We start from the raw sequence: 144,179 nt of genomic DNA, 5'->3' as shown, positions 1-144,179 counted from the left end.
GGATCTGGGGCTTTCCTGGACACACTCGTGCTCTCTGAAACTGCTCAGCAAACCCTACTGGGTTTCCCAGTGCCCTCTTATTTTCTCTTTTCAAAGGTGAACCTATTGCAGGGGCTCAGCATTGGGTAGGAGTACCCACACAGAGCCAGCCCCTTCCTCTTACATTCAACCCTCTAACTCGCCCTGGTTGGCATCCACCTACCCAAGACATTCAACCCACCCTGGTGACATCTCAAAGCACTACCAGCGCTCTTTCAGTGATTACTGTAATGTAGAGCTGCCAGCATCTGCCAACCACCTCTGTCAGGGCACGTCGTCTACTCTGTTGGGGACTTAATTCTTGGGAGGCCTGATACTGTCCACTTCAGTGCCTGACTACAGTCAAATAGTGACAGGCACCCCCTTGGAGAGGTGACACGTTCCCACCACTTCTTCCACTTCTTGTCACCTCTACTAAGTTTGCCCAATGTGGTGCTGGAAAACTCACAGCAGCTTAGGCAGCATCCGAGAAGCAGGAGAATCGACGTTTCAGGCAAAAGCCCTTCATCAGGAATCAAGCGACAGCCCGATATGATCATAGTCATGGAATCATACTTCACACACAAAGTCCCTGGCACCATCAACACACTCCACTCACATTTCCAGTATCTAGTCATAGTTACTATGTCCAACTAGCCAAAGGATCTTGTACATATTGCTTTCATGCAATAAATTAAAGGGGGAGACTTACAGGATTCTGAGTGGTGTGGGAATCTGTGGTGGAGTTGGGTGATAATTCTGGCAAAGCCCATTTCAAGGGTAGGAGCATCTCACTCCATCTTTTCTGCTTTTAGCAAGTAGAATAGTAAATTTCTCATGAGGCAGCAGCAAGTTGTCAAGTAAGGGGGATTATAGTTTGTTAAATGCTTTGTTAATGGCCCAACTTGCCTCATTAATATTCACCCTCCATATCTGACCAAATATACCAGAGAAGCTAGACAAGAAAACTCAACATGGATACCAGAGGGGGTAGCTGCTGTCGTAGCTCACCATATGCTCTGAAGGACATGTATGTTGGATACTGGACACCAATGTCTCAGGGGATGCTCCATGGGCACTGGCCACAGGCACTCAATGTCTATAAACATTGGCATCCAACATGTGCTACCTTTGAAATACTGCATGCAATTCTGATCTCCTTCCTATCGGAGGGATATTGTGAAACTTGAAAGGGTTCAGCAAAGATTTACAAGGATGTTGCCAGGATTGGAGGATTTGAGCTATAGGGAGAGGTTGAATAGGCTGGGACTGTTTTCCCTGGAGCGTTGGAGGCTGAGGGGTGACCTTATAGAGGTTTATAAAATCATGAGCGGCATGGATAGGATAAATAGACAAGGTCTTTTCCCTGGGATGGGAGAGTCAGAACTAGAGGGCATAGGTTTGGGTGAGAGGGGAAAGATATAAAAGGGACCTAAGGGGTAACCTTTTCCACACAGAGGATGGTGCATGTATGGAATGAGCTGCCAGAGGAAGTGGTGGAGGCTGGTACAATTGTGACATTTAAAAGGCATCGGGTATCTGAATACAAAAGGTTTAGAGGGATATGGGCCAAATGTTGGCAAACAGGACTAGATTAGGTTGGGATATCTGGTTGACATGGATGAGTTGGACTGAAGGGTCTGTTTCTGTGCTGTACATCTCTATGAGTCTATGTGCCAACCACTAAGAACCCTCATGGGGCACATCTTCAGTCCACAAACAGGACACGTTTGCACTCCAATGCTGTACCTTGGGCTGCACCAGCAGCTATCACTGTTGTAACACTGCAACTAGGACACTGTACTTCAGGACACTCACCCAGCTCAAGGGACTGGGCCACACTGTATCTCTGAGCTCGTCGCACACTGTCTTAGTGCTCACCCATTCTCAGCTTACCAGGATGCTCACAACATCCCTGCCTTCCATTACTTTTGTCTTTTGCTTTGCCCCATCAACCAGAAACATCAGGCTCTGCCAGGCCTTGCTGTTTCCTGCAGATGTGAAAGAATGAACCTTGTGTGGTTGTGAGCGTTTCTCAGTCAGATAGCTTTCAGTTGGGGGGGTGTGGTTCTAGGCTCAGTATCAAGGGTAGTCTCTGATACCATTCCTGGGGTTTGGACACAGTCACTGCCATGCGGATAATCAGGGTCAGCATCCTCTCCTCATAAGGGGTGAGCAGCTAACTGTCAGGCAGCCCCCCACCCCTACTGTATTGTGTGCTGTTTGCGTCCTGGAATGGGGGGGGCAGGCAGATATTGAGGGAGATATGAGTGGATGGTACAGCTGTGGGGAGCAATTGGGGAGGTGTCCCGAGTGAATGAGTAGGCAATAGAGAGGGCACACAGGTTTAATGATGTTGGGCGTTGGGATGGGTGATGGTAAGTGAGGGGAAATGTTACAGAAATAGTGAGAATGTTAGAACATCAGTCTTGGGGCAGGTGGGCACAGTGGCAGAGGTGGAGTAATGATGGTGGCACTTTTGCGGGTGAAGTGGAGAAGACCATTGACTTCCTATAACGCAAGGCATTCCTCCAGATGGTGAGGCTGCTCTAATCCATGTGGTAATGTCGAGCAAAGCTGGTAGTGTCTTATCTCCATGGCTTGTCCCGGGGAAGAGGGAATCCCATTTCTAGCATGACCTCCAAGTCCTTACCCTCATGGATTTCCCCCTGACTGCTCTGTTGGACAAATGCCAGGACCCATGAGGGGCAGCTCTAGACTGGCAGTGCTTAACCAGCTACACAACTGGCTTTTAAGGATTGCATGGGCAAAAAGGATGCCAATGAATTCTGGGACTACGACTGAGTCGCGAGATGTTCTGGGAACAACTTGTGGTAAGGTGGAGGCAAAATCAGAAATAATGGATGCCATTAGAGTGCAATAGTTAGTTAATAAAGTGGGTTTGATAAGAAAAAAGCAATGTAAGCTTGAAGATATTATACAGAAATGTGTTTTTATCACAAATGCAGGGTTATGGGACAGAAATAGGAGATTAGGACTTATTAGAAACCTCTTTCACAGACGAAGCAAGGCTATTGTGTACATTCAAGGCTGAGATAGAAGCTTAATCGATGAGGAGTCTGGAATCGGAGAGACAAGGCAGGAAAGTGGAGTTGAGGATTAATGATCAGATCAATCATACACTTGCTGAATGGTACAGCAGACACAATGGGCTGAATGGCCTATTTCTGCTCCTATGTTTCATGATGGATAGAAATCCTTTCCACAGTGCTGTATCATTCTGAATCATTGTTCTGACTGTGGACGATAAAATTTAACACCATGATTTTAAGAAACAATGATGTAATATGGATGTAACATCATTTGATGAAGCAGAGAGCTGGAGAGAAATCTCACGGGGATACCCTGAGCTCTTGTCGCATTCTCACCCTGAGCTCCCTGTCGCATTCTCACCCTGAGCTCCCTGTCGCATTCTCACTCTGACCTCCTGTTGCATTCACACCCTGAGCTACTGTCACATTCTCACCTTGAGCTCCCTGTCGCATTCACACCCTGAGCTCCCTGCCGTATTCTCACCCTGAGCTCCTGTCGCATTCTCACCCCGAGATCTGTCGCATTCTCACACTGCGCTCCTGTTGCACTCTCACCCCAAGTTCCTGTCGTAATCTCACACTGAGCTCCTGTCGCATTCTCACCCAGAGCTCCTGTCGCACTCTCACCTTCAGCACATGTCGCATTCTCACCTTGAGCACCAGTCGCATTCTCACCCTGAGCTCCCTGTCGCATTCTCACCCTGAGTTCCTGTCACATTCTCACCCTGAGCACCTGTCGCATTCTCACCATGAGCTCCCTGTCACATTCTCACCCTGAGCTCCTGTCGCATTCTCACCTTGAGTTCCTGTCGCATTCTCATGCTGAGATCCTGTCGCATTCTCGCCCTGAGCTCCTGTCATATTCTCACCCTGAGCTCCAGTCGCATTCTCACCCCGAGATCCTGTCGCATTCTCACCTTGAGTTCCTGTCGTATTCTCACCCTGAGCTCCTATCGCATTCTCACCCTGAGCTCCCTGTCGCATTCTCATCCTGAGCTCCAGTCACACTCTCACCCTGAGCTCCTGTCGCATTCTCACCCTGTGCTCCCTGTCGCATTCTCATTCTGAGCTCCAGTCGTATTCTCCCCTGAGCTCCAGTCGCATTCTCACCCTGGCTCCTGTCGCTTTCTCACCCTGAGATCCTGTCGCATTCTCACCCTGATGAGTACCTGTCGCATTCTCACCCTGAGCTCCCTGTCACATTCTCACCCTGAGCTCCTGTTGCATTGTAACCCCGAGATCCTGTCGCATTCTCACAATGCGGTCCTGTTGCATTCTCAACCTGAGCTCCTGTCACATTCTCACTCTGAGCTCCTGTCGCATTCACACCATGAGCTCCGGTCACATACTCACCCTGAGCTCCCTGTCGCATTCTCACCCTGAGCTCCTGTCGTATTCTCACCCTGAGCTCCGGTCGTATTCTCACACTGAGCTCCCTGTCGCATTCTCACCCTGAGCTCCCTGTCACATTCTCACCCTGAGTTCCTGTCACTTTCTCACCATGAGCTACTGTCACATTCTCACCCTGAGATCCTGTTACATTCTCAGCCTGAGTTCCTGTCACAATCACACCCTGAGCTCCTGTTGCATTCTCACCCTGAGCTCCTGTTGCACTCACACCCTGAGCTCCTGTCGCATTCTCACCCTGAGTGCCTTGTCGCATTCTCACCTGAGCTCCCTGTCGCATTCACACCATGAGCTCCTGTCGCATTCACACCCTGAGCTCCCTGTCGCATTCTCACCCTGAGCTCCTGTCATATTCTCACCCTGAGCTCTGGTCGTATTCTCACCCTGAGCACCCTGTCGCATTCTCACCCTGAGCTGCCTGTCGCATTCTCATCCTGAGCTTCTGTCGCATTCTCATCCTGAGCTCCTGTCACATTCTTACCCTGTGTTCCTGTTGCATTCTCACTCTGAGCTCCTGTTGCATTCTCACCCTGAGCTCCTGTTGGACTCTCACCCTGAGCTGCTGTCGCATTCTCACCCTGAGCTCCTGTCGCATTCTCACCGCGAGATCCTGTCGCATTCTCACCCTGTGCTCCCGTCGCATTCTCACCCGGAGCTCCCTGCCGTATTCACACCCTGAGCTCCTGTCGCGTTCTCACCCCGAGATCCTGTCACATTCTCACCCTGCGTTCCTGTTGTGTTCTCACCCTGAGCTCCTGTCACATTCTCACTCTGAGCTCCTGTCGCATTCTCACCATGAGCTCCTGTCGCATTCCCACGCTGAGCTCCTTGTCGCATTCTCACCCTGAGCTCCCTGTCACATTCACACCATGAGCTCCTGTTGCATTCTCACCCTGAACTCCCTGTCGCATTCTCACCCTGAGCTCCTGTCACATTCTCACCCTGAGTTCCTGTCACATTCACACCCCGAGCTCCTGTTGCACTCTCACCCTGAGCTCCTGTTGCACTCTCACCCTGAGCTCCTGTCGCATTTTCATCCTGAGCGCCTGTGGCATTCACCTCCTGAGCTCCTGTCGCATTCACACCCTGAGCTCCTGTCACATTCTCATCCTGAGCTCCTGTCACATTCTCACCCTGAGCTCCCTGTCGCATTCTCACCCTGAGCTACTGTCGCATTCTCACCCTGAGCTCCCTGTCGCATTCTCACCCTGAGCTCCTGTCGCATTCACACCATGAGCTACTGTCACATTCTCACCTTGAGCTCCCTGCCGTATTCTCACCCTGAGCTTCTGTCACATTCTCACCCCTAGATCCTGTCGCATTCTCAATCTGAGCTCCTATCTTATTCTCACCCTGAGCTCCTGTCGCATTCTCGCCCTGAGCTCCTGTCGTATTCTCACCCTGAGCTCACGGTTGCATTCTCGCCCTGAACTCCTGTCACATTCTCACCTTGAGCTCCCTGCCGTATTCTCACCCTGAGCTCCTGTCACATTCTCACCCCTAGATCCTGTCGCATTCTCAATCTGAGCTCCTATCTTATTCTCACCATGAGCTCCTGTCGCATTCTCGCCCTGAGCTCCTGTCGTATTCTCACCCTGAGCTCACGGTTGCATTCTCGCCCTGAACTCCTGTCGCATTCTCATCGTGAGCTCCCTGCCGTATTCTCACCCTGAGCTCCCTGTCGCATTCTCACCCTGAGCTCCTGTCATATTCTCACCCTGAGCTCTGGTCGTATTCTCACCCTGAGCACCCTGTCGCATTCTCACCCTGAGCTGCCTGTCGCATTCTCATCCTGAGCTTCTGTCGCATTCTCATCCTGAGCTCCTGTCACATTCTTACCCTGTGTTCCTGTTGCATTCTCACTCTGAGCTCCTGTTGCATTCTCACCCTGAGCTCCTGTTGCACTCTCACCCTGAGCTGCTGTCGCATTCTCACCCTGAGTTCCTGTCACATTCTCACCCTGAGCTCCCTGTCACATTCTCACCCTGAGCTCCCTGTCGCATTCTCATCGTGAGCTCCCTGCCGTATTCTCACCCTGAGCTCGCTGACACATTCTCACCCTGATTTCCTGTCACATTCTGAACTTGTTCACCCTGTTGCATTCTCACCCTCAGCTCCTGTCGCATTCTCAGCCTGAGCTCCTATCGCATTCTCATCCAGAGTTCCTGTCACAGTCTTACCCTGAGTTCCTGTCGCATTCTCACTTTGAGCTCCTGTGGCATTCTCACTCTGAGATCCTATCGCATTCTCACCCTGAGCTCCCTCTCGCATTCTCACCCTGAGCTCCTGTCGTATTCTTACCCTGAGCTCCCTGTCGCATTCTCACTTTGAGGTCCCTGTCGCATTCTCACCCTGTGCTCCCTGTCGCATTCTCACCCTGCGTTCCTGTCGCATTCTCACCGTGAGCCCCTGTTGCATTCTCACCCTGAGCTCCTGTCGCATTTTCATCCTGAGCTCCTGTCACATTCTCACCCTGAGTTCCTGTCACATTCTCACCCTGAGTTCCTGTCACATTCTCACCCTGAGTTCCTGTCACATTCTCACCCTGAGCTCCCTGTCACATTCTCACCCTGAGCTCCCTGTCGCATTCTCACCCTGAGCTCCCTGTCACGTTCTCACCCTGAGCTCCCTGTCACATTCTCACCCCGAGATCCTGTCGCATTCTCAGCCCTAGTTCCGGTCATATTCTCACCCTGAGCTCCTGTCGCATTCTCACCCTGAGCTCCTGTCGAATTCTCACGCTGAGCTCCTGTCGCATTCTCACACTGAGCTCCTGTCGCATTCACACCCTGACCTCCCTGCCGTATTCTCACCCTGAGCTCCTGTCGCATTCTCAGCCTGAGTTCCTGTCGTATTCTCACACTGAGCTCCTGTCGCATTCTCACCCTGAGCTCCTGTCGTATTCTTACCCTGAGCTCCCTGTCGCATTCTCAACTTGAGGTCCCTGTCGCATTCTCACCCTGTGCTCCCTGTCGCATTCTCACTCTGAGCTCCTGTCGTATTCTCCCCTGAGCTCCTGTCGCATTCTCACCCTGGCTCCTGTCGCATTCTCATCCTGAGCTCCCTGTCACATTCTCACCGTGAGCTCCTGTTGCATTCTCACCCTGAGCACCTGTCGCATTCTCACACTGCGTTCCTGTCGCATTCTCACCCCGAGATCCTGTCGCATTCTCACCCTGAGCTCCTGTCGCATTCTCACCCAAGATCCTGTCGCATTGTCACACTGCGTTCCTGTCGCATTCTCACCCTGAGCTTCTGTCGCATTCTCACCATGAGCTCCTCTTGCATTCTCACCCTGAGTGCCTTGTTGCATTCTCACCCTGAGCTCCCTGTCACATTCACACCATGAGCTCCTGTCGCATTCTCATACTGAGCTCCCTGTCGCATTCTCACCCTGAGCTCCTGTCGTATTCTCGCCCTGAGCTCCTGTCGCATTCTCATCCTGAGCTCCTGTCACATTCTCACCCTGAGCTCCTGTCACATTCTCATCCTGAGCTGCTGTCGCATTCTCACACTGAGCTCCTGTCACATTCTCATCCTGAGCTCCTGTCACATTCTCACCTTGAGCTCCCTGTTGCATTCACACCCTGAGCTCCCTGCCGTATTCTCACCCTAAGCTCCTGTCGCATTCTCACCCAGAGATCCTGTCGCATTCTCACCCTGAACCCCTGTCGTATTCTCACACTGAGCTCCTGTCGCATTCTCATCCTGAGCTCTTGTCACATTCTCAGCCTGAGTTCCTGTCACAGTCACACCCTGAGCTCCTGTTGCATTCTCACACTGAGCTCCCTGTCGCATTCTCACCCTGAGCTCCCTGTCGCATTCACACCATGAGCTCCTGTCGCATTCTCACACTGAGCTCCCTGTCGCATTCTCACCCTGAGCTCCTATCGTATTCTCGCCCTGAGCTCCTGTCGCATTCTCACCCTGAGCTCCCTGTTAAATTCTCACCCTGAGCTCCTGTCACATTGTCATCCTGAGCTCCTGTCGTATTCTCGCCCTGAGCTCCTGTCGCATTCTCATCCTGAGCTCCTGTCACATTCTCACCCTGAGCTCCTGTCACATTCTCATCCTGAGCTGCTGTCGCATTCTCACACTGAGCTCCTGTCACATTCTCATCCTGAGCTCCTGTCACATTCTCACCTTGAGCTCCCTGTTGCATTCACACCCTGAGCTCCCTGCCGTATTCTCACCCTAAGCTCCTGTCGCATTCTCACCCAGAGATCCTGTCGCATTCTCACCCTGAACCCCTGTCGTATTCTCACACTGAGCTCCTGTCGCATTCTCATCCTGAGCTCTTGTCACATTCTCAGCCTGAGTTCCTGTCGCATTCTCACCCTGAGCTCCCTGTCGCATTCTCACCCTGAGCTCCCTGTCATATTCTCACCCTGAGCTCCCTGTCACATTCTCACCCTGAGCTCCCTGTCACATTCTCACCCCGAGAACCTGTCGCATTCTCACCCCGAGATCCTGTCGCATTCTCACCCCGAGATCCTGTCACATTCTCACCCTGATCTCCTGTCACATTCTCATCCTGAGCTCCTGTCACATTCTCACCTTGAGCTCCCTGTTGCATTCATACCCTGAGCTCCCTGCCGTATTCTCACCCTGAGCTCCTGTCTCATTCTCACCCAGAGATCCTGTCGCATTCTCACCCTGAACTCCTGAAGTATTCTCACAATGAGCTCCTGTCGCAATCTCATCCTGAGCTCCTGTCACATTCTCAGCCTAAGTTCGGTCACAGTCACACCGTGAGCTCCTGTTGCATTCTCACCCTGAGCTCCCTGTCGCATTCTCACCCTGAGCTCCCTGTCACATTCTCACCCTGAGCTCCCTGTCACATTCTCACCCTGAGCTTCCAGTCGCATTCTCACCCTGAGCTCCCTGTCACGTTCTCACCCTGAGCTCCCTGTCACATTCTCACCCCGAGATCCTGTCGCATTCTCACCCCGAGATCCTGTCGCATTCTCACCCTGAGCTCCCTGTCGCATTCTCACCCTGAGCTCCCTGTCACATTCTCACCCTGAGCTCCCTGTCACATTCTCACCCCGAGATCCTGTCGCATTCTCACCCCGAGATCCTGTCGCATTCTCACCCCGAGATCCTGTCGCATTCTCACCCCGAGATCCTGTCGCATTGTCACCCCGAGATCCTGTCGCATTCTCACCCTGAGCTCCTGTTGCATTCTCACCCTGAGCTCCCTGTCGCATTCTCACCCTGAGCTCCCTGTCACATTCCCACCCTGAGCTCCCTGTCGCATTCTCACCCTGAGCTCCCTGTCACATTCTCACCCCGAGATCCTGTCGCATTCTCACCCCGAGATCCTGTCGCATTCTCACCCCGAGATCCTGTCGCATTCTCACCCTGAGCTCCCTGTCGCATTCTCACCCTGAGCTCCTGTCGTATTCTTACCCTGAGCTCCCTGACGCATTCTCACCTTGAGGTCCCTGTCGCATTCTCACCCTGTGCTCCCTGTCGCATTCTCACTCAGAGCTCCAGTAGTATTCTCCCCTGAGATCCTGTCGCATTCTCACCCTGGCTCCTGTCGCATTCTCATCCTGAGCTCCCTGTCACATTCTCATGCTGAGCTCCTGTCGCATTCTCACCCAAGATCCTGTCGCATTCTCACACTGCGTTCCTGTCGCATTCTCACCCCGAGATCCTGTCGCATTTTCACCCTGAGCTCCTGTCGCTTTATCATCCTGAGCTCCCTGTCACATTCTCACCCGGAGCACCTGTCGCATTCTCACCCAAGATCCTGTCGCATTCTCACACTGCGTTCCTGTCGCATTCTCACCCTGAGCTTCTGTCGCATTCTCACCATGAGCTCCTCTCGCATTCTCACCCTGAGTGCCTTGTTGCATTCTCATCCTGAGCTCCCTGTCGCATTCACACCATGAGCTTCTGTCGCATTCTCACACTGAGCACCCTGTCGCATTCTCACCCTGAGCTCCTGTCGTATTGTCACCCTGAGCTCCTGTCGCATTCTCACCCTGAGCTCCCTGTTACATTCTCACCCTGAGCTCCTGTCACATTCTCATCCTGTGCTCCTGTCACATTCTCACCCTGAGCTCCTGTCACATTCTCATCCTGAGCTCCTGTCACATTCTCACCTTGAGCTCCCTGTCGCATTCACACCCTGAGCTCCCTGCCGTATTCTCACACTGAGCTCCTGTCGCATTCTCACCCCGAGATCATGTCGCATTCCCACCCTGAATTCCTGTCGTATTCTCACACTGAGCTCCTGTCACATTCTCATCCTGAGCTCCTGTCATCTTCTCACCCTGAGCTCCTGTCACATTCACACCCTGAGCTCCCAAACGTATTCTCATCCTGAGCTCCTGTCGCATTCTCATCCCGAGATCCTGTCGCATTCTCACCCCTAGTTCCGGTCGTATTCTTACACTGAGCTCCTGTCGCATTCTCACCCTGAGCTCCCTGTCGCATTCTCACCCTGAGCTCCTGTCGTATTCTTACCCTGAGCTCCCTGACGCATTCTCACCTTGAGGTCCCTGTCGCATTCTCACCCTGTGCTCCCTGTCGCATTCTCACTCAGAGCTCCAGTAGTATTCTCCCCTGAGATCCTGTCGCATTCTCACCCTGGCTCCTGTCGCATTCTCATCCTGAGCTCCCTGTCACATTCTCATGCTGAGCTCCTGTCGCATTCTCACCCAAGATCCTGTCGCATTCTCACACTGCGTTCCTGTCGCATTCTCACCCCGAGATCCTGTTGCATTTTCACCCTGAGCTCCTGTCGCTTTATCATCCTGAGCTCCCTGTCACATTCTCACCCGGAGCACCTGTCGCATTCTCACCCAAGATCCTGTCGCATTCTCACACTGCGTTCCTGTCGCATTCTCACCCTGAGCTTCTGTCGCATTCTCACCATGAGCTCCTCTCGCATTCTCACCCTGAGTGCCTTGTTGCATTCTCATCCTGAGCTCCCTGTCGCATTCACACCATGAGCTTCTGTCGCATTCTCACACTGAGCACCCTGTCGCATTCTCACCCTGAGCTCCTGTCGTATTCTCACCCTGAGCTCCTGTCGCATTCTCACCCTGAGCTCCCTGTTACATTCTCACCCTGAGCTCCTGTCACATTCTCATCCTGTGCTCCTGTCACATTCTCACCCTGAGCTCCTGTCACATTCTCATCCTGAGCTCCTGTCACATTCTCACCTTGAGCTCCCTGTCGCATTCACACCCTGAGCTCCCTGCCGTATTCTCACACTGAGCTCCTGTCGCATTCTCACCCCGAGATCATGTCGCATTCCCACCCTGAATTCCTGTCGTATTCTCACACTGAGCTCCTGTCACATTCTCATCCTGAGCTCCTGTCATCTTCTCACCCTGAGCTCCTGTCACATTCACACCCTGAGCTCCCAAACGTATTCTCATTCTGAGCTCCTGTCGCATTCTCATCCCGAGATCCTGTCGCATTCTCACCCCTAGTTCCGGTCGTATTCTTACACTGAGCTCTTGTCGCATTCTCACCCTGAGCTCCTGTCGCATTCTCACGCTGAGCTCCTGTCGCATTCTCACACTGAGCTCCTGTCGCATTCAAAACCTAACCTCCCTGTCACATTTTACACCTGAGCTCCTGTCGCATTCTCACGCTGAGCTCCTGTCCCATTCTCACCCTGAGCTCCTGTCGCATTCTCACCCAAGATCCTGTCGCATTGTCACACTGCGTTCCTGTCGCATTCTCACCCTGAGCTTCTGTCGCATTCTCACCATGAGCTCCTCTTGCATTCTCACCCTGAGTGCCTTGTTGCATTCTCACCCTGAGCTCCCTGTCACATTCACACCATGAGCTCCTGTCGCATTCTCATACTGAGCTCCCTGTCGCATTCTCACCCTGAGCTCCTGTCGTATTCTCGCCCTGAGCTCCTGTCGCATTCTCATCCTGAGCTCCTGTCACATTCTCACCCTGAGCTCCTGTCACATTCTCATCCTGAGCTGCTGTCGCATTCTCACACTGAGCTCCTGTCACATTCTCATCCTGAGCTCCTGTCACATTCTCACCTTGAGCTCCCTGTTGCATTCACACCCTGAGCTCCCTGCCGTATTCTCACCCTAAGCTCCTGTCGCATTCTCACCCAGAGATCCTGTCGCATTCTCACCCTGAACCCCTGTCGTATTCTCACACTGAGCTCCTGTCGCATTCTCATCCTGAGCTCTTGTCACATTCTCAGCCTGAGTTCCTGTCACAGTCACACCCTGAGCTCCTGTTGCATTCTCACACTGAGCTCCCTGTCGCATTCTCACCCTGAGCTCCCTGTCGCATTCACACCATGAGCTCCTGTCGCATTCTCACACTGAGCTCCCTGTCGCATTCTCACCCTGAGCTCCTATCGTATTCTCGCCCTGAGCTCCTGTCGCATTCTCACCCTGAGCTCCCTGTTAAATTCTCACCCTGAGCTCCTGTCACATTGTCATCCTGAGCTCCTGTCGTATTCTCGCCCTGAGCTCCTGTCGCATTCTCATCCTGAGCTCCTGTCACATTCTCACCCTGAGCTCCTGTCACATTCTCATCCTGAGCTGCTGTCGCATTCTCACACTGAGCTCCTGTCACATTCTCATCCTGAGCTCCTGTCACATTCTCACCTTGAGCTCCCTGTTGCATTCACACCCTGAGCTCCCTGCCGTATTCTCACCCTAAGCTCCTGTCGCATTCTCACCCAGAGATCCTGTCGCATTCTCACCCTGAACCCCTGTCGTATTCTCACACTGAGCTCCTGTCGCATTCTCATCCTGAGCTCTTGTCACATTCTCAGCCTGAGTTCCTGTCGCATTCTCACCCTGAGCTCCCTGTCGCATTCTCACCCTGAGCTCCCTGTCATATTCTCACCCTGAGCTCCCTGTCACATTCTCACCCTGAGCTCCCTGTCACATTCTCACCCCGAGAACCTGTCGCATTCTCACCCCGAGATCCTGTCGCATTCTCACCCCGAGATCCTGTCACATTCTCACCCTGATCTCCTGTCACATTCTCATCCTGAGCTCCTGTCACATTCTCACCTTGAGCTCCCTGTTGCATTCATACCCTGAGCTCCCTGCCGTATTCTCACCCTGAGCTCCTGTCTCATTCTCACCCAGAGATCCTGTCGCATTCTCACCCTGAACTCCTGAAGTATTCTCACAATGAGCTCCTGTCGCAATCTCATCCTGAGCTCCTGTCACATTCTCAGCCTAAGTTCGGTCACAGTCACACCGTGAGCTCCTGTTGCATTCTCACCCTGAGCTCCCTGTCGCATTCTCACCCTGAGCTCCCTGTCACATTCTCACCCTGAGCTCCCTGTCACATTCTCACCCTGAGCTTCCAGTCGCATTCTCACCCTGAGCTCCCTGTCACGTTCTCACCCTGAGCTCCCTGTCACATTCTCACCCCGAGATCCTGTCGCATTCTCACCCCGAGATCCTGTCGCATTCTCACCCTGAGCTCCCTGTCGCATTCTCACCCTGAGCTCCCTGTCACATTCTCACCCTGAGCTCCCTGTCACATTCTCACCCCGAGATCCTGTCGCATTCTCACCCCGAGATCCTGTCGCATTCTCACCCCGAGATCCTGTCGCATTCTCACCCCGAGATCCTGTCGCATTGTCACCCCGAGATCCTGTCGCATTCTCACCCTGAGCTCCTGTTGCATTCTCACCCTGAGCTCCCTGTCGCATTCTCACCCTGAGCTCCCTGTCACATTCCCACCCTGAGCTCCCTGTCGCATTCTCACCCTGAGCTCCCTGTCACATTCTCACCCCGAGATCCTGTCGCATTCTCACCCCGAGATCCTGTCGCATTCTCACCCCGAGATCCTGTCGCATTCTCACCCTGAGCTCCCTGTCGCATTCTCACCCTGAGCTCCTGTCGTATTCTTACCCTGAGCTCCCTGACGCATTCTCACCTTGAGGTCCCTGTCGCATTCTCACCCTGTGCTCCCTGTCGCATTCTCACTCAGAGCTCCAGTAGTATTCTCCCCTGAGATCCTGTCGCATTCTTACCCTGGCTCCTGTCGCATTCTCATCCTGAGCTCCCTGTCACATTCTCATGCTGAGCTCCTGTCGCATTCTCACCCAAGATCCTGTCGCATTCTCACACTGCGTTCCTGTCGCATTCTCACCCCGAGATCCTGTCGCATTTTCACCCTGAGCTCCTGTCGCTTTATCATCCTGAGCTCCCTGTCACATTCTCACCCGGAGCACCTGTCGCATTCTCACCCAAGATCCTGTCGCATTCTCACACTGCGTTCCTGTCGCATTCTCACCCTGAGCTTCTGTCGCATTCTCACCATGAGCTCCTCTCGCATTCTCACCCTGAGTGCCTTGTTGCATTCTCATCCTGAGCTCCCTGTCGCATTCACACCATGAGCTTCTGTCGCATTCTCACACTGAGCACCCTGTCGCATTCTCACCCTGAGCTCCTGTCGTATTGTCACCCTGAGCTCCTGTCGCATTCTCACCCTGAGCTCCCTGTTACATTCTCACCCTGAGCTCCTGTCACATTCTCATCCTGTGCTCCTGTCACATTCTCACCCTGAGCTCCTGTCACATTCTCATCCTGAGCTCCTGTCACATTCTCACCTTGAGCTCCTGTCGCATTCTCACCCTGAGCTCCCTGTTACATTCTCACCCTGAGCTCCTGTCACATTCTCACCCCGAGATCATGTCGCATTCCCACCCTGAATTCCTGTCGTATTCTCACACTGAGCTCCTGTCACATTCTCATCCTGAGCTCCTGTCATCTTCTCACCCTGAGCTCCTGTCACATTCACACCCTGAGCTCCCAAACGTATTCTCATCCTGAGCTCCTGTCGCATTCTCATCCCGAGATCCTGTCGCATTCTCACCCCTAGTTCCGGTCGTATTCTTACACTGAGCTCCTGTCGCATTCTCACCCTGAGCTCCCTGTCGCATTCTCACCCTGAGCTCCTGTCGTATTCTTACCCTGAGCTCCCTGACGCATTCTCACCTTGAGGTCCCTGTCGCATTCTCACCCTGTGCTCCCTGTCGCATTCTCACTCAGAGCTCCAGTAGTATTCTCCCCTGAGATCCTGTCGCATTCTCACCCTGGCTCCTGTCGCATTCTCATCCTGAGCTCCCTGTCACATTCTCATGCTGAGCTCCTGTCGCATTCTCACCCAAGATCCTGTCGCATTCTCACACTGCGTTCCTGTCGCATTCTCACCCCGAGATCCTGTTGCATTTTCACCCTGAGCTCCTGTCGCTTTATCATCCTGAGCTCCCTGTCACATTCTCACCCGGAGCACCTGTCGCATTCTCACCCAAGATCCTGTCGCATTCTCACACTGCGTTCCTGTCGCATTCTCACCCTGAGCTTCTGTCGCATTCTCACCATGAGCTCCTCTCGCATTCTCACCCTGAGTGCCTTGTTGCATTCTCATCCTGAGCTCCCTGTCGCATTCACACCATGAGCTTCTGTCGCATTCTCACACTGAGCACCCTGTCGCATTCTCACCCTGAGCTCCTGTCGTATTCTCACCCTGAGCTCCTGTCGCATTCTCACCCTGAGCTCCCTGTTACATTCTCACCCTGAGCTCCTGTCACATTCTCATCCTGTGCTCCTGTCACATTCTCACCCTGAGCTCCTGTCACATTCTCATCCTGAGCTCCTGTCACATTCTCACCTTGAGCTCCCTGTCGCATTCACACCCTGAGCTCCCTGCCGTATTCTCACACTGAGCTCCTGTCGCATTCTCACCCCGAGATCATGTCGCATTCCCACCCTGAATTCCTGTCGTATTCTCACACTGAGCTCCTGTCACATTCTCATCCTGAGCTCCTGTCATCTTCTCACCCTGAGCTCCTGTCACATTCACACCCTGAGCTCCCAAACGTATTCTCATTCTGAGCTCCTGTCGCATTCTCATCCCGAGATCCTGTCGCATTCTCACCCCTAGTTCCGGTCGTATTCTTACACTGAGCTCTTGTCGCATTCTCACCCTGAGCTCCTGTCGCATTCTCACGCTGAGCTCCTGTCGCATTCTCACACTGAGCTCCTGTCGCATTCAAAACCTAACCTCCCTGTCACATTTTACACCTGAGCTCCTGTCGCATTCTCACGCTGAGCTCCTGTCCCATTCTCACACTGAGCTCCTGTCGCATTCAAAACCTGACCTCCCTGCCACAATTTCCACCTGAGCTCCTGTCATATTCTCACCCTGAACTCCTGTCACATTCTCAGCCTGAGTTCCTGTCACAATCACACCCTGAGCTCCTGTTGCATTCTCACCCTGAGCTCCCTGTCGCATTCTCACCCTGTGCTCCCTGTCGCATTCTCACCCTGCGTTCCTGTCGCATTCTCACCGTGAGCCCCTGTTGCATTCTCACCCTGAGCTCCTGTCGCATTTTCATCCTGAGCTCCTGTCACATTCTCACCCTGAGTTCCTGTTAGATTCTCACTCTGAGTTCCTGTCACATTCTCACCCTGAGTTCCTGTCACATTCTCACCCTGATCTCCCTGTCACATTCTCACCCTGAGCTCCCTGTCGCATTCTCACCCTGAGCTCCCTGTCACGTTCTCACCCTGAGCTCCCTGTCACATTCTCACCCCGAGATCCTGTCGCATTCTCAGCCCTAGTTCCGGTCATATTCTCACCCTGAGCTCCTGTCGCATTCTCACCCTGAGCTCCTGTCGAATTCTCACGCTGAGCTCCTGTCGCATTCTCACACTGAGCTCCTGTCGCATTCACACCCTGACCTCCCTGCCGTATTCTCACCCTGAGCTCCTGTCGCATTCTCAGCCTGAGTTCCTGTCGTATTCTCACACTGAGCTCCTGTCGCATTCTCACCCTGAGCTCCTGTCGTATTCTTTCCCTGAGCTCCCTGTCGCATTCTCAACTTGAGGTCCCTGTCGCATTCTCACCCTGTGCTCCCTGTCGCATTCTCACTCTGAGCTCCTGTCGTATTCTCCCCTGAGCTCCTGTCGCATTCTCACCCTGGCTCCTGTCGCATTCTCATCCTGAGCTCCCTGTCACATTCTCACCGTGAGCTCCTGTTGCATTCTCACCCTGAGCACCTGTCGCATTCTCACACTGCGTTCCTGTCGCATTCTCACCCCGAGATCCTGTCGCATTCTCACCCTGAGCTCCTGTCGCATTCTCACCCAAGATCCTGTCGCATTCTCACACTGCGTTCCTGTCGCATTCTCACCCTGAGCTTCTGTCGCATTCTCACCATGAGCTCCTCTCGCATTCTCACCCTGAGTGCCTTGTTGCATTCTCACCCTGAGCTCCCTGTCGCATTCACACCATGAGCTCCTGTCGCATTCTCATACTGAGCTCCCTGTCGCATTCTCACCCTGAGCTCCTGTCGTATTCTCGCCCTGAGCTCCTGTTGCATTCTCACCCTGAGCTCCCTGTTACATTCTCACCCTGAGCTCCTGTCACATTCTCATCCTGAGCTCCTGTCACATTCTCACCCTGAGCTCCTGTCACATTCTCATCCTGAGCTGCTGTCGCATTCTCACACTGAGCTCCTGTCACATTCTCATCCTGAGCTCCTGTCACATTCTCACCTTGAGCTCCCTGTTGCATTCACACCCTGAGCTCCCTGCCGTATTCTCACACTAAGCTCCTGTCGCATTCTCACCCAGAGATCCTGTCGCATTCTCACCCTGAACCCCTGTCGTATTCTCACACTGAGCTCCTGTCGCATTCTCACACTGAGTTCTTGTCACATTCTCAGCCTGAGTTCCTGTCACAGTCACACCCTGAGCTCCTGTTGCATTCTCACACTGAGCTCCCTGACGCATTCTCACCCTGAGCTCCCTGTCGCATTCACACCATGAGCTCCTGTCGCATTCTCACACTGAGCTCCCTGTCGCATTCTCACCCTGAGCTCCTATCGTATTCTCGCCCTGAGCTCCTGTCGCATTCTCACCCTGAGCTCCCTGTTAAATTCTCACCCTGAGCTCCTGTCACATTCTCATCCTGAGCTCCTGTCACATTCTCACCCTGAGCTCCTGTCACATTCTCATCCTGAGCTGCTGTCGCATTCTCACCCTGAGCTCCTGTCACATTCTCATCCTGAGCTCCTGTCACATTCTCACCTTGAGCTCCCTGTTGCATTCATACCCTGAGCTCCCTGCCATATTCTCACCCTGAGCTCCTGTCGCATTCTCACCCAGAGATCCTGTCGCATTCTCACCCTGATCTCCTGTCGTATTCTCACACTGAGCTCCTGTCGCATTCTCATCCTGAGCTCTTGTCACATTCTCAGCCTGAGTTCCTGTCACAGTCACACCCTGAGCTCCTGTTGCATTTTCACCCTGAGCTCCCTGTCACATTCTCACCCTGAGCTCCCTGTCACATTCTCACCCCGAGAACCTGTCGCATTCTCACCCCGAGATCCTGTTGCATTCTCACCCCGAGATCCTGTCACATTCTCACCCTGATCTCCTGTCACATTCTCATCCTGAGCTCCTGTCACATTCTCACCTTGAGCTCCCTGTTGCATTCATACCCTGAGCTCCCTGCCGTATTCTCACCCTGAGCTCCTGTCTCATTCTCACCCAGAGATCCTGTCGCATTCTCACCCTGAACTCCTGAAGTATTCTCACAATGAGCTCCTGTCGCAATCTCATCCTGAGCTCCTGTCACATTCTCAGCCTGAGTTCGGTCACAGTCACACCCTGAGCTCCTGTTGCATTCTCACCCTGAGCTCCCTGTCGCATTCTCACTCTGAGCTCCCTGTCACATTCTCACCCTGAGCTCCCTGTCACATTCTCACCCTGAGCTTCCAGTCGCATTCTCACCCTGAGCTCCCTGTCACGTTCTCACCCTGAGCTCCCTGTCACATTCTCACCCCGAGATCCTGTCGCATTCTCACCCCGAGATCCTGTCGCATTCTCACCCTGAGCTCCCTGTCGCATTCTCACCCTGAGCTCCCTGTCACATTCTCACCCTGAGCTCCCTGTCACATTCTCACCCCGAGATCCTGTTGCATTCTCACCCCGAGATCCTGTCGCATTCTCACCCCGAGATCCAGTCGCATTCTCACCCTGAGCTCCCTGTTGCATTCTCACCCCGAGATCCTGTCGCATTCTCACCCCGAGATCCTGTCGCATTGTCACCCCGAGATCCTGTCGCATTCTCACCCTGAGCTCCTGTTGCATTCTCACCCTGAGCTCCCTGTCGCATTCTCACCCTGAGCTCCCTGTCACATTCCCACCCTGAGCTCCCTGTCGCATTCTCACCCTGAGCTCCCTGTCACATTCTCACCCCGAGATCCTGTCGCATTCTCACCCCGAGATCCTGTCGCATTCTCACCCCGAGATCCTGTCGCATTCTCACCCTGAGCTCCCTGTCGCATTCTCACCCTGAGCTCCTGTCGTATTCTTACCCTGAGCTCCCTGACGCATTCTCACCTTGAGGTCCCTGTCGCATTCTCACCCTGTGCTCCCTGTCGCATTCTCACTCAGAGCTCCAGTAGTATTCTCCCCTGAGATCCTGTCGCATTCTCACCCTGGCTCCTGTCGCATTCTCATCCTGAGCTCCCTGTCACATTCTCATGCTGAGCTCCTGTCGCATTCTCACCCAAGATCCTGTCGCATTCTCACACTGCGTTCCTGTCGCATTCTCACCCCGAGATCCTGTTGCATTTTCACCCTGAGCTCCTGTCGCTTTATCATCCTGAGCTCCCTGTCACATTCTCACCCGGAGCACCTGTCGCATTCTCACCCAAGATCCTGTCGCATTCTCACACTGCGTTCCTGTCGCATTCTCACCCTGAGCTTCTGTCGCATTCTCACCATGAGCTCCTCTCGCATTCTCACCCTGAGTGCCTTGTTGCATTCTCATCCTGAGCTCCCTGTCGCATTCACACCATGAGCTTCTGTCGCATTCTCACACTGAGCACCCTGTCGCATTCTCACCCTGAGCTCCTGTCGTATTCTCACCCTGAGCTCCTGTCGCATTCTCACCCTGAGCTCCCTGTTACATTCTCACCCTGAGCTCCTGTCACATTCTCATCCTGTGCTCCTGTCACATTCTCACCCTGAGCTCCTGTCACATTCTCATCCTGAGCTCCTGTCACATTCTCACCTTGAGCTCCCTGTCGCATTCACACCCTGAGCTCCCTGCCGTATTCTCACACTGAGCTCCTGTCGCATTCTCACCCCGAGATCATGTCGCATTCCCACCCTGAATTCCTGTCGTATTCTCACACTGAGCTCCTGTCACATTCTCATCCTGAGCTCCTGTCATCTTCTCACCCTGAGCTCCTGTCACATTCACACCCTGAGCTCCCAAACGTATTCTCATCCTGAGCTCCTGTCGCATTCTCATCCCGAGATCCCGTCGCATTCTCACCCCTAGTTCCGGTCGTATTCTTACACTGAGCTCTTGTCGCATTCTCACCCTGAGCTCCTGTCGCATTCGCACGCTGAGCTCCTGTCGCATTCTCACACTGAGCTCCTGTCGCATTCAAAACCTAACCTCCCTGTCACATTTTACACCTGAGCTCCTGTCGCATTCTCACGCTGAGCTCCTGTCCCATTCTCACACTGAGCTCCTGTCGCATTCAAAACCTGACCTCCCTGCCACAATTTCCACCTGAGCTCCTGTCATATTCTCACCCTGAACTCCTGTCACATTCTCAGCCTGAGTTCCTGTCACAATCACACCCTGAGCTTCTGTCGCATTCTCACCCTGAGCTCCCTGTCACATTCTCACCCTGAGCTACTGTCACATTCTCACCTTGGGCTCCCTGTCACATTCTCCACCTGAGCTCCTGTCGCATTCTCACTGCGAGATCCTGTCGTATTCTCACCCCGAGTTCCGGTCGTATTCTCACCCTGAGATCCTGTCGCATTCTCACCCTGAGCTCCTGTCACATTCTCACCCTGAGCTCCCTGTCACATTCTCACCCCGAGATCCTGTCGCATTCTCACCCCGAGCTCCTGTCACATTCTCATCCTGAGATCCTGTCACATTCTCACCTTGAGCTCCCTGTTGCATTCACACCCTGAGCTCCCTGCCGTATTCTCACCCTGAGCTCCTGTCGCATTCTCACCCAGAGATCCTGTCGCATTCTCACCCTGAACTCCTGAAGTATTCTCACACTGAGCTCCTGTCGCAATCTCATCCTGAGCTCCTGTCACATTCTCAGCCTGAGTTCCGGTCACAGTCACACCCTGAGCTCCTGTTGCATTCTCACCCTGAGCTCCCTGTCGCATTCTCACCCTGAGCTCCCTGTCACATTCTCACCCTGAGCTCCCTGTCGCATTCTCACCCTGAGCTCCCTGTCGCATTCTCACCCTGAGCTCCCTGTCACATTCTCACCGCGAGATCCTGTCGCATTCTCACCCCGAGATCCTGTCGTATTCTCACCCCGAGATCCTGTCGCATTCTCACCCTGAGCTCCCTGTTGCATTCTCACCCCGAGATCCTGTCGCATTCTCACCCCGAGATCCTGTCGCATTCTCACCCCTAGATCCTGTCGCATTCTCACCCTGAGCTCCTGTTGCATTCTCACCCTGCGCTCCCTGCCGCATTCTCACCCTGAGCTCCCTGTCACATTCTCACCCTGAGCTCCCTGTCGCATTCTCACCCTGAGCTCCCTGTCACATTCTCACACCGAGATCCTGTCGCATTCTCACCCCGAGATCCTGTCGCATTCTCACCCTGAGCTCCCTGTCGCATTCTCACCCTGAGCTCCTGTCGTATTCTTACCTTGAGCTCCCTGATGCATTCTCACCTTGAGGTACCTGTCGCATTCTCACCCTGTGCTCCCTGTCGCATTCTCACTCTGAGCTCCAGTAGTATTCTCCCCTGAGATCCTGTCGCATTCTCACCCTGGCTCCTGTCGCATTCTCATCCTGAGCTCCCTGTCACATTCTCATGCTGAGCTCCTGTCGCATTCTCACCCAAGATCCTGTCGCATTCTCACACTGCGTTCCTGTCGCATTCTCACCCCGAGATCCTGTTGCATTTTCACCCTGAGCTCCTGTCGCTTTATCATCCTGAGCTCCCTGTCACATTCTCATGCTGAGCTCCTGTCGCATTCTCACCCAAGATCCTGTCGCATTCTCACACTGCGTTCCTGTCGCATTCTCACCCTGAGCTTCTGTCGCATTCTCACCATGAGCTCCTCTCGCATTCTCACCCTGAGTGCCTTGTTGCATTCTCATCCTGAGCTCCCTGTCACATTCACACCATGAGCTTCTGTCGCATTCTCACACTGAGCTCCCTGTCGCATTCTCACCCTGAGCTCCTGTCGTATTCTCACCCTGAGCTCCTGTCGCATTCTCACCCTGAGCTCCCTGTTACATTCTCACCCTGAGCTCCTGTCACATTCTCATCCTGAGCTCCTGTCACATTCTCACCCTGAGCTCCTGTCACATTCTCATCCTGAGCTCCTGTCACATTCTCACCTTGAGCTCCCTGTCGCATTCACACCCTGAGCTCCCTGCCGTATTCTCACACTGAGATCTGGTCGCATTCTCACCCTGAATTCCTGTCGTATTCTCACACTGAGCTCCTGTCACATTCTCATCCTGAGCTCCTGTCACCTTCTCACCCTGAGCTCCCTGTCACATTCACACCCTGAGCTCCCAAACGTATTCTCATCCTGAGCTCCTGTCGCATTCTCATCCCGAGATCCTGTCGCATTCTCACCCCTAGTTCCGGTCATATTCTTACACTGAGCTCTTGTCGCATTCTCACCCTGAGCTCCTGTCGCATTCTCACGCTGAGCTCCTGTCGCATTCAAAACCTAACCTCCCTGTCACATTTTCCACCTGAGCTCCTGTCGCATTCTCACGCTGAGCTCCTGTCGCATTCTCACAATGAGCTCCTGTCGCATTCAAAACCTGACCTCCCTGTCACATTTTCCACCTGAGCTCCTGTCATATTCTCATCGTCAGCTCCTCACATTCTCAGCCTGAGCTCCTGTCACAATCACACCCTGAGCTCCTGTTGCACTCTCACCCTGAGCTCCAGTCACATTCTCACCGAGCTTCTGTCGCATTCTCACCCTGAGCTCCCTGTCACATTCTCACCCTGAGATCCCTGTTACATTCTCACCCTGAGCTACTGTCACATTCTCACCTTGGGCTCCCTGTCACATTCTCCACCTGAGCTCCTGTCTCATTCTCACTGCGAGATCCTGTCGTATTCTCACCCCGAGTTCCGGTCGTATTCTCACCCTGAGATCCTGTCGCATTCTCACCCTGAGCTCTTGTCACATTCTCACCCTGAGCTCCTGTCACATTCTCACCCTGAGCTCCCTGTCACATTCTCACCCTGAGCTCCCTGTCGCATTCACACCCTGAGCTTCCTGCCGTATTCTCACCCTGAGCTCCTGTCGCATTCTCACCCCGAGATCCTGTCGCATTCTCAGCCCTAGTTCCGGTCATATTCTCACACTGAGCTCCTGTCGTATTCTCACCCTGAGCTCCTGTCGCATTCTCACGCTGAGCTCCTGTCGCATTCTCACACTGAGCTCCCTGTCACATTCACACCCTGAGTTCCCTGTCGCATTCACACCCTGAGCTTCCTGTCGCATTCTCACCCCGAGATCCTGTCGCATTCTCACCCCTAGTTCCGGTCGTATTCTTACACTGAGCTCTTGTCGCATTCTCACCCCGAGCTCCTGTCGCATTCTCATGCTGAGCTCCTGTCGCATTCTCACACTGAGCTCCTGTCGCATTCAAAACCTAACCACCCTCTCACATTTTCCACCAGAGCTCCTGTCGCATTCTCACGCTGAGCTCCTGTCGCATTCTCCCACTGAGCTCCTGTCGCATTCAAAACCTGACCTCCCTGTCACATTTTCCACCTGAGCTCCTGTCGCATTTTCATCCTGAGCTCCTGTCACACTCTCACCCTGAGTTCCTGTTGCATTCTCACCCAAGATCCTGTCGCATTCTCACGCTGAGCTCCTGTCCCATTCTCACACTGAGCTCCTGTCGCATTCAAAACCTGACCTCCCTGCCACAATTTCCACCTGAGCTCCTGTCATATTCTCACCCTGAACTCCTGTCACATTCTCAGCCTGAGTTCCTGTCACAATCACACCCTGAGCTTCTGTCGCATTCTCACCCTGAGCTCCCTGTCACATTCTCACCCTGAGCTACTGTCACATTCTCACCTTGGGCTCCCTGTCACATTCTCCACCTGAGCTCCTGTCGCATTCTCACTGCGAGATCCTGTCGTATTCTCACCCCGAGTTCCGGTCGTATTCTCACCCTGAGATCCTGTCGCATTCTCACCCTGAGCTCCTGTCACATTCTCACCCTGAGCTCCCTGTCACATTCTCACCCCGAGATCCTGTCGCATTCTCACCCCGAGCTCCTGTCACATTCTCATCCTGAGATCCTGTCACATTCTCACCTTGAGCTCCCTGTTGCATTCACACCCTGAGCTCCCTGCCGTATTCTCACCCTGAGCTCCTGTCGCCTTCTCACCCAGAGATCCTGTCGCATTCTCACCCTGAACTCCTGAAGTATTCTCACACTGAGCTCCTGTCGCAATCTCATCCTGAGCTCCTGTCACATTCTCAGCCTGAGTTCCGGTCACAGTCACACCCTGAGCTCCTGTTGCATTCTCACCCTGAGCTCCCTGTCGCATTCTCACCCTGAGCTCCCTGTCACATTCTCACCCTGAGCTCCCTGTCGCATTCTCACCCTGAGCTCCCTGTCGCATTCTCACCCTGAGCTCCCTGTCACATTCTCACCGCGAGATCCTGTCGCATTCTCACCCCGAGATCCTGTCGTATTCTCACCCCGAGATCCTGTCGCATTCTCACCCTGAGCTCCCTGTTGCATTCTCACCCCGAGATCCTGTCGCATTCTCACCCCAAGATCCTGTCGCATTCTCACCCCTAGATCCTGTCGCATTCTCACCCTGAGCTCCTGTTGCATTCTCACCCTGCGCTCCCTGTCGCATTCTCACCCTGAGCTCCCTGTCACATTCTCACCCTGAGCTCCCTGTCGCATTCTCACCCTGAGCTCCCTGTCACATTCTCACACCGAGATCCTGTCGCATTCTCACCCCGAGATCCTGTCGCATTCTCACCCTGAGCTCCCTGTCGCATTCTCACCCTGAGCTCCTGTCGTATTCTTACCCTGAGCTCCCTGATGCATTCTCACCTTGAGGTACCTGTCGCATTCTCACCCTGTGCTCCCTGTCGCATTCTCACTCTGAGCTCCAGTAGTATTCTCCCCTGAGATCCTGTCGCATTCTCACCCTGGCTCCTGTCGCATTCTCATCCTGAGCTCCCTGTCACATTCTCATGCTGAGCTCCTGTCGCATTCTCACCCAAGATCCTGTCGCATTCTCACACTGCGTTCCTGTCGCATTCTCACCCCGAGATCCTGTTGCATTTTCACCCTGAGCTCCTGTCGCTTTATCATCCTGAGCTCCCTGTCACATTCTCATGCTGAGCTCCTGTCGCATTCTCACCCAAGATCCTGTCGCATTCTCACACTGCGTTCCTGTCGCATTCTCACCCTGAGCTTCTGTCGCATTCTCACCATGAGCTCCTCTCGCATTCTCACCCTGAGTGCCTTGTTGCATTCTCATCCTGAGCTCCCTGTCACATTCACACCATGAGCTTCTGTCGCATTCTCACACTGAGCTCCCTGTCGCATTCTCACCCTGAGCTCCTGTCGTATTCTCACCCTGAGCTCCTGTCGCATTCTCACCCTGAGCTCCCTGTTACATTCTCACCCTGAGCTCCTGTCACATTCTCATCCTGAGCTCCTGTCACATTCTCACCCTGAGCTCCTGTCACATTCTCATCCTGAGCTCCTGTCACATTCTCACCTTGAGCTCCCTGTCGCATTCACACCCTGAGCTCCCTGCCGTATTCTCACACTGAGATCTGGTCGCATTCTCACCCTGAATTCCTGTCGTATTCTCACACTGAGCTCCTGTCACATTCTCATCCTGAGCTCCTGTCACCTTCTCACCCTGAGCTCCCTGTCACATTCACACCCTGAGCTCCCAAACGTATTCTCATCCTGAGCTCCTGTCGCATTCTCATCCCGAGATCCTGTCGCATTCTCACCCCTAGTTCCGGTCATATTCTTACACTGAGCTCTTGTCGCATTCTCACCCTGAGCTCCTGTCGCATTCTCACGCTGAGCTCCTGTCGCATTCAAAACCTAACCTCCCTGTCACATTTTCCACCTGAGCTCCTGTCGCATTCTCACGCTGAGCTCCTGTCGCATTCTCACAATGGGCTCCTGTCGCATTCAAAACCTGACCTCCCTGTCACATTTTCCACCTGAGCTCCTGTCATATTCTCATCGTCAGCTCCTCACATTCTCAGCCTGAGCTCCTGTCACAATCACACCCTGAGCTCCTGTTGCACTCTCACCCTGAGCTCCAGTCACATTCTCACCGAGCTTCTGTCGCATTCTCACCCTGAGCTCCCTGTCACATTCTCACCCTGAGATCCCTGTTACATTCTCACCCTGAGCTACTGTCACATTCTCACCTTGGGCTCCCTGTCACATTCTCCACCTGAGCTCCTGTCTCATTCTCACTGCGAGATCCTGTCGTATTCTCACCCCGAGTTCCGGTCGTATTCTCACCCTGAGATCCTGTCGCATTCTCACCCTGAGCTCTTGTCACATTCTCACCCTGAGCTCCTGTCACATTCTCACCCTGAGCTCCCTGTCACATTCTCACCCTGAGCTCCCTGTCGCATTCACACCCTGAGCTTCCTGCCGTATTCTCACCCTGAGCTCCTGTCGCATTCTCACCCCGAGATCCTGTCGCATTCTCAGCCCTAGTTCCGGTCATATTCTCACACTGAGCTCCTGTCGTATTCTCACCCTGAGCTCCTGTCGCATTCTCACGCTGAGCTCCTGTCGCATTCTCACACTGAGCTCCCTGTCACATTCACACCCTGAGTTCCCTGTCGCATTCACACCCTGAGCTTCCTGTCGCATTCTCACCCCGAGATCCTGTCGCATTCTCACCCCTAGTTCCGGTCGTATTCTTACACTGAGCTCTTGTCGCATTCTCACCCCGAGCTCCTGTCGCATTCTCACGCTGAGCTCCTGTCGCATTCTCACACTGAGCTCCTGTCGCATTCAAAACCTAACCACCCTCTCACATTTTCCACCTGAGCTCCTGTCGCATTCTCACGCTGAGCTCCTGTCGCATTCTCCCACTGAGCTCCTGTCGCATTCAAAACCTGACCTCCCTGTCACATTTTCCACCTGAGCTCCTGTCGCATTTTCATCCTGAGCTCCTGTCACACTCTCACCCTGAGTTCCTGTTGCATTCTCACCCAAGATCCTGTCGCATTCTCACACTGCGTTCCTGTCGCATTCTCACCCTGAGCTTCTGTCGCATTCTCACCATGAGCTCCTCTCGCATTCTTACCCTGAGTGCCTTGTTGCATTCTCACCCTGAGCTCCTGTCACATTCTCACCCTGAGCTCCTGTCACATCCTCATCCTGAGCTGCTGTCGCATTCTCACCCTGAGCTCCTGTCACATTCTCATCCTGAGCTCCTGTCACATTCTCACCTTGAGCTCACTGTTGCATTCACACCCTGAGCTCCCTGCAGTATTCTCACCCTGAGCTCCTGTCGCATTCTCACACAGAGATCCTGTCGCATTCTCACGCTGAGCTCCTGTCGCATTCTCACACTGAGCTCCCTGTCGCATTCACACCCTGACCTCCCTGCCGTATTCTCACCCTGAGCTCCTGTCGTATTCTCACCCTGAGCTCCTGTTGCATTCTCACCCTGAGCTCCTGTCACATTCTCATCCTGAGCTCCTGTCACATTCTCACCTTGAGCTCCCTGTTGCATTCACACCCTGAGCTCCCTGCCGTATTCTCACCCTGAGCTCCTGTCGCATTCTCACCCAGAGATCCTGTCGCATTCTCACCCTGAACCCCTGTCGTATTCTCACACTGAGCTCCTGTCGCATTCTCATCCTGAGCTCTTGTCACATTCTCACCCTGAGCTCCCTGTCGCATTCTCACCCTGAGCTCCCTGTCACATTCTCACCTTGAGCTCCCTGTCACATTCTCACCCCGAGATCCTGTCGCATTCTCACCCCGAGATCCTGTCGCATTCTCTCCCCGAGATCCTGTCGCATTCTCACCCTGAGCTCCTGTCACATTCACACCCTGAGCTACTGTCACATTCTCACCTTGTGCTCCCTGTCGCATTCACACCCTGAGCTCCCAAACGTATTCTCATCCTGAGCTCCTGTCGCATTCTCACCCCGAGATCCTGTCGCATTCTCACCCCTAATTCCGGTCGTATTCTTACACTGAGCTCTTGTCGCATTCTCACCCTGAGCTCCTGTCGCATTCTCACGCTGAGCTCCTGTCGCATTCTCACACTGAGCTCCTGTCGCATTCAAAACCTAACCTCCCTGTCACATTTTCCACCTGAGCTCCTGTCGCATTCTCACGCTGAGCTCCTGTCGCATTCTCCCACTGAGCTCCTGTCGCATTCAAAACCTGACCTCCCTGTCACATTTTCCACCTGAGCTCCTGTCGCATTTTCATCCTGAGCTCCTGTCACACTCTCACCCTGAGTTCCTGTCGCATTCTCACCCAAGATCCTGTCGCATTCTCACACTGCGTTCCTGTCACATTCTCACCCTGAGCTTCTGTCGCATTCTCACCATGAGCTCCTCTCGCATTCTTACCCTGAGTGCCTTGTTGCATTCTCACCCTGAGCTCCTGTCACAGTCACACCCCGAGCTCCTGTCGCATTCTCACACGGAGCTCCTGTCGCATTCAAAACCTAACCTCCTCACATTTTCCACCGGAGCTCCTGTCGCATTCTCATGCTGAGCTCCTGTCGCACTCTCCCACTGAGCTCCTGTCGCATTCAAAACCTGACCTCCCTGTCACATTTTCCACCTGAGCTCCTGTCGCATTTTCATCCTGAGCTCCTGTCATATTCTCATCCTGAACTCCTGTCACATTCTCATCCTCAGCTCCTGTCACATTCTCAGCCTGAGTTCCTGTCACAATCACACCCTGAGCTCCTGTTGCACTCTCACCCTGAGCTCCAGTCACATTCTCACCGAGCTTCTGTCGCATTCTCACCCTGAGCTCCCTGTCACATTCTCACCCTGAAATCCCTGTCACATTCTCACCTTGGGCTCCCTGTCACATTCTCCACCTGAGCTCCTGTCGCATTCTCACTGCGAGACCCTGTCGTATTCTCACCCCGAGTTTCGGTCGTATTCTCACCCTGAGATCCTGCCGCATTCTCACCCTGAGCTCCTGTCACATTCTCACCCTGAGCTCCCTGTCACATTCTCACCCCGAGATCCTGTCGCATTCTCACCCCGAGATCCTGTCGCATTCTCACCCCGAGATCCTGTCACATTCTCACCCTGAGCTCCTGTCACATTCTCATCCTGAGCTCCTGTCACATTCTCACCTTGAGCTCCCTGTTGCATTCACACCCTGAGCTCCCTGCCGTATTCTCACCCTGAGCTCCTGTCGCATTCTCACCCAGAGATCCTGTCGCATTCTCACCCTGAACTCCTGAAGTATTCTCACACTGAGCTCCTGTCGCAATCTCATCCTGAGCTCCTGTCACATTCTCAGCCTGAGTTCCGGTCACAGTCACACCCTGAGCTCCTGTTGCATTCTCACCCTGAGCTCCCTGTCACATTCTCACCCTGAGCTCCCTGTCGCATTCTCACCCTGAGCTCCCTGTCACATTCTCACCCTGAGCTCCCTGTCACATTCTCACCGCGAGATCCTGTCGCATTCTCACCCCGAGATCCTGTCGTATTCTCACCCCGAGATCCTGTCGCATTCTCACCCTGAGCTCCCTCTTGCATTCTCACCCCGAGATCCTGTCGCATTCTCACCCTGTATTCCTGTCGCATTCTCACCCCGAGATCCTGTCGCATTTTCACCCTGAGCTCCTGTTGCATTCTCACCCTGAGATCCCTGTCGCATTCTCACCCTGAGCTCCCTGTCACATTCTCACCCTGAGCTCCCTGTCGCATTCTCACCCTGAGCTCCCTGTCACATTCTCACCCCGAGATCCTGTCGCATTCTCACCCCGAGATCCTGTCGCATTCTCACCCTGAGCTCCCTGTCGCATTCTCACCCTGAGCTCCTGTCGTATTCTTACCCTGAGCTCCCTGATGCATTCTCACCTTGAGGTCCCTGTCGCATTCTCACCCTGTGCTCCCTGTCGCATTCTCACTCTGAGCTCCAGTAGTATTCTCCCCTGAGATCCTGTCGCATTCTCACCCTGGCTCCTGTCGCATTCTCATCCTGAGCTCCCTGTCACATTCTCATGCTGAGCTCCTGTCGCATTCTCACCCAAGATCCTGTCGCATTCTCACACTGCGTTCCTGTCGCATTCTCACCCCGAGATCCTGTTGCATTTTCACCCTGAGCTCCTGTCGCTTTATCATCCTGAGCTCCCTGTCACATTCTCATGCTGAGCTCCTGTCGCATTCTCACCCAAGATCCTGTCGCAGTCTCACACTGCGTTCCTGTCGCATTCTCACCCTGAGCTTCTGTCGCATTCTCACCAAGAGCTCCTCTCGCATTCTCACCCTGAGTGCCTTGTTGCATTCTCATCCTGAGCTCCCTGTCACATTCACACCATGAGCTTCTGTCGCATTCTCACACTGAGCTCCCTGTCGCATTCTCACCCTGAGCTCCTGTCGTATTCTCACCCTGAGCTCCTGTCGCATTCTCACCCTGAGCTCCCTGTTACATTCTCACCCTGAGCTCCTGTCACATTCTCATCCTCTGCTCCTGTCACATTCTCACCCTGAGCTCCTGTCACATTCTCATCCTGAGCTCCTGTCACATTCACACCTTGAGCTCCCTGTCGCATTCACACCCTGAGCTCCCTGCCGTATTCTCACACTGAGATCCGGTCGCATTCTCACCCTGAATTCCTGTCGTATTCTCACACTGAGCTCCTGTCACATTCTCATCCTGAGCTCCTGTCACCTTCTCACCCTGAGCTCCTGTCACATTCACACCCTGAGCTCCCAAACGTATTCTCATCCTGAGCTCCTGTCGCATTCTCATCCCGAGATCCTGTCGCATTCTCACCCCTAGTTCCGGTCGTATTCTTACACTGAGCTCTTGTCGCATTCTCACCCTGAGCTCCTGTCGTATTCTCACGCTGAGCTCCTGTCGCATTCTCACAATGAGCTCCTGTCGCATTCAAAACCTGACCTCCCTGTCACATTTTCCACCTGAGCTCCTGTCATATTCTCATCCTCAGCTCCTGTCACATTCTCAGCCTGAGTTCCTGTCACAATCACACCCTGAGCTCCTGTTGCACTCTCACCCTGAGCTCCAGTCACAATCTCACCGAGCTTCTGTCGCAATCTCACCCTGAGCTCCCTATCACATTCTCACCCTGAGATCCCTGTTACATTCTCACCCTGAGCTACTGTCACATTCTCACCTTGGGCTCCCTGTCACATTCTCCACCTGAGCTCCTGTCGCATTCTCACTGCGAGATCCTGTCGTATTCTCACCCCGAGTTCCGGTCGTATTCTCACCCTGAGATCCTGTCGCATTCTCACCCTGAGCTCTTGTCACATTCTCACCCTGAGCTCCTGTCACATTCTCACCCTGAGCTCCCTGTCACATTCTCACCCTGAGCTCCCTGTCGCATTCACACCCTGAGCTTCCTGCCGTATTCTCACCCTGAGCTCCTGTCGCATTCTCACCCCGAGATCCTGTCGCATTCTCAGCCCTAGTTCCGGTCATATTCTCACACTGAGCTCCTGTCGTATTCTCACCCTGAGCTCCTGTCGCATTCTCACGCTGAGCTCCTGTCGCATTCTCACACTGAGCTCCCTGTCACATTCACACCCTGAGTTCCCTGTCGCATTCACACCCTGAGCTTCCTGTCGCATTCTCACCCCGAGATCCTGTCGCATTCTCACCCCTAGTTCCGGTCGTATTCTTACACTGAGCTCTTGTCGCATTCTCACCCCGAGCTCCTGTCGCATTCTCACGCTGAGCTCCTGTCGCATTCTCACACTGAGCTCCTGTCGCATTCAAAACCTAACCACCCTCTCACATTTTCCACCTGAGCTCCTGTCGCATTCTCACGCTGAGCTCCTGTCGCATTCTCCCACTGAGCTCCTGTCGCATTCAAAACCTGACCTCCCTGTCACATTTTCCACCTGAGCTCCTGTCGCATTTTCATCCTGAGCTCCTGTCACACTCTCACCCTGAGTTCCTGTTGCATTCTCACCCAAGATCCTGTCGCATTCTCACACTGCGTTCTTGTCGCATTCTCACCCTGAGCTTCTGTCGCATTCTCACCATGAGCTCCTCTCGCATTCTTACCCTGAGTGCCTTGTTGCATTCTCACCCTGAGCTCCTGTCACATTCTCACCCTGAGCTCCTGTCACATCCTCATCCTGAGCTGCTGTCGCATTCTCACCCTGAGCTCCTGTCACATTCTCATCCTGAGCTCCTGTCACATTCTCACCTTGAGCTCCCTGTTGCATTCACACCCTGAGCTCCCTGCAGTATTCTCACCCTGAGCTCCTGTCGCATTCTCACACAGAGATCCTGTCGCATTCTCACGCTGAGCTCCTGTCGCATTCTCACACTGAGCTCCCTGTCGCATTCACACCCTGACCTCCCTGCCGTATTCTCACCCTGAGCTCCTGTCGTATTCTCACCCTGAGCTCCTGTTGCATTCTCACCCTGAGCTCCTGTCACATTCTCATCCTGAGCTCCTGTCACATTCTCACCTTGAGCTCCCTGTTGCATTCACACCCTGAGCTCCCTGCCGTATTCTCACCCTGAGCTCCTGTCGCATTCTCACCCAGAGATCCTGTCGCATTCTCACCCTGAACCCCTGTCGTATTCTCACACTGAGCTCCTGTCGCATTCTCATCCTGAGCTCTTGTCACATTCTCACCCTGAGCTCCCTGTCGCATTCTCACCCTGAGCTCCCTGTCACATTCTCACCTTGAGCTCCCTGTCACATTCTCACCCCGAGATCCTGTCGCATTCTCACCCCGAGATCCTGTCGCATTCTCTCCCCGAGATCCTGTCGCATTCTCACCCTGAGCTCCTGTCACATTCACACCCTGAGCTACTGTCACATTCTCACCTTGTGCTCCCTGTCGCATTCACACCCTGAGCTCCCAAACGTATTCTCATCCTGAGCTCCTGTCGCATTCTCACCCCGAGATCCTGTCGCATTCTCACCCCTAATTCCGGTCGTATTCTTACACTGAGCTCCTGTCGCATTCTCACCCTGAGCTCCTGTCGCATTCTCACGCTGAGCTCCTGTCGCATTCTCACACTGAGCTCCTGTCGCATTCAAAACCTAACCTCCCTGTCACATTTTCCACCTGAGCTCCTGTCGCATTCTCACGCTGAGCTCCTGTCGCATTCTCCCACTGAGCTCCTGTCGCATTCAAAACCTGACCTCCCTGTCACATTTTCCACCTGAGCTCCTGTCGCATTTTCATCCTGAGCTCCTGTCACACTCTCACCCTGAGTTCCTGTCGCATTCTCACCCAAGATCCTGTCGCATTCTCACACTGCGTTCCTGTCACATTCTCACCCTGAGCTTCTGTCGCATTCTCACCATGAGCTCCTCTCGCATTCTTACCCTGAGTGCCTTGTTGCATTCTCACCCTGAGCTCCTGTCACAGTCACACCCCGAGCTCCTGTCGCATTCTCACACTGAGCTCCTGTCGCATTCAAAACCTAACCTCCTCACATTTTCCACCGGAGCTCCTGTCGCATTCTCATGCTGAGCTCCTGTCGCACTCTCCCACTGAGCTCCTGTCGCATTCAAAACCTGACCTCCCTGTCACATATTCCACCTGAGCTCCTGTCGCATTTTCATCCTGAGCTCCTGTCATATTCTCATCCTGAACTCCTGTCACATTCTCATCCTCAGCTCCTGTCACATTCTCAGCCTGAGTTCCTGTCACAATCACACCCTGAGCTCCTGTTGCACTCTCACCCTGAGCTCCAGTCACATTCTCACCGAGCTTCTGTCGCATTCTCACCCTGAGCTCCCTGTCACATTCTCACCCTGAAATCCCTGTCACATTCTCACCTTGGGCTCCCTGTCACATTCTCCCACTGAGCTCCTGTCGCATTCTCACTGCGAGACCCTGTCGTATTCTCACCCCGAGTTTCGGTCGTATTCTCACCCTGAGATCCTGCCGCATTCTCACCCTGAGCTCCTGTCACATTCTCACCCTGAGCTCCCTGTCACATTCTCACCCCGAGATCCTGTCGCATTCTCACCCCGAGATCCTGTCGCATTCTCACCCCGAGATCCTGTCACATTCTCACCCTGAGCTCCTGTCACATTCTCATCCTGAGCTCCTGTCACATTCTCACCTTGAGCTCCCTGTTGCATTCACACCCTGAGCTCCCTGCCGTATTCTCACCCTGAGCTCCTGTCGCATTCTCACCCAGAGATCCTGTCGCATTCTCACCCTGAACTCCTGAAGTATTCTCACACTGAGCTCCTGTCGCAATCTCATCCTGAGCTCCTGTCACATTCTCAGCCTGAGTTCCGGTCACAGTCACACCCTGAGCTCCTGTTGCATTCTCACCCTGAGCTCCCTGTCACATTCTCACCCTGAGCTCCCTGTCGCATTCTCACCCTGAGCTCCCTGTCACATTCTCACCCTGAGCTCCCTGTCACATTCTCACCGCGAGATCCTGTCGCATTCTCACCCCGAGATCCTGTCGTATTCTCACCCCGAGATCCTGTCGCATTCTCACCCTGAGCTCCCTCTTGCATTCTCACCCCGAGATCCTGTCGCATTCTCACCCTGTATTCCTGTCGCATTCTCACCCCGAGATCCTGTCGCATTTTCACCCTGAGCTCCTGTTGCATTCTCACCCTGAGATCCCTGTCGCATTCTCACCCTGAGCTCCCTGTCACATTCTCACCCTGAGCTCCCTGTCGCATTCTCACCCTGAGCTCCCTGTCACATTCTCACCCCGAGATCCTGTCGCATTCTCACCCCGAGATCCTGTCGCATTCTCACCCTGAGCTCCCTGTCGCATTCTCACCCTGAGCTCCTGTCGTATTCTTACCCTGAGCTCCCTGATGCATTCTCACCTTGAGGTCCCTGTCGCATTCTCACCCTGTGCTCCCTGTCGCATTCTCACTCTGAGCTCCAGTAGTATTCTCCCCTGAGATCCTGTCGCATTCTCACCCTGGCTCCTGTCGCATTCTCATCCTGAGCTCCCTGTCACATTCTCATGCTGAGCTCCTGTCGCATTCTCACCCAAGATCCTGTCGCATTCTCACACTGCGTTCCTGTCGCATTCTCACCCCGAGATCCTGTTGCATTTTCACCCTGAGCTCCTGTCGCTTTATCATCCTGAGCTCCCTGTCACATTCTCATGCTGAGCTCCTGTCGCATTCTCACCCAAGATCCTGTCGCAGTCTCACACTGCGTTCCTGTCGCATTCTCACCCTGAGCTTCTGTCGCATTCTCACCAAGAGCTCCTCTCGCATTCTCACCCTGAGTGCCTTGTTGCATTCTCATCCTGAGCTCCCTGTCACATTCACACCATGAGCTTCTGTCGCATTCTCACACTGAGCTCCCTGTCGCATTCTCACCCTGAGCTCCTGTCGTATTCTCACCCTGAGCTCCTGTCGCATTCTCACCCTGAGCTCCCTGTTACATTCTCACCCTGAGCTCCTGTCACATTCTCATCCTCTGCTCCTGTCACATTCTCACCCTGAGCTCCTGTCACATTCTCATCCTGAGCTCCTGTCACATTCACACCTTGAGCTCCCTGTCGCATTCACACCCTGAGCTCCCTGCCGTATTCTCACACTGAGATCCGGTCGCATTCTCACCCTGAATTCCTGTCGTATTCTCACACTGAGCTCCTGTCACATTCTCATCCTGAGCTCCTGTCACCTTCTCACCCTGAGCTCCTGTCACATTCACACCCTGAGCTCCCAAACGTATTCTCATCCTGAGCTCCTGTCGCATTCTCATCCCGAGATCCTGTCGCATTCTCACCCCTAGTTCCGGTCGTATTCTTACACTGAGCTCTTGTCGCATTCACACCCTGAGCTCCTGTCGTATTCTCACGCTGAGCTCCTGTCGCATTCTCACAATGAGCTCCTGTCGCATTCAAAACCTGACCTCCCTGTCACATTTTCCACCTGAGCTCCTGTCATATTCTCATCCTCAGCTCCTGTCACATTCTCAGCCTGAGTTCCTGTCACAATCACACCCTGAGCTCCTGTTGCACTCTCACCCTGAGCTCCAGTCACAATCTCACCGAGCTTCTGTCGCAATCTCACCCTGAGCTCCCTATCACATTCTCACCCTGAGATCCCTGTTACATTCTCACCCTGAGCTACTGTCACATTCTCACCTTGGGCTCCCTGTCACATTCTCCACCTGAGCTCCTGTCGCATTCTCACTGCGAGATCCTGTCGTATTCTCACCCCGAGTTCCGGTCGTATTCTCACCCTGAGATCCTGTCGCATTCTCACCCTGAGCTCCTGTCACATTCTCACCCTGAGCTCCTGTCACATTCTCACCCTGAGCTCCCTGTCACATTCTCACCCTGAGCTCCCTGCCGCATTCACACCCTGAGCTTCCTGCCGTATTCTCACCCTGAGCTCCTGTCGCATTCTCACCCCGGGATCCTGTCGCATTCTCAGCCATGGTCCCGGTCATATTCTCACACTGAGCTCCTGTCGTATTCTCACCCTGAGCTCCTGTCGCATTCTCACGCTGAGCTCCTGTCGCATTCTCACACTGAGCTCCTGTCGCATTCACACCCTGACCTCCCTGCCGTATACTCACCCTGAGCTCCTGTCGTATTCTCACCCCGAGATCCTGTCGCATTCTCACCCTGAGCTCCTGTCACATTCTCACCCTGAGCTCCTGTCGCATTCTCACCCAGAGATCCTGTCGCATTCTCACCCTGAACCCCTGTCGTATTCTCACAATGAGCTCCTGTCGCATTCTCATCCTGAGCTCTTGTCACATTCTCACCCTGAGCTCCCTGTCGCATTCTCACCCTGAGCTCCCTGTCACATTCTCACCCTGAGCTCCCTGTCACATTCTCACCCCGAGATCCTGTCGCATTCTCACTCCGAGATCCTGTCGCATTCTCACCCCGAGATCCTGTCGCATTCTCACCCTGAGCTCCTGTCACATTCACACCCTGAGCTACTGTCACATTCTCACCTTGTGCTCCCTGTCGCATTCACACCCTGAGTTCCCAAACGTATTCTCACCCTGAGCTCCTGTCGCATTCTCATCCTGAGCTCTTGTCACATTCTCAGCCTGAGTTCCTGTCCCAGTCACACCCTGAGCTCCTGTTGCATTCTCACCCTGAGCTCCCTGTCGCATTCTCACCCTGAGCTCCCTGTCACATTCTCACCCTGAGCTCCCTGTCACATTCTCACCCTGAGCTCCCTGTCCCATTCTCACCCTGAGCTCCCTGTCGCATTCACACCCTGAGCTCCCTGCCGTATTCTCACACTGAGCTCCTGTCGCATTCTCACCCAGAGATCCTGTCGCATTCTCACCCTGTATTCCTGTCGTATTCTCACACTGAGATCCTGTCGCATTCTCACCCTGAGCTCCTGTCACATTCACACCCTGAGCTACTGTCACATTCTCACCTAGTGCTCCCTGTCGCTTTCACACCCTGAGCTCCCAAACGTATTCTCACCCTGAGCTCCTGTCGAATTCTCACCCCGAGATCCTGTCGCATTCTCACCCCTAGTTCCGGTCGTATTCTTACACTGAGCTCTTGTCGCATTCTCCCCCTGAGCTCCTGTCACATTCTCACGCTGAGCTCCTGTCGCATTCTCACACTGAGCTCCTGTCGCATTCAAAACCTAACCTCCCTCTCACATTTTCCACCTGAGCTCCTGTCGCATTCTCACGCTGAGCTCCGGTCGCATTCTCCCACTGAGCTCCTGTCGCATTCAAAACCTGACCTTCCTGTCACATTTTCCACCTGAGCTCCTGTCATATTCTCACCCTGAACTCCTGTAACATTCTCATCCTGAGCTCCTGTTCCATTCACACCCTGAGCTCCTGTCACATTCTCATCCTGAGCTCCTGTCACATTCTCACCTTGAGCTCCCTGTTGCATTCACACCCTGAGCTCCCTGCCGTATTCTCACCCTGAGCTCCTGTCGCATTCTCACCCTGAGCTCCCTGTCACATTCTCACCCTGAGCTCCCTGTCGCATTCACACCCTGAGCTTCTGTCGCATTCTCACCATGAGCTCCTCTCGCATTCTCACCCTGAGTGCCTTGTTGCATTCTCACCCTGAGCTCCCTGTCGCATTCACACCATGAACTCCTGTTGCATTCTCACACTGAGCTCCCTGTCGCATTCTCACCCTGAGCTCCTGTCGTATTCTCGCCCTGAGCTCCTGTCGCATTCTCACCCTGAGCTCCCTGTTACATTCTCACCCTGAGCTCCTGTCACATTCTCATCCTGAGCTCCTGTCACATTCTCACCCTGAGCTCCTGTCACATCCTCATCCTGAGCTCTTGTCACATTCTCACCTTGAGCTCCCTGTTGCATTCACACCCTGAGCTCCCTGTCGTATTCTCACCCTGAGCTCCTGTCGCATTCTCACCCTGAGTTCCTGTCGTATTCTCGCACTGACCTCCTGTCGCATTCTCACCCTGAGGTCCTGTCGCATTCTCACCCAAGATCCTGTCGCATTCTCACACTGCGTTCCTGTCGCATTCTCACCCTGAGCTCCTGTCGTATTCTCACCCTGAGCTCCTGTCGCATTCTCACCCTGAGCTCCCTGTTACATTCTCACCCTGAGCTCCTGTCACATTCTCACCTTGAGCTCCCTGTCGCATTCACACCCTGAGCTCCCTGCCGTATTCTCACACTGAGCTCCTGTCGCATTCTCACCCAGAGATCCTGTCGCATTCTCACCCTGTATTCCTGTCGCATTCTCACCCCTAGTTCCGGTCGTATTCTTACACTGAGCTCTTGTCGTATTCTCACCCTGAGCCCCTGTCACATTCTCACGCTTAGCTCCTGTTGCATTCTCACCCTGAGCTCCCTGTCGCATTCTCACCCTGAGCTCCCTGTCACATTCTCACCCTGAGCTCCCTGTCGCATTCTCACCCTGAGCTTCTGTCGCGTTCTCACCATGAGCTCCTCTCGCATTCTCACCCTGAGTGCCTTGTTGCATTCTCACCCTGAGCTCCCTGTCGCATTTACACCATGAACTCCTGTTGCATTCTTACACTGAGCTCCCTGTCGCATTCTCACCCTGAGCTCCTGTCGTATTCTCGCCCTGAGCTCCTGTCGCATTCTCACCCTGAGCTCCCTGTTACATTCTCACCCTGAGCTCCTGTCACATTCTCATCCTGAGCTCCTGTCACATTCTCACCTTGAGCTCTCTGTTGCATTCACACCCTGAGCTCCCTGCCGTATTCTCACCCTGAGCTCCTGTCGCATTCTCACCCTGAGTTCCTGTCGTATTCTCACACTGAGCTCCTGTCGCATTCTCACCCTGAGCTCCTGTCGCATTCTCACCCAAGATCCTGTCGCATTCTCACACTGCGTTCCAGTCGCATTCTCACCCTGACCTCCTGTCGTATTCTGACCCTGAGCTCCTGTCGCATTCTCACCCTGAGCTCCCTGTTACATTCTCACCCTGAGCTCCTGTCGTATTCTCATCCTGAGCTCCTGTCGTATTCTCACCCTGAGCTCCTGTCGCATTCTCACCCTGAGCACCCTGTTACATTCTCACCCTGAGCTCCTGTCACATTCTCACCTTGAGCTCCCTGTCGCATTCACACCCTGAGCTCCCTGCCGTATTCTCACACTGTGCTCCTGTCGCATTCTCACCCAGAGATCCTGTCGCATTCTCACCCTGTATACCTGTCGTATTCTCACACTGAGATCCTGTCGCATTCTCACCCTGAGCTCCTGTCACATTCACACCCTGAGCTACTGTCACATTCTCACCTAGTGCTCCCTGTCGCTTTCACACCCTGAGCTCCCAAACGTATTCTCACCCTGAGCTCCTGTTGCATTCTCACCCCGAGATCCTGTCGCATTCTCACCCCTAGTTCCGGTCGTATTCTTACACTGAGCTCTTGTCGCATTCTCCCCCTGAGCTCCTGTCACATTCTCCCCCTGAGCTCCTGTCATATTCTCACGCTGAGCTAATGTCGCATTCTCACACTGAGCTCCTGTCGCATTCAAAACCTAACCTCCCTCTCACATTTTCCACCTGAGCTCCTGTCGCATTCTCACGCTGAGCTCCGGTCGCATTCTCCCACTGAGCTCCTGTCGCATTCAAAACCTGACCTTCCTGTCACATTTTCCACCTGAGCTCCTGTCATATTCTCACCCTGAACTCCTGTAACATTCTCATCCTGAGCTCCTGTTCCATTCACACCCTGAGCTCCTGTCACATTCTCATCCTGAGCTCCTGTCACATTCTCACCGAGCTTCTGTCGCATTGTCACCCTGAGCTCCCAGTCACATTCTCACCCTGAGATCCCTGTTACATTCTCACCCTGAGCTCCTGTCACATTCTCACCTTGAGCTCCCTGTTGCATTCACACCCTGAGCTCCCTGCCGTATTCTCACACTGAGCTCCTGTCGCATTCTCACCCAGAGCTCCTGTCGCATTCTCACCCTGAATTCCTGTCGTATTCTCACACTGAGCTCCTGTCACATTCTCATCCTGAGCTCCTGTCACATTCTCAGCCTGAGTTCCGGTCACAGTCACACCCTGAGCTCCCTGTTACATTCTCACCCTGAGCTCCTGTCGTATTCTCATCCTGAGCTCCTGTCGTATTCTCACCCTGAGCTCCTGTCGCATTCTCACCCTGAGCACCCTGTTACATTCTCACCCTGAGCTCCTGTCACATTCTCACCTTGAGCTCCCTGTCGCATTCACACCCTGAGCTCCCTGCCGTATTCTCACACTGAGCTCCTGTCGCATTCTCACCCAGAGATCCTGTCGCATTCTCACCCTGTATTCCTGTCGTATTCTCACACTGAGATCCTGTCGCATTCTCACCCTGAGCTCCTGTCACATTCACACCCTGAGCTACTGTCACATTCTCACCTAGTGCTCCCTGTCGCTTTCACACCCTGAGCTCCCAAACGTATTCTCACCCTGAGCTCCTGTCGAATTCTCACCCCGAGATCCTGTCGCATTCTCACCCCTAGTTCCGGTCGTATTCTTACACTGAGCTCTTGTCGCATTCTCCCCCTGAGCTCCTGTCACATTCTCACGCTGAGCTCCTGTCGCATTCTCACACTGAGCTCCTGTCGCATTCAAAACCTAACCTCCCTCTCACATTTTCCACCTGAGCTCCTGTCGCATTCTCACGCTGAGCTCCGGTCGCATTCTCCCACTGAGCTCCTGTCGCATTCAAAACCTGACCTTCCTGTCACATTTTCCACCTGAGCTCCTGTCATATTCTCACCCTGAACTCCTGTAACATTCTCATCCTGAGCTCCTGTTCCATTCACACCCTGAGCTCCTGTCACATTCTCATCCTGAGCTCCTGTCACATTCTCACCTTGAGCTCCCTGTTGCATTCACACCCTGAGCTCCCTGCCGTATTCTCACCCTGAGCTCCTGTCGCATTCTCACCCTGAGCTCCCTGTCACATTCTCACCCTGAGCTCCCTGTCGCATTCACACCCTGAGCTTCTGTCGCATTCTCACCATGAGCTCCTCTCGCATTCTCACCCTGAGTGCCTTGTTGCATTCTCACCCTGAGCTCCCTGTCGCATTCACACCATGAACTCCTGTTGCATTCTCACACTGAGCTCCCTGTCGCATTCTCACCCTGAGCTCCTGTCGTATTCTCGCCCTGAGCTCCTGTCGCATTCTCACCCTGAGCTCCCTGTTACATTCTCACCCTGAGCTCCTGTCACATTCTCATCCTGAGCTCCTGTCACATTCTCACCCTGAGCTCCTGTCACATCCTCATCCTGAGCTCCTGTCACATTCTCACCTTGAGCTCCCTGTTGCATTCACACCCTGAGCTCCCTGTCGTATTCTCACCCTGAGCTCCTGTCGCATTCTCACCCTGAGTTCCTGTCGTATTCTCGCACTGAGCTCCTGTCGCATTCTCACCCTGAGGTCCTGTCGCATTCTCACCCAAGATCCTGTCGCATTCTCACACTGCGTTCCTGTCGCATTCTCACCCTGAGCTCCTGTCGTATTCTCACCCTGAGCTCCTGTCGCATTCTCACCCTGAGCTCCCTGTTACATTCTCACCCTGAGCTCCTGTCACATTCTCACCTTGAGCTCCCTGTCGCATTCACACCCTGAGCTCCCTGCCGTATTCTCACACTGAGCTCCTGTCGCATTCTCACCCAGAGATCCTGTCGCATTCTCACCCTGTATTCCTGTCGCATTCTCACCCCGAGATCCTGTCGCATTCTCACCCCTAGTTCCGGTCGTATTCTTACACTGAGCTCTTGTCGTATTCTCACCCTGAGCCCCTGTCACATTCTCACGCTTAGCTCCTGTTGCATTCTCACCCTGAGCTCCCTGTCGCATTCTCACCCTGAGCTCCCTGTCACATTCTCACCCTGAGCTCCCTGTCGCATTCTCACCCTGAGCTTCTGTCGCATTCTCACCATGAGCTCCTCTCGCATTCTCACCCTGAGTGCCTTGTTGCATTCTCACCCTGAGCTCCCTGTCGCATTTACACCATGAACTCCTGTTGCATTCTTACACTGAGCTCCCTGTCGCATTCTCACCCTGAGCTCCTGTCGTATTCTCGCCCTGAGCTCCTGTCGCATTCTCACCCTGAGCTCCCTGTTACATTCTCACCCTGAGCTCCTGTCACATTCTCATCCTGAGCTCCTGTCACATTCTCACCTTGAGCTCTCTGTTGCATTCACACCCTGAGCTCCCTGCCGTATTCTCACCCTGAGCTCCTGTCGCATTCTCACCCTGAGTTCCTGTCGTATTCTCACACTGAGCTCCTGTCGCATTCTCACCCTGAGCTCCTGTCGCATTCTCACCCAAGATCCTGTCGCATTCTCACACTGCGTTCCAGTCGCATTCTCACCCTGACCTCCTGTCGTATTCTGACCCTGAGCTCCTGTCGCATTCTCACCCTGAGCTCCCTGTTACATTCTCACCCTGAGCTCCTGTCGTATTCTCATCCTGAGCTCCTGTCGTATTCTCACCCTGAGCTCCTGTCGCATTCTCACCCTGAGCACCCTGTTACATTCTCACCCTGAGCTCCTGTCACATTCTCACCTTGAGCTCCCTGTCGCATTCACACCCTGAGCTCCCTGCCGTATTCTCACACTGTGCTCCTGTCGCATTCTCACCCAGAGATCCTGTCGCATTCTCACCCTGTATACCTGTCGTATTCTCACACTGAGATCCTGTCGCATTCTCACCCTGAGCTCCTGTCACATTCACACCCTGAGCTACTGTCACATTCTCACCTAGTGCTCCCTGTCGCTTTCACACCCTGAGCTCCCAAACGTATTCTCACCCTGAGCTCCTGTTGCATTCTCACCCCGAGATCCTGTCGCATTCTCACCCCTAGTTCCGGTCGTATTCTTACACTGAGCTCTTGTCGCATTCTCCCCCTGAGCTCCTGTCACATTCTCCCCCTGAGCTCCTGTCATATTCTCACGCTGAGCTAATGTCGCATTCTCACACTGAGCTCCTGTCGCATTCAAAACCTAACCTCCCTCTCACATTTTCCACCTGAGCTCCTGTCGCATTCTCACGCTGAGCTCCGGTCGCATTCTCCCACTGAGCTCCTGTCGCATTCAAAACCTGACCTTCCTGTCACATTTTCCACCTGAGCTCCTGTCATATTCTCACCCTGAACTCCTGTAACATTCTCATCCTGAGCTCCTGTTCCATTCACACCCTGAGCTCCTGTCACATTCTCATCCTGAGCTCCTGTCACATTCTCACCGAGCTTCTGTCGCATTGTCACCCTGAGCTCCCAGTCACATTCTCACCCTGAGATCCCTGTTACATTCTCACCCTGAGCTCCTGTCACATTCTCACCTTGAGCTCCCTGTTGCATTCACACCCTGAGCTCCCTGCCGTATTCTCACACTGAGCTCCTGTCGCATTCTCACCCAGAGCTCCTGTCGCATTCTCACCCTGAATTCCTGTCGTATTCTCACACTGAGCTCCTGTCACATTCTCATCCTGAGCTCCTGTCACATTCTCAGCCTGAGTTCCGGTCACAGTCACACCCTGAGCTCCCTGTTACATTCTCACCCTGAGCTCCTGTCGTATTCTCATCCTGAGCTCCTGTCGTATTCTCACCCTGAGCTCCTGTCGCATTCTCACCCTGAGCACCCTGTTACATTCTCACCCTGAGCTCCTGTCACATTCTCACCTTGAGCTCCCTGTCGCATTCACACCCTGAGCTCCCTGCCGTATTCTCACACTGAGCTCCTGTCGCATTCTCACCCAGAGATCCTGTCGCATTCTCACCCTGTATTCCTGTCGTATTCTCACACTGAGATCCTGTCGCATTCTCACCCTGAGCTCCTGTCACATTCACACCCTGAGCTACTGTCACATTCTCACCTAGTGCTCCCTGTCGCTTTCACACCCTGAGCTCCCAAACGTATTCTCACCCTGAGCTCCTGTCGAATTCTCACCCCGAGATCCTGTCGCATTCTCACCCCTAGTTCCGGTCGTATTCTTACACTGAGCTCTTGTCGCATTCTCCACCTGAGCTCCTGTCGCATTCTCACGCTGAGCTCCGGTCGCATTCTCCCACTGAGCTCCTGTCGCATTCAAAACCTGACCTTCCTGTCACATTTTCCACCTGAGCTCCTGTCATATTCTCACCCTGAACTCCTGTAACATTCTCATCCTGAGCTCCTGTTCCATTCACACCCTGAGCTCCTGTCACATTCTCATCCTGAGCTCCTGTCACATTCTCACCGAGCTTCTGTCGCATTGTCACCCTGAGCTCCCAGTCACATCCTCACCCTGAGATTCCTGTTACATTCTCACCCTGAGCTCCTGTCACATTCTCACCTTGTGCTCCCTGTCGCATTCACTCCCTGAGCTCCCTGCCGTATTCTCAACCTGAGCTCCTGTCGCATTCTCACCCCGAGATCCTGTCGCATTCTCACCCCTAGTTCCGGTCGTATTCTTACACTGAGCTCTTGTCGCATTCTCCCCCTGAGCTCCTGTCACATTCTCACGCTGAGCTCATGTCGCATTCTCATACTGAGCTCCTGTCGCATTCAAAACCTAACCTCCCTCTCACATTTTCCACCTGAGCTCCTGTCATATTCTCACCCTGAACTCCTGTCACATTCTCATCCTGAGCTCCTGTCACATTCTCAGCCTGAGTTCTTGTCACATTCTCACCCTGAGCTCCCTGTCACATTCTCACCCTGAGCTCCCTGTCACATTCTCACCCTGAGCTCCCTGTCGCATTCACACCCTGAGCTTCCTGCCGTATTCTCACCCTGAGCTCCTGTCGCATTCTCACCCCCAGATCCTGTCGCATTCTCAGCCCTAGTTCAGGTCATATTCTCACACTGAGCTCCTGTCACATTCTCACCCTGAGCTCCCTGTCGCATTCACACCCTGAGCTTCCTGCCGTATTCTCACCCTGAGCTCCTGTCGCATTCTCACCCCCAGATCCTGTCGCATTCTCAGCCCTAGTTCAGGTCATATTCTCACCCTGAGCTCCTGTCGTATTCTCACACTGAGCTCCTGTCGCATTCTCACCCTGAGCTCCTGTCGCATTCTCACGCTGAGCTCCTGTCACATTCTCACACTGAGCTCCTGTCGCATTCACACCCTGACCTCCCTGCCGTATTCTCACCCTGAGCTCCTGTCGTATTCCCACCCCGAGATCCTGTCGCATTCTCACCCTGAGTTCCTGTCGTATTCTCACCCTGAGCTCCTGACGCATTCTCACCCAAGATCCTGTCGCATTCTCACACTGCGTTCCTGTCGCATTCTCACCCTGAGCTCCTGTCGTATTCTCACCCTGGGCTCCTGTCACATTATCATCCTGAGCTCCTGTCGTATTCTCACCCTGAGCTCCTGTCGCATTCTCACCCTGAGCACCCTGTTACATTCTCACACTGAGCTCCTGTCACATTCTCACCTTGAGCTCCCTGTCGCATTCACACCCTGAGCACCCTGTTACATTCTCACCCTGAGCTCCTGTCACATTCTCACCTTGAGCTCCCTGTCGCATTCACACCCTGAGCTCCCTGCCGTATTCTCACACTGAGCTCCTGTCGCATTCTCACCCAGAGATCCTGTCGCATTCTCACCCTGTATTCCTGTCGTATTCTCACACTGAGATCCTGTAGCATTCTCACCCTGAGCTCCTGTCACATTCTCACGCTGAGCTCCTGTCGCATTCTCACACTGAGCTCCTGTCGCATTCAAAACCTAACCTCCCTCTCACATTTTCCACCTGAGCTCCTGTCGCATTCTCACGCTGAGCTCCGGTCGCATTCTCACACTGAGCTCCTGTCGCATTCAAAACCTGACCTCCCTGTCACATTTTCCACCTGAGCTCCTGTCGCATTCTCACACTGAGCTCCGGTCGCATTCTCACCCTGAACTCCTGTCACATTCTCATCCTGAGCTCCTGTTCCATTCACACCCTGAGCTCCTGTCACATTCTCATCCTGAGCTCCTGTCACATTCTCAGCCTGAGTCCCTGTCACAATCACACCCTGAGCTCCTGTTGCACTCTCACCCTGAGCTCCAATCACATTCTCACCCTGAGATCCCTGTTACATTCTCACCCTGAGCTCCTGTCACATTCTCACCTTGCGCTCACTGTCGCATTCACACCCTGAGCTCCCTGCCGTATTCTCACACTGAGCTGCTGTCGCATTCTCACCCAGAGATCCTGTCGCATTCTCACCCTGAATTCCTGTCGTATTCTCACACTGAGCTCCTGTCACATTCTCATCCTGAGCTCCTGTCACATTCTCACCCTGAGCTCCTGTCACATTCACACCCTGAGCTACTGTCACATTCTCACCTTGTGCTCCCTGTCGCATTCACACCCTGAGCTCCCTGCCGTATTCTCACCCTGAGCTCCTGTCGCATTCTCACCCCTAGTTCCGGTCGTATTCTTACACTGAGCTCTTATCGCATTCTCACCCTGAGCTCCTGTTACATTCTCACGCTGAGCTAATGTCGCATTCTCACACTGAGCTCCTGTCGCATTCAAAACTAACCTCCCTCTCACATTTTCCACCTGAGCTCCTGTCGCATTCTCACGCTGAGCTCCTGTCGCATTCTCACACTGAGCTCCTGTCGCATTCAAAACCTGACCTCACTGTCACATTTTCCACCTGAGCTCCTGTCATATTCTCACCCTGAACTCCTGTCACATTCTCATCCTGAGCTCCTGTCACATTCTAAGCCTGAGTTCCTGTCACAATCACACCCTGAGCTACTGTCACATTCTCACCTTGGGCTCCCTGTCACATTTTCAACCTGAGCTCCTGTCGCATTCTCACTGCGAGATCCTGTAGCATTCTCACCCCGAGTTCCGGTCGTATTCTCACACTGAGCTCCTGTCGCATTCTCACCCTGAGCTCCTGTCATATTCTCACCCTGAGCTCCTGTCACATTCTCACCCTGAGCTCCCTGTCACATTCTCACCCTGAGCTCCCTGTCGCATTCACACCCTGAGCTTCCTGCCGTATTCTCAACCTGAGCTCCTGTCGCATTCTCACCCCGAGATCCTGTCGCATTCTCACACTGAGCTCCTGTCGCATTCAAAACCTGACCTCCCTGTCACATTTTCCACCTGAGCTCCTGTCATATTCTCACCCTGAACTCCTGTCACATTCTCATCCTGAGCTCCTGTCACATTCTCAGCCTGAGTTCCTGTCACAATCACACCCTGAGCTACTGTCACATTCTCACCTTGGGCTCCCTGTCACATTCTCAACCTGAGCTCCTGTCGCATTCTCACTGCGAGATCCTGTAGCATTCTCACCCCGAGTTCCGGTCTTATTCTCACACTGAGCTCCTGTCGCATTCTCACCCTGAGCTCCTGTCATATTCTCACCCTGAGCTCCTGTCACATTCTCACCCTGAGCTCCCTGTCACATTCTCACCCTGAGCTCCCTGTCGCATTCACACTCTGAGCTTCCTGCCGTATTCTCACCCTGAGCTCCTGTCGCATTCTCACCCCGAGATCCTGTCGCATTCTCAGCCCTAGTTCCGGTCATATTCTCACACTGAACTCCTGTCGCATTCTCACCCTGAGCTCCTGTCGCATTCTCACGCTGAGCTCCTGTCGCATTCTCACACTGAGCTCCTGTCGCATTCACACCCTGAGCTCCCTGCCGTATTCTCACCCTGAGCTCCTGTCGTATTCTCACCCCGAGATCCTGTCGCATTCTCACCCTGAGTTCCTGTCGTATTCTCACACTGAGCGCCTGTCGCATTCTCACCCTGAGCTCCTGTCGTATTCTTACCCTGAGCTCCCTGTCGCATTCTCACACTGAGCTCCTGTCGCATTCTCACCCTGAGCTCCTGTCGTATTCTTACCCTGAGCTCCTGTCGCATTCTCACCCCGAGATCCTGTCGCATTCTCACGCTGGCTCCTGTCGCATTCTCATCCTGAGCTCCCTGTCACATTCTCACCCTGAGCTCCTGTTGCATTCTCACCCTGAGGACCTGTCGCATTCTCACACTGCGTTCCTGTCGCATTCTTACCCCGAGATCCTGTCGCATTCTCACCCTGAGCTCCTGTCGCATTCACACCCAAGATCCTGTCGCATTCTCACACTGTGTTCCTGTCGCATTCTCACCCTGAGCTTCTGTCGCATTCTCACCATGAGCTCCTCTCGCATTCTCACCCTGAGTGCCTTGTTGCATTCTCACCCTGAGCTCCTTGTCGCATTCACACCATGAACTCCTGTCGCATTCTCACACTGAGCTCCCTGTCGCATTCTCACCCTGAGCTCCTGTCGTATTCTCGCCCTGAGCTCCTGTCGCATTCTCACCCTGAGCTCCCTGTTACATTCTCACCCTGAGCTCCTGTCACATTCTCATCCTGAGCTCCTGTCACATTCTCACCCTGAGCTCCTGTCACATTCTCATCCTGAGCTGCTGTCGCATTCTCACCCTGAGCTCCTGTCACATTCTCATCCTGAGCTCCTGTCACATTCTCACCTTGAGCTCCCTGTTGCATTCACACCCTGAGCTCCCTGCCGTATTCTCACCCTGAGCTCCTGTCGCATTCTCACCCTGAGCTCCTGTCGCATTCTCACCCTGAACTCCTGTTGCATTCTCACCCTGAGCTCCCTGTCGCATTCTCACCCTGAGCTCCCTGTCACATTCTCACCCTGAGCTCCCTGTCGCATTCTCACCCTGAGCTTCTGTCGCATTCTCACCATGAGCTCCTCTCGCATTCTCACCCTGAGTGCCTTGTTGCATTCTCACCCTGAGCTCCCTGTCGCATTCACACCATGAACTCCTGTCACATTCTCACCCTGAGCTCCCTGTCACATTCTTACCATGAGCTCCTGTTGCATTCTCACCCTGAGCTCCCTGTCGCATTCTCACCCTGAGCTCCTGTCGCATTCTCACACTGAGCTCCCTGTCGCATTCTCACCCTGAGCTCCTGTCGTATTCTCGCCCTGAGCTCCTGTCGCATTCTCACCCTGAGCTCCCTGTTACATTCTCATCCTGAGCTCCTGTCACATTCTCATCCTGAGCTCCTGTCACATTCTCACCCTGAGCTCCTGTCACATTCTCATCCTGAGCTGCTGTCGCATTCTCACCCTGAGCTCCTGTCACATTCTCATCCTGAGTTCCTGTCACATTCTCACCTTGAGCTCCCTGTTGCATTCACACCCTGAGCTCCCTGCCGTATTCTCACCCTGAGCTCCGGTCGCATTCTCACCCTGAACTCCTGTTGCATTCTCACCCTGAGCTCCCTGTCGCATTCTCACCCTGAGCTCCCTGTCACATTCTCACCCTGAGCTCCCTGTCGCATTCTCACCCTGAGCTTCTGTCGCATTCTCACCATGAGCTCCTCTCGCATTCTCACCCTGAGTGCCTTGTTGCATTCTCACCCTGAGCTCCCTGTCGCATTCACACCATGAACTCCTGTCACATTCTCACCCTGAGCTCCCTGTCACATTCTTACCATGAGCTCCTGTTGCATTCTCACCCTGAGCTCCCTGTCGCATTCTCACCCTGAGCTCCTGTCGCATTTTCACCCTGAGCTCCTGTGGCATTTACACCCTGAGCTCCTGTCATATTTTCACCCCGAGCTCCCTGTCACATTCTTACCCTGAGCCCCCTGTCACATTCTCATCCTGAGGCCCTGTCACATTCTCACCCTGAGCTCCTTTCGCTTTCTCAGCCTGAGCTCCTGTCGTATTCTCACCCTGAACTCTTGTTGCATTCACACCCTGAGCTCCTGTCACATTCTCATCCTGAGCTCCTGTCACATTCTCAGCCTGAGTTCCTGTCACAATCACACCCTGAGCTCCTGTTGCACTCTCACCCTGAGCTCCTGTCGCATTCTCGCCGAGCTCGTGTCGCATTCTCAACCCTAGTTCCGGTCGTATTCTCACAGTGATCTCCTGTCCCATTCTCACACTGAGCTCCTGACGCATTCTCACGCTGAGCTCCTGTCGCATTCTCACACTGAGCTCCTGTCGCATTCACACCCTGAGCTCCCTGCCGTATTCTCACCCTGAGCTCCTGTCGCATTCACACCCTGAGCTATTGTCGCATTCTCACCTTGTGCTCCCTGTCACATTCACACCCTGAGCTCCCTGCCGTATTCTCACCCTGAGCTCCTGTCGCATTCTCACCCCGAGATCCTGTCGCATTCTCACCCCTAGTTCCGGTCGTATTCTCACACTGAGCTCTTGTTACATTCTCACCCTGAGCTTCCCGTCACATTCTCACCCTGAGCTCCCTGTCACATTCTTACCATGAGCTCCTGTTGCATTCTCACCCTGAGCTCCCTGTCGCATTCTCACCCTGAGCTCCTGTTGTATTCTCACTCGGAGCTCCTGTCGCATTCTCATCCTGAGCTCCTGTCGCATTTTCATCCTGAGCTCCTGTGGTATTTACACCCTGAGCTCCTGTCATATTTTCACCCTGAGCTCCCTGTCACATTCTTACCCTGATCCCCCTGTCACATTCTCATCCTGAGGCCCTGTCACATTCTCACCCTGAGCTCCTTTCGCATTCTCAGCCTGAGCTCCTGTCGTATTCTCACCCTGAACTCCTGTTGCATTCACACCCTGAGCTCCTGACACATTCTCATCCTGAGCTCCTGTTACATTCTCAGCCTGAGTTCCTGTCACAATCACACCCTGAGCTCCTGTTGCACTCTCACCCTGAGCTCCTGTCGCATTCTCGCCGAGCTCCTGTCGCATTCTCAACCCTAGTTCCGGTCGTATTCTCACACTGATCTCCTGTCCCATTCTCACACTGAGCTCCTGACGCATTCTCACGCTGAGCTCCTGTCGCATTCTCACACTGAGCTCCTGTCGCATTCACACCCTGAGCTCCCTGCCGTATTCTCACCCTGAGCTCCTGTCGCATTCACACCCTGAGCTATTGTCGCATTCTCACCTTGTGCTCCCTGTCACATTCACACCCTGAGCTCCCTGCCGTATTCTCACCCTGAGCTCCTGTCGCATTCTCACCCCGAGATCCTGTCGCATTCTCATCCCTAGTTCCGGTCGTATTCTCACACTGAGCTCTTGTTACATTCTCACCCTGAGCTCCCTGTCACATTCTCACCCTGAGCTTCCCGTCACATTCTCACCCTGAGCTCCCTGTCACATTCTTACCATGAGCTCCTGTTGCATTCTCACCCTGAGCTCCCTGTCGCATTCTCACCCTGAGCTCCTGTTGTATTCTCACTCGGAGCTCCTGTCGCATTCTCATCCTGAGCTCCTGTCGCATTTTCACCCTGAGCTCCTGTGGCATTTACACCCTGAGCTCCTGTCATATTTTCACCCTGAGCTCCCTGTCACATTCTTACCCTGAGCCCCCTGTCACATTCTCATCCTGAGGCCCTGTCACATTCTCACCCTGAGCTCCTTTCGCATTCTCAGCCTGAGCTCCTGTCGTATTCTCACCCTGAACTCCTGTTGCATTCACACCCTGAGCTCCTGACACATTCTCATCCTGAGCTCCTGTTACATTCTCAGCCTGAGGTCCTGTCACAATGACACCCTGAGCTCCTGTTGCACCCTCACCCTGAGCTCCTGTCGCATTCTCGCCGAGCTCCTGTCGCATTCTCAACCCTAGTTCCGGTCGTATTCTCACACTGATCTCCTGTCCCATTCTCACACTGAGCTCCTGACGCATTCTCACGCTGAGCTCCTGTCGCATTCTCACACTGAGCTCCTGTCGCATTCACACCCTGAGCTCCCTGCCGTATTCTCACCCTGAGCTCCTGTCGCATTCACACCCTGAGCTATTGTCGCATTCTCACCTTGTGCTCCCTGTCACATTCACACCCTGAGCTCCCTGCCGTATTCTCACCCTGAGCTCCTGTCGCATTCTCACCCCGAGATCCTGTCGCATTCTCACCCCTAGTTCCGGTCGTATTCTCACACTGAGCTCTTGTTACATTCTCACCCTGAGCTCCCTGTCACATTCTCACCCTGAGCATCCCGTCACATTCTCACCCTGAGCTCCCTGTCACATTCTTACCATGAGCTCCCTGTCGCATTCTCACCCAGAGCTCCTGTTGTATTCTCACTCTGAGCTCCTGTCGCATTCTCATCCTGAGCTCCTGTCGCATTTTCACCCTGAGCTCCTGTGGCATTTACACCCTGAGCTCCTGTCATATTTTCACCCTGAGCTCCCTGTCACATTCTTACCATGAGCCCCCTGTCACATTCTCATCCTGAGGCCCTGTCACATTCTCACCCTGAGCTCCTTTCGCATTCTCAGCCTGAGCTCCTGTCGTATTCTCACCCTCAACTCCTCTTGCATTCACACCCTGAGCTCCTGTCACATTCTCATCCTGAGCTCCTGTCACATTCTCAGCCTGAGTTCCTGTCACAATCACACCCTGAGCTCCTGTTGCACTCTCACCCTGAGCTCCTGTCGCATTCTCACTGTGAGCTCCTGTCGCATTCTCACGCTGAGTTCCTGTCACATTCTCACACTGAGTTCCTGTCGCATTCTCACCCCGAGATCCTGTCGCATTCTCACCCTGAGTTCCTGTCGTATTCTCACACTGAGCTCCTTTCGCATTCTCACCTGGAGCTCCCTTTTACATTCTCACCCTGAGCTCCTGTCACATTCTCACCCTGAGCTCCTGTCGCATTCTCATCCTGAGCTCCTATCACATTCTCATCCTGAGCTCCTGTCACATTCTCACCTGGAGCTCCCTGTCGCAATCACACCCTGAGCTCCCTGCTGTATTCTCACCCTGAGGTCCTGTCGCATTCTCACCCAGAGATCCTGTCGCATTCTCACCCTGAATTCCTGTCGTATTCTCACACTGAGCTCCTGTCACTGTCACACCCTGAGCTCCTGTTGCACTCTCACCCTGAGGACCTGTCGCATTCTCACCCTGAGCTCCTGTCGCATTCACACCCTGAGCTACTGTCACATTCTCATCCTGAGCTCCTGTCACATTCTCAGCCTGAGTTCCTGTCACAATGACACCCTGAGCTCCTGTTGCACGCTCACCCTGAGCTCCTGTCGCATTCTCACCGAGCTCCTGTCGCATTCTCAACCCGAGTTCCGGTCGTATTCTCACACTGAGCTCCTGTCGCATTCTCACCCTGAGCTCCTGTTGCATTCTCACGCTGAGCTCCTGTCGCATTCTCACACTGAGCTCCTGTTGCATTCACACCCTGAGCTCCCTGCCGTATTCTCACCCTGAGCTCCTGTCGTATTCTCACACTGAGCTCCTGTCGCATTCTCACCCTGAGCTTCCTGTTCCATTCTCACCCTGAGCTCCTGTCACATTCTCATCCTGAGCTCCTGTCACATTCTCACCATGAGCTCCCTGTCGCATTCAGACCCTGAGCTGCTGTCACATTCTCACCCTGAGCTCCTGTCACATTCTCAGCCTGAGTTCCTCTCACAATCACACCCTGAGCTCCTGTTGCACTCTGACCCTGAGCTCCTCTCGCATTCTCACCGAGCTCCTGTCGCATTCTCACCCTGAGCTCCCTGTCACATTCTCACCTTGAGCTCCCTGTCACATTCTCACCCTGAGCTCCTGTCGCATTCACACCATGAGCTACTGTCACATTCTCACCTTGAGCTCCCTGTCACATTCTCACTCTGAGCTCCTGTCGCATTCTCACCCCAAGATCCTGTCGCATTCTCACCCCGGTTTCCGGTCGTATTCTCCCCCCGAGCTCCTGTCGCATTCTCACCCAGAGATCATGTTGCATTCTCACCCTGAATTCCTCTCGTATTCTCACACTGAGCTCCTGTCACAGTCACACCCTGAGCTCCTGTCGCATTCTCACCCTGAGCTCCTGTCGCATTCACACCCTGAGCTACTGTCACATTCTCACCTTGTGCTCCCTGTCGCATCCACACCCTGAGCTCCCTGCCGTATTCTCACCCTGAGCTCCTGTCGCATTCTCACCCCGAGATCCTGTCGCATTCTCACCCCGAGATCCTGTCACATTCTTACCCCAAGTTCCGGTCGTATTCTCACCCCGAGCTCCTGTCGCATTCTCACCCCGAGTTCCGGTCGTATTCTCACCCTGAGCTCCGGTCACATTCTCACCCTGAGCTCCTGTCGCATTCTCACCCCGAGTTCCGGTCGTATTCTCACCCTGAGCTCCTGTCGCATTCTCACCCTCAGCTCCTCTCACATTCTCACCCTGAGCTCCTGTCACATTCTCACCCTGAGCTCCCTGTCACATTCTCACCTTGAGCTCCCTGTCGCATTCACACCCTGAGCTCCCTGCCGTATTCTCATCCTGAGCTCCTGTTGCATTCTCAACCTGAGTTCCTGTCGCATTCACACCCTGAGCTACTGTCACATTCTCAGCTTGAACTCCCTGTCGCATTCACAGCCTGAGCTCCCTGTCGCATTCACACCCTGAGCTCCCTGTCACATTCACACCATGAGCTCCTGTTGCATTCTCACCCTGAGCTCCCTGTCGCATTCTCATCCTGAGCTCCTGTCGCATTTACACAATGAGCTCCTGTCATATTTTGACCCCGAGCTCCCTGTCGCATTCTTACCCTGAGCCTCCTGTCATATTCTCATCCTGAGCCCCTGTCACATTCTCACCCTGAGCTCCTGTCGCATTCTCAGCCTGAGCTCCTGTCGCATTCTCAGCCTGAGCTCCTGTTGTTTTCTCAGTCTGAGCTCCTGTCGCATTCTCATCTTGAGCTCCTGTCGCATTCTCACCATGAGCTCCTGTCGCATTCTCACACTGAGCTCCTGTCACATTCTCATCCTGAGCTCCTGTCGCATTCTCACCCTGAGCTCCTGTCGCATTCTCACCCTGAGTTCCTGTCGCAATCTCTGACTGAGCTCCTGTCGCATTCTCACACTGAGCTCCTGTCACATTCTCCACCTGAGCTCCTGTCGTCTTCTCACCCTGAGCTCCTGTCACATTCTCACCCTGAGCTCCTGTCACATTCTCATCCTGAGCTCCTGTCACATTCTCACCCTGAGCTCCCTGTCGCATTCAGACCCTGAGCTCCCTGACGTATTCTCACACTGAGCTCCTGTCGCATTCTTACCCAGAGAGCCTGTCGCATTCTCACCCTGAATTCCCGTCGTATTCTCACACTGAGGTCCTGTCGCATTCTCATCCTGAGCTCCTGTCACATTCTTAGCCTGAGTTCCTGTCACAGTCACACCCTGAGCTCCTGTTGCACTCTCACCCTGAGCACCTGTCGCATTCTCACCCTGAGCTCCTGTCGCATTCACACCCTGATCTGCTGTCACATTCTCACCTTGTGCTCCCTGTCGCATTCACACCCTGAGCTCCCTGCCGTATTCTCACCCTGAGCTCCTGTCGCATTCTCACCCCGAGATCCTGTCGCATTCTCACCCCTAGTTCCGGTCGTATTCTCACACTGAGCTCTTGTTACATTCTCACCCTGAGCTCCCTGTCACATTCTCACCCTGAGCTTCCCGTCACATTCTCATCCTGAGCTCCTGTCACATTCTCACCATGAGCTCCCTGTCGCATTCAGACCCTGAGCTGCTGTCACATTCTCACCCTGAGCTCCTGTCACATTCTCAGCCTGAGTTCCTCTCACAATCACACCCTGAGCTCCTGTTGCACTCTGACCCTGAGCTCCTCTCGCATTCTCACCGAGCTCCTGTCGCATTCTCACCCTGAGCTCCCTGTCACATTCTCACCTTGAGCTCCCTGTCACATTCTCACCCTGAGCTCCTGTCGCATTCACACCATGAGCTACTGTCACATTCTCACCTTGAGCTCCCTGTCACATTCTCACTCTGAGCTCCTGTCGCATTCTCACCCCAAGATCCTGTCGCATTCTCACCCCGGTTTCCGGTCGTATTCTCCCCCCGAGCTCCTGTCGCATTCTCACCCAGAGATCATGTTGCATTCTCACCCTGAATTCCTCTCGTATTCTCACACTGAGCTCCTGTCACAGTCACACCCTGAGCTCCTGTCGCATTCTCACCCTGAGCTCCTGTCGCATTCACACCCTGAGCTACTGTCACATTCTCACCTTGTGCTCCCTGTCGCATCCACACCCTGAGCTCCCTGCCGTATTCTCACCCTGAGCTCCTGTCGCATTCTCACCCCGAGATCCTGTCGCATTCTCACCCCTAGTTCCGGTCGTATTCTCACACTGAGCTCTTGTTACATTCTCACCCTGAGCTCCCTGTCACATTCTCACCCTGAGCATCCCGTCACATTCTCACCCTGAGCTCCCTGTCACATTCTTACCATGAGCTCCCTGTCGCATTCTCACCCTGAGCTCCTGTTGTATTCTCACTCTGAGCTCCTGTCGCATTCTCATCCTGAGCTCCTGTCGCATTTTCACCCTGAGCTCCTGTGGCATTTACACCCTGAGCTCCTGTCATATTTTCACCCTGAGCTCCCTGTCACATTCTTACCATGAGCCCCCTGTCACATTCTCATCCTGAGGCCCTGTCACATTCTCACCCTGAGCTCCTTTCGCATTCTCAGCCTGAGCTCCTGTCGTATTCTCACCCTCAACTCCTCTTGCATTCACACCCTGAGCTCCTGTCACATTCTCATCCTGAGCTCCTGTCACATTCTCAGCCTGAGTTCCTGTCACAATGACACCCTGAGCTCCTGTTGCACTCTCACCCTGAGCTCCTGTCGCATTCTCACTGTGAGCTCCTGTCGCATTCTCACGCTGAGTTCCTGTCACATTCTCACACTGAGTTCCTGTCGCATTCTCACCCCGAGATCCTGTCGCATTCTCACCCTGAGTTCCTGTCGTATTCTCACACTGAGCTCCTTTCGCATTCTCACCTGGAGCTCCCTTTTACATTCTCACCCTGAGCTCCTGTCACATTCTCACCCTGAGCTCCTGTCGCATTCTCATCCTGAGCTCCTATCACATTCTCATCCTGAGCTCCTGTCACATTCTCACCTGGAGCTCCCTGTCGCAATCACACCCTGAGCTCCCTGCTGTATTCTCACCCTGAGGTCCTGTCGCATTCTCACCCCGAGATCCTGTCGCATTCTCACCCCTAGTTCCGGTCGTATTCTCACACTGAGCTCTTGTTACATTCTCACCATGAGCTCCTGTCGCATTCTCACACTGAGCTCCTGTCACATTCTCATCCTGAGCTCCTGTCGCATTCTCACCCTGAGCTCCCTGTCACATTCTCACCCTGAGCTTCCCGTCACATTCTCACCCTGAGCTCCCTGTCACATTCTTACCATGAGCTCCTGTTGCATTCTCACCCTGAGCTCCCTGTCGCATTCTCACCCTGAGCTCCTGTTGTATTCTCACTCTGAGCTCCTGTCGCATTCTCATCCTGAGCTCCTGTCGCATTTTCACCCTGAGCTCCTGTGGCATTTACACCCTGAGCTCCTGTCATATTTTCACCCTGAGCTCCCTGTCACATTCTTACCCTGAGCCCCCTGTCACATTCTTATCCTGAGGCCCTGTCACATTCTCACCCTGAGCTCCTTTCGCATTCTCAGCCTGAGCTCCTGTCGTATTCTCACCCTGAACTCCTCTTGCATTCACACCCTGATCTCCTGTCACATTCTCATCCTGAGCTCCTGTCACATTCTCAGCCTGAGTTCCTGTCACAATCACACCCTGAGCTCCTGTTGCACTCTCACCCTGAGCTCCTGTCGCATTCTCACTGTGCTCCTGTCGCATTCTCACCATGAGCTCCTGTCGCATTCTCACGCTGAGTTCCTGTCACATTCTCACACTGAGCTCCTGTCGCATTCACACCCTGAGCTCCTGTCGCATTCTCACCCGGAGATCCTGTCGCATTCTCACCCTGAGTTCCTGTCGTATTCTCACACTGAGCTCCTTTCGCATTCTCACCTGGAGCTCCCTTTTACATTCTCACCCTGAACTCCTCTTGCATTCACACCCTGAGCTCCTGTCACATTCTCATCCTGAGCTCCTGTCACATTCTCAGCCTGAGTTCCTGTCACAATCACACCCTGAGCTCCTGTTGCACTCTCACCCTGAGCTCCTGTCGCATTCTCACCATGAGCTCCTGTCGCATTCTCACGCTGAGTTCCTGTCACATTCTCACACTGAGCTCCTGTCGCATTCACACCCTGAGCTCCTGTCGCATTCTCACCCGGAGATCCTGTCGCATTCTCACCCTGAGTTCCTGTCGTATTCTCACACTGAGCTCCTTTCGCATTCTCACCTGGAGCTCCCTTTTACATTCTCACCCTGAGCTCCTGTCACATTCTCACCCTGAGCTCCTGTCGCATTCTCATCCTGAGCTCCTATCACATTCTCATCCTGAGCTCCTGTCACATTCTCACCTGGAGCTCCCTGTCGCAATCACACCCTGAGCTCCCTGCTGTATTCTCACCCTGAGGTCCTGTCGCATTCTCACCCAGAGATCCTGTCGCATTCTCACCCTGAATTCCTGTCGTATTCTCACACTGAGCTCCTGTCACTGTCACACCCTGAGCTCCTGTTGCACTCTCACCCTGAGGACCTGTCGCATTCTCACCCTGAGCTCCTGTCGCATTCACACCCTGAGCTACTGTCACATTCTCATCCTGAGCTCCTGTCACATTCTCAGCCTGAGTTCCTGTCACAATGACACCCTGAGCTCCTGTTTCACCCTCACCCTGAGCTCCTGTCGCATTCTCACCGAGCTCCTGTCGCATTCTCAACCCGAGTTCCGGTCGTATTCTCACACTGAGCTCCTGTCGCATTCTCACCCTGAGCTCCTGTTGCATTCTCACGCTGAGCTCCTGTCGCATTCTCACACTGAGCTCCTGTCGCATTCACACCCTGAGCTCCCTGCCGTATTCTCACCCTGAGCTCCTGTCGTATTCTCACACTGAGCTCCTGTCGCATTCTCACCCTGAGCTTCCTGTTCCATTCTCACCCTGAGCTCCTGTCATATTCTCATCCTGAGCTCCTGTCACATTCTCACCATGAGCTCCCTGTCGCATTCAGACCCTGAGCTGCTGTCACATTCTCACCCTGAGCTCCTGTCACATTCTCAACCCGAGTTCCGGTCGTATTCTCACACTGAGCTCCTGTCGCATTCTCACCCTGAGCTCCTGTTGCATTCTCACGCTGAGCTCCTGTTGCATTCTCACGCTGAGCTCCTGTCGCATTCTCACACTGAGCTCCCTGTCGCATTCACACCCTGAGCTCCCTGTCACATTCACACCATGAGCTCCTGTTGCATTCTCACCCTGAGCTCCCTGTCGCATTCTCACCCTGAGCTCCTGTTGTATTCTCACTCTGAGCTCCTGTCGCATTCTCATCCTGAGCTCCTGTCGCATTTACACAATGAGCTCCTGTCATATTTTGACCCCGAGCTCCCTGTCGCATTCTTACCCTGAGCCTCCTGTCATATTCTCATCCTGAGCCCCTGTCACATTCTCACCCTGAGCTCCTGTCGCATTCTCACCCTGAGCTCCTGTCGCATTCTCATCCTGAGCTCCTATCACATTCTCATCCTGAGCTCCTGTCACATTCTCACCTGGAGCTCCCTGTCGCAATCACACCCTGAGCTCCCTGCTGTATTCTCACCCTGAGGTCCTGTCGCATTCTCACCCAGAGATCCTGTCGCATTCTCACCCTGAATTCCTGTCGTATTCTCACACTGAGCTCCTGTCACTGTCACACCCTGAGCTCCTGTTGCACTCTCACCCTGAGGACCTGTCGCATTCTCACCCTGAGCTCCTGTCGCATTCACACCCTGAGCTACTGTCACATTCTCATCCTGAGCTCCTGGCACATTCTCAGCCTGCGTTCCTGTCACAATGACACCCTGAGCTCCTGTTGCACCCTCACCCTGAGCTCCTGTCGCATTCTCACCGAGCTCCTGTCGCATTCTCAACCCGAGTTCCGGTCGTATTCTCACACTGAGCTCCTGTCGCATTCTCACCCTGAGCTCCTGTTGCATTCTCACGCTGAGCTCCTGTCGCATTCTCACACTGAGCTCCTGTCGCATTCACACCCTGAGCTCCCTGCCGTATTCTCACCCTGAGCTCCTGTCGTATTCTCACACTGAGCTCCTGTCGCATTTTCACCCTGAGCTTCCTGTTCCATTCTCACCCTGAGCTCCTGTCATATTCTCATCCTGAGCTCCTGTCACATTCTCACCATGAGCTCCCTGTCGCATTCAGACCCTGAGCTGCTGTCACATTCTCACCCTGAGCTCCTGTCACATTCTCAACCCGAGTTCCGGTCGTATTCTCACACTGAGCTCCTGTCGCATTCTCACCCTGAGCTCCTGTTGCATTCTCACGCTGAGCTCCTGTTGCATTCTCACGCTGAGCTCCTGTCGCATTCTCACACTGAGCTCCCTGTCGCATTCACACCCTGAGCTCCCTGTCACATTCACACCATGAGCTCCTGTTGCATTCTCACCCTGAGCTCCCTGTCGCATTCTCACCCTGAGCTCCTGTTGTATTCTCACTCTGAGCTCCTGTCGCATTCTCATCCTGAGCTCCTGTCGCATTTACACAATGAGCTCCTGTCATATTTTGACCCCGAGCTCCCTGTCGCATTCTTACCCTGAGCCTCCTGTCATATTCTCATCCTGAGCCCCTGTCACATTCTCACCCTGAGCTCCTGTCGCATTCTCAGCCTGAGCTCCTGTCGCATTCTCAGCCTGAGCTCCTGTCGCATTCTCAGCCTGAGCTCCTGTTGTTTTCTCAGTCTGAGCTCCTGTCGCATTCTCATCCTGAGCTCCTGTCGCATTCTCACCATGAGCTCCTGTCGCATTCTCACACTGAGCTCCTGTCACATTCTCATCCTGAGCTCCTGTCGCATTCTCACCCTGAGTTCCTGTCGCAATCTCTGACTGAGCTCCTGTCGCATTCTCACACTGAGCTCCTGTCACATTCTCCACCTGAGCTCCTGTCGTATTCTCACCCTGAGCTCCTGTCACATTCTCACCCTGAGCTCCTGTCACATTCTCATCCTGAGCTCCTGTCACATTCTCACCCTGAGCTCCCTGTCGCATTCACACCCTGAGCTCCCTGACGTATTCTCACACTGAGCTCCTGTCGCATTCTTACCCAGAGAGCCTGTCGCATTCTCACCCTGAATTCCCGTCGTATTCTCACACTGAGGTCCTGTCGCATTCTCATCCTGAGCTCCTGTCACATTCTTAGCCTGAGTTCCTGTCACAGTCACACCCTGAGCACCTGTTGCACTCTCACCCTGAGCACCTGTCGCATTCTCACCCTGAGCTCCTGTCGCATTCACACCCTGAGCTGCTGTCACATTCTCACCTTGTGCTCCCTGTCGCATTCACACCCTGAGCTCCCTGCCGTATTCTCACCCTGAGCTCCTGTCGCATTCTCACCCCGAGATCCTGTTGCATTCTCACCCCTAGTTCCGGTCGTATTCTCACACTGAGCTCCTGTCGCATTCTCACCCTGAGCTTCTGTCGCATTCTCACCATGAGCTCCTCTCGCATTCTCACCCTGAGCTCCCTGTCGCATTCACAGCCTGAGCTCCTGTCACATTCAAAACCTGACCTCCGTGTCACATTTTCCACCTGAGCTCCTGTCACATTCTCAGCCTGAGTTCCTGTCACAATGACACCCTGATCTCCTGTTGCATCTCACCCTGAGTTCCTGTTGCATTCTCACCGAGCCACTGTCGCATTCTCAACCCGGGTTCCGGTCGTATTCTCACACTGAGCTCCTGTCGCATTCTCACCCTGAGCTCCTGTTGCATTCTCACGCTGAGCTCCTGTCGCATTCTCACACTGAGCTCCTGTCGCATTCACACCCTGAGCTCCCTGCCGTATTCTCACCCTGAGCTCCTGTCGTATTCTCACACTGATCTCCTGTCGCATTCTCACCCTGAGCTCCCTGTTCCATTCTCACACTGAGCTCCTATTGCATTCTCATCTTGAGCTCCTGTCACATTCTCACCCTGAGCTCCTGTCACATTCTCAGCCTGAGTTCCTCTCACAATCACACCCTGAGCTCCTGTTGCACTCTCACTCTGAGCTCCTGTCGCATTCTCACGATGAGCTCCCTGTCACATTCTCACCCTGAGCTCCCTGTCACATTCTCACCCTGAGCTCCTGTCGCATTCACACCATGAGCTACTGTCACATTCTCTCCTTGAGCTCCCTGTCACATTCTCACCCCGAGATCCTGTCGCATTCTCACCCCGAGTTCCGGTCGTATTCTCACCCTGAGCTCCTGTCGCATTCTCACCCAGAGATCCTGTCGCATTCTCACCCTGAATTCCTCTCATATTCTCACACTGAGCTCCTGTCACAGTCACACCCTGAGCTCCTGTTACACTCTCACCCTGAGGACCTGTCGCATTCTCACCCTGAGCTCCCTGCCATCTTCACACCCTGAGCTCCTGTCGCATTCTCACACTGAGCTCCTGTCGCATTCACACCCTGAGGTCCCTGCCGTATTCTCACCCTGAGATCCTGTCGTATTCTCACACTGAGCTCCTGTCGCATTCTCACCCTGAGCTTCCTGTTCCATTCTCACCCTGAGCTCCTGTCATATTCTCATCCTGAGCTCCTGTCACATTCTCACCATGAGCTCCCTGTCGCATTCAGACCCTGAGCTGCTGTCACATTCTCACCCTGAGCTCCTGTCACATTCTCAACCCGAGTTCCGGTCGTATTCTCACACTGAGCTCCTGTCGCATTCTCACCCTGAGCTCCTGTTGCATTCTCACGCTGAGCTCCTGTTGCATTCTCACGCTGAGCTCCTGTCGCATTCTCACACTGAGCTCCCTGTCGCATTCACACCCTGAGCTCCCTGTCACATTCACACCATGAGCTCCTGTTGCATTCTCACCCTGAGCTCCCTGTCGCATTCTCACCCTGAGCTCCTGTTGTATTCTCACTCTGAGCTCCTGTCGCATTCTCATCCTGAGCTCCTGTCGCATTTACACAATGAGCTCCTGTCATATTTTGACCCCGAGCTCCCTGTCGCATTCTTACCCTGAGCCTCCTGTCATATTCTCATCCTGAGCCCCTGTCACATTCTCACCCTGAGCTCCTGTCGCATTCTCACCCTGAGCTCCTGTCGCATTCTCATCCTGAGCTCCTATCACATTCTCATCCTGAGCTCCTGTCACATTCTCACCTGGAGCTCCCTGTCGCAATCACACCCTGAGCTCCCTGCTGTATTCTCACCCTGAGGTCCTGTCGCATTCTCACACTGAGATCCTGTCGCATTCTCACCCTGAATTCCTGTCGTATTCTCACACTGAGCTCCTGTCACTGTCACACCCTGAGCTCCTGTTGCACTCTCACCCTGAGGACCTGTCGCATTCTCACCCTGAGCTCCTGTCGCATTCACACCCTGAGCTACTGTCACATTCTCATCCTGAGCTCCTGTCACATTCTCAGCCTGAGTTCCTGTCACAATGACACCCTGAGCTCCTGTTGCACCCTCACCCTGAGCTCCTGTCGCATTCTCACCGAGCTCCTGTCGCATTCTCAACCCGAGTTCCGGTCGTATTCTCACACTGAGCTCCTGTCGCATTCTCACCCTGAGCTCCTGTTGCATTCTCACGCTGACCTCCTGTCGCATTCTCACACTGAGCTCCTGTCGCATTCACACCCTGAGCTCCCTGCCGTATTCTCACCCTGAGCTCCTGTCGTATTCTCACACTGAGCTCCTGTCGCATTTTCACCCTGAGCTTCCTGTTCCATTCTCACCCTGAGCTCCTGTCATATTCTCATCCTGAGCTCCCTGTCGCATTCAGACCCTGAGCTGCTGTCACATTCTCACCCTGAGCTCCTGTCACATTCTCAACCCGAGTTCCGGTCGTATTCTCACACTGAGCTCCTGTCGCATTCTCACCCTGAGCTCCTGTTGCATTCTCACGCTGAGCTCCTGTTGCATTCTCACGCTGAGCTCCTGTCGCATTCTCACACTGAGCTCCCTGTCGCATTCACACCCTGAGCTCCCTGTCACATTCACACCATGAGCTCCTGTTGCATTCTCACCCTGAGCTCCCTGTCGCATTCTCACCCTGAGCTCCTGTTGTATTCTCACTCTGAGCTCCTGTCGCATTCTCATCCTGAGCTCCTGTCGCATTTACACAATGAGCTCCTGTCATATTTTGACCCCGAGCTCCCTGTCGCATTCTTACCCTGAGCCTCCTGTCATATTCTCATCCTGAGCCCCTGTCACATTCTCACCCTGAGCTCCTGTCGCATTCTCAGCCTGAGCTCCTGTCGCATTCTCAGCCTGAGCTCCTGTTGTTTTCTCAGTCTGAGCTCCTGTCGCATTCTCATCCTGAGCTCCTGTCGCATTCTCACCATGAGCTCCTGTCGCATTCTCACACTGAGCTCCTGTCACATTCTCATCCTGAGCTCCTGTCGCATTCTCACCCTGAGTTCCTGTCGCAATCTCTGACTGAGCTCCTGTCGCATTCTCACACTGAGCTCCTGTCACATTCTCCACTTGAGCTCCTGTCGTATTCTCACCCTGAGCTCCTGTCACATTCTCACCCTGAGCTCCTGTCACATTCTCATCCTGAGCTCCTGTCACATTCTCACCCTGAGCTCCCTGTCGCATTCACACCCTGAGCTCCCTGACGTATTCTCACACTGAGCTCCTGTCGCATTCTTACCCAGAGAGCCTGTCGCATTCTCACCCTGAATTCCCGTCGTATTCTCACACTGAGGTCCTGTCGCATTCTCATCCTATGCTCCTGTCACATTCTTAGCCTGAGTTCCTGTCACAGTCACACCCTGAGCACCTGTTGCACTCTCACCCTGAGCACCTGTCGCATTCTCACCCTGAGCTCCTGTCGCATTCACACCCTGAGCTGCTGTCACATTCTCACCTTGTGCTCCCTGTCGCATTCACACCCTGAGCTCCCTGCCGTATTCTCACACTGAACTCCTGTCGCATTCTCACCCCGAGATCCTGTTGCATTCTCACCCCTAGTTCCGGTCGCATTCTCACCCTGAGCTTCTGTCGCATTCTCACCATGAGCTCCTCTCGCATTCTCACCCTGAGCTCCCTGTCGCATTCACAGCCTGAGCTCCTGTCACATTCAAAACCTGACCTCCGTGTCACATTTTCCACCTGAGCTCCTGTCACATTCTCAGCCTGAGTTCCTGTCACAATGACACCCTGATCTCCTGTTGCATCTCACCCTGAGTTCCTGTCGCATTCTCACCGAGCCACTGTCGCATTCTCAACCCGGGTTCCGGTCGTATTCTCACACTGAGCTCCTGTCGCATTCTCACCCTGAGCTCCTGTTGCATTCTCACGCTGAGCTCCTGTCGCATTCTCACACTGAGCTCCTGTCGCATTCACACCCTGAGCTCCCTGCCGTATTCTCACCCTGAGCTCCTGTCGTATTCTCACACTGATCTCCTGTCGCATTCTCACCCTGAGCTCCCTGTTCCATTCTCACACTGAGCTCCTATTGCATTCTCATCTTGAGCTCCTGTCACATTCTCACCCTGAGCTCCTGTCACATTCTCAGCCTGAGTTCCTCTCACAATCACACCCTGAGCTCCTGTTGCACTCTCACTCTGAGCTCCTGTCGCATTCTCACGATGAGCTCCCTGTCACATTCTCACCCTGAGCTCCCTGTCACATTCTCACCCTGAGCTCCTGTCGCATTCACACCATGAGCTACTGTCACATTCTCTCCTTGAGCTCCCTGTCACATTCTCACCCCGAGATCCTGTCGCATTCTCACCCCGAGTTCCGGTCGTATTCTCACCCTGAGCTCCTGTCGCATTCTCACCCAGAGATCCTGTCGCATTCTCACCCTGAATTCCTCTCATATTCTCACACTGAGCTCCTGTCACAGTCACACCCTGAGCTCCTGTTACACTCTCACCCTGAGGACCTGTCGCATTCTCACCCTGAGCTCCCTGCCATCTTCACACCCTGAGCTCCTGTCGCATTCTCACACTGAGCTCCTGTCGCATTCACACCCTGAGGTCCCTGCCGTATTCTCACCCTGAGATCCTGTCGTATTCTCACACTGAGCTCCTGTCGCATTCTCACCCTGAGCTTCCTGTTCCATTCTCACCCTGAGCTCCTGTCATATTCTCATCCTGAGCTCCTGTCACATTCTCACCATGAGCTCCCTGTCGCATTCAGACCCTGAGCTGCTGTCACATTCTCACCCTGAGCTCCTGTCACATTCTCACCCTGAGCTTCTGTCGCATTCTCACCATGAGCTCCTGTCGCATTCACACCCTGAGCTCCCTGTCACATTCTCACCCTGAGCTCCTGTCGCTTTCATACCATGAGCTCCTGTCGCATTCTCACCCTGAGCTTCTGTCGCATTCTCACCATGAGCTCCTCTCGCATTCTCACCCTGAGCTCCCTGTCGCATTCACAGCCTGAGCTCCTGTCACATTCAAAACCTGACCTCCGTGTCACATTTTCCACCTGAGCTCTTGTCACATTCTCATCCTGAGCTCCCTGTCACATTCTCATCCTGAGCTCCTGTCACATTCTCAGCCTGAGTTCCTGTCACAATGACACCCTGAGCTCCTGTTGCATCTCACCCTGAGTTCCTGTCGCATTCTCACCGAGCCACTGTCGCATTCTCAACCCGGGTTCCGGTCGTATTCTCACACTGAGCTCCTGTCGCATTCTCACCCTGAGCTCCTGTTGCATTCTCACGCTGAGCTCCTGTCGCATTCTCACACTGAGCTCCTGTCGCATTCACACCCTGAGCTCCCTGCCGTATTCTCACCCTGAGCTCCTGTCGTATTCTCACACTGAGCTCCTGTCGCATTCTCACCCTGAGCTCCCTGTTCCATTCTCACACTGAGCTCCTATTGCATTCTCATCTTGAGCTCCTGTCACATTCTCACCCTGAGCTCCTGTCACATTCTCAGCCTGAGTTCCTCTCACAATCACACCCTGAGCTCCTGTTGCACTCTCACTCTGAGCTCCTGTCGCATTCTCACGATGAGCTCCCTGTCACATTCTCACCCTGAGCTCCCTGTCACATTCTCACCCTGAGCTCCCTGTCACATTCTCACCCTGAGCTCCTGTCGCATTCACACCATGAGCTACTGTCACATTCTCACCCTGAGCTCCTGTCGCATTCTCACCCCGAGATCCTGTCGCATTCTCACCCCGAGTTCCGGTCGTATTCTCACCCTGAGCTCCTGTCGCATTCTCACCCAGAGATCCTGTTGCATTCTCACCCTGAATTCCTCTCATATTCTCACACTGAGCTCCTGTCACAGTCACACCCTGAGCTCCTGTTACACTCTCACCCTGAGGACCTGTCGCATTCTCACCCTGAGCTCCCTGCCATCTTCACACCCTGAGCTCCTGTCGCATTCTCACCCCGAGATCCTGTCGCATTCTCACCCCGAGATCCTGTCGCATTCTCACCCCGAGTTCCGGTCGTATTCTCACCCTGAGCTCCTGTCACATTCTCACCCTGAGCTCCTGTCGCATTCACACCATGAGCTACGGTCACATTCTCACCTTGAGCTCCTGTCACATTCTCACCCTGAGCTCCTGTCACATTCTCACCCTGAGCTCCCTGTCACATTCTCACCTTGAGCTCCCTGTCGCATTCACACCCTGAGCTCCCTGCCGTATTCTCATCCTGAGCTCCTGTCGCATTCACACCCTGAGCTATTGTCACATTCAGTCCCTGACTTCCTGTCGCATTCACACCCTGAGCTACTGTCACATTCTCAGCTTGAACTCCCTCTCGCATTCTCACCCTGAGCTCCTTGTCGCATTCGCACCCTGAGCTCCCTGTCACATTCACACCATGAGCTCCTGTTGCATTCTCACCCTGAGCTCCCTGTCGCATTCTCACCCTGAGCTCCTGTTGTATTCTCACTCTGAGTTCCTGTCGCATTCTCAGCCTGAGTTCCTGTCACAGTCACACCCTGAGCTCCTGTTGCACTCTCACCCTGAGCACCTGTCGCATTCACACCCTGAGCTGCTGTCACATTCTCACCTTGTGCTCCCTGTCGCATTCACACCCTGAGCTCCCTACCGTATTCTCACGCTGAGCTCCTGTCGCATTCTCACCCCGAGATCCTGTTGCATTCTCATCCTTAGTTCCGGTCGTATTCTCACACTGAGCTCCTGTCGCATTCTCACACTGAGCTCCTGTCGCATTCTCACCCTGAGCTTCTGTCGCATTCTCACCATGAGCTCCTGTCGCATTCACACCCTGAGCTCCCTGTCACATTCTCACCCTGAGCTCCTGTCGCTTTCACACCATGAGCTCCTGTCGCATTCTCACCCTGAGCTTCTGTCGCATTCTCACCATGAGCTCCTCTCGCATTCTCACCCTGAGCTCCCTGTCGCATTCACAGCCTGAGCTCCTGTCACATTCAAAACCTGACCTCCGTGTCACATTTTCCACCTGAGCTCCTGTCACATTCTCATCCTGAGCTCCCTGTCACATTCTCATCCTGAGCTCCTGTCACATTCTCAGCCTGAGTTCCTGTCACAATGACACCCTGAGCTCCTGTTGCATCTCACCCTGAGTTCCTGTCGCATTCTCACCGAGCCACTGTCGCATTCTCAACCCGGGTTCCGGTCGTATTCTCACACTGAGCTCCTGTCGCATTCTCACCCTGAGCTCCTGTTGCATTCTCACGCTGAGCTCCTGTCGCATTCTCACACTGAGCTCCTGTCGCATTCACACCCTGAGCTCCCTGCCGTATTCTCACCCTGAGCTCCTGTCGTATTCTCACACTGAGCTCCTGTCGCATTCTCACCCTGAGCTCCCTGTTCCATTCTCACACTGAGCTCCTATTGCATTCTCAGCTTGAGCTCCTGTCACATTCTCACCCTGAGCTCCTGTCACATTCTCAGCCTGAGTTCCTCTCACAATCACACCCTGAGCTCCTGTTGCACTCTCACTCTGAGCTCCTGTCGCATTCTCACGATGAGCTCCCTGTCACATTCTCACCCTGAGCTCCCTGTCACATTCTCACCCTGAGCTCCCTGTCACATTCTCACCCTGAGCTCCTGTCGCATTCACACCATGAGCTACTGTCACATTCTCACCCTGAGCTCCTGTCGCATTCTCACCCCGAGATCCTGTCGCATTCTCACCCCGAGTTCCGGTCGTATTCTCACCCTGAGCTCCTGTCGCATTCTCACCCAGAGATCCTGTTGCATTCTCACCCTGAATTCCTCTCATATTCTCACACTGAGCTCCTGTCACAGTCACACCCTGAGCTCCTGTTACACTCTCACCCTGAGGACCTGTCGCATTCTCACCCTGAGCTCCGGTCGTATTCTCACCCTGAGCTCCTGTCACATTCTCACCCTGAGCTCCTGTCACATTCTCACCCTGAGCTCCCTGTCACATTCTCACCTTGAGCTCCCTGTCGCATTCACACCCTGAGCTCCCTGCCGTATTCTCATCCTGAGCTCCTGTCGCATTCTCACCTTGAGTTCCTGTCGCATTCACACCCTGAGCTATTGTCACATTCAGTCCCTGACTTCCTGTCGCATTCACACCCTGAGCTACTGTCACATTCTCAGCTTGAACTCCCTGCCGCATTCACAGCCTGAGCTCCCTGTTGCATTCACACCATGAGTTCCTCTCGCATTCTCACCCTGAGCTCCCTGTCACATTCACACCATGAGCTCCTGTTGCATTCTCACCCTGAGCTCCCTGTCGCATTCTCACCCTGAGCTCCTGTTGTATTCTCACTCTGAGTTCCTGTCGCATTCTCATCCTGAGCTCCTGTCACATTCTCAGCCTGAGTTCCTGTCACAGTCACACCCTGAGCTCCTATTGCACTCTCACCCTGAGCACCTGTCGCATTCTCACCCTGAGCTCCTGTCGCATTCACACCCTGAGCTCCCAGTCGCATTCTCACCTTGTGCTCCCTGTCGCATTCACACCCTGAGCTCCCTGCCGTATTCTCACACTGAGCTCCTGTCGCATTCTCACCCCGAGATCCTGTTGCATTCTCATCCCTAGTTCCGGTCGTATTCTCACACTGAGCTCCTGTCGCATTCTCACACTGAGCTCCTGTCGCATTCTCACCCTGAGCTTCTGTCGCATTCTCACCATGAGCTCCTGTCGCATTCACACCCTGAGCTCCCTGTCACATTCTCACCCTGAGCTCCTGTCGCTTTCACACCATGAGCTCCTGTCGCATTCTCACCCTGAGCTTCTGTCGCATTCTTACCATGAGCTCCTCTCGCATTCTCACCCTGAGCTCCCTGTCGCATTCACAGCCTGAGCTCCTGTCACATTCAAAACCTGACCTCCGTGTCACATTTTCCACCTGAGCTCCTGTCACATTCTCAGCCTGAGTTCCTGTCACAATGACACCCTGAGCTCCTGTTGCATCTCACCCTGAGCTCCTGTCGCATTCACACCATGAGCTACGGTCACATTCTCACCTTGAGCTCCTGTCGCATTCTCACCCCGAGTTCCGGTCGTATTCTCACCCTGAGCTCCTGTCACATTCTCACCCTGAGCTCCTGTCACATTCTCACCCTGAGCTCCCTGTCACATTCTCACCTTGAGCTCCCTGTCGCATTCACACCCTGAGCTCCCTGCCGTATTCTCATCCTGAGCTCCTGTCGCATTCTCACCCTGAGTTCCTGTCGCATTCACACCCTGAGCTATTGTCACATTCAGTCCCTGACTTCCTGTCGCATTCACACCCTGAGCTACTGTCACATTCTCAGCTTGAACTCCCTGTCGCATTCACAGCCTGAGCTCCCTGTTGCATTCACACCATGAGTTCCTCTCGCATTCTCACCCTGAGCTCCTTGTCGCATTCGCACCCTGAGCTCCCTGTCACATTCACACCAGGAGCTCCTGTTGCATTCTCACCCTGAGCTCCCTGTCGCATTCTCACCCTGAGCTCCTATTGTATTCTCACTCTGAGTTCCTGTCGCATTCTCATCCTGAGCTCCTGTCACATTCTCAGCCTGAGTTCCTGTCACAGTCACACCCTGAGCTCCTGTTGCACTCTCACCCTGAGCACCTGTCGCATTCTCACCCTGAGCTCCTGTCGCATTCTCACCCTGAGCTCCTGTCGCATTCACACCCTGAGCTCCCAGTCACATTCTCACCTTGTGCTCCCTGTCGCATTCACACCCTGAGCTCCTGTCGCATTCACACCCTGAGCTCCCAGTCACATTCTCACCTTGTGCTCCCTGTCGCATTCACACCCTGAGCTCCCTGCCGTATTCTCACACTGAGCTCCTGTCGCATTCTCACCCCGAGATCCTGTTGCATTCTCATCCCTAGTTCCGGTCGTATTCTCACACTGAGCACCTGTCGCATTCTCACACTGAGCTCCTGTCGCATTCTCACCCTGAGCTTCTGTCGCATTCTCACCATGAGCTCCTGTCGCATTCACACCCTGAGCTCCCTGTCACATTCTCACCCTGAGCTCCTGTCGCTTTCACACCATGAGCTCCTGTCGCATTCTCACCCTGAGCTTCTGTCGCATTCTCACCATGAGCTCCTCTCGCATTCTCACCCTGAGCTCCCTGTCGCATTCACAGCCTGAGCTCCTGTCACATTCAAAACCTGACCTCCGTGTCACATTTTCCACCTGAGTTCCTGTCACATTCTCATCCTGAGCTCCTGTCACATTCTCACCCTGAGCTCCTGTCGCATTCACACCATGAGCTACGGTCACATTCTCACCTTGAGCTCCTGTCGCATTCTCACCCCGAGTTCCGGTCGTATTCTCACCCTGAGCTCCTGTCGTATTCTCACACTGAGCTCCTGTCGCATTCTCACCCTGAGCTCCCTGTTCCATTCTCACACTGAGCTCCTATTGCATTCTCATCTTGAGCTCCTGTCACATTCTCACCCTGAGTTCCTCTCACAATCACACCCTGAGCTCCTGTTGCACTCTCACTCTGAGCTCCTGTCGCATTCTCACGATGAGCTCCCTGTCACATTCTCACCCTGAGCTCCCTGTCACATTCTCACCCTGAGCTCCCTGTCACATTCTCACCCTGAGCTCCTGTCGCATTCACACCATGAGCTACTGTCACATTCTCTCCTTGAGCTCCCTGTCACATTCTCACTCTGAGCTCCTGTCGCATTCTCACCCCGAGATCCTGTCGCATTCTCATCCCGAGTTCCGGTCGTATTCTCACCCTGAGCTCCTGTCGCATTCTCACCCAGAGATCCTGTCGCATTCTCACCCTGAATTCCTCTCATATTCTCACACTGAGCTCCTGTCACAGTCACACCCTGAGCTCCTGTTACACTCTCACCCTGAGGACCTGTCGCATTCTCACCCTGAGCTCCCTGCCATCTTCATACCCTGAGCTCCTGTCGCATTCTCACCCCGAGATCCTGTCGCATTCTCACCCCGAGATCCTGTCGCATTCTCACCCCGAGTTCCGGTCGTATTCTCACCCTGAGCTCCTGTCACATTCTCACCCTGAGCTCCTGTCGCATTCACACCATGAGCTACTGTCACATTCTCACCTTGAGCTCCTGTCGCATTCTCACCCCGAGTTCCGGTCGTATTCTCACCCTGAGCTCCTGTCACATTCTCACCCTGAGCTCCTGTCACATTCTCACCCTGAGCTCCCTGTCACATTCTCACCTTGAGCTCCCTGTCGCATTCACACCCTGAGCTCCCTGCCGTATTCTCATCCTGAGCTCCTGTCGCATTCTCACCCTGAGTTCCTGTCGCATTCACACCCTGAGCTATTGTCACATTCAGTCCCTGACTTCCTGTCGCATTCACACCCTGAGCTACTGTCACATTCTCAGCTTGAACTCCCTGTCGCATTCACAGCCTGAGCTCCCTGTTGCATTCACACCATGAGTTCCTCTCGCATTCTCACCCTGAGCTCCTTGTCGCATTCTCACCCTGAGCTCCCTGTCACATTCACACCATGAGCTCCTGTTGCATTCTCACCCTGAGCTCCCTGTCGCATTCTCACCCTGAGCTCCTGTTGTATTCTCACTCTGAGTTCCTGTCGCATTCTCATCCTGAGCTCCTGTCACATTCTCAGCCTGAGTTCCTGTCACAGTCACACCCTGAGCTCCTGTTGCACTCTCACCCTGAGCACCTGTCGCATTCTCACCCTGAGCTCCTGTCGCATTCACACCCTGAGCTGCTGTCACATTCTCACCTTGTGCTCCCTGTCGCATTCACACCCTGAGCTCCCTGCCGTATTCTCACACTGAGCTCCTGTCGCATTCTCACCCCGAGATCCTGTTGCATTCTCATCCCTAGTTCCGGTCGTATTCTCACACTGAGCTCCTGTCGCATTCTCACACTGAGCTCCTGTCGCATTCTCACCCTGAGCTTCTGTCGCATTCTCACCAGGAGCTCCTGTCGCATTCACACCCTGAGCTCCCTGTCACATTCTCACCCTGAGCTCCTGTCGCTTTCACACCATGAGCTCCTGTCGCATTCTCACACTGAGCTCCCTGTCACATTCTCACCCTGAGCCCCTGTCGCATTCACACCCTGAGCTACTGTCACATTCTCACCTTGTGCTCCCTGTTGCATTCACACCCTGAGCTCCCTGCCGTATTCTCATCCTGAGCTCCTGTCGCATTCTCACCCCGAGATCCTGTTGCATTCTCATCCCTAGTTCCGGTCGTATTCTCACACTGAGCTCCTGTCGCATTCTCACACTGAGCTCCTGTCGCATTCTCACCATGCGCTTCTCTCGCATTCTCACCCTGAGTGCCTTGTTGCATTCTCACCCTGAGCCCCTGTCGCATTTTCATCCTGAGCTGCTGTCACATTCTCACCCTGAGTTCCTGTCACATTCTCACCCTGAGTGCCTGTCACATTCTCACCTTGTTCTCTCTGTCGCATTCTCACCCTCAGCTCCTGTCGCATTCTCATCCTGAGCTACTGTCGCATTCTCACCCTGAGATCCTGTCGCATTCTCACCCTGAACTCCCTGTCGCATTCAGACCCTGAGCTCCTGTTGTATTCTCACCTTGAGGTCCCTGTCACATTCTCACACTGAGCTCCTGTCGTATTCTTACCCTGAGCTCCCTGTCACATTCTCACCCTGAGCTCCCTGTCGCATTCTCACCTTGATGTCCCTGTCACATTCTAACCCTGTACTCCCTGTCGCATTCTCACTCTGAGCTCCCGTCGTATTCTCACACTGAGCTCCTGTCGCATTCTCACCCTGAGATCCTGACGCATTCTCACACTGAGCTCCTGTCGCATTCTCACCCTGAGCTCCTGTCGCATTCTCATCCTGAGCTCCCTGTCACATTCTCACCCTGAGCTCCTGTCGCATTCTCACTCTGAGCTCCTGTCGCATTCTCACCCTAAGCTTCTGTCACATTCTCACCATGAGCTCCTCTCGCATTCTCACCCTGAGTGCCTTGTTGCATTCTCACCCTGAGCTCCCTGTCGCCTTCACACCATGAGCTCCTGTCGCATTCTCACACTGAGCTCCCTGTCACATTCTCTCCCTGAGCCCCTGTCGCATTCACAGCCTGAGCTACTGTCACATTCACAACTTGTTCTCCCTGTCGCATTCTCACCCTGCGCTCCTGTTGCATTCTCACCCTGAGCCCCTCTCGCATTTTCATCCTGAGCTGCTGTCACATTCTCACCCTGAGTTCCTGTCACATTCTCACCCTGAGTTCCTGTCACATTCTCACCTTGTTCTCTCTGTCGCATTCTCACCCTCAGCTCCTGTCGCATTCTCATCCTGAGCTACTGTCGCATTCTCACCCTGAGCTCCTGTCACATTCTCACCCTGAGCTCCTGTCACATTCTCACCCTGAGCTCCCTGTCACATTCTCACCTTGAGCTCCCTGTCGCATTCACACCCTGAGCTCCCTGCCGTATTCTCATCCTGAGCTCCTGTCGCATTCTCACCCTGAGTTCCTGTCGCATTCACACCCTGAGCTATTGTCACATTCAGTCCCTGACTTCCTGTCGCATTCACACCCTGAGCTACTGTCACATTCTCAGCTTGAACTCCCTGTCGCATTCACAGCCTGAGCTCCCTGTTGCATTCACACCATGAGTTCCTCTCGCATTCTCACCCTGAGCTCCTTGTCGCATTCGCACCCTGAGCTCCCTGTCACATTCACACCATGAGCTCCTGTTGCATTCTCACCCTGAGCTCCCTGTCGCATTCTCACCCTGAGCTCCTGTTGTATTCTCACTCTGAGTTCCTGTCGCATTCTCATCCTGAGCTCCTGTCACATTCTCAGCCTGAGTTCCTGTCACAGTCACACCCTGAGCTCCTGTTGCACTCTCACCCTGAGCACCTGTCGCATTCTCACCCTGAGCTCCTGTCGCATTCACACCCTGAGCTGCTGTCACATTCTCACCTTGTGCTCCCTGTCGCATTCACACCCTGAGCTCCCTGCCGTATTCTCACACTGAGCTCCTGTCGCATTCTCACCCCGAGATCCTGTTGCATTCTCATCCCTAGTTCCGGTCGTATTCTCACACTGAGCTCCTGTCGCATTCTCACACTGAGCTCCTGTCGCATTCTCACCCTGAGCTTCTGTCGCATTCTCACCAGGAGCTCCTGTCGCATTCACACCCTGTGCGCCCTGTCACATTCTCACCCTGAGCTCCTGTCGCTTTCACACCATGAGCTCCTGTCGCATTCTCACACTGAGCTCCCTGTCACATTCTCACCCTGAGCCCCTGTCGCATTCACACCGTGAGCTACTGTCACATTCTCACCTTGTGCTCCCTGTTGCATTCACACCCTGAGCTCCCTGCCGTATTCTCATCCTGAGCTCCTGTCGCATTCTCACCCCGAGATCCTGTTGCATTCTCATCCCTAGTTCCGGTCGTATTCTCACACTGAGCTCCTGTCGCATTCTCACACTGAGCTCCTGTCGCATTCTCACCATGCGCTTCTCTCGCATTCTCACCCTGAGTGCCTTGTTGCATTCTCACCCTGAGCTACTGTCACATTCACAACTTGTTCTCCCTGTCGCATTCTCACCCTGAGCTCCTGTTGCATTCTCACCCTGAGCCCCTGTCGCATTTTCATCCTGAGCTGCTGTCACATTCTCACCCTGAGTTCCTGTCACATTCTCACCCTGAGTTCCTGTCACATTCTCACCTTGTTCTCTCTGTCGCATTCTCACCCTCAGCTCCTGTCGCATTCTCATCCTGAGCTACTGTCGCATTCTCACCCTGAGATCCTGTCGCATTCTCACCCTGAACTCCCTGTCGCATTCAGACCCTGAGCTCCTGTTGTATTCTCACCTTGAGGTCCCTGTCACATTCTCACACTGAGCTCCTGTCGTATTCTTACCCTGAGCTCCCTGTCACATTCTCACCCTGAGCTCCCTGTCGCATTCTCACCTTGATGTCCCTGTCACATTCTCACCCTGTCCTCCCTGTCGCATTCTCACTCTGAGCTCCCGTCGTATTCTCCCCTGAGCTCCTGTCGCATTCTCACCCTGAGATCCTGACGCATTCTCACACTGAGCTCCTGTCGCATTCTCACCCTGAGCACCTGTCGCATTCTCATCCTGAGCTCCCTGTCACATTCTCACCCTGAGCTCCTGTCGCATTCTCACCCTGAGCTCCTTGTCGCATTCGCACCCTGAGCTCCCTGTCACATTCACACCAGGAGCTCCTGTTGCATTCTCACCCTGAGCTCCCTGTCGCATTCTCACCCTGAGCTCCTGTTGTATTCTCACTCTGAGTTCCTGTCGCATTCTCATCCTGAGCTCCTGTCACATTCTCAGCCTGAGTTCCTGTCACAGTCACACCCTGAGCTCCTGTTGCACTCTCACCCTGAGCACCTGTCGCATTCTCACCCTGAGCTCCTGTCGCATTCTCATCCTGAGCTCCTGTCACATTCTCAGCCTGAATTCCTGTCACAGTCACACCCTGAGCTCCTGTTGCACTCTCACCCTGAGCACCTGTCGCATTCTCACCCTGAGCTCCTGTCGCATTCACACCCTGAGCTGCTGTCACATTCACACCTTGTGCTCCCTGTCGCATTCACACCCTGAGCTCCCTGCCGTATTCTCACACTGAGCTCCTGTCGCATTCTCACCCCGAGATCCTGTTGCATTCTCATCCCTAGTTCCGGTCGTATTCTCACCCTGAGCTCCTGTCGCATTCTCACACTGAGCTCCTGTCGCATTCTCACCCTGAGCTTCTGTCGCATTCTCACCATGAGCTCCTGTCGCATTCACACCCTGAGCTCCCTGTCACATTCTCACCCTGAGCTCCTGTCGCTTTCACACCATGAGCTCCTGTCGCATTCTCACCCTGAGCTTCTGTCGCATTCTCACCATGAGCTCCTCTCGCATTCTCACCCTGAGCTCCCTGTCGCATTCACAGCCTGAGCTCCTGTCACATTCAAAACCTGACCTCCGTGTCACATTTTCCACCTGAGCTCCTGTCACATTCTCATCCTGAGCTCCTGTCACATTCTCACCCTGAGCTCCTGTCGCATTCACACCAGGAGCTACGGTCACATTCTCACCTTGAGCTCCTGTCGCATTCTCACCCCGAGTTCCGGTCGTATTCTCACCCTGAGCTCCTGTCGTATTCTCACACTGAGCTCCTGTCGCATTCTCACCCTGAGCTCCCTGTTCCATTCTCACACTGAGCTCCTATTGCATTCTCATCTTGAGCTCCTGTCACATTCTCACCCTGAGTTCCTTTCACAATCACACCCTGAGCTCCTGTTGCACTCTCACTCTGAGCTCCTGTCGCATTCTCACGATGAGCTCCCTGTCACATTCTCACCCTGAGCTCCCTGTCACATTCTCACCCTGAGCTCCCTGTCACATTCTCACCCTGAGCTCCTGTCGCATTCACACCATGAGCAACTGTCACATTCTCTCCTTGAGCTCCCTGTCACATTCTCACCCTGAGCTCCTGTTGCATTCTCACCCCGAGATCCTGTCGCATTCTCATCCCGAGTTCCGGTCGTATTCTCACCCTGAGTTCCTGTCGCATTCTCACCCAGAGATCCTGTCGCATTCTCACCCTGAATTCCTCTCATATTCTCACACTGAGCTCCTGTCACAGTCACACCCTGAGCTCCTGTTACACTCTCACCCTGAGGACCTGTCGCATTCTCACCCTGAGCTCCCTGCCATCTTCACACCCTGAGCTCCTGTCGCATTCTCACCCCGAGATCCTGTCGCATTCTCACCCCGAGATCCTGTCGCATTCTCACCCCGAGTTCCGGTCGTATTCTCACCCTGAGCTCCTGTCACATTCTCACCCTGAGCTCCTGTCACATTCTCACCCTGAGCTCCCTGTCACATTCTCACCTTGAGCTCCCTGTCGCATTCACACCCTGAGCTCCCTGCCGTATTCTCATCCTGAGCTCCAGTCGCATTCTCACCCTGAGATCCTGACGCATTCTCACACTGAGCTCCTGTCGCATTCTCACCCTGAGCTCCTGTCGCATTCTCATCCTGAGCTCCCTGTCACATTCTCACCCTGAGCTCCTGTCGCATTCTCACTCTGAGCTCCTGTCGCATTCTCACCCTGAGCTTCTGTCACATTCTCACCATGAGCTCCTCTCGCATTCTCACCCTGAGTGCCTTGTTGCATTCTCACCCTGAGCTCCCTGTCGCATTCACACCATGAGCTCCTGTCGCATTCTCACACTGAGCTCCCTGTCACATTCTCTCCCTGAGCCCCTGTCGCATTCACAGCCTGAGCTACTGTCACATTCACAACTTGTTCTCCCTGTCGCATTCTCACCCTGCGCTCCTGTTGCATTCTCACCCTGAGCCCCTCTCGCATTTTCATCCTGAGCTGCTGTCACATTCTCACCCTGAGTTCCTGTCACATTCTCACCCTGAGTTCCTGTCACATTCTCACCTTGTTCTCTCTGTCGCATTCTCACCCTCAGCTCCTGTCGCATTCTCACTCTGAGCTCCCGTCGTATTCTCCCCTGCGCTCCTGTCGCATTCTCACCCTGTGATCCTGACGCATTCTCACACTGAGCTCCTGTCGCATTCTCACCCTGAGCTCCTGTCACATTCTCACCCTGAGCTCCTGTCGCATTCACACTCTGAGCTCCCGTCGTATTCTCCCCTGCGCTCCTGTCGCATTCTCACCCTGAGATCCTGACGCATTCTCACACTGAGCTCCTGTCGCATTCTCACCCTGAGCTCCTGTCGCATTCTCATCCTGAGCTCCCTGTCACATTCTCACCCTGAGCTCCTGTCGCATTCTCACTCTGAGCTCCTGTCGCATTCTCACCCTGAGCTTCTGTCACATTCTCACCATGAGCTCCTGTCGCATTCTCACACTGAGCTCCCTGTCACATTCTCACCCTGAGCCCCTGTCGCATTCACAGCCTGAGCTACTGTCACATTCACAACTTGTTCTCCCTGTCGCATTCTCACCCTGCGCTCCTGTTGCATTCTCACCCTGAGCCCCTCTCGCATTTTCATCCTGAGCTGCTGTCACATTCTCACCCTGAGTTCCTGTCACATTCTCACCCTGAGTTCCTGTCACATTCTCACCTTGTTCTCTCTGTCGCATTCTCACCCTCAGCTCCTGTCGCATTCTCATCCTGAGCTACTGTCGCATTCTCACCCTGAGCTCCTGTCACATTCTCACCCTGAGCTCCCTGTCACATTCTCACCTTGAGCTCCCTGTCGCATTCACACCCTGAGCTCCCTGCCGTATTCTCATCCTGAGCTCCTGTCGCATTCTCACCCTGAGTTCCTGTCGCATTCACACCCTGAGCTATTGTCACATTCAGTCCCTGACTTCCTGTCGCATTCACACCCTGAGCTACTGTCACATTCTCAGCTTGAACTCCCTGTCGCATTCACAGCCTGAGCTCCCTGTTGCATTCACACCATGAGTTCCTCTCGCATTCTCACCCTGAGCTCCTTGTCGCATTCGCACCCTGAGCTCCCTGTCACATTCACACCATGAGCTCCTGTTGCATTCTCACCCTGAGCTCCCTGTCGCATTCTCACCCTGAGCTCCTGTTGTATTCTCACTCTGAGTTCCTGTCGCATTCTCATCCTGAGCTCCTGTCACATTCTCAGCCTGAGTTCCTGTCACAGTCACACCCTGAGCTCCTGTTGCACTCTCACCCTGAGCACCTGTCGCATTCTCACCCTGAGCTCCTGTCGCATTCACACCCTGAGCTGCTGTCACATTCTCACCTTGTGCTCCCTGTCGCATTCACACCCTGAGCTCCCTGCCGTATTCTCACACTGAGCTCCTGTCGCATTCTCACCCCGAGATCCTGTTGCATTCTCATCCCTAGTTCCGGTCGTATTCTCACACTGAGCTCCTGTCGCATTCTCACACTGAGCTCCTGTCGCATTCTCACCCTGAGCTTCTGTCGCATTCTCACCAGGAGCTCCTGTCGCATTCACACCCTGAGCTCCCTGTCACATTCTCACCCTGAGCTCCTGTCGCTTTCACACCATGAGCTCCTGTCGCATTCTCACACTGAGCTCCCTGTCACATTCTCACCCTGAGCCCCTGTCGCATTCACACCCTGAGCTACTGTCACATTCTCACCTTGTGCTCCCTGTTGCATTCACACCCTGAGCTCCCTGCCGTATTCTCATCCTGAGCTCCTGTCGCATTCTCACCCCGAGATCCTGTTGCATTCTCATCCCTAGTTCCGGTCGTATTCTCACACTGAGCTCCTGTCGCATTCTCACACTGAGCTCCTGTCGCATTCTCACCATGCGCTTCTCTCGCATTCTCACCCTGAGTGCCTTGTTGCATTCTCACCCTGAGCCCCTGTCGCATTTTCATCCTGAGCTGCTGTCACATTCTCACCCTGAGTGCCTGACACATTCTCACCTTGTTCTCTCTGTCGCATTCTCACCCTCAGCTCCTGTCGCATTCTCATCCTGAGCTACTGTCGCATTCTCACCCTGAGATCCTGTCGCATTCTCACCCTGAACTCCCTGTCGCATTCAGACCCTGAGCTCCTGTTGTATTCTCACCTTGAGGTCCCTGTCACATTCTCACACTGAGCTCCTGTCGTATTCTTACCCTGAGCTCCCTGTCACATTCTCACCCTGAGCTCCCTGTCGCATTCTCACCTTGATGTCCCTGTCACATTCTCACCCTGTCCTCCCTGTCGCATTCTCACTCTGAGCTCCCGTCGTATTCTCCCCTGAGCTCCTGTCGCATTCTCACCCTGAGATCCTGACGCATTCTCACACTGAGCTCCTGTCGCATTCTCACCCTGAGCACCTGTCGCATTCTCATCCTGAGCTCCCTGTCACATTCTCACCCTGAGCTCCTGTCGCATTCTCACTCTGAGCTCCTGTCGCATTCTCACCCTGAGCTTCTGTCACATTCTCACCATGAGCTCCTCTCGCATTCTCACCCTGAGTGCCTTGTTGCATTCTCACCCTGAGCTCCCTGTCGCATTCACACCATGAGCTCCTGTCGCATTCTCACACTGAGCTCCCTGTCACATTCTCACCCTGAGCCCCTGTCGCATTCACAGCCTGAGCTACTGTCACATTCACAACTTGTTCTCCCTGTCGCATTCTCACCCTGCGCTCCTGTTGCATTCTCACCCTGAGCCCCTCTCGCATTTTCATCCTGAGCTGCTGTCACATTCTCACCCTGAGTTCCTGTCACATTCTCACCCTGAGTTCCTGTCACATTCTCACCTTGTTCTCTCTGTCGCATTCTCACCCTCATCTCCTATCGCATTCTCTCTCTGAGCTCCCGTCGTATTCTCCCCTGCGCTCCTGTCGCATTCTCACCCTGAGATCCTGACGCATTCTCACACTGAGCTCCTGTCGCATTCTCACCCTGAGCTCCTGTCGCATTCTCATCCTGAGCTCCCTGTCACATTCTCACCCTGAGCTCCTGTCGCATTCTCACTCTGAGCTCCTGTCGCATTCTCACCCTGAGCTTCTGTCACATTCTCACCATGAGCCCCTGTCGCATTCACAGCTTGAGCTACTGTCACATTCACAACTTGTTCTCCCTGTCGCATTCTCACCCTGCGCTCCTGTTGCATTCTCACCCTGAGCCCCTCTCGCATTTTCATCCTGAGCTGCTGTCACATTCTCACCCTGAGTTCCTGTCACATTCTCACCCTGAGTTCCTGTCACATTCTCACCTTGTTCTCTCTGTCGCATTCTCACCCTCAGCTCCTGTCGCATTCTCATCCTGAGCTCCTGTCGCATTCTCATCCTGAGCTCCCTGTCACATTCTCACCCTGAGCTCCTGTCGCATTCTCACTCTGAGCTCCTGTCGCATTCTCACCCTGAGCTTCTGTCACATTCTCACCATGAGCCCCTGTCGCATTCACAGCCTGAGCTACTGTCACATTCACAACTTGTTCTCCCTGTCGCATTCTCACCCTGCGCTCCTGTTGCATTCTCACCCTGAGCCCCTCTCGCATTTTCATCCTGAGCTGCTGTCACATTCTCACCCTGAGTTCCTGTCACATTCTCACCCTGAGTTCCTGTCACATTCTCACCTTGTTCTCTCTGTCGCATTCTCACCCTCAGCTCCTGTCACATTCTCACCCTGAGCTCCTGTCGCATTCACACCATGAGCTACGGTCACATTGTCACCTTGAGCTCCTGTCGCATTCTCACCCCGAATTCCGGTCGTATTCTCACCCTGAGCTCCTGTCACATTCTCACCCTGAGCTCCTGTCACATTCTCACCCTGAGCTCCCTGTCACATTCTCACCTTGAGCTCCCTGTCGCATTCACACCCTGAGCTCCCTGCCGCATTCTCACCCTGAGATCCTGACGCATTCTCACACTGAGCTCCTGTCGCATTCTCACCCTGAGCTCCTGTCGCATTCTCATCCTGAGCTCCCTGTCACATTCTCACCCTGAGCTCCTGTCGCATTCTCACTCTGAGCTCCTGTCGCATTCTCACCCTGAGCTTCTGTCACATTCTCACCATGAGCTCCTCTCGCATTCTCACCCTGAGTGCCTTGTTGCATTCTCACCCTGAGCTCCCTGTCGCATTCACACCATGAGCTCCTGTCGCATTCTCACACTGAGCTCCCTGTCACATTCTCTCCCTGAGCCCCTGTCGCATTCACAGCCTGAGCTACTGTCACATTCACAACTTGTTCTCCCTGTCGCATTCTCACCCTGCGCTCCTGTTGCATTCTCACCCTGAGCCCCTCTCGCATTTTCATCCTGAGCTGCTGTCACATTCTCACCCTGAGTTCCTGTCACATTCTCACCCTGAGTTCCTGTCACATTCTCACCTTGTTCTCTCTGTCGCATTCTCACCCTCAGCTCCTGTCGCATTCTCACTCTGAGCTCCCGTCGTATTCTCCCCTGCGCTCCTGTCGCATTCTCACCCTGAGATCCTGACGCATTCTCACACTGAGCTCCTGTCGCATTCTCACCCTGAGCTCCTGTCGCATTCTCATCCTGAGCTCCCTGTCTCATTCTCACCCTGAGCTCCTGTCGCATTCTCACTCTGAGCTCCTGTCGCATTCTCACCCTGAGCTTCTGTCACATTCTCACCATGAGCTCCTGTCGCATTCTCACACTGAGCTCCCTGTCACATTCTCACCCTGAGCCCCTGTCGCATTCACAGCCTGAGCTACTGTCACATTCACAACTTGTTCTCCCTGTCGCATTCTCACCCTGCGCTCCTGTTGCATTCTCACCCTGAGCCCCTCTCGCATTTTCATCCTGAGCTGCTGTCACATTCTCACCCTGAGTTCCTGTCACATTCTCACCCTGAGTTCCTGTCACATTCTCACCTTGTTCTCTCTGTCGCATTCTCACCCTCAGCTCCTGTCGCATTCTCACTCTGAGCTCCCGCCGTATTCTCCCCTGCGCTCCTGTCGCATTCTCACCCTGAGATCCTGACGCATTCTCACACTGAGCTCCTGTCGCATTCTCACCCTGAGCTCCTGTCGCATTCTCATCCTGAGCTCCCTGTCTCATTCTCACCCTGAGCTCCTGTCGCATTCTCACTCTGAGCTCCTGTCGCATTCTCACCCTGAGCTTCTGTCACATTCTCACCATGAGCTCCTGTCGCATTCTCACACTGAGCTCCCTGTCACATTCTCACCCTGAGCCCCTGTCGCATTCACAGCCTGAGCTACTGTCACATTCACAACTTGTTCTCCCTGTCGCATTCTCACCCTGCGCTCCTGTTGCATTCTCACCCTGAGCCCCTCTCGCATTTTCATCCTGAGCTGCTGTCACATTCTCACCCTGAGTTCCTGTCACATTCTCACCCTGAGTTCCTGTCACATTCTCACCTTGTTCTCTCTGTCGCATTCTCACCCTCAGCTCCTGTCGCATTCTCATCCTGAGCTACTGTCGCATTCTCACCCTGAGCTCCTGTCACATTCTCACCCTGAGCTCCTGTCACATTCTCACCCTGAGCTCCCTGTCACATTCTCACCTTGAGCTCCCTGTCGCATTCACACCCTGAGCTCCCTGCCGTATTCTCATCCTGAGCTCCTGTCGCATTCTCACCCTGAGTTCCTGTCGCATTCACACCCTGAGCTATTGTCACATTCAGTCCCTGACTTCCTGTCGCATTCACACCCTGAGCTACTGTCACATTCTCAGCTTGAACTCCCTGTCGCATTCACAGCCTGAGCTCCCTGTTGCATTCACACCATGAGTTCCTCTCGCATTCTCACCCTGAGCTCCTTGTCGCATTCGCACCCTGAGCTCCCTGTCACATTCACACCATGAGCTCCTGTTGCATTCTCACCCTGAGCTCCCTGTCGCATTCTCACCCTGAGCTCCTGTTGTATTCTCACTCTGAGTTCCTGTCGCATTCTCATCCTGAGCTCCTGTCACATTCTCAGCCTGAGTTCCTGTCACAGTCACACCCTGAGCTCCTGTTGCACTCTCACCCTGAGCACCTGTCGCATTCTCACCCTGAGCTCCTGTCGCATTCACACCCTGAGCTGCTGTCACATTCTCACCTTGTGCTCCCTGTCGCATTCACACCCTGAGCTCCCTGCCGTATTCTCACACTGAGCTCCTGTCGCATTCTCACCCCGAGATCCTGTTGCATTCTCATCCCTAGTTCCGGTCGTATTCTCACACTGAGCTCCTGTCGCATTCTCACACTGAGCTCCTGTCGCATTCTCACCCTGAGCTTCTGTCGCATTCTCACCAGGAGCTCCTGTCGCATTCACACCCTGAGCTCCCTGTCACATTCTCACCCTGAGCTCCTGTCGCTTTCACACCATGAGCTCCTGTCGCATTCTCACACTGAGCTCCCTGTCACATTCTCACCCTGAGCCCCTGTCGCATTCACACCCTGAGCTACTGTCACATTCTCACCTTGTGCTCCCTGTTGCATTCACACCCTGAGCACCCTGCCGTATTCTCATCCTGAGCTCCTGTCGCATTCTCACCCCGAGATCCTGTTGCATTCTCATCCCTAGTTCCGGTCGTATTCTCACACTGAGCTCCTGTCGCATTCTCACACTGAGCTCCTGTCGCATTCTCACCATGCGCTTCTCTCGCATTCTCACCCTGAGTGCCTTGTTGCATTCTCACCCTGAGCCCCTGTCGCATTTTCATCCTGAGCTGCTGTCACATTCTCACCCTGAGTTCCTGTCACATTCTCACCCTGAGTGCCTGACACATTCTCACCTTGTTCTCTCTGTCGCATTCTCACCCTCAGCTCCTGTCGCATTCTCATCCTGAGCTACTGTCGCATTCTCACCCTGAGATCCTGTCGCATTCTCACCCTGAACTCCCTGTCGCATTCAGACCCTGAGCTGCTGTTGTATTCTCACCTTGAGGTCCCTGTCACATTCTCACACTGAGCTCCTGTCGTATTCTTACCCTGAGCTCCCTGTCACATTCTCACCCGGAGCTCCCTGTCGCATTCTCACCTTGATGTCCCTGTCACATTCTCACCCTGTCCTCCCTGTCGCATTCTCACTCTGAGCTCCCGTCGTATTCTCCCCTGAGCTCCTGTCGCATTCTCACCCTGAGATCCTGACGCATTCTCACACTGAGCTCCTGTCGCATTCTCACCCTGAGCACCTGTCGCATTCTCATCCTGAGCTCCCTGTCACATTCTCACCCTGAGCTCCTGTCGCATTCTCACTCTGAGCTCCTGTCGCATTCTCACCCTGAGCTTCTGTCACATTCTCACCATGAGCTCCTCTCTCATTCTCACCCTGAGTGCCTTGTTGCATTCTCACCCTGAGCTCCCTGTCGCATTCACACCATGAGCTCCTGTCGCATTCTCACACTGAGCTCCCTGTCACATTCTCACCTTGAGCCCCTGTCGCATTCACAGCCTGAGCTACTGTCACATTCACAACTTGTTCTCCCTGTCGCATTCTCACCCAGCGCTCCTGTTGCATTCTCACCCTGAGCCCCTCTCGCATTTTCATCCTGAGCTGCTGTCACATTCTCACCCTGAGTTCCTGTCACATTCTCACCCTGAGTTCCTGTCACATTCTCACCTTGTTCTCTCTGTCGCATTCTCACCCTCATCTCCTGTCGCATTCTCTCTCTGAGCTCCCGTCGTATTCTCCCCTGCGCTCCTGTCGCATTCTCACCCTGAGATCCTGACGCATTCTCACACTGAGCTCCTGTCGCATTCTCACCCTGAGCTCCTGTCGCATTCTCATCCTGAGCTCCCTGTCACATTCTCACCCTGAGCTCCTGTCGCATTCTCACTCTGAGCTCCTGTCGCATTCTCACCCTGAGCTTCTGTCACATTCTCACCATGAGCCCCTGTCGCATTCACAGCCTGAGCTACTGTCACATTCACAACTTGTTCTCCCTGTCGCATTCTCACCCTGCGCTCCTGTTGCATTCTCACCCTGAGCCCCTCTCGCATTTTCATCCTGAGCTGCTGTCACATTCTCACCCTGAGTTCCTGTCACATTCTCACCCTGAGTTCCTGTCACATTCTCACCTTGTTCTCTCTGTCGCATTCTCACCCTCAGCTCCTGTCGCATTCTCATCCTGAGCTACTGTCGCATTCTCACCCTGAGATTCTGTCGCATTCTCACCCTGAACTCCCTGTCGCATTCTTACCCTGTGCTCCCTGTCGCATTCTCACTCTGCGCTCCTGTCGCATTCTCACCCTGGCTCCTGTCGCTTTCTCACCCTGAGATCCTGTCGCATTCTCACCCTGAGCTCCTGTCGCATTCTCACCCTGAGCTGCTGTTGCATTCTCACCCTGAGCCCCTCTCGCATTTTCATCCTGAGCTGCTGTCACATTCTCACCCTGAGTTCCTGTCACATACTCACCCTGAGTGCCTGTCGCATTCTCACCTTGTTCTCTCTGTCGCATTCTCACCCTCAGCTCCTGTCGCATTCTCATCCTGACCTACTGTCGCATTCTCACCCTGAGATCCTGACGCATTCTCACACTGAGCTCCTGTCGCATTCTCACCCTGAGATCCTGACGCATTCTCACACTGAGCTCCTGTCGCATTCTCACCCTGAGCTCTTGTCGCATTCTCATCCTGAGCTGCCTGTCACATTCTCACCCTGAGCTCCTGTCGCATTCTCACTCTGAGCTCCTGTCGCATTCTCACCCTGAGCTTCTGTCACATTCTCACCATGAGCTCCTCTCGCATTCTCACCCTGAGTGCCTTGTTGCATTCTCACCCTGAGCTCCCTGTCGCATTCACACCATGAGCTCCTGTCGCATTCTCACACTGAGCTCCCTGTCACATTCTCACCCTGAGCCCCTGTCGCATTCACAGCCTGAGCTACTGTCACATTCACAACTTGTTCTCCCTGTCGCATTCTCACCCTGCGCTCCTGTTGCATTCTCACCCTGAGCCCCTCTCGCATTTTCATCCTGAGCTGCTGTCACATTCTCACCCTGAGTTCCTTTCACATTCTCACCTTGTTCTCTCTGTCGCATTCTCACCCTCAGCTCCTGTCGCATTCTCACCCTGAGCTCCTGTCGCATTCTCACCCTGATCTCCTGTCGCATTCACACCTTGAGCTACTGTCACATTCTCACCTTGTGCTCCCTGTCGCATTCACACCCTGAGCTCCTGTCGCATTCTCACCCTGAGATCCTGTCGCATTCTCACCCCTAGTTCCGGTCGTATTCTCACACTCAGCTCCTGTCGCATTCTCACCCTGAGCTTCTGTCGCATTCTCACCATGCGCTTCTCTCGCATTCTCACCCTGAGTGCCTTGTTGCATTCTCACCCTGAGCTCCCTGTCGCATTCACACGATGAGCTCCTTTCGCATTCTCACACTGAGCTCCCTGTCACATTCTCACCCTGAGCTCCTGTCGCATTCACACCCTGAGCTACTGTCACAATCTCACCTTGTTCACCCTGTCGCATTCTCACCCTCAGCTCCTGTTGTATTCTCATCCTGAGCCCCTCTCGCATTTTCATCCTGAGCTCCTGTCACATTCTCACCCTGAGTTCCTGTCACATACTCACCCTGAGTTCCTGTCACATTCTCATCCTGAGTTCCTGTCACATTCTCACCTTGTTCTCCCTGTCGCATTCTCACCCTGAGCTCCTGTCGCATTCTCACCCTGAGCTCCTGTCGCAGTCTCATCCTGGGCTCCTGTCACAGTCTTACCCTGAGTTCCTGTCGCATTCTCACCCTGAGCTCCCTGTCGCATTCTCACCCTGAGCTCCCTGTCGCATTCTCACCTTGAGGTCCCTGTCACATTCTCACCCTGTGCTCCCTGTCGCATTCTCACTCTGAGCTCCCGTCGTATTCACCCCTGAGCTTCTGTCGCATTCACAACCTTAGCTCCTGTCGCATTCTCACCCTGAGATCCTGACGCATTCTCACACTGAGCTCCTGTCGCATTCTCACCCTGAGCTCTTGTCGCATTCTCATCCTGAGCTGCCTGTCACATTCTCACCCTGAGCTCCTGTCGCATTCTCACTCTGAGCTCCTGTCGCATTCTCACCCTGAGCTTCTGTCACATTCTCACCATGAGCTCCTCTCGCATTCTCACCCTGAGTGCCTTGTTGCATTCTCACCCTGAGCTCCCTGTCGCATTCACACCATGAGCTCCTGTCGCATTCTCACACTGAGCTCCCTGTCACATTCTCACCCTGAGCCCCTGTCGCATTCACAGCCTGAGCTACTGTCACATTCACAACTTGTTCTCCCTGTCGCATTCTCACCCTGCGCTCCTGTTGCATTCTCACCCTGAGCCCCTCTCGCATTTTCATCCTGAGCTGCTGTCACATTCTCACCCTGAGTTCCTTTCACATTCTCACCTTGTTCTCTCTGTCGCATTCTCACCCTCAGCTCCTGTCGCATTCTCATCCTGAGCTACTGTCGCATTCTCACCCTGAGATTCTGTCGCATTCTCACCCTGAACTCCCTGTCGCATTCTCACCCTGAGCTCCTGTTGTATTCTCACCTTGAGGTCCCTGTCACATTCTCACCCTATGCTCCCTGTCGCATTCTCACTCTGCGCTCCTGTCGCATTCTCACCCTGGCTCCTGTCGCTTTCTCACCCTGAGATCCTGTCGCATTCTCACCCTGAGCTCCTGTCGCATTCTCACCCTGAGCTCCTGTCGCATTCACACCCTGAGCTACTGTCACATTCTCACCTTGTGCTCCCTGTCGCATTCACACCCTGAGCTCCTGTCGCATTCTCACCCTGAGATCCTGTCGCATTCTCACCCCTAGTTCCGGTCGTATTCTCACACTCAGCTCCTGTCGCATTCTCACCCTGAGCTTCTGTCGCATTCTCACCATGCGCTTCTCTCGCATTCTCACCCTGAGTGCCTTGTTGCATTCTCACCCTGAGCTCCCTGTCGCATTCACACGATGAGCTCCTTTCGCATTCTCACACTGAGCTCCCTGTCACATTCTCACCCTGAGCTCCTGTCGCATTCACACCCTGAGCTACTGTCAAAATCTCACCTTGTTCACCCTGTCGCATTCTCACCCTCAGCTCCTGTTGTATTCTCACCCTGAGCGCCTCTCGCATTTTCATCCTGAGCTCCTGTCACATTCTCACCCTGAGTTCCTGTCACATACTCACCCTGAGTTCCTGTCACATTCTCATCCTGAGTTCCTGTCACATTCTCACCTTGTTCTCCCTGTCGCATTCTCACCCTCAGCTCCTGTCGCATTCTCACCCTGAGCTCCTGTCGCAGTCTCATCCTGGGCTCCTGTCACAGTCTTACCCTGAGTTCCTGTCGCATTCTCACACTGAGCTCCCTGTCGCATTCTCACCCTGAGCTCCCTGTCGCATTCTCACCTTGAGGTCCCTGTCACATTCTCACCCTGTGCTCCCTGTCGCATTCTCACTCTGAGCTCCCGTCGTATTCACCCCTGAGCTTCTGTCGCATTCACAACCTTAGCTCCTGTTGCATTCTCACCCCGAGATCCTGTCGCATTCTCACCCTGAGCTCCTGTCGCATTCACACCCTGAGCTCCTGTCGCATTCTCATCCTGAGCTCCTGTCACATTCTCAGCCTGAGTTCCTGTCACAGTCACACCCTGAGCTCCTGTTGCACTCTCACCCTGAGCACCTGTCGCATTCTCACCCTGAGCTCCTGTCGCATTCACACCCTGAGCTTCTGTCACATTCTCACCTTGTGCTCCCTGTCGCATTCACACCCTGAGCTCCCTGCCGTATTCACACAGTGAGCTCCTGTCGCATTCTCACCCCGAGATCCTGTTGCATTCTCATCCCTAGTTCCGGTCGTATTCTCACACTGAGCTCCTGTCGCATTCTCACACTGAGCTCCTGTCGCATTCTCACCCTGAGCTTCTGTCGCATTCTCACCAGGAGCTCCTGTCGCATTCACACCCTGAGCTCCCTGTCACATTCTCACCCTGAGCTCCTGTCGCTTTCACACTATGAGCTCCTGTCGCATTCTCACACTGAGCTCCCTGTCACATTCTCACCCTGAGCCCCTGTCGCATTCACACCCTGAGCTACTGTCACATTCTCTCCTTGTGCTCCCTGTCGCATTCACACCCTGACCTCCCTGCAGTATTCTCATCCTGAGCTCCTGTCACATTCTCACCCCGAGTTCCTGTCGCATTCTCACCCCTAGTTCCGGTCGTATTCTCACACTCAGCTCCTGTCGCATTCTCACCCTGAGCTTCTGTCGCATTCTCACCATGCGCTTCTCTCGCATTCTCACCCTGAGTGCCTTGTTGCATTCTCACCCTGAGCACCCTGTCGCATTCACACCATGAGCTCCTGTCGCATTCTCACACTGAGCTCCCTGTCACATTCTCACCCTGAGCTCCTGTCGCAATCACACACTGAGTTCCTGTCACATTCTCCCCTTGTTCTCCCAGTCGCATTCTCACCCTGAGCTCCTGTTGCATTCTCACCCTGAGCCCCTGTCGCATTTTCATCCTGAGCTCCTGTCACATTCTCACCCTGAGTTCCTGTCACATTCTCACCCTGAGTTCCTGTCACATTCTCACCTTGTTTTCCCTGTCGCATTCTCACCCTCAGCTCCTGTCGTATTCTCATCCTGAGCTGCCTGTCACATTCTCACCCTGAGCTCCTGTCGCATTCTCACTCTGAGCTCCTGTCGCATTCTCACCCTGAGCTTCTGTCACATTCTCACCATGAGCTCCTCTCGCATTCTCACCCTGAGTGCCTTGTTGCATTCTCACCCTGAGCTCCCTGTCGCATTCACACCATGAGCTCCTGTCGCATTCTCACACTGAGCTCCCTGTCACATTCTCACCCTGAGCCCCTGTCGCATTCACAGCCTGAGCTACTGTCACATTCACAACTTCTTCTCCCTGTCGCATTCTCACCCTGCGCTCCTGTTGCATTCTCACCCGGAGCCCCTCTCGCATTTTCATCCTGAGCTGCTGTCACATTCTCACCCTGAGTTCCTGTCACATTCTCACCTTGTTCTCTCTGTCGCATTCTCACCCTCAGCTCCTGTCGCATTCTCATCCTGAGCTACTGTCGCATTCTCACCCTGAGATTCTGTCGCATTCTCACCCTGAACTCCCTGTCGCATTCTCACCCTGAGCTCCTGTTGTATTCTCACCTTGAGGTCCCTGTCACATTCTCACCCTGTGCTCCCTGTCGCATTCTCACTCTGCGCTCCTGTTGCATTCTCACCCTGGCTCCTGTCGCTTTCTCACCCTGAGATCCTGTCGCATTCTCACACTGAGCTCCTGTCGCATTCTCACCCTGAGCTCCTGTCGCATTCACACCCTGAGCTACTGTCACATTCTCACCTTGTGCTCCCTGTCGCATTCACACCCTGAGCTCCTGTCGCATTCTCACCCTGAGATCCTGTCGCATTCTCACCCCTAGTTCCGGTCGTATTCTCACAATCAGCTCCTGTCGCATTCTCACCCTGAGCTTCTGTCGCATTCTCACCATGCGCTTCTCTCGCATTCTCACCCTGAGTGCCTTGTTGCATTCTCACCCTGAGCTCCCTGTCGCATTCACACGATGAGCTCCTTTCGCATTCTCACACTGAGCTCCCTGTCACATTCTCACCCTGAGCTCCTGTCGCATTCACACCCTGAGCTACTGTCACAATCTCACCTTGTTCACCCTGTCGCATTCTCACCCTCAGCTCCTGTTGTATTCTCACCCTGAGCCCCTCTCGCATTTTCATCCTGAGCTCCTGTCACATTCTCACCCTGAGTTCCTGTCACATTCTCACCCTGAGTTCCTGTCACATTCTCAACCTGAGTTCCTGTCACATTCTCACCTTGTTCTCCCTGTCGCATTCTCAGCCTCAGCTCCTGTCGCATTCTCACCCTGAGCTCCTGTCGCAGTCTCATCCTGGGCTCCTGTCACAGTCTTACCCTGAGTTCCTGTCGCATTCTCACCCTGAGCTCCCTGTCGCATTCTCACCCTGAGCTCCCTGTCGCATTCTCACCTTGAGGTCCCTGTCACATTCTCACCCTGTGCTCCCTGTCGCATTCTCACTCTGAGCTCCCGTCGTATTCACCCCTGAGCTTCTGTCGCATTCACAACCTTAGCTCCTGTTGCTTTCTCACCCCGAGATCCTGTCGCATTCTCACCCTGAGCTCCTGTCGCATTCACACCCTGAGCTCCTGTCGCATTCTCATCCTGAGCTCCTGTCACATTCTCAGCCTGAGTTCCTGTCACAGTCACACCCTGAGCTCCTGTTGCACTCTCACCCTGAGCACCTGTCGCATTCTCACCCTGAGCTCCTGTCGCATTCACACCCTGAGCTGCTGTCACATTCTCACCTTGTGCTCCCTGTCGCATTCACACCCTGAGCTCCCTGCCGTATTCTCACCCTGAGCTCCTGTCGCATTCTCACCCCGAGATCCTGTTGCATTCTCATCCCTAGTTCCGGTCGTATTCTCACACTGAGCTCCTGTCGCATTCTCACACTGAGCTCCTGTCGCATTCTCACCCTGAGCTTCTGTCGCATTCTCACCAGGAGCTCCTGTCGCATTCACACCCTGAGCTCCCTGTCACATTCTCACCCTGAGCTCCTGTCGCTTTCACACTATGAGCTCCTGTCGCATTCTCACACTGAGCTCCCTGTCACATTCTCACCCTGAGCCCCTGTCGCATTCACACCCTGAGCTACTGTCACATTCTCACCTTGTGCTCCCTGTCGCATTCACACCCTGACCTCCCTGCCGTATTCTCATCCTGAGCTCCTGTCGCATTCTCACCCCGAGTTCCTGTCGCATTCTCACCCCTAGTTCCGGTCGTATTCTCACACTCAGCTCCTGTCGCATTCTCACCCTGAGCTTCTGTCGCATTCTCACCATGCGCTTCTCTCGCATTCTCACCCTGAGTGCCTTGTTGCATTCTCACCCTGAGCACCCTGTCGCATTCACACCATGAGCTCCTGTCGCATTCTCACACTGAGCTCCCTGTCGCATTCTCACCCTGAGCTCCTGTTGCATTCTCAACCTGAGCCCCTGTCGCATTTTCATCCTGAGCTCCTGTCACATTCTCACCCTGAGTTCCTGTCACATTCTCACCCTGAATTCCTGTCACATTCACACCTTGTTTTCCCTGTCGAATTCTCACCCTCAGCTCCTGTCGTATTCTTACCCTGAGCTCCCTGTCACATTCTCACCCTGAGCTCCCTGTCGCATTCTCACTCTGAGCTCCCGTCGTATTCTCCCCTGAGGTCCTGTCGCATTCTCACCCTGAGATCCTGACGCATTCTCACACTGAGCTCCTGTCGCATTCTCACCCTGAGCTCCTGTCGCATTCTCATCCTGAGCTCCCTGTCACATTCTCACCCTGAGCTCCTGTCGCATTCTCACCCAAGATCCTGTCGCATTCTCACCCTGAGCTTCTGTCGCATTCTCACTATGAGCTCCTCTCGCATTCTCACCCTGAGTGCCTTGTTGCATTCTCACCCTGAGCTCCCTGTCGCCTTCACACCATGACCTCCTGTCGCATTCTCACACTGAGCTCTCTGTCGCATTCTCACCCTGAGCGCCTGTCGCATTCTGACCCTGAGCTCCTGTCGCATTCTCATCCTGAGCTCCCTGTTACATTCTCACACTGAGCTCTCTGTCGCATTCTCACCCTGAGCTCCTGTCGCATTCTCATCTTGAGCTCCTGTCGCATTCTCACGCTGAGCTACTGACGCATTCTCACACTGAGCTCCTGTCGCATTTACACCCTGAGCTCCCTGCCGTATTCTCACCCTGAGCTCCTGTCGTATGCTCACCCCGAGGTCATGTCGCATTCCCACCCTGAGTTCCTGTCGTGTTCTCACACTGATCTCCTGTCGCATTCTCACCCTGAATCCCTGTTAAATTCTCATCCTGAGCTCCTGTTGCATTCACACCCTCAGCTCCTGTCACATTCTCACCCTGAGCTCCTGTCACATTCTCATCCTGAGCTCCTTTAGCATTCTCATCCTGAGCTCCTGTCACATTCTCATCCTGAGCTCCTGTCACATTCTCACCTTGAGCTCCCTGTCACATTCACACCCTGAGCTCCCTGACGTATTCTCACACTGAGCTCCTGTCGCATTCTCACCCTGAGCTACTGTCACATTCTCACCTTGTGCTCCCTGTCGCATTCACACCCTGAGCTCCCTGCCGTATTCTCACCCTGAGCTCCTGTCGCATTCTCACCCCGAGATCCTGTCACATTCTCACGCCTAGTTTCGGTCGTATTCTCACACTGAGCTCCTGTCGCATTCTCACCCTGAGCTTCTGTCGCATTCTCACCATGCGCTTCTCTCGCATTCTCACCCTGAGTGCCTTGTTGCATTCTCACCCTGAGCTCCCTGTCGCATTCACACCCTGAGCTACTGTCACATTCTCACCTTGTGCTCCCTGTCGCATTCACACCCTGAGCTCCTTGCCGTATTCTCATCCTGAGATCCTGTCGCATTCTCACCCCGAGTTCCTGTTGCATTCTCACCCCTAGTTCCGGTCGTATTCTCACACTCAGCTCCTGTCGCATTCTCACCCTGAGCTTCTGTCGCATTCTCACCATGCGATTCTCTCGCATTCTCACCCTGAGTGCCTTGTTGCATTCTCACCCTGAGCTCCCTGTCGCATTCACACCATGAGCTCCTGTCGCATTCTCACACTGAGCTCCCTGTCACATTCTCACCCTGAGCCCCTGTCGCATTCACACCCTGAGCTACTGTCACATTCACAACTTGTTCTCCCTGTCGCATTCTCACCCTGAGCTCCTGTTGCATTCTCACCCTGAGCCCCTGTCGCATTTTCATCCTGAGCTGCTGTCACATTCTCACCCTGAGTTCCTGTCACATTCTCACCCTGAGTTCCTGTCACATTCTCACCTTGTTCTCTCTGTCGCATTCTCACCCTCAGCTCCTGTCGCATTCTCATCCTGAGCTACTGTCGCATTCTCACCCTGAGATCCTGTCGCATTCTCACCCTGAACTCCCTGTCGCATTCAGACCCTGAGCTCCTGTTGTATTCTCACCTTGAGGTCCCTGTCACATTCTCACCCTGTGCTCCCTGTCGCATTCTAACTCTGCGCTCCTGTCGCATTCTCACCCTGGCTCCTGTCGCTTTCTCACCCTGAGATCCTGTCGCATTCTCACCCTGAGCTCCTGTCGCATTCTCACTCTGAGCTCCTGTCGCATTCACACCCTGAGCTACTGTCACATTCTCACCTTGTGCTCCCTGTTGCATTCACACCCTGAGCTCCTGTCGCATTCTCACCCCGAGATCCTGTCGCATTCTCACCCCTAGTTCCGGTCGTATTCTCACACTCAGCTCCTGTCGCATTCTCACCCTGAGCTTCTGTCGCATTCTCACCATGCGCTTCTCTCGCATTCTCACCCTGAGTGCCTTGTTGCATTCTCACCCTGAGCACCCTGTCGCATTCACACGATGAGCTCCTTTCGCATTCTCACACTGAGCTCCCTGTCACATTCTCACCCTGAGCTAATGTCACAATCTTACCTTGTTCACCCTGTCGCATTCTCACCCTCAGCTCCTGTTGTATTCTCACCCTGAGCCCCTCTCGCATTTTCATCCTGAGCTCCTGTCACATTCTCACCCTGAGTTCCTGTCACATTCTCACCCTGAGTTCCTGTCACATTCTCAACCTGAGTTCCTGTCACATTCTCACCTTGTTCTCCCTGTCGCATTCTCACCCTCAGCTCCTGTCGCAGTCTCATCCTGGGCTCCTGTCACAGTCTTACCCTGAGTTCCTGTCGCATTCTCACCCTGAGATCCTGTCGCATTCTCACCCTGAGCTCCCTGTCGCATTCTCACCCTGAGCTCCCTGTCGCATTCTCACCTTGAGGTCCCTGTCACATTCTCACCCTGTGCTCCCTGTCGCATTCTCACTCTGAGCTCCCGTCGTATTCACCCCTGAGCTTCTGTCGCATTCGCAACCTTAGCTCCTGTTGCTTTCTCACCCCGAGATCCTGTCGCATTCTCACCCTGAGCTCCTGTCGCATTCACACCCTGAGCTCCTGTCGCATTCTCATCCTGAGCTCCTGTCACATTCTCAGCCTGAGTTCCTGTCACAGTCACACCCTGAGCTCCTGTTGCACTCTCACCCTGAGCACCTGTCGCATTCTCACCCTGAGCTCCTGTCGCATTCACACCCTGAGCTGCTGTCACATTCTCACCTTGTGCTCCCTGTCGCATTCACACCCTGAGCTCCCTGCCGTATTCTCACCCTGAGCTCCTGTCGCATTCTCACCCCGAGATCCTGTTGCATTCTCATCCCTAGTTCCGGTCGTATTCTCACACTGAGCTCCTGTCGCATTCTCACACTGAGCTCCTGTCGCATTCTCACCCTGAGCTTCTGTCGCATTCACACCATGAGCTCCTGTCGCATTCTCACACTGAGCTCCCTGTCACATTCTCAGCCTGAGCTCCTGTCGCAATCACACACTGAGTTCCTGTCACATTCTCCCCTTGTTCTCCCTGTCGCATTCTCACCCTGAGTTCCTGTTGCATTCTCACCCTGAGCCCCTGTCGCATTTTCATCCTGAGCTCCTGTCACATTCTCACCCTGAGTTCCTGTCACATTCTCACCCTGAGTTCCTGTCACATTCTCACCTTGTTCTCCCTGTCGCATTCTCACCCTCAGCTCCTGTCGTATTCTCATCCTGAGCTCCTGTCACAGTCTTACCCTGAGTTCCTGTCGCATTCTCACCCTGAGATCCTGTCGCATTCTCACCCTGAGCTCCCTGTCACATTCTCACACTGAGCTCCTGTCGTATTCTTACCCTGAGCTCCCTGTCACATTCTCACCCTGAGCTCCCTGTCGCATTCTCACTCTGAGCTCCCGTCGTATTCTCCCCTGAGCTCCTGTCGCATTCTCACCCTGAGATCCTGACGCATTCTCACACTGAGCTCCTGTCGCATTCTCACCCTGAGCTCCTGTCGCATTCTCATCCTGATCTCCCTGTCACATTCTCACCCTGAGCTTCTGTCGCATTCTCACCATGAGCTCCTCTCGCATTCTCACCCTGAGTGCCTTGTTGCATTCTCACCCTGAGCTACTGTCACATTCACAACTTGTTCTCCCTGTCGCATTCTCACCCTGAGCTCCTGTTGCATTCTCACCCTGAGCCCCTGTCGCATTTTCATCCTGAGCTGCTGTCACATTCTCACCCTGAGTTCCTGTCACATTCTCACCCTGAGTTCCTGTCACATTCTCACCTTGTTCTCTCTGTCGCATTCTCACCCTCAGCTCCTGTCGCATTCTCATCCTGAGCTACTGTCGCATTCTCACCCTGAGATCCTGTCGCATTCTCACCCTGAACTCCCTGTCGCATTCAGACCCTGAGCTCCTGTTGTATTCTCACCTTGAGGTCCCTGTCACATTCTCACCCTGTGCTCCCTGTCGCATTTTCATCCTGAGCTGCTGTCACATTCTCACCCTGAGTTCCTGTCACATTCTCACCCTGAGTTCCTGTCACATTCTCACCTTGTTCTCTCTGTCGCATTCTCACCCTCAGCTCCTGTCGCATTCTCATCCTGAGCTACTGTCGCATTCTCACCCTGAGATCCTGTCGCATTCTCACCCTGAACTCCCTGTCGCATTCAGACCCTGAGCTCCTGTTGTATTCTCACCTTGAGGTCCCTGTCACATTCTCACCCTGTGCTCCCTGTCGCATTCTAACTCTGCGCTCCTGTCGCATTCTCACCCTGGCTCCTGTCGCTTTCTCACCCTGAGATCCTGTCGCATTCTCACCCTGAGCTCCTGTCGCATTCTCACTCTGAGCTCCTGTCGCATTCACACCCTGAGCTACTGTCACATTCTCACCTTGTGCTCCCTGTTGCATTCACACCCTGAGCTCCTGTCGCATTCTCACCCCTAGTTCCGGTCATATTCTCACACTCAGCTCCTGTCGCATTCTCACCCTGAGCTTCTGTCGCATTCTCACCATGCGCTTCTCTCGCATTCTCACCCTGAGTGCCTTGTTGCATTCTCACCCTGAGCACCCTGTCGCATTCACACGATGAGCTCCTTTCGCATTCTCACACTGAGCTCCCTGTCACATTCTCACCCTGAGCTAATGTCACAATCTCACCTTGTTCACCCTGTCGCATTCTCACCCTCAGCTCCTGTTGTATTCTCACCCTGAGCCCCTCTCGCATTTTCATCCTGAGCTCCTGTCACATTCTCACCCTGAGTTCCTGTCACATTCTCACCCTGAGTTCCTGTCACATTCTCAACCTGAGTTCCTGTCACATTCTCACCTTGTTCTCCCTGTCGCATTCTCACCCTCAGCTCCTGTCGCAGTCTCATCCTGGGCTTCTGTCACAGTCTTACCCTGAGTTCCTGTCGCATTCTCACCCTGAGATCCTGTCGCATTCTCACCCTGAGCTCCCTGTCGCATTCTCACCCTGAGCTCCCTGTCGCATTCTCACCTTGAGGTCCCTGTCACATTCTCACCCTGTGCTCCCTGTCGCATTCTCACTCTGAGCTCCCGTCGTATTCACCCCTGAGCTTCTGTCGCATTCGCAACCTTCTCTCCTGTTGCTTTCTCACCCCGAGATCCTGTCGCATTCTCACCCTGAGCTCCTGTCGCATTCACACCCTGAGCTCCTGTCGCATTCTCATCCTGAGCTCCTGTCACATTCTCAGCCTGAGTTCCTGTCACAGTCACACCCTGAGCTCCTGTTGCACTCTCACCCTGAGCACCTGTCGCATTCTCACCCTGAGCTCCTGTCGCATTCACACCCTGAGCTGCTGTCACATTCTCACCTTGTGCTCCCTGTCGCATTCACACCCTGAGCTCCCTGCCGTATTCTCACCCTGAGCTCCTGTCGCATTCTCACCCCGAGATCCTGTTGCATTCTCATCCCTAGTTCCGGTCGTATTCTCACACTGAGCTCCTGTCGCATTCTCACACTGAGCTCCTGTCGCATTCTCACCCTGAGCTTCTGTCGCATTCACACCATGAGCTCCTGTCGCATTCTCACACTGAGCTCCCTGTCACATTCTCAGCCTGAGCTCCTGTCGCAATCACACACTGAGTTCCTGTCACATTCTCCCCTTGTTCTCCCTGTCGCATTCTCACCCTGAGCTCCTGTCGCATTCTCACCCCGAGATCCTGTTGCATTCTCATCCCTAGTTCCGGTCGTATTCTCACACTGAGCTCCTGTCGCATTCTCACACTGAGCTCCTGTCGCATTCTCACCCTGAGCTTCTGTCGCATTCACACCATGAGCTCCTGTCGCATTCTCACACTGAGCTCCCTGTCACATTCTCACCCTGAGCTCCTGTCGCAATCACACACTGAGTTCCTGTCACATTCTCCCCTTGTTCTCCCTGTCGCATTCTCACCCTGAGTTCCTGTTGCATTCTCACCCTGAGCCCCTGTCGCATTTTCATCCTGAGCTCCTGTCACATTCTCACCCTGAGTTCCTGTCACATTCTCACCCTGAGTTCCTGTCACATTCTCACCTTATTCTCCCTGTCGCATTCTCACCCTCAGCTCCTGTCGTATTCTCATCCTGAGCTCCTGTCACAGTCTTACCCTGAGTTCCTGTCGCATTCTCACCCTGAGATCCTGTCGCATTCTCACCCTGAGCTCCCTGTCACATTCTCACCCTGAGCTCCTGTCGTATTCTTACCCTGAGCTCCCTGTCACATTCTCACCCTGAGCTCCCTGTCGCATTCTCACTCTGAGCTCCCGTCGTATTCTCCCCTGAGCTCCTGTCGCATTCTCACCCTGAGATCCTGACGCATTCTCACACTGAGCTCCTGTCGCATTCTCACCCTGAGCTCCTGTCGCATTCTCATCCTGATCTCCCTGTCACATTCTCACCCTGAGCTTCTGTCGCATTCTCACCATGAGCTCCTCTCGCATTCTCACCCTGAGTGCCTTGTTGCATTCTCACCCTGAGCTACTGTCACATTCACAACTTGTTCTCCCTGTCGCATTCTCACCCTGAGCTCCTGTTGCATTCTCACCCTGAGCCCCTGTCGCATTTTCATCCTGAGCTGCTGTCACATTCTCACCCTGAGTTCCTGTCACATTCTCACCCTGAGTTCCTGTCACATTCTCACCTTGTTCTCTCTGTCGCATTCTCACCCTCAGCTCCTGTCGCATTCTCATCCTGAGCTACTGTCGCATTCTCACCCTGAGATCCTGTCGCATTCTCACCCTGAACTCCCTGTCGCATTCAGACCCTGAGCTCCTGTTGTATTCTCACCTTGAGGTCCCTGTCACATTCTCACCCTGTGCTCCCTGTCGCATTTTCATCCTGAGCTGCTGTCACATTCTCACCCTGAGTTCCTGTCACATTCTCACCCTGAGTTCCTGTCACATTCTCACCTTGTTCTCTCTGTCGCATTCTCACCCTCAGCTCCTGTCGCATTCTCATCCTGAGCTACTGTCGCATTCTCACCCTGAGATCCTGTCGCATTCTCACCCTGAACTCCCTGTCGCATTCAGACCCTGAGCTCCTGTTGTATTCTCACCTTGAGGTCCCTGTCACATTCTCACCCTGTGCTCCCTGTCGCATTCTAACTCTGCGCTCCTGTCGCATTCTCACCCTGGCTCCTGTCGCTTTCTCACCCTGAGATCCTGTCGCATTCTCACCCTGAGCTCCTGTCGCATTCTCACTCTGAGCTCCTGTCGCATTCACACCCTGAGCTACTGTCACATTCTCACCTTGTGCTCCCTGTTGCATTCACACCCTGAGCTCCTGTCGCATTCTCACCCCTAGTTCCGGTCATATTCTCACACTCAGCTCCTGTCGCATTCTCACCCTGAGCTTCTGTCGCATTCTCACCATGCGCTTCTCTCGCATTCTCACCCTGAGTGCCTTGTTGCATTCTCACCCTGAGCACCCTGTCGCATTCACACGATGAGCTCCTTTCGCATTCTCACACTGAGCTCCCTGTCACATTCTCACCCTGAGCTAATGTCACAATCTTACCTTGTTCACCCTGTCGCATTCTCACCCTCAGCTCCTGTTGTATTCTCACCCTGAGCCCCTCTCGCATTTTCATCCTGAGCTCCTGTCACATTCTCACCCTGAGTTCCTGTCACATTCTCACCCTGAGTTCCTGTCACATTCTCAACCTGAGTTCCTGTCACATTCTCACCTTGTTCTCCCTGTCGCATTCTCACCCTCAGCTCCTGTCGCAGTCTCATCCTGGGCTCCTGTCACAGTCTTACCCTGAGTTCCTGTCGCATTCTCACCCTGAGATCCTGTCGCATTCTCACCCTGAGCTCCCTGTCGCATTCTCACCCTGAGCTCCCTGTCGCATTCTCACCTTGAGGTCCCTGTCACATTCTCACCCTGTGCTCCCTGTCGCATTCTCACTCTGAGCTCCCGTCGTATTCACCCCTGAGCTTCTGTCGCATTCGCAACCTTAGCTCCTGTTGCTTTCTCACCCCGAGATCCTGTCGCATTCTCACCCTGAGCTCCTGTCGCATTCACACCCTGAGCTCCTGTCGCATTCTCATCCTGAGCTCCTGTCACATTCTCAGCCTGAGTTCCTGTCACAGTCACACCCTGAGCTCCTGTTGCACTCTCACCCTGAGCACCTGTCGCATTCTCACCCTGAGCTCCTGTCGCATTCACACCCTGAGCTGCTGTCACATTCTCACCTTGTGCTCCCTGTCGCATTCACACCCTGAGCTCCCTGCCGTATTCTCACCCTGAGCTCCTGTCGCATTCTCACCCCGAGATCCTGTTGCATTCTCATCCCTAGTTCCGGTCGTATTCTCACACTGAGCTCCTGTCGCATTCTCACACTGAGCTCCTGTCGCATTCTCACCCTGAGCTTCTGTCGCATTCACACCATGAGCTCCTGTCGCATTCTCACACTGAGCTCCCTGTCACATTCTCACCCTGAGCTCCTGTCGCAATCACACACTGAGTTCCTGTCACATTCTCCCCTTGTTCTCCCTGTCGCATTCTCACCCTGAGTTCCTGTTGCATTCTCACCCTGAGCCCCTGTCGCATTTTCATCCTGAGCTCCTGTCACATTCTCACCCTGAGTTCCTGTCACATTCTCACCCTGAGTTCCTGTCACATTCTCACCTTGTTCTCCCTGTCGCATTCTCACCCTCAGCTCCTGTCGTATTCTCATCCTGAGCTCCTGTCACAGTCTTACCCTGAGTTCCTGTCGCATTCTCACCCTGAGATCCTGTCGCATTCTCACCCTGAGCTCCCTGTCACATTCTCACACTGAGCTCCTGTCGTATTCTTACCCTGAGCTCCCTGTCACATTCTCACCCTGAGCTCCCTGTCGCATTCTCACTCTGAGCTCCCGTCGTATTCTCCCCTGAGCTCCTGTCGCATTCTCACCCTGAGATCCTGACGCATTCTCACACTGAGCTCATGTCGCATTCTCACCCTGAGCTCCTGTCGCATTCTCATCCTGATCTCCCTGTCACATTCTCACCCTGAGCTTCTGTCGCATTCTCACCATGAGCTCCTCTCGCATTCTCACCCTGAGTGCCTTGTTGCATTCTCACCCTGAGCTACTGTCACATTCACAACTTGTTCTCCCTGTCGCATTCTCACCCTGAGCTCCTGTTGCATTCTCACCCTGAGCCCCTGTCGCATTTTCATCCTGAGCTGCTGTCACATTCTCACCCTGAGTTCCTGTCACATTCTCACCCTGAGTTCCTGTCACATTCTCACCTTGTTCTCTCTGTCGCATTCTCACCCTCAGCTCCTGTCGCATTCTCATCCTGAGCTACTGTCGCATTCTCACCCTGAGATCCTGTCGCATTCTCACCCTGAACTCCCTGTCGCATTCAGACCCTGAGCTCCTGTTGTATTCTCACCTTGAGGTCCCTGTCACATTCTCACCCTGTGCTCCCTGTCGCATTTTCATCCTGAGCTGCTGTCACATTCTCACCCTGAGTTCCTGTCACATTCTCACCTTGTTCTCTCTGTCGCATTCTCACCCTCAGCTCCTGTCGCATTCTCATCCTGAGCTACTGTCGCATTCTCACCCTGAGATCCTGTCGCATTCTCACCCTGAACTCCCTGTCGCATTCAGACCCTGAGCTCCTGTTGTATTCTCACCTTGAGGTCCCTGTCACATTCTCACCCTGTGCTCCCTGTCGCATTCTAACTCTGCGCTCCTGTCGCATTCTCACCCTGGCTCCTGTCGCTTTCTCACCCTGAGATCCTGTCGCATTCTCACCCTGAGCTCCTGTCGCATTCTCACTCTGAGCTCCTGTCGCATTCACACCCTGAGCTACTGTCACATTCTCACCTTGTGCTCCCTGTTGCATTCACACCCTGGGCTCCTGTCGCATTCTCACCCCTAGCTCCGGTCGTATTCTCACACTCAGCTCCTGTCGCATTCTCACCCTGAGCTTCTGTCGCATTCTCACCATGCGCTTCTCTCGCATTCTCACCCTGAGTGCCTTGTTGCATTCTCACCCTGAGCACCCTGTCGCATTCACACGATGAGCTCCTTTCGCATTCTCACACTGAGCTCCCTGTCACATTCTCACCCTGAGCTAATGTCACAATCTTACCTTGTTCACCCTGTCGCATTCTCACCCTCAGCTCCTGTTGTATTCTCACCCTGAGCCCCTCTCGCATTCTCACCCTGAGCTTCTGTCGCATTCACACCATGAGCTCCTGTCACATTCTCACACTGAGCTCCCTGTCACATTCTCACCCTGAGCTCCTGTCGCAATCACACACTGAGTTCCTGTCACATTCTCCCCTTGTTCTCCCTGTCGCATTCTCACCCTGAGTTCCTGTTGCATTCTCACCCTGAGCCCCTGTCGCATTTTCATCCTGAGCTCCTGTCACATTCTCACCCTGAGTTCCTGTCACATTCTCACCCTGAGTTCCTGTCACATTCTCACCTTGTTCTCCCTGTCGCATTCTCACCCTCAGCTCCTGTCGTATTCTCATCCTGAGCTCCTGTCACAGTCTTACCCTGAGTTCCTGTCGCATTCTCACCCTGAGATCCTGTCGCATTCTCACCCTGAGCTCCCTGTCACATTCTCACACTGAGCTCCTGTCGTATTCTTACCCTGAGCTCCCTGTCACATTCTCACCCTGAGCTCCCTGTCGCATTCTCACTCTGAGCTCCCGTCGTATTCTCCCCTGAGCTCCTGTCGCATTCTCACCCTGAGATCCTGACGCATTCTCACACTGAGCTCCTGTCGCATTCTCACCCTGAGCTCCTGTCGCATTCTCATCCTGATCTCCCTGTCACATTCTCACCCTGAGCTTCTGTCGCATTCTCACCATGAGCTCCTCTCGCATTCTCACCCTGAGTGCCTTGTTGCATTCTCACCCTGAGCTACTGTCACATTCACAACTTGTTCTCCCTGTCGCATTCTCACCCTGAGCTCCTGTTGCATTCTCACCCTGAGCCCCTGTCGCATTTTCATCCTGAGCTGCTGTCACATTCTCACCCTGAGTTCCTGTCACATTCTCACCCTGAGTTCCTGTCACATTCTCACCTTGTTCTCTCTGTCGCATTCTCACCCTCAGCTCCTGTCGCATTCTCATCCTGAGCTACTGTCGCATTCTCACACTGAGCTCCTGTCGTATTCTCATCCTGAGCTCCTGTCACATTCTCACCTTGTTCTCTCTGTCGCATTCTCACCCTCAGCTCCTGTCGCATTCTCACCCTGAGCTCCCTGTCACATTCTCACACTGAGCTCCTGTCGTATTCTTACCCTGAGCTCCCTGTCACATTCTCACCCTGAGCTCCCTGTCGCATTCTCACTCTGAGCTCCCGTCGTATTCTCCCCTGAGCTCCTGTCGCATTCTCACCCTGAGATCCTGACGCATTCTCACACTGAGCTCCTGTCACATTCTCACCCTGAGCTCCTGTCGCATTCTCATCCTGATCTCCCTGTCACATTCTCACCCTGAGCTTCTGTCGCATTCTCACCATGAGCTCCTCTCGCATTCTCACCCTGAGTGCCTTGTTGCATTCTCACCCTGAGCTCCCTGTCGCCTTCACACCATGAGCTCCTGTCGCATTCTCACACTGAGCTCTCTGTCGCATTCTCACACTGAGCGCCTGTCTTATTCTCACCCTGAGCTCCCTGTTACATTCTCACACTGAGCTCCTGTCACATTCTCACCCTGAGCTCCTGTCGCATTCTCACCTTGAGCTCCTGTCGCATTCTCACGCTGAGCTACTGACGCTTTCTCACACTGAGCTCCTGTCGCATTCACACCCTGAGCTCCCTGCCGTATTCTCACCCTGAGCTCCTGACGTATTCTCACCCCGAGATCATGTCGCATTCCCACCCTGAGTTCCTGTCGTATTCTCACACTGATCTCCTGTCGCATTCTCACCCTGACCTCCCTGTTAAATTCTCATCCTGAGCTCCTGTTGCATTCACACCCTGAGCTCCTGTCACATTCTCACCCTGAGCTCCTGTCACATTCTCATCCTGAGCTCCTGTTGCATTCTCATCCTGAGCTCCTGTCACATTCTCATCCTGAGCTCCTGTCACATTCTCACCTTGAGCTCCCTGTCACATTCACACCCTGAGCTCCCTGACGTATTCTCACACTTATCTCCTGTCGCATTCTCACCCAGAGATCCTGTTGCATTCTCACCCTGAATTCCTGTCGTATTCTCACACTGAGCTCCTGTCGCATTCTCACCCAGAGCTCCTGTCGCATTCACACCCTGAGCTACTGTCACATTCTCACCTTGTGCTCCCTGTCGCATTCACACCCTGAGCTCCCTGCCGTATTCTCACCCTGAGCTCCTGTCGCATTCTCACCCCGAGTTCCTGTCACATTCTCACCCCTAGTTCCGGTCGTATTCTCACCCTGAGCTCCTGTCGCATTCTCACCCTGAGCTTTTGTCGCATTCTCACACAAAGCTCCCTGTCACATTCTCACCCTGAGCCCCTGTCGCATTTTCATCCTGAGCTCCTGTCACATTCTCACCCTGAGCTCCTGTCACATTCTCACCCTGAGTTCCTGTCACATTCTCACCCTGAGTTCCTGTCACATTCTCACCTTGTTCTCTCTGTCGCATTCTCACCCTCAGCTCCTGTCGCATTCTCATCCTGAGCTCCTGTCGCATTCTAATCCTGAGCTCCTGTCACAGGCTTACCCTGAGCTCCTGTCGCATTCTCACCCTGAGATCCTGTCGCATTCGCACCCTGAACTCCCTGTCGCATTCTCACCCTGAGCTCCTGTTGTATTCTCACCTTGAGGTCCCTGTCACATTCTCACCCTGTGCTCCCTATTGCATTCTCACTCTGAGCTCCCGTCGTATTCTCCCCTGAGCTCCTGTCGCATTCTCACCCTGGCTCCTGTCGCTTTCTCACCCTGAGATCCTGTCGCATTCTCACCCTGAGCTCCTGTCGTTTTCTCACCCTGAGATCCTGTCGCATTCTCACCCTGAGCTCCTGTCGCACTCTCAACCTGAGCTCCTGTCGCATTCACACCATGTGCTCCTGTCGCATTCTCACACTGAGCTCCCTGTCAAATTCTCACCCTGAGCTCCTGTCGCATTCACACCCTGAGCTACTGTCACAATCTCACCTTGTTCTCACTGTCGCATTCTCACCCTCAGCCCCTGTTGCATTCTCACCCTGAGCCCCTGTCGCATTTTCATCCTGAGCTCCTGTCACATTCTCACCCTGAGTTCCTGTCACATTCTCACCCTGAGTTCCTGTCACATTCTCAACCTGAGTTCCTGTCACATTCTCACCTTGTTCTCCCTGTCGCATTCTCACCCTCAGCTCCTGTCGCATTCTCACCCTGAGCTCCCTGTCGCATTCTCACCTTGAGGTCCCTGTCACATTCTCACCCTGTGCTCCCTGTCGCATTCTCACTCTGAGCTCCCATCGTATTCTCCCCTGAGCTTCTGTCGCATTCGCAACCTTAGCTCCTATTGCTTTCTCACCCTGAGATCCTGTCGCATTCTCACCCTGAGCTCCTGTCGCATTCACACCCGGAGATCCTGTCGCATTCTCACCCTGAGCTCCCTGTCACATTCTCACCCTGTGGTCCTGCCGCATTCTCACCCAAGATCCTGACGCATTCTCACACTGCGTTCCTTTCGCATTCTCACCCTGAGTTCCTGTCGCATTCTAACCCTGCGATCCTGTCGCATTCTCACCCTGTGCTCCCTGTCACATTCTCACACTGAGCTCCTGTCGTATTCTTACCCTGAGCTCCCTGTCACATTCTCAGCCTGAGCTCCCTGTCGCATTCTCACCTTGATGTCCCTGTCACATACTCACCCTGTGCTCCCTGTCGCATTCTCACTCTGAGCTCCCGTCGTATCTCCCCTGAGCTCCTGTCGCATTCTCACCCTGAGATCCTGACGCATTCTCACACTGAGCTCCTGTCGCATTCTCACCATGTGCTCCTGTCCCATTCTCATCCTGAGCTCCCTGTCACATTCTCACCCAAGATCCTGTCGCATTCTCACCCAAGATCCTGTCGCATTCTCACCCTAAGCTTCTGTCGCATTCTCACCATGAGCTCCTCTCGCATTCTCACCCTGAGTGCCTTGTTGCATTCTCACCCTGAGCTCCCTGTCGCATTCACACCATGAGCTCCTGTCGCATTCTCACCCTGAGCTCCTGTCGCACTCTCAACCTGAGCTCCTGTCGCATTCACACCCTGAGCTCCTGTCGCATTCTCACCCCGAGATCCTGTCGCATTCTCACCCCTGGTTCGGGTCGTATTCTCACTCTGAGCTCCTGTCGCATACTCACCCTGAGCTTCTGTCGCATTCTCACCATGCGCTTCTCTCGCATTCTCACCCTGAGTGCCTTGTTGCATTCTCACCCTGAGCTCCCTGTCGCATTCACACCATGTGCTCCTGTCGCATTCTCACACTGAGATCCCTGTCGCATTCTCACCCTGAGTTCCTGTCACATTCTCACCCTGGGTTCCTGTCACATTCTCAACCTGAGTTCCTGTCACATTCTCACCTTGTTCTCCCTGTCGCATTCTCACCCTCAGCTCCTGTCGCATTCTCACCCTGAGCTCCCTGTCGCATTCTCACCCTGAGCTCCCTGTCGCATTCTCACCTTGAGGTCCCTGTCACATTCTCACCCTGTGCTCCCTGTCGCATTCTCACTCTGAGCTCCCGTCGTATTCTCCCCTGAGCTTCTGTCGCATTCGCAACCTTAGCTCCTATTGCTTTCTCACCCTGAGATCCTGTCGCATTCTCACCCTGAGCTCCTGTCGCATTCACACCCGGAGATCCTGTCGCATTCTCACCCTGAGCTCCCTGTCACATTCTCACCCTGAGGTCCTGCCGCATTCTCACCCAAGATCCTGACGCATTCTCACACTGCGTTCCTTTCGCATTCTCACCCTGAGTTCCTGTCGCATTCTAACCCTGAGATCCTGTCGCATTCTCACCCTGTGCTCCCTGTCACATTCTCACACTGAGCTCCTGTCGTATTCTTACCCTGAGCTCCCTGTCACATTCTCAGCCTGAGCTCCCTGTCGCATTCTCACCTTGATGTCCCTGTCACATACTCACCCTGTGCTCCCTGTCGCATTCTCACTCTGAGCTCCCGTCGTATCTCCCCTGAGCTCCTGTCGCATTCTCACCCTGAGATCCTGACGCATTCTCACACTGAGCTCCTGTCGCATTCTCACTCTGAGCTCCTGTCCCATTCTCATCCTGAGCTCCCTGTCACATTCTCACCCAAGATCCTGTCGCATTCTCACCATGAGCTCCTCTCGCATTCTCACCCTGAGTGCCTTGTTGCATTCTCACCCTGAGCTCCCTGTCGCATTCACACCATGAGCTCCTGTCGCATTCTCACCCTGAGCTCCTGTCGCACTCTCAACCTGAGCTCCTGTCGCATTCACACCCTGAGCTCCTGTCGCATTCTCACCCCGAGATCCTGTCGCATTCTCACCCCTAGTTCGGGTCGTATTCTCACTCTGAGCTCCTGTCGCATACTCACCCTGAGCTTCTGTCGCATTCTCACCATGCGCTTCTCTCGCATTCTCACCCTGAGTGCCTTGTTGCATTCTCACCCTGAGCTCCCTGTCGCATTCACACCATGTGCTCCTGTCGCATTCTCACACTGAGCTCCCTGTCAAATTCTCACCCTGAGCTCCTGTCGCATTCACACCCTGAGCTACTGTCACAATCTCACCTTGTTCTCACTGTCGCATTCTCACCCTCAGCCCCTGTCACATTCTCACCCTGGGTTCCTGTCACATTCTCACCCTGAGATCCTGTCACATTCTCACCTTGTTCTCCCTGTCGCATTCTCACCCTCAGCTCCTGTCGCATTCTCACCCTGAGCTCCTGTCGCATTCTCACCCCGAGATCCTGTCGCATTCTCACCCCTAGTTCGGGTCGTATTCTCACTCTGAGCTCCTGTCGCATACTCACCCTGAGCTTCTGTCGCATTCTCACCATGCGCTTCTCTCGCATTCTCACCCTGAGTGCCTTGTTGCATTCTCACCCTGAATTCCTGTCGTATTCTCACACTGAGCTCCTGTCAAATTCTCACCCTGAGCTCCTGTCGCATTCACACCCTGAGCTACTGTCACAATCTCACCTTGTTCTCACTGTCGCATTCTCACCCTCAGCCCCTATTGCATTCTCACCCTGAGCCCCTGTCGCATTTTCATCCTGAGCTCCTGTCACATTCTCACCCTGAGATCCTGTCACATTCTCACCCTGAGTTCCTGTCACATTCTCAACCTGAGTTCCTGTCACATTCTCACCTTGTTCTCCCTGTCGCATTCTCACCCTCAGCTCCTGTCGCATTCTCACCCTGAGCTCCTGTCGCAGTCTCATCCTGGGCTCCTGTCACAGTCTTACCCTGAGTTCCTGTCGCATTCTCCCCCTTAGATCCTGTCGCATTCTCACCCTGAGCTCCCTGTCGCATTCTCACCCTGAGCTCCCTGTCGCATTCTCACCTTTAAGCTCCTGTCGCCTTCTCACGCTGAGCTCCTGTCGCATTCTCACACTGAGCTCCTGTCGCATTCACACCCTGAGCTCCCTGCCGTATTCTCACCCTGAGCTCCTGTCGTATTCTCACCCCGAGATCCTGTCGCATTCCCACCCTGAGTTCCTGTCGTATTCTCACACTGAGCTCCTGTCGCATTCTCACCCTGAGCTCCCTGTTAAATTCTCATCCTGAACTCCAGTTGCATTCACACCCCGAGCTCCTGTCACATTCTCACCCTGAGCTCCTGTCACATTCTCATCCTGAGCTCCTGTTGCATTCTCATCCTGAGCTCCTGTCACATTCTCATCCTGAGCTCCTGTCACATTCTCACCTTGAGCTCCCTGTCGCATTCACACCCTGAGCTCTCTGACGTATTCTCACACTGAGCTCCTGTCGCATTCTCACCCTGAGATCCTGTCGCATTCTCACCCTGAACTCCCTGTCGCATTCAGACCCTGAGCTCCTGTTGTATTCTCACCTTGAGGTCCCTGTCACATTCTCACCCTGTGCTCCCTGTCGCATTCTAACTCTGCGCTCCTGTCGCATTCTCACCCTGGCTCCTGTCGCTTTCTCACCCTGAGATCCTGTCGCATTCTCACCCTGAGCTCCTGTCGCATTCTCACTCTGAGCTCCTGTCGCATTCACACCCTGAGCTACTGTCACATTCTCACCTTGTGCTCCCTGTTGCATTCACACCCTGAGCTCCTGTCGCATTCTCACCCCTAGTTCCGGTCATATTCTCACACTCAGCTCCTGTCGCATTCTCACCCTGAGCTTCTGTCGCATTCTCACCATGCGCTTCTCTCGCATTCTCACCCTGAGTGCCTTGTTGCATTCTCACCCTGAGCACCCTGTCGCATTCACACGATGAGCTCCTTTCGCATTCTCACACTGAGCTCCCTGTCACATTCTCACCCTGAGCTAATGTCACAATCTTACCTTGTTCACCCTGTCGCATTCTCACCCTCAGCTCCTGTTGTATTCTCACCCTGAGCCCCTCTCGCATTTTCATCCTGAGCTCCTGTCACATTCTCACCCTGAGTTCCTGTCACATTCTCACCCTGAGTTCCTGTCACATTCTCAACCTGAGTTCCTGTCACATTCTCACCTTGTTCTCCCTGTCGCAGTCTCATCCTGGGCTCCTGTCACAGTCTTACCCTGAGTTCCTGTCGCATTCTCACCCTGAGATCCTGTCGCATTCTCACCCTGAGCTCCCTGTCGCATTCTCACCCTGAGCTCCCTGTCGCATTCTCACCTTGAGGTCCCTGTCACATTCTCACCCTGTGCTCCCTGTCGCATTCTCACTCTGAGCTCCCGTCGTATTCACCCCTGAGCTTCTGTCGCATTCGCAACCTTAGCTCCTGTTGCTTTCTCACCCCGAGATCCTGTCGCATTCTCACCCTGAGCTCCTGTCGCATTCACACCCTGAGCTCCTGTCGCATTCTCATCCTGAGCTCCTGTCACATTCTCAGCCTGAGTTCCTGTCACAGTCACACCCTGAGCTCCTGTTGCACTCTCACCCTGAGCACCTGTCGCATTCTCACCCTGAGCTCCTGTCGCATTCACACCCTGAGCTGCTGTTACATTCTCACCTTGTGCTCCCTGTCGCATTCACACCCTGAGCTCCCTGCCGTATTCTCACCCTGAGCTCCTGTCGCATTCTCACCCCGAGATCCTGTTGCATTCTCATCCCTAGTTCCGGTCGTATTCTCACACTGAGCTCCTGTCGCATTCTCACACTGAGCTCCTGTCGCATTCTCACCCTGAGCTTCTGTCGCATTCACACCATGAGCTCCTGTCGCATTCTCACACTGAGCTCCCTGTCACATTCTCACCCTGAGCTCCTGTCGCAATCACACACTGAGTTCCTGTCACATTCTCCCCTTGTTCTCCCTGTCGCATTCTCACCCTGAGTTCCTGTTGCATTCTCACCCTGAGCCCCTGTCGCATTTTCATCCTGAGCTCCTGTCACATTCTCACCCTGAGTTCCTGTCACATTCTCACCCTGAGTTCCTGTCACATTCTCACCTTGTTCTCCCTGTCGCATTCTCACCCTCAGCTCCTGTCGTATTCTCATCCTGAGCTCCTGTCACAGTCTTACCCTGAGTTCCTGTCGCATTCTCACCCTGAGATCCTGTCGCATTCTCACCCTGAGCTCCCTGTCACATTCTCACACTGAGCTCCTGTCGTATTCTTACCCTGAGCTCCCTGTCACATTCTCACCCTGAGCTCCCTGTCGCATTCTCACTCTGAGCTCCCGTCGTATTCTCCCCTGAGCTCCTGTCGCATTCTCACCCTGAGATCCTGACGCATTCTCACACTGAGCTCCTGTCGCATTCTCACCCTGAGCTCCTGTCGCATTCTCATCCTGATCTCCCTGTCACATTCTCACCCTGAGCTTCTGTCGCATTCTCACCATGAGCTCCTCTCGCATTCTCACCCTGAGTGCCTTGTTGCATTCTCACCCTGAGCTACTGTCACATTCACAACTTGTTCTCCCTGTCGCATTCTCACCCTGAGCTCCTGTTGCATTCTCACCCTGAGCCCCTGTCGCATTTTCATCCTGAGCTGCTGTCACATTCTCACCCTGAGTTCCTGTCACATTCTCACCCTGAGTTCCTGTCACATTCTCACCTTGTTCTCTCTGTCGCATTCTCACCCTCAGCTCCTGTCGCATTCTCATCCTGAGCTACTGTCGCATTCTCACCCTGAGATCCTGTCGCATTCTCACCCTGAACTCCCTGTCGCATTCAGACCCTGAGCTCCTGTTGTATTCTCACCTTGAGGTCCCTGTCACATTCTCACCCTGTGCTCCCTGTCGCATTTTCATCCTGAGCTGCTGTCACATTCTCACCCTGAGTTCCTGTCACATTCTCACCTTGTTCTCTCTGTCGCATTCTCACCCTCAGCTCCTGTCGCATTCTCATCCTGAGCTACTGTCGCATTCTCACCCTGAGATCCTGTCGCATTCTCACCCTGAACTCCCTGTCGCATTCAGACCCTGAGCTCCTGTTGTATTCTCACCTTGAGGTCCCTGTCACATTCTCACCCTGTGCTCCCTGTCGCATTCTAACTCTGCGCTCCTGTCGCATTCTCACCCTGGCTCCTGTCGCTTTCTCACCCTGAGATCCTGTCGCATTCTCACCCTGAGCTCCTGTCGCATTCTCACTCTGAGCTCCTGTCGCATTCACACCCTGAGCTACTGTCACATTCTCACCTTGTGCTCCCTGTTGCATTCACACCCTGGGCTCCTGTCGCATTCTCACCCCTAGCTCCGGTCGTATTCTCACACTCAGCTCCTGTCGCATTCTCACCCTGAGCTTCTGTCGCATTCTCACCATGCGCTTCTCTCGCCTTCTCACCCTGAGTGCCTTGTTGCATTCTCACCCTGAGCACCCTGTCGCATTCACACGATGAGCTCCTTTCGCATTCTCACACTGAGCTCCCTGTCACATTCTCACCCTGAGCTAATGTCACAATCTTACCTTGTTCACCCTGTCGCATTCTCACCCTCAGCTCCTGTTGTATTCTCACCCTGAGCCCCTCTCGCATTCTCACCCTGAGCTTCTGTCGCATTCACACCATGAGCTCCTGTCGCATTCTCACACTGAGCTCCCTGTCACATTCTCACCCTGAGCTCCTGTCGCAATCACACACTGAGTTCCTGTCACATTCTCCCCTTGTTCTCCCTGTCGCATTCTCACCCTGAGTTCCTGTTGCATTCTCACCCTGAGCCCCTGTCGCATTTTCATCCTGAGCTCCTGTCACATTCTCACCCTGAGTTCCTGTCACATTCTCACCCTGAGTTCCTGTCACATTCTCACCTTGTTCTCCCTGTCGCATTCTCACCCTCAGCTCCTGTCGTATTCTCATCCTGAGCTCCTGTCACAGTCTTACCCTGAGTTCCTGTCGCATTCTCACCCTGAGATCCTGTCGCATTCTCACCCTGAGCTCCCTGTCACATTCTCACACTGAGCTCCTGTCGTATTCTTACCCTGAGCTCCCTGTCACATTCTCACCCTGAGCTCCCTGTCGCATTCTCACTCTGAGCTCCCGTCGTATTCTCCCCTGAGCTCCTGTCGCATTCTCACCCTGAGATCCTGACGCATTCTCACACTGAGCTCCTGTCGCATTCTCACCCTGAGCTCCTGTCGCATTCTCATCCTGATCTCCCTGTCACATTCTCACCCTGAGCTTCTGTCGCATTCTCACCATGAGCTCCTCTCGCATTCTCACCCTGAGTGCCTTGTTGCATTCTCACCCTGAGCTCCCTGTCGCCTTCACACCATGAGCTCCTGTCGCATTCTCACCCTGAGCTCCTGTTGCATTCTCACCCTGAGCCCCTGTCGCATTTTCATCCTGAGCTGCTGTCACATTCTCACCCTGAGTTCCTGTCACATTCTCACCCTGAGTTCCTGTCACATTCTCACCTTGTTCTCTCTGTCGCATTCTCACCCTCAGCTCCTGTCGCATTCTCATCCTGAGCTACTGTCGCATTCTCACACTGAGCTCCTGTCGTATTCTCATCCTGAGCTCCTGTCACATTCTCACCTTGTTCTCTCTGTCGCATTCTCACCCTCAGCTCCTGTCGCATTCTCACCCTGAGCTCCCTGTCACATTCTCACACTGAGCTCCTGTCGTATTCTTACCCTGAGCTCCCTGTCACATTCTCACCCTGAGCTCCCTGTCGCATTCTCACTCTGAGCTCCCGTCGTATTCTCCCCTGAGCTCCTGTCGCATTCTCACCCTGAGATCCTGACGCATTCTCACACTGAGCTCCTGTCGCATTCTCACCCTGAGCTCCTGTCGCATTCTCATCCTGATCTCCCTGTCACATTCTCACCCTGAGCTTCTGTCGCATTCTCACCATGAGCTCCTCTCGCATTCTCACCCTGAGTGCCTTGTTGCATTCTCACCCTGAGCTCCCTGTCGCCTTCACACCATGAGCTCCTGTCGCATTCTCACACTGAGCTCTCTGTCGCATTCTCACACTGAGCGCCTGTCTTATTCTCACCCTGAGCTCCCTGTTACATTCTCACACTGAGCTCCTGTCACATTCTCACCCTGAGCTCCTGTCGCATTCTCACCTTGAGCTCCTGTCGCATTCTCACGCTGAGCTACTGACGCTTTCTCACACTGAGCTCCTGTCGCATTCACACCCTGAGCTCCCTGCCGTATTCTCACCCTGAGCTCCTGACGTATTCTCACCCCGAGATCATGTCGCATTCCCACCCTGAGTTCCTGTCGTATTCTCACACTGATCTCCTGTCGCATTCTCACCCTGACCTCCCTGTTAAATTCTCATCCTGAGCTCCTGTTGCATTCACACCCTGAGCTCCTGTCACATTCTCACCCTGAGCTCCTGTCACATTCTCATCCTGAGCTCCTGTTGCATTCTCATCCTGAGCTCCTGTCACATTCTCATCCTGAGCTCCTGTCACATTCTCACCTTGAGCTCCCTGTCACATTCACACCCTGAGCTCCCTGACGTATTCTCACACTTATCTCCTGTCGCATTCTCACCCAGAGATCCTGTCGCATTCTCACCCTGAATTCCTGTCGTATTCTCACACTGAGCTCCTGTCGCATTCTCACCCAGAGCTCCTGTCGCATTCACACCCTGAGCTACTGTCACATTCTCACCTTGTGCTCCCTGTCGCATTCACACCCTGAGCTCCCTGCCGTATTCTCACCCTGAGCTCCTGTCGCATTCTCACCCCGAGTTCCTGTCACATTCTCACCCCTAGTTCCGGTCGTATTCTCACCCTGAGCTCCTGTCGCATTCTCACCCTGAGCTTTTGTCGCATTCTCACACAAAGCTCCCTGTCACATTCTCACCCTGAGCCCCTGTCGCATTTTCATCCTGAGCTCCTGTCACATTCTCACCCTGAGCTCCTGTCACATTCTCACCCTGAGTTCCTGTCACATTCTCACCCTGAGTTCCTGTCGCATTCTCACACTGAGATCCCTGTCGCATTCTCACCCTCAGCTCCTGTCGCATTCTCATCCTGAGCTCCTGTCGCATTCTAATCCTGAGCTCCTGTCACAGGCTTACCCTGAGCTCCTGTCGCATTCTCACCCTGAGATCCTGTCGCATTCGCACCCTGAACTCCCTGTCGCATTCTCACCCTGAGCTCCTGTTGTATTCTCACCTTGAGGTCCCTGTCACATTCTCACCCTGTGCTCCCTATTGCATTCTCACTCTGAGCTCCCGTCGTATTCTCCCCTGAGCTCCTGTCGCATTCTCACCCTGGCTCCTGTCGCTTTCTCACCCTGAGATCCTGTCGCATTCTCACCCTGAGCTCCTGTCGTTTTCTCACCCTGAGATCCTGTCGCATTCTCACCCTGAGCTCCTGTCGCACTCTCAACCTGAGCTCCTGTCGCATTCACACCATGTGCTCCTGTCGCATTCTCACACTGAGCTCCCTGTCAAATTCTCACCCTGAGCTCCTGTCGCATTCACACCCTGAGCTACTGTCACAATCTCACCTTGTTCTCACTGTCGCATTCTCACCCTCAGCCCCTGTTGCATTCTCACCCTGAGCCCCTGTCGCATTTTCATCCTGAGCTCCTGTCACATTCTCACCCTGAGTTCCTGTCACATTCTCACCCTGAGTTCCTGTCACATTCTCAACCTGAGTTCCTGTCACATTCTCACCTTGTTCTCCCTGTCGCATTCTCACCCTCAGCTCCTGTCGCATTCTCACCCTGAGCTCCCTGTCGCATTCTCACCTTGAGGTCCCTGTCACATTCTCACCCTGTGCTCCCTGTCGCATTCTCACTCTGAGCTCCCATCGTATTCTCCCCTGAGCTTCTGTCGCATTCGCAACCTTAGCTCCTATTGCTTTCTCACCCTGAGATCCTGTCGCATTCTCACCCTGAGCTCCTGTCGCATTCACACCCGGAGATCCTGTCGCATTCTCACCCTGAGCTCCCTGTCACATTCTCACCCTGTGGTCCTGCCGCATTCTCACCCAAGATCCTGACGCATTCTCACACTGCGTTCCTTTCGCATTCTCACCCTGAGTTCCTGTCGCATTCTAACCCTGCGATCCTGTCGCATTCTCACCCTGTGCTCCCTGTCACATTCTCACACTGAGCTCCTGTCGTATTCTTACCCTGAGCTCCCTGTCACATTCTCAGCCTGAGCTCCCTGTCGCATTCTCACCTTGATGTCCCTGTCACATACTCACCCTGTGCTCCCTGTCGCATTCTCACTCTGAGCTCCCGTCGTATCTCCCCTGAGCTCCTGTCGCATTCTCACCCTGAGATCCTGACGCATTCTCACACTGAGCTCCTGTCGCATTCTCACCATGTGCTCCTGTCCCATTCTCATCCTGAGCTCCCTGTCACATTCTCACCCAAGATCCTGTCGCATTCTCACCCAAGATCCTGTCGCATTCTCACCCTGAGCTTCTGTCGCATTCTCACCATGAGCTCCTCTCGCATTCTCACCCTGAGTGCCTTGTTGCATTCTCACCCTGAGCTCCCTGTCGCATTCACACCATGAGCTCCTGTCGCATTCTCACCCTGAGCTCCTGTCGCACTCTCAACCTGAGCTCCTGTCGCATTCACACCCTGAGCTCCTGTCGCATTCTCACCCCGAGATCCTGTCGCATTCTCACCCCTGGTTCGGGTCGTATTCTCACTCTGAGCTCCTGTCGCATACTCACCCTGAGCTTCTGTCGCATTCTCACCATGCGCTTCTCTCGCATTCTCACCCTGAGTGCCTTGTTGCATTCTCACCCTGAGCTCCCTGTCGCATTCACACCATGTGCTCCTGTCGCATTCTCACACTGAGATCCCTGTCGCATTCTCACCCTGAGTTCCTGTCACATTCTCACCCTGGGTTCCTGTCACATTCTCAACCTGAGTTCCTGTCACATTCTCACCTTGTTCTCCCTGTCGCATTCTCACCCTCAGCTCCTGTCGCATTCTCACCCTGAGCTCCCTGTCGCATTCTCACCCTGAGCTCCCTGTCGCATTCTCACCTTGAGGTCCCTGTCACATTCTCACCCTGTGCTCCCTGTCGCATTCTCACTCTGAGCTCCCGTCGTATTCTCCCCTGAGCTTCTGTCGCATTCGCAACCTTAGCTCCTATTGCTTTCTCACCCTGAGATCCTGTCGCATTCTCACCCTGAGCTCCTGTCGCATTCACACCCGGAGATCCTGTCGCATTCTCACCCTGAGCTCCCTGTCACATTCTCACCCTGAGGTCCTGCCGCATTCTCACCCAAGATCCTGACGCATTCTCACACTGCGTTCCTTTCGCATTCTCACCCTGAGTTCCTGTCGCATTCTAACCCTGAGATCCTGTCGCATTCTCACCCTGTGCTCCCTGTCACATTCTCACACTGAGCTCCTGTCGTATTCTTACCCTGAGCTCCCTGTCACATTCTCAGCCTGAGCTCCCTGTCGCATTCTCACCTTGATGTCCCTGTCACATACTCACCCTGTGCTCCCTGTCGCATTCTCACTCTGAGCTCCCGTCGTATCTCCCCTGAGCTCCTGTCGCATTCTCACCCTGAGATCCTGACGCATTCTCACACTGAGCTCCTGTCGCATTCTCACTCTGAGCTCCTGTCCCATTCTCATCCTGAGCTCCCTGTCACATTCTCACCCAAGATCCTGTCGCATTCTCACCATGAGCTCCTCTCGCATTCTCACCCTGAGTGCCTTGTTGCATTCTCACCCTGAGCTCCCTGTCGCATTCACACCATGAGCTCCTGTCGCATTCTCACCCTGAGCTCCTGTCGCACTCTCAACCTGAGCTCCTGTCGCATTCACACCCTGAGCTCCTGTCGCATTCTCACCCCGAGATCCTGTCGCATTCTCACCCCTAGTTCGGGTCGTATTCTCACTCTGAGCTCCTGTCGCATACTCACCCTGAGCTTCTGTCGCATTCTCACCATGCGCTTCTCTCGCATTCTCACCCTGAGTGCCTTGTTGCATTCTCACCCTGAGCTCCCTGTCGCATTCACACCATGTGCTCCTGTCGCATTCTCACACTGAGCTCCCTGTCAAATTCTCACCCTGAGCTCCTGTCGCATTCACACCCTGAGCTACTGTCACAATCTCACCTTGTTCTCACTGTCGCATTCTCACCCTCAGCCCCTGTCACATTCTCACCCTGGGTTCCTGTCACATTCTCACCCTGAGATCCTGTCACATTCTCACCTTGTTCTCCCTGTCGCATTCTCACCCTCAGCTCCTGTCGCATTCTCACCCTGAGCTCCTGTCGCATTCTCACCCCGAGATCCTGTCGCATTCTCACCCCTAGTTCGGGTCGTATTCTCACTCTGAGCTCCTGTCGCATACTCACCCTGAGCTTCTGTCGCATTCTCACCATGCGCTTCTCTCGCATTCTCACCCTGAGTGCCTTGTTGCATTCTCACCCTGAATTCCTGTCGTATTCTCACACTGAGCTCCTGTCAAATTCTCACCCTGAGCTCCTGTCGCATTCACACCCTGAGCTACTGTCACAATCTCACCTTGTTCTCACTGTCGCATTCTCACCCTCAGCCCCTATTGCATTCTCACCCTGAGCCCCTGTCGCATTTTCATCCTGAGCTCCTGTCACATTCTCACCCTGAGATCCTGTCACATTCTCACCCTGAGTTCCTGTCACATTCTCAACCTGAGTTCCTGTCACATTCTCACCTTGTTCTCCCTGTCGCATTCTCACCCTCAGCTCCTGTCGCATTCTCACCCTGAGCTCCTGTCGCAGTCTCATCCTGGGCTCCTGTCACAGTCTTACCCTGAGTTCCTGTCGCATTCTCCCCCTTAGATCCTGTCGCATTCTCACCCTGAGCTCCCTGTCGCATTCTCACCCTGAGCTCCCTGTCGCATTCTCACCTTTAAGCTCCTGTCGCCTTCTCACGCTGAGCTCCTGTCGCATTCTCACACTGAGCTCCTGTCGCATTCACACCCTGAGCTCCCTGCCGTATTCTCACCCTGAGCTCCTGTCGTATTCTCACCCCGAGATCCTGTCGCATTCCCACCCTGAGTTCCTGTCGTATTCTCACACTGAGCTCCTGTCGCATTCTCACCCTGAGCTCCCTGTTAAATTCTCATCCTGAACTCCAGTTGCATTCACACCCCGAGCTCCTGTCACATTCTCACCCTGAGCTCCTGTCACATTCTCATCCTGAGCTCCTGTTGCATTCTCATCCTGAGCTCCTGTCACATTCTCATCCTGAGCTCCTGTCACATTCTCACCTTGAGCTCCCTGTCGCATTCACACCCTGAGCTCTCTGACGTATTCTCACACTGAGCTCCTGTCGCATTCTCACCCAGAGGTCCTGTCGCATTCTCACCCTGAATTCCTGTCGTATTCTCACACTGAGCTCCTGTCGCATTCTCACCCTGAGCTCCCTGTCGCATTCACACCATGAGCTCCTGTCGCATTCTCACCCTGAGCTCCAGTCGCACTCTCAACCTGAGCTCCTGTCGCATTCACACCCTGAGCTCCTGTCGCATTCTCACCCCGAGATCCTGTCGCATTCTCACCCCTAGTTCGGGTCGTATTCTCACTCTGAGCTCCTGTCGCATACTCACCCTGAGCTTCTGTCGCATTCTCACCATGCGCTTCTCTCGCATTCTCACCCTGAGTGCCTTGTTGCATTCTCACCCTGAGCTCCCTGTCGCATTCACACCATATGCTCCTGTCGCATTCTCACACTGAGCTCCCTGTCAAATTCTCACCCTGAGCTCCTGTCGCATTCACTCCCTGAGCTACTGTCACAATCTCACCTTGTTCTCACTGTCGCATTCTCACCCTCAGCCCCTATTGCATTCTCACCCTGAGCCCCTGTCGCATTTTCATCCTGAGCTCCTGTCACATTCTCACCCTGAGATCCTGTCACATTCTCACCCTGAGTTCCTGTCACATTCTCAACCTGAGTTCCTGTCACATTCTCACCTTGTTCTCCCTGTCGCATTCTCACCCTCAGCTCCTGTCGCATTCTCACCCTGAGCTCCTGTCGCAGTCTCATCCTGGGCTCCTGTCACAGTCTTACCCTGAGTTCCTGTCGCATTCTCCCCCTTAGATCCTGTCGCATTCTCACCCTGAGCTCCCTGTCGCATTCTCACCCTGAGCTCCCTGTCGCATTCTCACCTTGAGGTCCCTGTCACATTCTCACCCTGTGCTCCCTGTCGCATTCTCACTCTGAGCTCCCGTCGTATTCTCCCCTGAGCTTCTGTCGCATTCGCAACCTTAGCTCCTGTTGCTTTCTCACCCCGAGATCCTGTCACATTCTCACCCTGAGCTCCCTGTCTCATTCTCACCCTGAGCTCCCTGTCGCATTCTCACCTTGAGGTCCCTGTCACATTCTCACCCTGTGCTCCCTGTCGCATTCTCACTCTGAGCTCCCGTCGTATTCTCCCCTGAGCTTCTGTCGCATTCGCAACCTTAGCTCCTATTGCTTTCTCACCCTGAGATCCTGTCGCATTCTCACCCTGAGCTCCTGTCGCATTCACACCCGGAGATCCTGCCGCATTCTCACCCTGAGCTCCCTGTCACATTCTCACCCTGAGGTCCTGCCGCATTCTCACCCAAGATCCTGATGCATTCTCACACTGCGTTCCTTTCGCATTCTCACCCTGAGTTCCTGTCGCATTCTAACCCTGAGATCCTGTCGCATTCTCACCCTGTGCTCCCTGTCACATTCTCACACTGAGCTCCTGTCGTATTCTTACCCTGAGCTCCCTGTCACATTCTCAGCCTGAGCTCCCTGTCGCATTCTCACCTTGATGTCCCTGTCACATACTCACCCTGTGCTCCCTGTCGCATTCTCACTCTGAGCTCCCGTCGTATCTCCCCTGAGCTCCTGTCGCATTCTCACCCTGAGATCCTGACGCATTCTCACACTGAGCTCCTGTCGCATTCTCACCGAGCTCCTGTCCCATTCTCATCCTGAGCTCCCTGTCACATTCTCACCCAAGATCCTGTCGCATTCTCACCATGAGCTCCTCTCGCATTCTCACCCTGAGTGCCTTGTTGCATTCTCACCCTGAGCTCCCTGTCGCATTCACACCATGAGCTCCTGTCGCATTCCCACCCTGAGCTCCTGTCGCACTCTCAACCTGAGCTCCTGTCGCATTCACACCCTGAGCTCCTGTCGCATTCTCACCCCGAGATCCTGTCGCATTCTCACCCCTAGTTCGGGTCGTATTCTCACTCTGAGCTCCTGTCGCATACTCACCCTGAGCTTCTGTCGCATTCTCACAATGCGCTTCTCTCGCATTCTCACCCTGAGTGCCTTGTTGCATTCTCACCCTGAGCTCCCTGTCGCATTCTCACCCTGAGCTCCTGTCGCATTCTCACCCCGAGATCCTGTCGCATTCTCACCCCTGGTTCGGGTCGTATTCTCACTCTGAGCTCCTGTCGCATACTCACCCTGAGCTTCTGTCGCATTCTCACCATGCGCTTCTCTCGCATTCTCACCCTGAGTGCCTTGTTGCATTCTCACCCTGAGCTCCCTGTCGCATTCACACCATATGCTCCTGTCGCATTCTCACACTGAGCTCCCTGTCAAATTCACACCCTGAGCTCCTGTCGCATTCACACCCTGAGCTACTGTCACAATCTCACCTTGTTCTCAATGTCGCATTCTCACCCTCAACCCCTATTGCATTCTCACCCTGAGCCCCTGTCGCATTTTCATCCTGAGCTCCTGTCACATTCTCACCCTGAGATCCTGTCACATTCTCACCCTGAGTTCCTGTCACATTCTCAACCTGAGTTCCTGTCACATTCTCACCTTGTTCTCCCTGTCGCATTCTCACCCTCAGCTCCTGTCGCATTCTCACCCTGAGCTCCTGTCGCAGTCTCATCCTGGGCTCCTGTCACAGTCTTACCCTGAGTTCCTGTCGCATTCTCCCCCTTAGATCCTGTCGCATTCTCACCCTGAGCTCCCTGTCGCATTCTCACCCTGAGCTCCCTGTCGCATTCTCACCTTTAAGCTCCTGTCGCATTCTCACGCTGAGCTCCTGTCGCATTCTCACACTGAGCTCCTGTCGCATTCACACCCTGAGCTCCCTGCCGTATTCTCACCCTGAGCTCCTGTCGTATTCTCACCCCGAGATCCTGTCGCATTCCCACCCTGAGTTCCTGTCGTATTCTCACACTGAACTCCAGTTGCATTCACACCCTGAGTTCCTGTCACATTCTCACCCTGAGCTCCTGTCACATTCTCATCCTGAGATCCTGTTGCATTCTCACCTTGAGCTCCCTGTCGCATTCACACCCTGAGCTCCCTGACGTATTCTCACACTGAGCTCCTGTCGCATTCTCACCCAGAGATCCTGTCGCATTCTCACCCTGAATTCCTGTCGTATTCTCACACTGAGCTCCTGTCACATTCTCATCCTGAGCTCCTGTCAGATTCTCATCCTGAGCTCCTGTCACATTCTCATCCTGAGCTCCTGTCACATTCTCACCTTGAGCTCCCTGTCGCATTCACACCCTGAGCTCCCTGACGTATTCTCACACTGAGCTCCTGTCGCATTCTCACCCAGAGATCCTGTCGCATTCTCACCCTGAATTCCTGTCGTATTCTCACACTGAGCTCCTGTCGCATTCTCACCCTGAGCTCCCTGTCGCATTCACACCATGAGCTCCTGTCGCATTCTCACCCTGAGCTCCAGTCGCACTCTCAACCTGAGCTCCTGTCGCATTCACACCCTGAGCTCCTGTCGCATTCTCACCCCGAGATCCTGTCGCATTCTCACCCCTAGTTCGGGTCGTATTCTCACTCTGAGCTCCTGTCGCATACTCACCCTGAGCTTCTGTCGCATTCTCACCATGCGCTTCTCTCGCATTCTCACCCTGAGTGCCTTGTTGCATTCTCACCCTGAGCTCCCTGTCGCATTCACACCATATGCTCCTGTCGCATTCTCACACTGAGCTCCCTGTCAAATTCTCACCCTGAGCTCCTGTCGCATTCACACCCTGAGCTACTGTCACAATCTCACCTTGTTCTCACTGTCGCATTCTCACCCTCAGCCCCTATTGCATTCTCACCCTGAGCCCCTGTCGCATTTTCATCCTGAGCTCCTGTCACATTCTCACCCTGAGATCCTGTCACATTCTCACCCTGAGTTCCTGTCACATTCTCAACCTGAGTTCCTGTCACATTCTCACCTTGTTCTCCCTGTCGCATTCTCACCCTCAGCTCCTGTCGCATTCTCACCCTGAGCTCCTGTCGCAGTCTCATCCTGGGCTCCTGTCACAGTCTTACCCTGAGTTCCTGTCGCATTCTCCCCCTTAGATCCTGTCGCATTCTCACCCTGAGCTCCCTGTCGCATTCTCACCCTGAGCTCCCTGTCGCATTCTCACCTTGAGGTCCCTGTCACATTCTCACCCTGTGCTCCCTGTCGCATTCTCACTCTGAGCTCCCGTCGTATTCTCCCCTGAGCTTCTGTCGCATTCGCAACCTTAGCTCCTGTTGCTTTCTCACCCCGAGATCCTGTCACATTCTCACCCTGAGCTCCTGTCACATTCTCATCCTGAGCTCCTGTCGCATTCTCACCGTGAGCTCCTGTCCCATTCTCATCCTGAGCTCCCTGTCACATTCTCACCCAAGATCCTGTCGCATTCTCACCCAAGATCCTGTCGCATTCTCACCCTGAGCTTCTGTCGCATTCTCACCATGAGCTCCTCTCGCATTCTGACCCTGTGTGCTTTGTTGCATTCTCACCCTGAGCGCCCTGTCGCATTCACACCCTGAGCTCCTGTCGCCTTCTCACCCTGAGCTCCCTATTACATTCTCACCCTGAGTTCCTGTCACATTCTCACCCTGAGCTCCTGTCACATTCTCACCCTGAGCTCCTGTCGCATTCTCACCCCGAGATCCTGTTGCATTCACATCCTGAGCTCCCTGCCGTATACTCACCCTGAGCTCCTATTGCATTCTCACCCCGAGATCCTGTCGCATTCTCACCCCTAGTTCCGGTCGTATTCTCACACTGAGTTCCTGTCGTATTCTCACACTGAGCTCCTGTCGCATTCTCACCCTGAGCTCCTGTCGCATTCACACCCTGAGCTACTGTCACATTCTCACCTTGTGCTCCCTGTCGCATTCACACCCTGAGCTCCCTGCCGTATTCTCACCCTGAGCTCCTGTCGTATTCTCACCCCGAGATCCTGTCGCATTCCCACCCTGAGTTCCTGTCGTATTCTCACGCTGATCTCCTGTTGCATTCTCACCCTGAGCTCCCTGTTAAATTCTCATCCTGAACTCCAGTTGCATTCACACCCCGAGCTCCTGTCACATTCTCACCCTGAGCTCCTGTCACATTCTCATCCTGAGCTCCTGTCACATTCTCATCCTGAGCTCCTGTCACATTCTCACCTTGAGCTCCCTGTCGCATTCACACCCTGAGCTCCCTGACGTATTCTCACACTGAGCTCCTGTCGCATTCTCACCCAGAGATCCTGTCGCATTCTCACCCTGAATTCCTGTCGTATTCTCACACTGAGCTCCTGTCGCATTCTCACCCTGAGCTCCTGTCGCATTCACACCCTGAGCTACTGTCACTTTCTCACCTTGTGCTCCCTGTCGCATTCACACCCTGAGCTCCCTGCCGTATTCTCACCCCGAGTTCCTGTCGCATTCTCACCCCTTGTTCCGGTCGTATTCTCACACTCAGCTCCTGTCGCATTCTCACCCTGAGCTTCTGTCGCATTCTCACCATGCGCTTCTCTCGCATTCTCACCCTGAGTGCCTTGTCGCATTCTCACACTGAGCTCCCTGTCACATTCTCACCCTGAGCTCCTGTCGCATTCACACCCTGAGCTACTGTCACATTCACAACTTGCTCTCCCTGTCGCATTCTTACCCTGAGCTCCCTGTCACATTCTCACCTTGAGCTCCCTGTCGCATTCACACCCTGAGCTCCTGTCACATTCTCATCCTGAGCTCCTGTCACATTCTCACCTTGAGCTCCCTGTCGCATTCACACCCTGAGCTCCCTGACGTATTCTCACACTGAGCTCCTGTCGCATTCTCACCCAGAGATCCTGTCGCATTCTCACCCTGAATTCCTGTCGTATTCTCACACTGAGCTCCTGTCGCATTCTCACCCTGAGCTCCTGTCGCATTCACAGCCTGAGCTACTGTCACATTCACAACTTGTTCTCCCTGTCGCATTCTCACCCTGAGCTCCTGTTGCATTCTCACCCTGAGCCCCTGTCGCATTTTCATCCTGAGCTCCTGTCACATTCTCACCCTGAGTTCCTGTCACATTCTCACCCTGAGTTCCTGTCGCATTCTCACCCTCAGCTCCTGTTGCATTCTCATCCTGAGCTCCTGTCGCATTCTCATCCTGAGCTCCTGTCACAGGCTTACCTTGCGTTCCTGTCGCATTCTCACCCTGAGATCCTGTCGCATTCTCACCCTGAACTCCCTGTCGCCTTCTCACCCTGAGCTCCCTGTCACATTCTCACCCTGTGCTCCCTGTCGTATTCTCACTCTGAGCTCCCGTCGTATTCTCCCCTGAGCTCCTGTCGCATTCTCACCCTGAGCTCCTGTCGCATTCTCACCCTGAGCTCCTGTCGCATTCTCACCCTGAGCTACTGTCACATTCTCACCTTGTGCTCCCTGTTGCATTCTCACCCTGAGCTTCTGTCGCATTCTCACCATGCGCTTCTCTCGCATTCTCACCCTGAGTGCCTTGTTGCATTCTCACCCTGAGCTCCCTGTCGCATTCACACGATGAGCTCCTTTCGCATTCTCACACTGAGCTCCCTGTCACATTCTCACCCTGAGCTCCTGTCGCATTCACACCCTGAGCTCCTGTCACAATTTCTCCTTGTTCTCACTGTCACATTCTCACCCTCAGCTCCTGTTGCATTCTCACCCTGAGCCCCTGTCGCATTTTCATCCTGAGCTCCTATCACATTCTCACCCTGAGTTCCTGTCACATTCTCACCCTGAGTTCCTGTCACATTCTCAACCTGAGTTCCTGTCACATTCTCACCTTGTTCTCCCTGTCGCATTCTCACCCTCAGCTCCTGTCGCATTTTCACCCTGAGCTCCTTTCGCAGTCTCATCCTGGGCTCCTGTCACAGTCATACCCTGAGTTCCTGTCGCATTCTCACTCTGAGATCCTGTCGCATTCTCACCCTGAGCTCCCTGTCGCATTCTTACCCTGAGCTCCCTGTCGCATTCTCACCTTGAGGTCACTGTCACATTCTCACCCTGTGCTCCCTGTCGCATTCTCACTCTGAGCTCCCATCGTATTCTCCCCTGAGCTTCTGTCGCATTCTCACCCTGAGCTCCCTGTCACATTCTCACCCTGAGGTCCTGTCGCATTCTCACACAAGATCCTGACGCATTCTCACACTGCGTTCCTGTCGCATTCTCACCCTGAGCTCCTGTCGCATTCTCACCATGAGCTCCTCTCGCATTCTCACCCTGAGCTCCCTGTTACATTCTCACCCTGAGCTCCTGTCACATTCTCAGCCTGAGCTCCTGTCACATTCTCACGCTGAGCTCCTGTCGCATTCTCACACTGAGCTCCTGTCGCATTCACACCCTGAGCTCCCTGCCGTATTCTCACCCTGAGCTCCTGTCGTATTCTCACCCCGAGATCCTGTCGCATTCTCACCCTGAGCTCCTGTCACAGTCTTACCCTGAGTTCCTGTTGCATTCTCACCCTGAGATCCTGTCGCATTCTCTCCCTGAGCTCCCTGTCGCATTCTCACCCTGAGCTCCTCTCGTATTCTTATCCTGAGCTCCGTGTCGCATTCTCACCTTGAGTTCCCTGTCACATTTTCACCCTGTGCTCCCTGTCGCATTCTCACTCTGAGCTCCCATCGTATTCTCCCCTGAGCTCCTGTCGCATTCTCACCCTGGCTCCTGTCGCTTTCTCACCCCGAGATCCTGTCGCATTCTCACCCTGAGCTCCTGTCGCATTCTCACCATGAGCTCCTGTCGCATTCTCATCCTGAGATCCCTGTCACATTTTCACACTGAGCTCCTGTCGCATTCTCACAATGAGCTCCTGTCGCATTCACACGCTGAGCTCCTGTCACATTCTCATCCAGAGATCCTGTCACATTCTCATCCTGAGCTCCTGTCGCATTCTCAACCTGAGCACCTGTCGCATTCTCACCCTGAGCTCCTGTCGCGTTTTAATCCTGAGCTCCTGTCACATTCTCACCCTGAGTTCCTGTCACATTCTCACCCTGAGTTCCTGTCACATTCTCACCTTGTTCTCCCTGTTGCATTCTCACCCTCAGCTCCTGTCGCATTCTCATCCTGAGCTCCTGTCACAGTCTTACCCTGAGTTCCTGTCGCATTCTCACCCTGAGATCCTGTCGCATTCTCACCCTGAGCTCCCTGTCGCATTCTCACCCTGAGCTCCTCTCGTATTCTTACCCTGAGCTCCCTGTCGCATTTTCACCTTGAGGTCCCTGTCACATTCTCACCCTGTGCTCCCTGTCGCATTCTCACTCTGAGCCCCGGCGTATTCGCCCCTGAGCTACTGTCGCATTCTCACCCTGGCTCCTGTCGCTTTCTCACCCCGAGATCCTGTCGCATTCTCACCCTGAGCTCCCTGTCACATTCTCACCCTGAGCTCCTGTTGCATTCTCATCCTGAGCTCCCTGTCACAATCTCACCCTGAGCTCCTGTCGCATTCTCACCCAAGATCCTTTCGCATTCTCACACTGTGTTCCTGTTGCATTCTCACCCTGAGCTTCTGTCGCATTCTCACCATGAGCTCCTCTCGGATTCTCACCCTGAGTGCCTTGTTGCATTTTCACCCTGAGCTCCCTGTCGCATTCACACCATGAGCTCCTGTCGCATTCTCACACTGAGCTCCCTGTCGCATTTTCACCCTGAGCTCCTGTCATATTCTCACCCTGAGCTCCTGTCGCATTCTCACCCTGAGCTCCCTGTTACATTCTCACCCTGAGCTCCTGTCGCATTCACACCCTGAGCTACTGTCACATTCTCACCTTGTTCTCCCTGTCGCATTTTCATCCTGAGCTCCTGTCACATTCTCACCCTGAGTTCCTGTCACATTCTCACCTTGTTCTCCCTGTCGCATTCTCACCCTGAGCTCCTGTCGCATGCTCACCTTGAGGTGCCTGTCGCATTCTCACCCTGTGCTCCCTGTCGCATTCTCACTCTGAGCTCCAGTCGTATTTTCCGCTGAGCTCCTGTCGCATTCTGACCCTGGCTCCTGTCGCTTTCTCACCCCGAGATCCTGTCGCATTCTCACCCTGAGGTCCTGTCGCATTCTCATCCTGAGCTCCCTGTCACATTCTCACCCTGAGCTCCTGTCGCATTCTCACCCAAGTTCCTGTCGCATTCTTACACTGCATTCCTGTCCAATTCTCCCTCCCTAAGCTTCTGTCGCATTCTCACCATGAGCTCCTCTCGCATTCTCACCCTGAGTGCCTTGTTGCATTCTCACCCTGAGCTCCCTGTCGCATTCACACCATGTCCTCCTGTCGCAGTCTCACACTAAGCTCCCTGTCACATTTTCAACCTGAGCTCCTGTCGCATTCATACCCTGAGCTACTGTCACATTCTCACCTTGTTCTCCCTGTCGCATTCTCACCCTGAGATCCTGTCGCATTCTCACCCTGAGCTCTTGTCGCATTCTCATCCTGAGCTCCTGTCACAGTCTTACCCTGAGTTCCTGTCGCATTATCACCTTGAGATCCTGTTGCATTCTCACCCTGAGCTCCCTGTCGCATTCTCACCCTGAGCTCCTGTCGTATTCTTACCCTGAGCTCCCTGTCGCATTCTCACCTTGAGGTCCCTGTCACATTCTCACCCTGAGCTCCTGTCGCATTCACACCCTGAGCTACTGTCACATTCTCACCTTGTTCTCCCTGTCGCATTCTCACCCTGAGCTCCTGTCACAGTCTTACCCTGAGTTCCTGTTGCATTATCACCCTGAGATCCTGTCGCATTCTCACCCTGAGCTCCCTGTCGCATTCTCACCCTGAGCTCCTGTCGTATTCTTACCCTGAGCTCCCTGTCGCATTCTCACCTTGAGGTCCCTGTCGCATTCTCACCCTGTGCTCCCTGTCGCATTCTCACTCTGAGCTCCCGTCGTATTCTCCTCTGAGCTCCTGTCGCATTCTCACCCTGGCTCCAGTCGCTTTCTCACCCCGAGATCCTGTCACATTCTCACCCTGAGCTCCTGTTGCACTCTCACCCTGAGCTCCTGTCGCATTCTCACCCTGAGCTCCCTGTCACATTCTCTCCCTGAGCTCCTGTCGCATTCACACCCTGAGCTACTGTCACATTCTCACCTTGTTCTCCCTGTTGCATTCTCACCCTGAGCTCCTGTCGCATTCTCACCCTGAGCTCCTGTCGTAATCTCACCCTGAGCGCCTGTTGCATTCTCTCCTTGTTCTCCCTGTCGCATTTTCATCCTGAGCTCCTGTCACATTCTCACCCTGAGTTCCTGTCACATTCTCACCCTGAGTTCCTGTCACATTCTCACCTTGTTCTCCCTGTCGCATTCTCACCCTGAGTTCCTGTCGCATTCTCACCCTGAGATCGTGTCGCATTCTCACCCCGAGATCCTGTCGCATTCTCACCCTGAGCTCATCTCGTATTCTTACCCTGAGCTCCCTGTCGCATTTTCACCTTGAGGTCCCTGTCACATTCTCACCCTGTGCTCCCTGTCGCATTCTCACTCTGAGCGCCCGTCGTATTCTCCCCTGAGCTCCTGTCGCATTCTCACCCTGGCTCCTGTCGCTTTCTCACCCCGAGATCCTGTCGCATTCTCACCCTGAGCTCCCTGTCACATTGTCACCCTGAGCTCCTGTTGCATTCTCATCCTGAGCTCCCTGTCACAATCTCACCCTGAGCTCCTGTCGCATTCTCACCCAAGATCCTTTCGCATTCTCACACTGCGTTCCTGTCGCATTCTCACCCTGAGCATCTGTCGCATTCTCACCATGAGCTCCTCTCGCATTCTCACCCTGAGTGCCTTGTTGCATTTTCACCCTGAGCTCCCTGTCGCATTCACACCATGAGCTCCTGTCGCATTCTCACACTGAGCTCCCTGTCGCATTCTCACCCTGAGCTCCTGTCGTATTCTCACCCTGTGCTCCTGTCGCATTCTCACCCTGAGCTCCCTGTTACATTCTCACCCTGAGCTCCTGTCGCATTCAAACCCTGAGCTACTGTCACATTCTCACCTTGTTCTCCCTGTCGCATTCTCACCCTGAGCTCCTGTCGCATTCTCACCCTGAGCTCCTGTCGTATTCTCACCCCGAGTTCCTGTCACATTCTCACCTTGTTCTCCCTGTCGCATTCTCTCCCTGTGCTCCCTGTCGCATTCTCACTCTGAGCTCCAGTCGTATTTTCCGTTGAGCTCCTGTCGCTTTCTGACCCTGGCTCCTGTCGCTTTCTCACCCCGCAATCCTTTCGCATTCTCACCCTGAGATCCTGTCGCATTCTCATCCTGAGCTCCCTGTCACATTCTCACCCTGAGCTCCTGTCGCATTCTCACCCAAGATCCTGTCGCATTCTTACACTGCATTCCTGTCCAATTCTCCCTCCCTAAGCTTCTGTCGCATTCTCACCATGAGCTCCTCTCGCATTCTCACCCTGAGTGCCTTGTTGCATTCTCACCCTGAGCTCCCTGTTGCATTCACACCATGTCCTCCTGTCGCAGTCTCACACTGAGCTCCCTGTCACATTTTCAACCTGAGCTCCTGTCGCATTCACACCCTGAGCTCATGTTGCATTCTCACCCTGAGCCCCTGTCGCATTTTCATCCTGAGCTCCTGTCACATTCTCACCCTGAGTTCCTGTCACATTCTCACCCTGAGTTCCTGTCACATTCTCACCTTGTTCTCCCTGTCGCATTCTCACCCTCAGCTCCTGTCGCATTCTCACCCTGAGCTCTTGTCGCATTCTCATCCTGAGCTCCTGTCACAGTCTTACCCTGAGTTCCTGTCGCATTATCACCTTGAGATCCTGTTGCATTCTCACCCTGAGCTCCCTGTCGCATTCTCACCCTGAGCTCCTGTCGTATTCTTACCCTGAGCTCCCTGTCGCATTCTCACCTTGAGGTCCCTGTCACATTCTCACCCTGTGCTCCCTGTCGCATTCTCACTCTGAGCTCCCGTCGTATTCTCCCCTGAGCTCCTGTCGCATTCTCACCCTGGCTCCTGTCGCTTTCTCTCCCCGAGATCCTGTCACATTCACACCCTGAGCGCCTGTGCACTCTCACCCTGAGCTCCTGTCGCATTCTCACCCTGAGCTCCCTGTCACATTCTCACCCTGAGCTTCTGTCGCATTCACACCCTGAGCTACTGTCACATTCTCACCTTGTTCTCCCTGTCGCATTCTCACCCTGAGCTCCTGTCACAGTCTTACCCTGAGTTCCTGTTGCATTATCACCCTGAGATCCTGTCGCATTCTCACCCTGAGCTCCCTGTCGCATTCTCACCCTGAGCTCCTGTCGTATTCTTACCCTGAGCTCCCTGTCGCATTCTCACCTTGAGGTCCCTGTCGCATTCTCACCCTGTGCTCCCTGTCGCATTCTCACTCTGAGCTCCCGTCGTATTCTCCTCTGAGCTCCTGTCGCATTCTCACCCTGGCTCCAGTCGCTTTCTCACCCCGAGATCCTGTCACATTCTCACCCTGAGCTCCTGTTGCACTCTCACCCTGAGCTCCTGTCGCATTCTCACCCTGAGCTCCCTGTCACATTCTCTCCCTGAGCTCCTGTCGCATTCACAACCTGAGCTACTGTCACATTCTCACCTTGTTTTCCCTGTCGCATTCTCACCCTGAGCTCCTGTCGCATTCTCACCCTGAGCTCCTGTTGTATTCTCACCCTGAGCGCCTGTTGCATTCTCTCCTTGTTCTCCCTGTCGCATTTTCATCCTGAGCTCCTGTCACATTCTCACCCTGAGTTCCTGTCACATTCTCACCCTGAGTTCCTGTCACATTCTCACCTTGTTCTCCCTGTCACATTCTCACCCTCAGCTCTTGTCGCATTCTCACCCTGAGCTCCTGTCACATTCTCATCCTGAGCTCCTGTCACAGTCTTACCCTGTGTTCCTGTCGCATTCTTACCCTGAGATCCTGTCGCATTCTCACCCTGAACTCCCTGTCACATTCTCACCCTGAGCTCCGGTCGTATTCTTACCCTGAGCTCCCTGTCGCATTCTCACCTTGAGGTCCCTGTCACATTCTCACCCTGTGCTCCCTGTCGCATTCTCACTCTGAGCTCCCGTCGTATTCTCCCCTGAGCTCCTGTCGCATTCTCACCCTGAGCTCCTGTCGCTTTCTCACCCCGAGATCCTGTCGCATTCTCACCCTGAGCTCCTGTCGCATTCTCACCCTGAGCTCCTGTCGCATTCTCATCCTGAGCTCCCTGTCACATTTTCACCCTGATCACCTGTCGTATTCTCACCCAAGATCCTGTCACATTCTCACACTGCGTTCCTGTCGCATTCTCACCCTGAGCGCCTGTTGCATTCTCTCCTTGTTCTCCCTGTCGCATTTTCATCCTGAGCTCCTGTCACATTCTCACCTTGTTCTCCCTGTCGCATTCTCACCCTGAGCTCCTGTCGCATTCTCACCCAAGATCCTGTCGTATTCTCACCCTGAGCGCCTGTTGCATTCTCTCCTTGTTCTCCCTGTCGCATTTTCATCCTGAGCTCCTGTCACATTCTCACCATGAGCTCCTCTCGCATTCTCACCCTGAGTGCCTTGTTGCATTCTCACCCTGAGCTCCCTGTCGCATTCACACCCTGAGCTCCTGTCGCATTCACATCCTGAGCTACTGTCACATTCTCACCTTGTTCTCCCTGTCGCATTCTCACCCTGAGCTCCTGTTGCATTCTCACCCTGAGCCCCTGTCGCATTTTCATCCTGAGCTCCTGTCACATTCTCACCCTGAGTTCCTGTCACATTCTCACCCAGAGTTCCTGTCACATTCTCACCTTGTTCTCCCTGTCGCATTCTCACCCTCAGCTCCTGTCGCATTCTCATCCTGAGCTCCTATCACAGTCTTACCCTGAGTTCCTGTCGCATTCTCACCCTGAGATTCTGTCGCATTCTCACCCTGAGCTCCCTGTCGCATTCTCACCCTGAGCTCCTCTCGTATTCTTACCCTCTGCTCACTGTCGCATTTTCACCTTGAGGTCCCTGTCACATTCTCACCCTGTGCTCCCTGTCGCATTCTCACTCTGAGCTCCCGTCGTATTCTCCCCTGAGCTCCTGTCGCATTCTCACCCTGGCTCCTGTCGCTTTCTCACCCTGAGGTCCTGTCGCATTCTCACCCTGAGCTCCCTGTCACATTCTCACCCTGAGATCCTGTCGCATTCTCATCCTGAGCTCCCTGTCACATTCTCACCCTGAGCTCCTGTCACATTCTCACGCAAGATCCTGTTGCATTCTCACCCTGAGCTTCTGTCGCATTCTCACCATGAGCTCCTCTCGCATTCTCACCCTAAGTGCCTTGTTGCATTTTCACCCTGAGCTCCCTGTCGCATTCACACCATGAGCTCCTGTCGCATTCTCACACTGAGCTCCCTGTTGCATTCTCACCCTGAGCTCCTGTCGTATTCTCACCCTGAGCTCCTGTCTCATTCTCACCCTGAGCTCCCTGTTACATTCTCATCCTGAGCTCCTGTCACATTCTGACCTTGAGCTCCCTTTCGCATTCACACCCTGAGCTCCCTGCCGTATTCTCACACTGAGCTCCTGTTGCATTCTTACCCAGAGATCCTGTCGAATTCTCACCCTGAGTTCCTGTCGTATTCTCACACTGAGCTCCTGTCGCATTCTCATCCTGAGCACCTGTCGCATTCTCAGCCTGAGCTCCTGTCACATTCTCACCTTGTGCTCCCTGTCGCATTCACACCCTGAAGCCCTGCCGTATTCTCACCCTGAGCTCCTGTTGCATTCACATCCTGAGCTCCCTGCCGTATTCTCACCCTGAGCTCATATTGCATTCTCACCTTTAAGCTCCTGTCGCATTCTCACGCTGAGCTCCTGTCGCATTCTCACACTGAGCTCCTGTCGCATTCACAACCTGACCTCCCTGTCGCATTCTCACCCTGAGCTCCTGTCGCATTCACAACCTGACCTCCCTGTCGCATTCTCACGCTGAGCTCCTGTCGCATTCTCACACTGAGCTCCTGTCGCATTCACAACCTGACCTCCCTGTCACATTCTCACGCTGAGCTCCTGTCGCATTCTCATACTGAGCTCCTGTCGCATTCGCAACCTGACCTCCCTGTCGCATTCTCACCCTGAGCTCCTGTTGCATTCACACCCTGAGCTTCTGTCACATTCTCAACCTGAGCTCCTGTTGCATTCACAGCCTGAGCTCCTGTCACATTCTCACCCTGAGCTCCTGTTACATTCTCACCCTGAGCTCCTGTCACATTCTCACCCTGAGCTCCTGTCACATTCTCATCCTGAGCTCCTGTCACATTCTCACCTTGTTGTCCCTGTCGCATTCACACCCTGAGCTCCCTGCCGTATTCTCACACTGAGCTCCTGTCGCATTCACACCCTGAGCTCCCTGTCACATTCTCACCTTGAGCTCCCTGTCGCATTCTCACCCTGAGCTCCCTGTCACATTCTCACCCTGAGCTCCTGTCGCTTTCTCACCCCGAGATCCTGTCGCATTCTCACCCCGAGTTCCAGTCGTATTCTCACACTGAGCTTCTGTCGCATTCTCACCCTCAGCTCCTGTCACATTCTCACCCTGAGCTACTGTCACATTCTCACCCTGAGCTCCCTATCACATTCTCACCCTGAGCTCCTGTCGCATTCACACCATGAGCTACTGTCACATTCTCACTTTGAGCTCCCTGTCGCATTCACACCCTGAGCTCCCTGCCGTATTCTCACACTGAGCTCCTGTCGCATTCTCACCCCAAATCCTGTCACATTCTCACTCTGGGCTCCTCTCACATTCTCACATTGTGCTCCCTGTTGCATTCACAGCTTGAGCTCCCTGCCGTATTCTCACCATGAGCTCCCTGTCGCATTCTCACCCTGAGTTCCTGTCGCATTCACACCCTGAGCTACTGTCACATTCTCACCTTGAGCTCCCTGTCACATTCTCACCCTGAGCTCCTGTTACTTTCTCACCCTGAGCTCCTGTTGTATTCTCACCCTGAGCTCCTGTCGCATTCTCACCCTGAGCTCCTGTTGCATTCTCACCATGAGCTCCCTGTCACATTATCACCTGAGCTCCTGTCGATTTCTCACTCTGAGCTCCTGTCGCATTCTCACCCTGAACTCCTATCACATTCTCACCCTGAGCTCCTGTCGCATTCTCACCCCGAGATTCTGTCATATTCCCACCATGAGCTCCTGTCGTATTCTCACCCTGAGCTCCTGTCGCATTCTCACCCTGAGCTCCTGTTGCATTCTCACCATGAGCTCCCTGTCACATTATCACCTGAGCTCCTGTCGATTTCTCACTCTGAGCTCCTGTTGCATTCTCACCCTGAACTCCTATCACATTCTCACCCTGAGCTACTGTCACATTCTCACCCTGAGCTCCCTATCACATTCTCACCCTGAGCTCCTGTCGCATTCACACCATGAGCTACTGTCACATTCTCACTTTGAGCTCCCTGTCGCATTCACACCCTGAGCTCCCTGCCGTATTCTCACACTGAGCTCCTGTCGCATTCTCACCCCAAATCCTGTCACATTCTCACTCTGGGCTCCTCTCACATTCTCACATTGTGCTCCCTGTTGCATTCACAGCTTGAGCTCCCTGCCGTATTCTCACCATGAGCTCCCTGTCGCATTCTCACCCTGAGTTCCTGTCGCATTCACACCCTGAGCTACTGTCACATTCTCACCTTGAGCTCCCTGTCACATTCTCACCCTGAGCTCCTGTTACTTTCTCACCCTGAGCTCCTGTTGTATTCTCACCCTGAGCTCCTGTCGCATTCTCACCCTGAGCTCCTGTTGCATTCTCACCATGAGCTCCCTGTCACATTATCACCTGAGCTCCTGTCGATTTCTCACTCTGAGCTCCTGTCGCATTCTCACCCTGAACTCCTATCACATTCTCACCCTGAGCTCCTGTCGCATTCTCACCCCGAGATTCTGTCATATTCCCACCATGAGCTCCTGTCGTATTCTCACCCTGAGCTCCTGTCGCATTCTCACCCTGAGCTCCTGTTGCATTCTCACCATGAGCTCCCTGTCACATTATCACCTGAGCTCCTGTCGATTTCTCACTCTGAGCTCCTGTCGCATTCTCACCCCGAGATTCTGTCATATTCCCACCATGAGCTCCTGTCGTATTCTCACCCTGAGCTCCTGTCACATTCTCACTCTGAGCTCCCTGTTGCATTCTCACCCGGAGCTTCTGTCACATTCTCACCCTGAGCTTCTGTCTCATTCTCACCCTGAGCTCCTGTTGCACTCTCACCCTGAGCTCCTGTCGCATTCTCACCCTGAGCTCCTGTCGCATTCTCACCTTGACCTCCTGTTGCATTCTCATCCTGAGCTCCTGTCACATTCTCACTCTGAGCTCCTGTCGCATTCTCACCCTGAGATCCTGTCGCATTCTCACCCTGACCTCCCTGTCGCATTCTCACCCTGAGCTCCTGTCGCATTCTCACCCTGTGCTACCTGTCGCATTCTCACTCTGAGCTCCAGTCATATTCTCACCCTGAGCTCCTGTCGCATTCTCACCTTGAGCTCCTGTTGCATTCTCACCCCGAGATCCTGTCGCATTCTCACCCTGCGTTCCTGTCACATTCTCATCCTGAGCTCCTTTCGCATTCTCACCCTGAGCTCCTTGTCCCATTCGCACCCTAAGCACCCTGTCGCATTTACACCATGAGCGCCTGTTGCATTCTCATCCTGAGGTTTCTATCACATTCTCACCCTGAGCTCCTGTTGCACTCTCACCCTGAGCTCCTGTCGCATTCTCATCCTGACTTCCTGTTGCATTCTCACCCTGTGCTCCTGCCGTATTCTCACCGAGCTCCCTGTCGCATTCTCACACTGAGCTCCCTGTCGCATTCTCACTCTGTGCTCCCTGTCGCATTCTCACCCTGAGCTCCAGTCGTATTCTCACCATGAGCTCCTGTCGCATTCTCACCCTGAGCTCCTGTCGCATTCTCACCCTGAGCTCCTGTCGCATTCTCACCCCGAGAACGTGTCGCATTCTCACCCTGAGCTCCTGTCTCATTCTCACCCTGAGTTCCTGTCACATTTTCACCCTGAGTTCCTGTCGCATTCTCACCCTACGATCCTGTCGCATTCTCACCCTGAGCTCTCTGTCGCATTCTCACCCTGAGCTCCTGTCGTATTCTTACCAAGCTCCCTGTCGCATTCTCTCCCTGAGCTCCTGTCGCATTCTTACCCTGTGCTCCCTGTCGCATTCTCACTCTGAGCTCCTGTCGCATTCTCACCCTGAGCTCCTGTCTCATTCTCACCCTGAGTTCCTGTCACATTTTCACCCTGAGTTCCTGTCGCATTCTCACCCTACGATCCTGTCGCATTCTCACCCTGAGCTCTCTGTCGCATTCTCACCCTGAGCTCCTGTCGTATTCTTACCAAGCTCCCTGTCGCATTCTCTCCCTGAGCTCCTGTCGCATTCTTACCCTGTGCTCCCTGTCGCATTCTCACTCTGAGCTCCTGTCGCATTCTCACCCTGAGCTCCTGTCGTATTCTTACTGAGCTCCCTGTCGCATTCTCACTCTGAGCTCCCTGTTGCATTCTCACCCTGAGCTCCTATCGCATTCTCGCCCTGAACTCCTGTCGCATTCTCACCCTGAACTCCTGTCGCATTCTCACCCTGAGCTCCTGTCGCATTCTCACCCTGAGCTCCTGTCGCATTCTCACCCTGAGCTCCTGTCGTATTCTCACCCTGAGCTCCTGTCGCATTCTCACCCTGAGCTCCTGTCGTATTCTCACCCTGAGCTCCTGTCGCATTCTCACCCTGAGCTCCTGTTGCATTCTTACCTTGAGTTCCTGTTGTCTTCTCACCCTGACCTCCTGTTGAACTCACCCTGTGTGTGTTTATTGTCTATAATGAAACAGCGTTGATTGAATGAACTTGGATGACAGAAGAGTCCATTGAAAGACAATCAAGAGGTTATTACCCTCATAACAAGATTCTGTGAGAATCCAAATCAATGTTGCAGCCTTACCACTTTTACTTTGTTCCTTTTTGTTGCAGTCAATTGAAAACAGTTCATGGAAATTTAGAATGTAATGATTTACCAAATAATAACTCACCACTCTAATGTTTTTGAAAAACATTAAAGCTTAAAAGCCTGTATTGTTTCAAAACATTTGTTTAGAGTTTTGGTTAAGTATGGCACTGTTTCATCTGGCAGTGCACATTTCTGCACATTTCTGGATATTTTTCATAAATAAGTTGATTATTAATTTCAGCCTGACCTCTGCCGTCTCGCAATGTACCATTCAATAACTTTCATTGTTGATCATGGAAGACGGTGGAAACCCCATGCCAAGTAGAATATAACGGACAAATTGTTAAATTTGTAGCATGTTATCAGAGTCACATCTTGTATAAATTTATAAAGCTCAATTCATGAGAAACTAATGAGAACCCAAGAGTTTTGGGAAATTGCCCAATTGTAACTGTAACATCAGTGCACACAAGCAAATGGTATCAAGGTCAGTCTCAATTCTTACATATCTTTTTTTCTGATAAGGACATTCTAACATGTCCCAAATAACAGATGCGTTCAGTCATAGTTTAATGATTTCCAGTTAATAATTTTCCAATTATTTAATGCATTTTTTGTAGTGTCCCACTGCAAAGTTGAAAAGATAATTGCAGAAAATCCCCCACTGGATATTACCTCTGATTATGTTAAGTCAAGAGATATTCTGGCAATTTGCAAATTTCAGCCCTCAGTATTTCAGCAGGCAAATAATGTTTCCTGAGGGAAAGGTCATGGCTGGTCTTACCTATCTCACTGGGAGACTAACGTCATAGTCAGTTTCTCTGTCTTTCAGGTGGAAAGGACAACAAGCCATTTTCTGACGTTCATTGTTTTTTTTTCTGTTTCTTTCCCAAACCCCCTTTAATTCTTCCAACTTTTGCCTTTCTCTTCTGTTCTGGGCTTTGTTTGAGAAAGTTCCACTAACTCTCCAGTACATGGTGACTATTCGCATCTGGACTGAGACAATGAGTGTTGCCAGATTGAGCCAACGTGCTAGGCATCAAGTCCAATTAGTCAGAGGGAAATGGGTCTGCATGGGTTACTCTTTGGAGGGTCGGAGTGGACTTGTTGGGCTGAAGGGTCTGTTTCCACACTGGAGGGAATCTAATCTGAAAAAAAAAACTCTTTGTTAAGCAAAGGTATTAAGAGATATGGGCCAAAGGTAGGTATACGGCATTTGGTCATGGATCTGTCATGAACTCATTGAATGGTGGATCAGGTTCGTGAGGCGAAATGGTCTATTAGAGTCATAGAGATGTCCAGCATGGAAACAGACCCTTCAGTCCAACCCACCCATGCCGACCAAATATCCCAACCTAATCTAGTCCTACCTGCCAGCACCCGGCCCATATCCCTCCAAACTCTTCCTATTCATATACCCATCCAAATGCCTCTTAAATGTTGCAATTGTATCAGCCTTCGCCAGCTCATTCCATACCCGTACCACTTATTCTGTTCCTTTGTTCCTAATGCTGCTCATGTCGACTCTTCCCAGCAAGGATCTCTGAAAAGTAAAAACCCTAACTGATTTGTCTTCCTTCATTCCAGCACTGGGACACTTGGAGTCAATAAAATGCTAGAATACCTATTGGAGTTGAGATAGCGACTAATAATAAACAATATTCTGGACTTCGCCACCATTACCTTCAGAGGGCAATTATGTTGTAGAGGGTGGCTGAAGGAATACCACTTGAGGCGCAGTGTTGAGGAAATGGTGCTGTGGAGATGAGCAATGTTCCAAAGTTAGAAGTCAGCAGTTATAGTGATGAAGAAGATGTTGGATATAAAACTCATCTCAGGGTTTTGTTCAGTCTAACTGGATAACTAGAGGCAGAGGATAAGGAAAGTGCTAAGGCAATGGCATCAGATGCTGAATGTAATGGCTTTGAAGGTCAGGTTGTTGACTTAATGTTGGGCAGTCTGACAACAAAGAAGTGGCTTTTGCATCAAGGAGAGTGGTGGGGAAATACAGCTGGGTGAACAAATCAAAGTTGATCACAATGACGTTTCCAAGGGAGGGATCCAAGGATAGGAGTCTGAGGGAATGAAGAGTTAATGATGTTGGAAGGAAGAGAAGGCATTTGACACTAAATAAACACTAAATATTGCAAATGCTGGAAATCTAAAACAAACACAGAAAATGCAGGAGAAACGTAACATGTCTGGCCGAATCTATGGAGAGAGAAAGAGTTAATGTTTCAAGTTCAATACGACTTTGCTTCAGAACAGCTCTTCTGTTTCTATGTCCACAGATGCTGTCTGACTTGCTGAGTTTCTCCAGCATTTCCTACATTTGCTCAAGAAGTCTTTTGAGACATTTTAACAGAGTTTGACAATTTGTAAGAAACAATGTAGAGAGCTTGTGGGGGGGTAAAGAAGAATGATCCCTCATGGTGATGGGCAGTTATCAGTTTGCTGCAACCTTTCCTGGTATTGTGAAGTGAACTGGAGTCAGGAAGGAGATATCTGATCAGGGAACATCAAGAGTGAGGAGGATAGTGCAGAGAGGCAATGACATACTCCCAGGAGCTCAGGTAGAACAAAGGTTAAGGAGAGCGATATAGATTTAGAGGACTTGTAGCTGAAGGCTAGCTCTTTCTGCTTATGATGTTGGCAGGGTTTTGGAAAGAAAAGTCATGCTGTTAGACAAAACCAAACAGTTAAAATGTCATGGGGACTAGATGAACAACTAAATGATCATAAGTAGGATGAGAAGAGATCAAAGCACTGGCAGATGCGATGAATTTGGAAAGAACAAGTGAGAAGATGAGGGGAAAAGTAGGAAGTGGTGGGGTTTTAGGGCTTGAGCAGGAGGGTTGGGAGAGTGAGGGTGGTTGGCAGCCAGGGTGGAAGAGGAGGGCTATGACCAATAGGAAGCCAAGAGCTGCTTTGACAGAGTTGAGTAATCAATTGAGAAACGGTTGCGTACTTTGGCAATATGAAGTTTCGTTTGGTTTACTTGGTGTCACCACAAAGTTCAAGTACATACAGCTTCCTTAAGTTGGGCAATGAAACAGAAACAGTGCCCACAGCAGAACAGGACCTTCTAGCAGCTGGTAAACAAAAGGAAGTCATTTTAAACTTCAGGGGAAGTGTCTCACACTCATAGCTCTCTTGAAACCCAATTTTGACTGTAACTGTGAAGATGATTCTTAAACATCCACAGTAAAAATTTACAGTATGTCACAGACTCTTCCCGTCTACAGAGCAACCTTGATTATCCAGCATTCGATTAATTGAATTTTGGATTATCTGAACAAAATCAAAATGCATGCTAACTATGTTATCCAGCATTGATTATCTGGCATTC

Source organism: Chiloscyllium plagiosum, unplaced genomic scaffold (genome assembly GCF_037043375.1).
Source record: "Chiloscyllium plagiosum isolate Xiang-an unplaced genomic scaffold, Cpla_swu_hap1 HiC_scaffold_32, whole genome shotgun sequence".
Classification (NCBI taxonomy): Eukaryota; Metazoa; Chordata; class Chondrichthyes; order Orectolobiformes; family Hemiscylliidae; genus Chiloscyllium; species Chiloscyllium plagiosum.
The sequence above is the reverse complement of the archived record's forward strand: the minus strand, read 5'-3'. Positions refer to the sequence as shown.